A 144,179-nucleotide genomic window follows, 5' to 3' on the forward strand; every position below is an offset into this window, starting at 1 on the left:
TACCACGCATGCAACATCACCTAAAAAATTGGTGCTGAAAATTGATCATGAATTATGCTATGAATTGTTGTGGAATGTGGATAGTTGTGAAATTCCTGCTGGATTTCCAAATGTACATTGCAGTTTTGAAACCTCCAAATAAAGTTGTGTACCATGGCTCATTGTAAACTAGCATAGCATATTAAGCTGTCTGTGGTCCCTCGTGACATTTGTTTTCATATGAGGCTTCAAATTTTAATTTTTCACCAATCCAAGTTGTTTGAGAAATTTATTTACCTCCATGTTATTATTCCTTAATAACTGCCATATTAACCCTCCTTTTGTTACTAATTTCAATAAGGAAAAGAAAGATGACAAAAAATCCAGCAGACTGCATTTCAGAATTGAACACAGGTTCTCTGCTCCCCAGCCAGATGCCTTGATTGTTGCATCAGCAGTACTTTCATTGAATAGCATTTACTTTACGGGTACATAAGTGGCAGTTGTAATAGTTTCTTTTGCAAATCCCTAGGAAAAAAGTTTGCTTCTGGACACCACCTATGATGATTAAAAGTGTTCCATTTTCAATTGTATACCGATCTGGTCAGTTTTGAATCAAATTCACATCATGAACTGTAGGGATGGTGTTCTCAAAACTGATCTTCATTTTATGTTGTATAGAAGCAGGCTGCCAAATATGAGTTGAATTGGTTAACTGCATTTGTGGCCTTCTCCTTGCCCATGTTAAAAATTTACACTTTACGCTGCTATTTTTGCATTGTTGTGAAGTACTGATCAATTGGTGGTAAAAGGTTTCAAAGAAACCATTGAAGCTATAATAGTACTTTAATTTGAAAACCTTTTGACAGTGTATGGTTTCTTTAATTGATTACATTTAATGGGTTTCATATAAATGATTTCCTTTTTCTTCTGTGATGCCATATGTAATGTAGTTAAAAGGTATATTTTCGTTTTCATAGTGCTGGAACAGTGATATAAGCCATTTGATACTTCAAAAATAAGCTATTGGAAAGTGATACGAAACTCCTCAAAAATACCATCAAAATTGGCAGAAAGTAATACCAGAGTTGACAGAAAACAGCAACAAATAGGCAAAAATAACTCTGAAATTGACCATAAAATAAAATGGATTTTTCCTGTCTCTGCTTACTGTTTGTTAGACAGACAGACAGACATTATTTCCACGACATAATACTTATTTCTTTGAAATTGTGTTCTTCGCAGTTGTATGCCATTGTTTACACCTGATTCTCTTATCCTGAATGTGCTGCCATACAGTGTATGTTCAAGTACAGCGTGTACATAAAATCAAGGAACACTTTCAATTATTTATTTAAACATTGTACAGATGCCATATATACTGCATTTCGAAGAGAAACTTTTTGAAAGCTTATTTTTTTCTATAAACATTTGATATGCGAACCATGAGTGATCACGTAGGTGACAATACGGTAATCGAATTCTTGCCTTACCCATCCCAGAATGGCATCGTCGACTGTGGCAGTCACTTCCCGTATTCACTCCCGGAGCTCTGCCACATCATATGGTAGAGGTAGTACATACACAAAAGGGTCACACAGAGTGAGATCTGGTGATCGGGAGGGCCATTTCATGAAACAGATTTCCCCTTCTGTAGCATGGCCGAGCCATCGATGTGTCTGCTCCGTTTTCAGGTACCCAGGAACTTCACGATGAAAATGGGGTGGAGCCCCATCCTGCTGAAAGATGAACAGAGAGTCCAATCTCATTTGAGGCATCAGCCATTGCTGCAACATGTGCAAGTAGGAATTTCCAGTGACAGTGCTCTTGGTGAAGAAGAATGGCCCATACAATTTTTGACGTGACAAGACACAAAAAACATTTACCTTTGCAGTACAGATTCAGATTCTTTGTTCACCATTGACCACCTGAGATGGAATAGGCAATTTAAATGGATATCATATAACATTTTCCTTGAATAGTACCTTAAAGCTAAATGAGCTTTGCTAATAGCGCCCGTAGATGATATCATACACCATAACATAAGATAAATACATTCAATGACATCACATAATGAAATCCTTAAAAATTAATGTTGATTGATTTTATATTCATAAATTCTGTTACATTGTAGAAAGGACTGTTTAGTAACCAATTTAGTAGCTTGCTCTTGAAGCTACTTATGTGATCCGACCGAGAAGAAAATGGAAGTTTATTAAATATTCTTAGACTATTGATTCGATGGGAATTCCCTGTTCTTGTCAGCCTGTGCCTAGGTATGTCTAATTTTGTTTTGCCTCTGGTATTATGGTGGTGCATGTTTTCCCCCATTTCAAAATCTGCTATATTGTTTTTTGCATACAATTCTGAGGCGTATATATAAAAATTAATAACGGTTAATATTTTCAGCTGAATGAACAGTGGTCGGCAGTGCTCTGATCTACCAGAAATGCTCATTGGCCTTATCACTTTCTTCTGAATTTTTAGAAGTTCAGTGATGTGAAGAGAGAGTCCCCATATCAGCAGTCCATATTCTATCTGTGACTGAAAGAGTCCAAAATAAATAACTCATAAATATTCTCTTGTCACCAGGCTCCTCAGTTTCCACATTAAACACGTAACTCGAGACAATTTTGCGCAGGTGTGGTTGATGTGTGTTTCCCACATTAACTTAAAGTCTACATGAATTCCTAGAATTTTGACTGCTTTCACCTATACCTCTTTTGACAATCCCAGTGTAATCTGTTGGTTTTTATAAGGATTACAAAGCAGTGTCTTGGGTGAGAACCAATTTAGTGCTGCTTCCATGTCATCTTGCAGAACTGATATGTTCTCGTGCTGAGCAAACAAAGTTGTGGCATCAGCATAACCAAATAACAAAAGTGGGGATACAATGAGGTGAATCATTGACTGCAGTTATAAAAAAGAAGGGCCTAAGGACAGAACCTTCTAGGACTCCTGTCTTAACTTCTAGCAACTGTGCGTCTCTGTTGCTGACATAGGCAAACTGCTTCCAATTTTTAGGTATGATTCAATTACTGCCAATGTAGAATCTTGTATGCCATAGAATTTGAGTTTAGCAATTAAGATATCATGAGAAATCCAGTCTAATGCCTTACTTCACAATTGAAAGAACAGCAGTGGTGGTATTTTTTCCCTTGCGGAAGCCAAATTGACTATTAGAGAGTAAGTTATGCGACTCAAAGTAGTGGTTCAGTTGGTTATAAATAAGAGATTCAAGTATTTTCAAGAAAATGGGAACTATTGAAACTGGTTGGTAATTTTTGAGATCATGTTTGTCCCCTTTTTTATACACTGGGATAACTTTTGATATTTTTAGAGTTGTAGGATAGACTCCAAACTTTCGACACCTATTAAACAGAAAGGCCAATGGTTCACTAATTATATGCACTGTTTTTTTAATTATGTAATTGAACAACCAAGAGCAGTCCATGCTCTTGGGAGTTTGAGAACTTTGCCACTACCTTTGTAATCCAAGTGGGTGCGATTGTCCTCCATGTAAATGTATTGTTTGCAGGTTGTTGTTGCTTAAGTAGATCACTTGCATTGGTGGTTGTTGTTTCAATTTTGTTCCTAATATAACTTACAGAGTCCATGAAAAAATGATTAACTTTATCCGGGTCAAGAGCTATGCGATGTTCATCATTCCTGCAATGCTCTTGTGCAACAGTATTCCATGCAGCTTTGCACTTATTAGGAGCCCCTTCAATGTATCTTTTGTATGCTGTTCTTTTTGCCATTCTAAGCTTAGTTCTGTAGGTTCTCTTACATTCAAGATATGCTTTGTACAAATCATCTTTCTGCTCCGTTCCATCTTTATGAGAATTTTTATACATGTGGTACAATGATAACATATTTTCCCTCATATTGGTAAGTTTATCTGTGCACCACTTAATGTTTTTCTTTATAGGTTGGCTTTTAAGATTGATTTTTATAAGAGGAGAACAAGAATACCACAAATCTAAATAATTTTTAATGAAGCTCTTAAAAGCAGTTTCAGTTTTATTTATTCCCACTTGACAGTTATATATACAGTCCCACTTAATATATCCGAGTTTCTGAATGAACTGGTTTACTACTTCTTCCTTCTGCCCTCTAACCCACATTACCTTTTCCTTAGCATTGGCACCTATGTTTGGGGAATACGCTCAAATTCAGTGCATTTGTGTGGATGCTTCATACCGTAGATTTGACAGTTGTGCCTGTTCACTTTCACAGTACTGTGAAAAGTTACTTGGTTGCTAAAAATGAAGTGTTCAACAATGCCATACCCACCCCATTCACTTGTTACAACTGTGAATAAATCTCAGAATGCTTGTCTTTGTTGTTGCCATTGAGGTTCAGCACTAGCTCCAATTTTAATGGTTTCATAGACAGCTTCTGTAGCAGGACTTTTCACACTGTCATTGGAGTCATTTCCAGTTCAGAGGATGCACGATGCGCCGATTTCCTAGGACTCCTTATGAATATCTCTCGTAAGTGCTCCACATTTACTGCACTCAGACTAGGATGTCCGCTTCTCTTTGTCAGGCACAAGCTACCTGTCATAACGAATTTGTTGTGCCGGTGGTACATGGCCTTTCTTGTTGTTGGCTACTTATCGTACTTGGTTCTAAACATAGGGGAAAAAAAACTTTCAGTGTTTATCTTCGAAATGACATATGTGTGATATCTGTACAGTGTTTGGTTTCTGTGCAGTAAATAATTGAAACTGTTCCTAGACTTTATGTACACCCTGTATTTTGAAATCTCCTATGTTGGCAAACATATAAGTGTTATATCAAATATTGATAGAAACTGCTTACCAAGCATCAAGGAAGACATTAACACAGACGAGGAAAACCTAGTCAAGGAAAACATAAGTTTTTTTTTAAACTGGAGTTATATTAATCTGCCAAAAGAGAAGAAAGTAGCAATATTATGAAAAGGAAAGTTACCACTCACTATAAAGCAGAGATGCTAAGTCATAGATAGGCACAACTAAAAGCCTGTCACAAACAAGAAGGTTTGGCCAGTAAGGCCTTACTGGCCGGAAGCTTCTTATTTGTGACAGTCTTTCAGTTGTGCCTATCTGTGACTCAGCGTCTCTGCCATACGGCGAGTGGTGACTTTTATTTCCATAATATTGTTATATTCCATCCTGGATTTTCCTTATTTGAAAAGAGAAGACAGGTTGGATGAAACAGTGCATACTGAGATTAAGTTCTCAAGAGTTCCTGGAGCAAGGAGGAGGTGAACAACTCAGTAAGAGCACTTGTTTTTCCTTTCATTCTTTCCATTTAAGGGGAGTTGGAATGCCGGAAAATGGAAAAAATTCACATTTTCAGTTTTTAACCTTATAACTTAATTTGAAATTTTCTGCTTAAAATGGTGCAAAATTTGTTAAGAAATTCCAATTGGAAGTATTTTTATTTAATTTTTCAAAATTACATGTGCGCCCAGCAAAGTTACCCATCTTGTGATTTGTACACATTTAAATCTTCGCATTTCCGAAAACATTACATATAGAAGGCTGTGGATTTCACTCTTCAGTTGTAGAATCTTTGATCCTTCCATAGGTACCATTGTTTTTACGACTAGCTGTGTTTATTGTTCAGTTTTTGATCTGTGAGTGTTTGTTTTGAGCCTCGAGTTTAGTTTGTCGCTCATTTGGAGTTTGTTATCTGTCTTGTTTTGACTTTCAGTGGTGAGTGCGTAGTTTCTACGATGCCTAGGAGTGCATCATTATTTAAAAAGCGAAAGTTTCGCGGTAATAGATTTACAAATAACGTTTGTTCAAGTGATTCTGCTTCAGCACCTGTTGATGCTGGTGAAAGTTCTGACGTTTGTACAGCTGAGATGTGTGAAGGAGACACGCCCACCAGTGCATCAAAAAAGAAGTTATCAAACTGTGCAAGTGAAATTACAGATGAAGCTTCTAATGAACAATATGTTTTAGTCGACTTTCCTGTTTTTACTGAGTTTATGAAGAAATGTTTGTGTTGTAATCTTTGTGGAGGTTCTTTTGATATGAACATAACAAAATCTATAGGACTTTCCTGCAAAATTGCTATAGTTTGTGCCAGTTGTGAAAATGAGACCTGTTTTTGGAGCTCTAAAACATGCAGTAGCAATTTGTTTGAGAGTAATATCAGGCTAATGTATGCAATGAGAGCAATTGGTAAAGGACATACTGCTGCTCAAACATTTTGTGCCATAATGAATCTTCCACCTCCACCTGCTAAAATTGACAATTACACTGAAGTGATAGGAGATGCTGTTCAGTCTGTAGCAGATTTATCAATGAAAGCTGCTGCCAGTGAAGCAAAATATATAAATGAAGGAAACCCAGATATCCCTGTTGCTTTTGATGGAACCTGGCAGAAAAGGGGTCACACATCCAAAAATGCTGTTGCTACTGTTACTAGTGTGGACAGCGGTAAAGTTTTGGACTATGAAGTGCTCACTAAACATTGTTACCATTGTGCATCTGGTAAGATAGAAGCAGCTCACATATGTAGCAAGAATTATGAAGGTACGAGTGGAGGCATGGAGGCTGCCGCTGCTGTGAAAATGTTTAGCAGATCAGAAAAAGAACGGGGAGTATTTTACACAAAATTCCTTGGAGATGGGGACTCCAAGGCATACAAAAGTGTTACAGAATCCATGCCATATGTCAATAAGACAATAACTAAACTAGAATGTGTCGGTCATGTTCAGAAACGAATGGGCACTCGTCTAAGGAAACTGAAACAGAATCTGAAGGACAAAATTTTGTCAGATGGTAAAACCATTAGAGGTCGCCTGTCAGATAAAATTATAAATGAATTACAACAATACTATGGTATGGCAATAAGAAATAATGCAAATAATTTGCAGGAAATGAGACAAGCTGTATGGGCCACATATTTACATCGATCATCAACTGATGATAATCCTCAACATTTTGCTTGTCCAGATGGTCCTCAGTCATGGTGCAATTATAGAAAATCTCAAGCTACTGGGGATCCTTATCACCATAAAAATTATATTCCATTGGCTGTTATGGAAGTAATTAAACCAATATATAGAGACTTGGGGCATCCTGATCTTCTGCGAAAATGTCTTCATGGTTGTACCCAGAATCAAAACGAGTCGTTCAACAACCTCATTTGGACTCGTGTACCTAAGAATGTATTTGTTGGGATAAAAACATTGAAATGGGGAGTCAGTGATGCTGTTATTTCATTCAATGATGGTCATATGGGTAGGCTAAAGGTCATGGCAAGGCTCGGCATTGCTCCTGGTATCAACACCATCAGAGGTCTTCAGCTTCTGGACAGCGTGCGAGTAAGGAAGGCTCAGTATGCAGCTGAATTTAATACAAAAAAAGCAAGGGCAGCAAGGAGAAGAAAGCTTCTAGGTGAAGAAGAAGAACTAGAAGATGACCCTGATTACTCTGCTGGACACTTTTGATAATAGAATAAAAGGTATTTGTGAATTTTCATAATAAATTACTTTAATCGCATTTTCTGGCATTTGACATTTTTAGTGTTACATGTACCTTTATCTCATAAACCACTCAACCAACAACATTCAAATTTTCAGAAATGCTGCAAAACAGTTCAAAGAGGCCACTGAACTAGAATCATGACAAGAACTGGCTTATTCTCTGAACTAGGGAAGTTTATGTTATACTTTTTCCAATAAAAAATGGCTTAATGGTAAAAAATTCATAAATACTATACCAACAAAAAGAAAACATTGGTTCTAGTTCAGTGGGCTCACAATATATGCTGAAAACCTCTGCCAGAATTTCAAAGTTCTGAAGATAATAGTTCCAAAGAAAAAGGTACACAAAGTTAGCAAATTTAACATTGGCGAGATAGGGCATTCCAACTCCCCTTAATTTCAGTTACTATTCCTGCTTCTGTACTTTCTTCATTGGAAAGAACCCGAAAAATGGCGCTGTTATACTTCACTGTGTATGCCTGTATCTACAGCTGCTTGGTAAATAAAAATTATATCTAATGTTATTTGACTGCAATTCTGTATGGGGTGTAAGTTTTGCTAGCAGAAAAATATATAATTCCAGTGATACACTATGGCCGACCACTACTTATATTTAGGAGGTGAAATTGCTAATGCTGCTGATTGTCACACACAAAATGAGGGGGAATGAGGAAGGGAGATATCTCATAACTTTGATGTTCCCCAAGGAGGAAAGATTGATAGCTTGGGGATGATTGGAAGAGGTCCCTCATACATCAGGAAACTAATGAATTCGAATATTTTTTTTTTTTTTTTTTTTCGCCCCATACACTTACAAGTGTCCATCAGCAGTACTTGAAATTCCACCTTCTAAAGGTAAGTACTGCCCACCCCATCTGTCTCTTTGTAATTTTATACACAGTTCAGTCACATTAATGTGAGCACTGCCTATGTTTTATATCAACATGCAGTAACCGCTCACAGACGGCAGATGCCAGCATTAGCATTGGAGTATATATAAAGTGGGTCAAGGGGTGATGCAGAAAAGAGTGCGGATGTTGTCATAATGCTGAAACAGAGCTATTTATCGGACATCATTGGTTTTTGGGCCAAGTGTAGAAGCATTTCCAAAAAGGCTAAGAATGTAAACTGTTTGCACGCCACCGTGGTGAAAGTATACTGTGCATGGCGAATTAGTGCCATCCAAAACCAGCATGCAGGCAACTGTGGTGCAAAGATATGTGTGGGTGAATGAATATGCAACTGTTGAGCAACTGACCGGCCAGATGAACCAAGGGGCTACCAACCGTGTCTCCTCAATGACCGTTCAACAAATGTTGATGCATATGGGCCACTGCAACAATGGTTTGGTTCATGCACGTATTCTGGCTGCTGTCCATCATCGAGAAAGGCAAGAATTTGCATGCCACTGAGTGGCAAAAGATGGCCTTTTCAAATGAATCGTGTTTTATGCTCCATCAGACAGACGGCTTTTGGCATGTATGGCACTGCAACAATTGTTGAAGGGTTCAGGCCGGTGGAGGGGGTTTATGGTGTTGCAAATATTTTTGTGGTCTCCCCTGGGTGATTTCATCATTCTGGAAAGCACAGTGGTTCAACACAAGTAAGCATCAATCCTTGGGGACCACATCCACTCATACGTGCAATTTATTTTCCCTTGGCAAGATAGCGTCTACCAGCAGAACAATGGAGTATGTCACACACTTCGTAGTGTAAGTGTGTGGTACCACGAGCACCAGAGGGAGTTCACTGTGCTCATGCTCCCCTGCCTCCCCCTACCCGATCCCTGCCCCCTCCTCTACCCTAAGGCTGAATTCAAAACCCAGTTGAGAATATGCGGTGACTACTTTGATACTGTTTTTGCCACGAATCTTTGGCCCTCGGCTGTGAAACATAGCACACTTGGCCACAATAGTGGATCTGGAGTGGGTCCACATCCCTGTTGGTACCTTCTGGAACCTCACTGACACTCTCCATGCATGTCCTCACTGTGAAAGATGGCTATTTGGGCTTTTGACAGGTGGTTACAAGTAGTTTTGGACCAAGCAGCTTCCTCAAGTTAATTTTACTATAGGTAGAATACTTGGGCAAATTCCTGTGGTTTTGTTCACAACAATTTTCTTTCTTGTTTTGTTCTAGTGGCAGATTGAAGGATTTGTTGAGAAGTACAAGAAAATGAAAGACAGGGCAGCTCTTTTGAAAGGCAGTTTACATAAGGTAAGGTGGCATAAACCATCTTTTTAAACACAAGAACACGATAATGAAAACCTATCACCATTATGCATTACAGTTTGCTATTATACTCCGAAATATACAAGGTACATCCAAAAAGTTCGATGAATGGTCTCAGAAAATAAAGAAAATGAGAGTTACAAAGTAATCACCATTAGCTACAACACATTTGTGACACTAATTGTAAAGCTATTGAAAACTGTTCATAAACACTTCTTGTGGAATAGTTTTAAGTAACGTGGTCATGCGTTGTTGGATTTATCGCATCATTACAGGAGGTGAGACCGGGTGCTACCAGTACGATCCAGAGACTGATCGACAGACATTTCCCTCACCTCCCTCAGATAGGAATTCATGATAGATCAAGACTTTGCTTTTGAAAAAAGCAATCAACATCCTTTAATCTCGGATTTTGACAGAAGACTTGTTTTGGGAGGTGGGGAAGACAACAAACATTGTGCCACGGACTGTCACTCGGTCTCAGGATCTTATTGGTAGCACCAGGCCTCATCACCTGCTATGCCACAGATATGCAACGGTGTGTGACCACAGTGCTTTGAGTGATTGCACAAGAAAATTTGTTGACAGTTTCCAACAGCTTTACAACTGATGTCAGAAGTGTGTTGTAGCTAACAATGGTTACTTTGAAGGCCAAGACTTATTTGGTTCACCTCTTCTTGTTTGTCTTTTCTGTACAGATCTTTTTGTTTTCGTATAACTGCTGCAATCTGCATCCATTTGGCTCTGCATGCTGTTGTCAAAAATTGTTCTCCCTTTATAATGTTACCCCTGCTCCCTCCTCTTGAACTTCCCTCCATTACAAAATTGAAATGTTTTTCTGGTGACCTCCTCCTCAGTATTCACCAACTGGGAAATCCAAAAGGAAAAGCATTTCTCCTCCAGAATATTATCCCCAAGGGGATGCCATTATCAAGCTGTATAGTATAGGTGGATAATAGTGATGTGTTGTGTTGATTGTAGCAAAATTGGGAGTTGCACATGCTCCTAATTTAGAAAAGTAAAAGTATGTGCTCTGAAACACTTGCCATCAGAATAATTCCTAATATGAAAGAAATATTTTCATTTACTTGTGGATTTGTGAATGTTTTCTAAGGCAGTTAATGGGCAATGAAAAATGTCTACACCCAAAATGAGATTATTAAAGAGTTACATGTGTCTCGTCACCCGAGAAATCTCCTTTCAGCCTTTTTAAGAAAGTGGGAACATTGACCGCAACCAAACATTCTCTCTCTTTAATCATAACTTTCTCACAATCAAATGTACCACAACCATAATATAAGAAGAAAATGTGACCCACATTATGATCTGATGAAGCTTTCTGTAGTACAGAAATGTGTGAAATAGAACTAGCACTGAAATCTTTTAACTTGCTTGGAAGTAACAAAGATTCCTAAGAGATAATAACACGTTATTTGAAAGTAAGAAGAAGAAAATTTTGTGTAATAATCGTATTATTGTCTTACTTAATTTTTAAGGCAGAAAAATTTTGGAATATGGTCTGATTTGTTCAAGGTATGTCTTTCTGGTTTTGATTGTACATGATTAATAATGCATTCTATGTTATATAATTCGTAGAAAAGTTCTTTAAGTTTGAGAAATCCAATGCAATGTTTATGTAATCAGGGAACAGTGTTATATGATTTGTTATAAAGTCTAATTTTATATTTATTTTTGATTGACGTTTATGTAATACTAAATTAAATTTTTTGAGAGAGTCCACCTCCAGATACACAAAAGAGATATGTGACGGCGCACGCGCGCGCGTGCCCACACAACACACACACACACACACACACACACACACACACACACACACACACACCCCTATCATCTCCGCATGCTAAGACTGATATGTTTATTTCTGGATCTTCAAACTAATCTCACCACTTCTCTTCACCATCATTGTATTTTCCTGCTCCTGCCTGCACCAGACATATAGTCTCACATATTCAGTGGCATAAGTTGCAAGATCCCTTGCCTTTTGATATGCTGAACTGTAAAGTGTCACACAGCATAACAGGAAAGGAGAGACAGTACTGTCAACGTACTATATGTTTACAACTATATGTCTACACCATAAAACAAGGAAGGAAAAGAGCAATTCACGAGAATCACAGCCAGTAAAAACATTGCTCCTGATGTGCACATTTTTGTATGACATGATGTGGAGTTGTAAATGGATTTAGTAACTGATCTGCAATTTTATTTGTCCCTCCTACAGCATTTTAAGCTTTTCACAACTGACACTTGCATTTCTACACGCATGTCAAAGTAGTATTAGTGAATGGAGATAATACAAACAAGAGTTGAGATGCCACAGTTCGAATGTATTAGACTTTTCTGAGGGATGTTCAGTGAGTCACTAAGGAGCTGAAAATTGCATCCCCAGACAAGGATAAGACAAAAACTGAAAGCATATTTGTTTCTCAGTATTAACATGATTTTATGTCTATATGAGAAATAAGTTGTGTATTAAGGTAGTCTTTCTAGCTGCACTAAGATCCATATAATTTTTCCTATTGTTTCCAACTGTCAAACATTTAAGTAAAACAAAAACCACTAACCATTTGGTCTAGTAATAACAGCGTTTCTGTGTTGACGGGCTGGACTAGTGTGATCCTGTTTTACACCCTTTATTACGAAGTACTAGATGCCACTGAGGCCAACCATTCTCGTACCGGCTGTGCGACAGTGTTCACCCATCGGCCCTGCCAGGTGCCAGGAAAGTGACTACTGGTTGGTGGGCGTAACACTGATCATTTTCTTGAGAGGTGAAGATTTCATTCTTTTTGTCACCTCTACGAGTTTCAAAACTGTGGTAGACATAACAATTAAAATGTTATTTTAAATGTAAGATGAATATAAGCTAGCTGTCATGTCATTCCTGCTTTCTGTTTATAGTCCCCGTACATTAATACCAACAACTAAAAATGTTGACAGTGAATAGTGAACCTTTACTGCTGCAGGTAAGTGATAAAAAAATTTAAGTTTTTATCAAAATAATGAATGATAATTATATGATAGAATGTTCAGATGTAATACAAACACGTATCATGATCTGAAGCAACAACTCAGAGCACAGTTTGTGAACAGTTAACAATATAGATCAACAAAGGCAAAAGTCAGTTGTTCATGTCCTGTCCTTATCATTCTTATGTTACATTTCCACATATTGCTCACTGTGTGTATGCTACCACAAAGAAAAATGCTTTTATGACCTTAATGTGCTGAATTGAAAGCAAATACTACAAAGATATTATTGTGATCATGTATTATTTAGAATCTTGAAAAAATCTGATTAGAAAGAAAAGAAACAGAACTGTGTAGCACAAAAAGGATTGCTTGAAGCCATCTACTCACAAATGGCTAAAGACTTTCATTTCCTATTTTTTGATAATGACACAGAAACTAAATTTTGTTTGTGACACAGTTTCCAGTTGCTGTGACAACCATCCATGGACACTGCTTAGCTGCAACTTTGTATTCTGCATTTGCTCTCTCATTGACAGAAGATCGCACTATTAGTGAACACCAGTTCTGTGGAAAGTTGTCCTGTAATGTATGCCAAAATAAATACTATTATAAAAACAAAGATGAGGTGACTTACTGAACGAAAGCGCTGGCAGGTCGATAGACACACAAACAAACACAAACATACACACAAAATTCAAGCTTTCGCAACAAACTGTTGCCTCATCAGGAAAGAGGGAAGGAGAGGGGAAGACGAAAGGAAGTTAGTTTTAAGGGAGAGGGTAAGGAGTCATTCCAATCCCGGGAGCGGAAAGACTTACCTTAGGGGGAAAAAAGGACAGGTATTCACTCGCACACACGCACATATCCATCCACACATACAGACACATGGATATGTGTTTGTTGCGAAAGCTTGAATTTTTGTGTGTATGTTTGTGTTTGTTTGTGTGTCTATCGACCTGCCAGCGCTTTCGTTCGGTAAGTCACCTCATCTTTGTTTTTATAATTTTTCCCACGTGGAATGTTTCCTTCTATTATATTGATATCATTAAAATAAATACTATAATTGATCTTGAGTATCTATTCCTCGAAGTCAAATTGATGACCGCTCTCAGATCTTTGATAAATGTTTATTACCGGTAAAAATAACCCACAATCCGAAACGGTAGTGTGACAGTGTTGATGTAAACACAGAGCATTTCATCAGATGAAGAGTGACATATTAACTTAACCACTGTATTCCTGGTGCTTACAGTTTGATACATCCAGTTTCCAGGAATGTAACCCATGTACACTGTCTTTCATAATGTTGACACAATTACACAACCCATATGCTGCCTACTGAATGTTTCCAAAAAGTTAAAGGTAATGCATGTCACTGCAAAGACTGTAGAAAAAGAAAAGAAAGATGTTAATGAAGATGTTAGGTGGACTGACTTTTGATAATATGAATGCAGATAGGTTAATCATGTGAGAGATTGCCACTGACTGACTACTTTGGGTAGGATTGGTCTTATAAAGGGCGGTGTAAAGATTTTTGCTGCATTCGGAATCTTGTAATTATTTGAAAATGACTAGGTTAAGTTTTACTACTTTGGATGGGCTGTATACTCAGAACAAAATTGGGCTTATGAAAAATGTTGTGGATTATTACATTAGAAAAATTCATGCAACCACTTTATTCATCCATGTTAGGAACACCCCAGCTAAAAGTTTGACAGTCATATTTAAATGTATAATGCCTTATGTTAATTTTATTAAGTTTTTAATTAATTACTTTACATATTAATAAAGGATGCCATGCAGTCCACAAAAATAATGTCTACGATAATACACAGGTGAACTTCAGAAGTAAACAGATATTATGCCACAAAAGAAAATAGTGTGCCTGGTTCCAAACCTTAAGTGTGTATATATTTTAATTGAATTATTTTCCAGTGAATCAAAATATCTTCTCACAGATAATGGAATAAGTGCTTTCCGGTGAGTGGTGTCACTGCTTCAGATTATTCCGCTCAGCTCATTCTAAATTTCCTATCTCGTATAATAGTGAAGTTTTCAGTTGATAACTTTTAATTAGTACAGTACTATGCACCACAGCATCATCAGCAAACAACCCCAGATCGCTGCCTATCCTGTCCTCTAAATCATTTATCTCTATATAGAGAACAACAGTGATCTTATCACACGTACCTGGAGCACACCTGATGATACCATTGTCCCTGATACTGGGTTCTATTACTTAAGAAGTCTTCGAGCGATTCACATATCTGTGTGAACTTATTCCATATGCTTGTACCTTCATTCAGAGCCTGCAGTGGGGCACCGTGTCAAATGTGTTCCAGAAATCTATGGACTCTGCCTGTTGCCCTTCATATGTAGTTCACAGTATATCATGTGAGAAAAGGTTGATCTGAGTTTCACACGAGCAATGCTCTCTCAAGCTGATTTGTGGACATAATCATCTCAGTCTCAAGAAAATTTATTATATTCAGACTGGGAATATGTTCAAGGATTCTGCAACAAACTGAAGTTACTGATATTCGTCTGTAATTTTGCAGGCATGTTCCTTTACCCTTCTGCCACTTGGGACTTTGTGCTGGACGAGAGATTCGCAATAAATGCAAGCTAAATAAGGGATAATGCTGTGGAGTATTCTTTGTAAAACCAAATTGGGAGTACATCCGGACCTAGTGCCTTATTTGGTTTTAAATCTTTCAGTTGTTTCTCTGCGCCAGGAGCCTGTCCGATGGTCATATGACTGTATATTTGTATGATTTTGCTGCGTGAATGATTTCTTGGATATGAAATTTAAAACTTCAGCTTTCATTTTGCTGTCTTCAACTGCCACACCTGACTGTTCAACAAGGGACTGAGCAGAAGCGTAAGACGCACTTAGGGATTTTACATAGGACCAGAATTTTCTCAGGTTCTCTGCAAGATCTTTTGCTAAGGTATCACGGTGGTAGTTGTTGTATGCTTTGCGCATAGATCTTTTCGCAAACATACGAATCTCTATTAACCTTTTGTTGTTGTCATTTTTGCGGTCTCTTTCGAACTGAGGGTGCAATAACCTCTGCTTCCACAGCATCTTCCAAATTTCATTATTAAACCATGGAGAGGCTTTCCCATCCTTTATCCACTTACAAGGTGCATAACTCTCCAGACCATGATTTACAATCTGTTTAAACTTTACCTGTAACTCCTCTACTTGCATCTTACTGGAACTAAGTGATGTTAATTCACTGGCTAAGTTAGATGCTAACAACTGCTTATCTACTCTTATCTACAAGAAACACTCTCCTAGCCTTCTTACTTGATGTAATATCTTTCATAACCATGGTTAATTGCTAGTTATGATTGCTAATCCCCATTTCTATACTGATATTGTCAGTAAGATCTGGCATGTTTGTAGCTACAAGATCTAAAATATTTCCATTGCGTATGGGCTACCAAGCTAACTGCTCAAAAGAGTTTTCAGAAAATGTTTTCAAAATTATTTTGGCCATCTGTCTGTCAGTATCCTCAGCAATGAATCCATAGATATACCAGTCTATACTCAATAGGTGAAAGTCACCTCCAACTAGTATTGCATGGTCTGGGAATTTATGCGCAACTGACTGTGGTCTTTCTTTGAAGTTTTAAGAACTGTCACAGTGGAATAGGGTCGCCACTAAAAACATCCGTCTGTTATACGGGACCAGATAACTTCACTGTCGCATTCCACTTCAACCTCAATAGAGGTAATATTTTTGTCAGCTGCAGTGAACACTCCGCCTGCCTTGGAGTCTAATCTGTCTTTATGACATATGTTCCCTGACTTTCTAAATCTCTCAGATCTTTCCACTTTAGGTTGCAGTGAGCTGTTGGTCTCAAGAATACTTTGAGCATGAGAGCTTTCCTGTAGGGCAGGCAATTCAAGAAATTTTGTTATGAATTCTTTGACGGTTTACTGATAAAATGTTGACAGTCGAAGTTTGTTTAGACCTAAAGTGGTCTGACATCCTTTGCTGCGTATTGACTGGGGAGTGTTCTTCAGAGTACTTCAAACTACTGTCTAGTCAAAAAAAACCTCATGTGCACTTCATAAGCACTCTGCTACCTGAGTAGCTGCTTCCTTCATGTAGACTACCCCCTGACCTGACAAAGGGAGTCCTACAAATCCCCAAATCCCCACCAGATAATGCAAGTCTAGAAATCTGCAGTCAAGACAATCACAGAATCAACGAAGCCTTTGGTTGAGACCCTCCACTTGGCTCCAAACCAAAGGACCCAATCACCCCTGGGAACAATGCTGCAAATTGCGAGCTCTGCCTGCACCCCACACCAAGGCTAGCAGTCTTCACCACCACCACTTCTTCCTCCTCCTCCTCCTCCTCCTCCTCCTCCCCCCCCCCCTCCCCCGGCCACCTGTATGAACTGAGTATGGCGACAGAAATCGTTGGTGCCAATGTGAGCCACAACTTGCAGACTACTGCACCCTGCATGCTCGATAGCTGCAGGCAGAGCTGCCTCCACATCTTGGATGAGGCTCACCGAGACACTACCGAATGCACATTGTCTTTCTTTCCAGCCCTGAACAGTGTCTGTCTAAGGGGCTCCACACCTAATTTTGGAGTTCCCAATAACTAGTAAACCCCTCCTCCTGTGGGCCTGCCCATATCCTACTGAAGCAGCAGCCACATATTTACTTAAAGGGCGAATGGGTGAGGCCAAGCGACCGGTCTCCTCATTGGCTCTCCGCCTTGATTGATGCAAATGCATTACCTCCCTATACTCACCCTGCGGTGAGGGTGAATCCACTGCATCATGTACACTAGGAGGTGCCTGGTTAGCAGAGCCCATGGGCAGAACAAGTGACACCTGAGGTGTCCCATACAACACGCCAGATTCTCCACTACCACTGTACCCTGAGGCAGCAGTCTGAAGGTGACCGATTGTAGCCAGAAGCACCTCAAGCTGTTCGCGGACCACAGCCAACTCCTCGTGCATCCACATACAGGATGCACACACCTTAATCATCCTAGTAAGACCAACTGAGAAGCAAACTATAAAAGCAGATAGAATCCCAGGTACACAACTTGTTACCCTCCTGACGTGTCACAAATGGGTATTGATGCATTAATTAGCTAGCTGTTCAGTGAGAAATTCTGCGCGACAGGCTGAAGGATTTTTCCTTACAAAAATGTGAAATTAAACCTTTTAAATAGAGCAGCATATGCTAAATTTAGTAAATGTACTACAAGGAAAAGAAGGAAATTCATGAAGACTTAACTTATTGCTCTGTACGATGACTGGTATGTTGTTGTATTAATAATAAATGAAAAAAGAAAATGACATGACAACTGGCTTTTATTAATCTTATATTGAAATTAAGATTTTAATTGTTAAAAATCAGATAGTGTTGAAACTAGCGAGGGCAAAAATAAGAATGAAACCTTCACTTTCAAGGAAATGTCAGTGTTCTGCCACAGCAACAGTTGTGACCTTCATAGCACCCAACAGACCTGGTGGGCAGAGACTGGTATGCAACCAGTCCAAAAATTATTGGCGTCAGTGGCCGCCAGTGCATTAAAATGCTCTGGGAAAAATAAAACTTCAAATCAGTTACTAAATCAGTTTGTGAATTCCACATTATGTCACACATAAATACATCCATCCTGAGGAATATTTTTACTGCCGTGATGCTTGTAGATGACTATTTTCATTCTTTGTTTTATGGTAGAAGAAAATGAACCTTTTTGTTAAGCCACTGATTTTAATTGAAATTAGTCTTATGTTAACTCCTAATTCAGGTCAGTTGGTATCTCACTTTTTGTTTGCTATAGGGTGCAGTATGGACCTGTGTGAATTGGTAGTACATTGGCAGCACTGTGTCTTCTTACCTTTTAAGCTGTGTGACAGGCTTTACAGTGCATCATAACGAAAAGGCTAGATACTGACCATGCCCAACCCATTTACAACTGCTGCCTGCTTCACTCATACCTACATACCAACATGCATTTCACACTGTTATTGTATTATTATTTATTTCTATTCCTGTCTTCATTTTAATCTCATCCAGTTTTCTTATTGGTCTTATTTACATCTTGATGTCTTACTACTGTGCTTCATGTAGCTTTATCCTTCCTTCGCTATACTTAATCTGGTTTTGTCTTTTTCCAGTTTTCAGAATATTCCCATATGTTTTAATGCTCTGTTACTATTTTTTTTTCTCCACAATCGATTTTAGTTCCTTCCATCTGTGTAAATACAGAAAAGTTTCCCTACCCCTATACCGAACCCACTCCCACATAACTTGTTTCTGTGTTGCTGCTTAGTTTGTGGAATTGCTCCCAAACAGCTTTCCACAGTGATTCTATGTTATAATTCTGTCATTCCACAGCCCTCACCAACTCAGCCCTACACAATATATAACTGAGTCCTAAACATTTTCTCACTACCTCATCACTGCCTGTAAAATGTTTCCACTCTGCTGTACCAATTACCACATCACATTGCCAAATTTGAAACCCACGTACTGCAGGAACAAGAGCAGCATGCACAGTGCCACCTTAAAAACTGTAAAGTCTATTCACTTTGTACACTTATATTGGACTACCACAATCCAGCACCACTACAAAAACCTCTGTCAAACCTCCTTTACATCAGTTAATAGATGCCTGACCCCATCTTGCAGAACTACATATGCTACACTCTCACAAGCTCCCGCCCACCATCCTACCGAACCCAGCACCTAAACAGTCCTGTAACATAGTAGTGAACCTCTCCTCCAAAAGCCTCACTTCAAAGGGGCTTATCTTTTGCCACATTCACAAATTCAGTCATTCTGAGCTTGTTAAAGACCTACTCTCCTTCCTAAAGTGGAAACACTGCTGGACCATTTGTGAATGTAATGAAATTTTATCAGAAGGTTCCACAATGTCTTGAATGGATATGTACTAATATTCAGCTCCATATCTCCTTTGGTTCATTTCTACAGCCTCTCGTGAATAGGGTTCCCGAGTTTGCACCACCTACACACGTGCCAAAGTGTGAACTTTGGATAACTTTTGTGAAAGGTACTTTCAGTTTAGAAGCCCTTGCTTATGTGCACTTAAACAACTTTTTGTGCTGAATTAGAAGATATTATCGTTGACATTTTTAAATGCAAACTGTAAGAACCGTAAGACTACAAAAATGGCAGAAAATTCATTGCGTGACGTTGAGAACCCATCTTTAACCAGTCACAATTCACAATTTAATCAACAGATTTGGCCAACAACTGTGCTGTCTTCTTGTGCTTTTTGTTTGATAGCCTTGGGCCTTTTCTGTCAAATTATATGCTCCTACCAATTTGGTGCAAATGTTTTGGGTGCCAAATTTGTGTAGTTTTTGGAGTCTGTATCTCAACTGTATGTTCTTTAATCTCTATAATCTTTCTGTATCTAAAAAGAGAAGCCTTTCAACTTGAGAGGCACTGTAGTTTAATTTTTTACTCTTGCCTGCTTATGACTGAAAAAAAAAAATTGCTCACAGTTATTACTTTTCATACACATTTTTATGCTCAAACGTGATATTAATGAATAAACAGAAAGAAAAATCAGTGAAACCTTTTTTCTGTCCATAAAAATACAAGTGTAAGTTATGTATGACTCAACTTCAAGCAATAAGCAGCAATAAAACAAATGAAAATTCAGAATGTTGGAACTCTAAACACAGCTGGAATAATTCTTTTTCACATCAGAATGAATAAATTGCTATTACTGTCTTGTTCATATTCTGAGTAAATACATTGGATTCCTGATGTTTTGGTGTTTTTATGACTTTTAGACATGTATTGTTCCGGAATTGGTCTTCTCAAAATTTTGTGAACTCAGGCCAAAGTAGCGCTGCTGGTACCAGAGTTGTTGTAATTTAACCTTACCCAAAAAGATTGTGTTTTTAAACCCATTGTAAAAAAAAATCAATAAAACCCAACTATATCTAATATGAAAATTCAATTAACATACAAAATGTTACATAGTTACCCTTACACGAACTAAAGAGAGCCATCATATTTACTGAAGGCAAATATGTAGTGTCACAAGAATTTATTTTATTAATATTGTGTTTTAACTTTCCTTGCAATTTAAGAAATGCAACTAAAATAACATTTACACTCCCAGCAAAAAGAAACTAACTTGATGTAGAATTGTCATGAGAGTAAAGTACTATTAACTACTTTTTGGAAGCATGCAGAAATTTGTAGATCTTCACTAATTTCTCAGTTCTTTTGTCTCCTAAATTTTTTATTAATTTTGCCCAAATGAACTGGCAGATGGACAAGATTCTTTCAGGTGCATTGCTGGCAGGGCACGGAAAGAGGCACTAATAAAGTAGTTGTAAGAATGGGTTATTGTTTTCAATAGAGTAATAATAGGAATTTATATTGAAATGTTTAATCATCAATCTGAAAAGAAAGCAATAAAATCCAATTTCAAATACTTTTCTTTCATTTTTTAAACCCATTTTTATTTTCTCCCTGATCCTGGCTGGTATACTCAGTTCATGTATGTGTAATACATAAAAATGGCTAACTGGTGTTGGCTGCAGCTGCTATCAAGGATGGTAACTATGAGGAATTAATAAAGAAAACTGTGTGCCATTTGGAATCAAAGAATGCATGCTGCAATATTGTGAATCATGTCCTGTATAACCTGACCTCGAATCTTATTCAGTACATGCTTTTAAAAGAATATGACCCAGAAGAAATTATAATAAGAATGTTGTAGAGATGCATCATTCAACTGTAGAAGAGTTAATAGAGAAACTGGTTCTTTAAAAAAGAAAACAAATAAAAAAAAAGTCATGGTCTGACAAGCTACCATTCTCTCTCTCTCTCTCTCTCTCTCTCTCTCTCCACCGTTCCCCCTGCTGTCGCCCTCCCCCCCTCTCTCTCTCTCTGTCTCTCTCTCTCTCTCTCTCCCCTTTCCCAAATTGACATCTGGGTACACCGTGTATGCTTCATATCGCTGCCTTTTCATTTTTGCTGAGTGCTGGAAACTCTACAGCAGGCTGCTTCTGTGCACCCTACTAAATGAGAGAAATTTCTTCTTTTGTAAACGACAAACATTGTAATGCTTTTTACACACAAGAAAGACTTCAAATAATTCTGTCTGCTTGATAAGCACATTTTGACAACATTTGCAATGAACAAAGTTACAGATTAGAACACACCCTACTATCATGTTTCTTTTGTTCCATGACTTTTTTAAGCACTGTCAAGAATGTCTTCTTCCAAGGAACCTGTCACAACTCTGAGGTGGTAATCTGCTGCACAGGGAAAACAAAGTACAGCAAGTGGCCTAATGATCTTCATACCAATTAGTAATCTATTTGAGACCAGTAAATGCTACTCGAGCTACTGTTTGTACGAAATCTGAAGATACTTGCAATATCTGTAGGGTATATAAGAATCCCAGAATGTGACAAGCAGTTGTTCGTCTAGCCTAGTACTTCGTTTTTATGTAATATTCTTCTTTACAGTGTCGATATTGTAGAGGCCTCCTTTTCCGTTCAAGAGGGTCTTGATTATTATTGGTGCAATCTCTTCCTTGCATAGTATGTTAATCTGTCCCCAATATTCTGAGTTCCACTTTTCTTGTCACCTGGTATTTTTAAATAACACATAAATAAATAAGTAGTGTGACTATAATTAATACCAGTGTAAATAAAATCCTTGTATACTCTTATTAACTAAATAATACTACACCAGGCCATGTGAGAGACATTGTGTCAGTAGTGTTTTATGATGCCCTCCAGATGAAATACTAGCACCACCTCCTAGGTTGAGAGTGTAAATAAATCTTAAATCTTCTCCATCTAAATTTAATTCTTCCGATAGTTCTGGTGAAAGGCGATTGCTTTCATAAAATTTCCATTTACTTAATTTATCTCTGGTTTTATTAAGTCCATCCCAGAGCTTACCTAGTTCCTCTTCTGTTTTTCCTAAATCAACTGTGAACCATAGTGTACTGACTGATAAATCTGTTGTTTCTTGTACCTTTTGAGTAATTAATTCACTTACTCATGCCTCCAAAGTTCTGAAAGTGGAGCCTGGTAAAGCTGTTATGTCCAAATTTTTACCCTGCTCTAACACATGTAACCACATTTGCGTATCTTAAGAATTGTTCATTTACTTTTGTAAACATTTGTTTAGTTAATTCTTACATATATGTTTTAAATTCTGACCTACCTCCTTTAATTGTTCAAAACCAGCATTTCTTACAAGATCACATAGTTCGTTTATCTTAGTACTTAACTACTCTTGTAAAGTGGGTAAAATGTTAGCAAGTTAGTTATTTTTGTATTTATCTCCTTTTTTTTTTCTTCTTCGTGAGATTCCTGAATATGCTGTTGGAGGCTACCATTTGTGATATTTGTGATATCTACTTTTGCACTTAATTCCTGTCGGTCTTCCACCATTCGTTGCCTAAAATTTATTAATGTAAAAACGCTAATGAGTTGTCTGTTGACTCAGTATTCTAAGCCCAATAACGCTCAACTTTTTGGCCAGCCACTGACTTCAAATTTCTCACAACACATAGTACCACTTGAAGGCACGTTATTTTGATTCAAATACAGCTCACTTACGGTTTTCAGTGGCTCTAGGCACGGCGAACTGCCAGTGCAAAGTGGGACTGTCATGGTGGGAAGGCTACAATAGAAATTGCTGCAGCAGTGGCCAACTCTGGTGTTTGACATACCGCCAATGTAACTGCAGTTAACTGGCGTGTGATGACAAGGAACTGAAGACTAGAAAACAGCCACCGGCTCGAAATCTCAATCTTCTGGATTGTAGACATGTATTTTATTCTGTGTTGTAATTATTGTTGAGTAACTTAATATTCTTGTATTGACAACTATATTCCTTCTGTTCTTTCTGTATCACTGTATCACTGTATTCTCATCAACAGCTCAATTCTTCATAAACTTTTCTTGAATAAAGTATTATTAATGATTGCTGCATTGAGTAACCTTCACAGTTGACCACATTTTCATGGACAGTGTCCTTTTCTACTGGAACTCATTATGACAAAAATACTAATTTCTTTCAAGTATCTTAACAAATTTTTGCAGATTCGCCATTCTGTGGGGCATTCACAACAAATGAAATTTTTCCTGGGTACTTACATGACAATTTTCTCTGATGAGGGCAGTACATTAGCTACTATTGTCAAAACACCTTTTGCTCATTACCTGCATAAACTGCTCCTCCCCCCCCCCCCCCCCACCCCCCTCTCCCCCATCTCACCGCCCCATCTCCAAATCAGTGTCCAGCTGTACCCTGTATGCCTTGTATTACTGACTGTGTCTCCTTTTTGGCATGCTGCTGGGTGCTGAAGGCTCAACAACAGACTACTACTGTGCACACTACTACATGAGAGAATTTTCTTCTTCTGTAAAACACATATATTATTATAGCTTTTTACACACAGGAAAGATATCAAGCTGTTCTGTTTGCTTGGCTAGTATATTTCAACATCATTTGAAACAAACCAAGTTAAAGTCCATAGCATTTCTTGGTTCTGTGTATGTCTGATGCATTGTCACATGTGTCTTCATCCTAGGAGCCTGGCATATATCTGAAGTAGGGATCTGCTGCACAGAGAAAACATTAAGAACAGCAAGTGTGGCCAAATGGAAGCCACTTCCAGTGTTGCTCTGTCCAGTAGCAACATAGTCTACCTCACCATTCAGTCAATATACACATGCAGAAAAACCCAGTGGTCAACATGAATGTCCCACTATCCAAACTACTTTAAATAAATGTGCTCCAGTAGTTGATGGTCATCATTCATCAGTCCTAAATACCCTGTGCAATACATTACTTTAACAAAGTGATAGATTGATAGACTGTAGTCTTGATCTATTTAAATTCAAGGACAACATTTCAAGCATCATCTTGTCTTACATTACAGAGAAAGAAATTAAAGAAATTGAATTTGTTCAAGAAAGGTTAGCTGAAGTCCACAGAGTTGCTAGGATAAGAGAAAATCAACAGTTCAAGCCCATTGTTGTAAACAATATTAGGGGAAACAGAGGTTAGAATGATTTTGTAGTATTCAAAGTCAAAGTGTTTAAAGTAGGTGAAGAAATTCCAGCACTTATCAGCTTTTTGCATCCCACTGGCTACGTCTGTTCCTTCCATTGTCCATCTACCTAAGGTACTTAATGGTTTCCGGATCATCACATATTTAAAATCAAAAGCACCATCAATAGCATCAGGAAGCAATATACTTGTTCAGAATCTAAATGAGACGGTATTTGCAATTTATTTAGTCTGAAGTGCAAAGACATTATTCCAGTCATACAGTGTGTTTAAAGTTCTGTCTCTCTGGATTTTCATTTGTTTTATTGCTGCTTATTGCTTGAAGTTGATTGTACATAACTACACTTGTATTTTTGTGGCTTAAAAGCTGTTTTCTCTCATTTTACTTTCTATTTACTCATTAATGCTGCATTTGAGCATATACACTCTTTATGAAAACCTACAACTTTGAACAAGGTTTTACAGCTGTAAGCAGACAAGGGTCAGCTGCTGAAGCTGAAAGACTGCTGAACAGGTCCAGAAAAACAGGGACACTTCATTGAAAATATATTTATTGAAATATAAGTTTCAAAACTGGGCAAATTAAAGCTGAAAGTACATATTTTATACTGTAATTAGGCCTTTACAAAACATTCATTGTAGAACACACAAATTTGACCATCCGTTATTTCCTTTTCTCTGGTGAACAAAACACTAGAACAGTGTATTATTGCAACCCCGTTTGTAGTCCAGTGGGCCATTCTTGAGAGCACAAGACAGATTCTTAAAAACCAAGTCAAAAAGAAGTATATTTGTGCATTAGAAGTTCATTTGATATGAGTATTGTTTCAAAATTAATTAATTTTAATTTCAATATGAATTGTCCCACCCGTAACACCGAACATCATTAAGTTGTACAAGAGAACACTGTGTAAGCAACCTAGTTTGCGTGTAGGATTCAGCTGGTAAAATTAAAGTATGTTAAGAATAACATTTGCATTTTATGGGTGGGACTTTACGCACTGTATTCTCTCTAATGTTTGAAGCTTTGTCAGAAAATGGGTTAAGAAGAATATTGTTTTAGAATGAAGGTACATGTTTTGGGCACTTATTTTGCCAAATAAAATAATAATAGATATTTTTAACTAAATTTCAAATTACAATACATAGCAGTAATGGCATCAACGACTAGAGTCCAAAAGTCCTGTATTAAAGAACCACATATTATACCAAATACATGACAAAATAGTAAAACCAAATAAATGTCATTGGTGCCAACATGTATCGTCATGTTTCTTGTGTGTTGAACTAATATAAAGTACTCGGGTTTCCAGATGCGACAGTTCGATGAGTGTCGCTACCATCGTCTTATGGTAAAGTGTTGAAATGTCATCTTGCTTGATCTTATACAGGTACTGCAGCAAGTTGAGTTGTCCTTGCCCTTGACCCAGCACAGATTGGAGCAGATGAGGGAGTGTACTTGAATCCCAGCATGTTCGGTCACATACCAACTAGCACATTGTACAGATATCTCTCAGCTCTGAGTGCTCACAGTGTGTTATGGCCAGTAACAGGTCCAAAGCAGAACTTTGTTAATAGCCACCATCTCTGTTTCTGAGGCCGTTATTAGCCCTAAATTTGATGGATTCCTTTATCATGCTGTCCCAAACTACATTGCATTACAAAGCACTCTCGCTCATTCAGAATGCAACATGCAGTTTTCTTCCAAACTGTGCTCAGTGACTGCCAATTTGTCTCTCTGCCCCAGAGCTGATGTGCTCCAGGCAGTACTGCTGAATACGACATTGTGTCTGCTCCGTGTAACATGGCCTACGCTCATACTGAATGCTTTAGATGTCATATGGGCACATCTCCAGATGAAGAAGATGGTGATTATCTTTGAAAACTTGAGTTTAAACTCTTGTTTGTCCTGCTCTGGAAACCTAGAAGATTTTATTAGTATATCCCAGTTGTTCTGGAACACATTTCACACACATATATATAACTAGTACTGATAATAACAAACAGCTGGTACATAAAGGGCAGGCTCTATTAAAGGGATCCAGTAGGCTACAAAGCGTGATGGTACTTTTTGAGTGGTATTCTAAGTGAATTTCTAATCAATCATGGGCTGGTTTGAAAATTGTTTTTCCTTGTTTCTTTGTGTTCTGACATACTTTACATCCATTAGGACCTCCTCACTATTGATCTATACATTGAACAGTGTATCTAAGGCAATCTAATCTAGTGAAGTGAAGAACAAGCATATTTTTTTGAATGGGTTTGTACCAGCTGGAAATGAATGTGTCTGCTTGCGACGTTTGCCTACTTTATTTCTTCACTGATGGTCCTCAGTGTTGACGTACTGTGTTGTGAGACTAGCTGAAAAATGGGCGGTGGAATTTCAACACTGACTACTGTAAATAATGTAGCCGACAGGTGCACAGTTGTGTTCCCAGTTCTTTACTTTCACTGTTCACAACCCCACAATATACACAGTTAATATGGCCAGTGCGCTATTGTTTAACTTTGGATAAGCCTCGTTAATAGTTCTCAGGCAAACATCAGCATACTGCTACCATAGTTTACTGTCGAACATCTATTAGCAGTAGAAAACTGGTCACACAGTTATTGCAGAATAATATGCTACATATTGAATAAACACTGTCATTGTTTTATCATATGACCTATTACACATATTTCACAGTTAATAATACCTCTTGTTTAGCACACTTTGGTAGCTTACCAGTAGCACCAATAATTCTTATTCCAGAAACATGCATCACCACTATACCCTCTGTGTTCTTAATAGCTTCAAAAATGCCTGTGAGATGCCTTTCAAATCGCTACCATTGTCCAGTAAACACTTACCATCAGTTGCTTTTGTTACAGGGTGCCACACTTCCTTTTTACTTACCATTTGATCTTCTTCATACAACAAATCCTCATTAATCCTTTGCCTGGAAAGACTATAATCCAGATTACCAAATTAATTACCAGACACAGTCAAATGACAAATAGCATGGTTCTCTTCCTCATTACCACTCTCAAACTCCAACTCTTCATTACACCTAACATTATCTTCCTTTATTGTTTCTTTATGTAACACATTGTCATCATTATCAATCATAAATTTAAATACCTCATCCTCGTCACTACTGAATTCGTCACTGCTATCATCATTACAGCTACTGTCAGAATCAGACCCACTGTCACTTTGATTGTCATCAAATACTTGGCTTATTAGTTGATTATTGTTTCCAGTATTAGACCATAAAGCAATACACCTGAATTCCTTATGTTCTCTTAAAAATTTACCGTCTGTCTGGACACTTTGGACATCCTGGGCAATAGCAACACACTGTGTTTCATCACTTGATTTTATTATAGTACATTCCTCCTCTACTTTTATGGGATATACATTGCTACCCACACCATCATTCAACATATCACTAGAATTAGAAATTACACTCATCTTACTACTATCATTTACATTACCATTACCTGTGATTACAGTACATTTATATACACATGGTTCTTCATCACTACCTGCTCTAGTGCGAGCCAAAACTGGAGCATTATCTAGTTTAAATGGTTCGATCCAGAATCTCCTCCATTTCTTTTACTTGAATTTCTCCTACTATTTCTGTGTCCATTCTGGCTATCTTCCACCCAACCATTCCTTGAATTTCTACTGTAATTAGTCCTGTTCATCCTATTTACCTGAAATTCTCTCCCTAATTGATTATTGTCATCAAAATTCCTCCTACGATCTTCCACTGAGGGCTGCACCCTCTCCACTTTATCAATATGACTCAGATATCACTAATATTACCTGTAGGGGCAGGTATGAGCAATTCTCTAACTTTCTGAGGCAACTTAGTTTCTAAACCCACTAGCTAGCTCTTTGTCCAAATATTTCAGTTTTTTTTTTTATCCAAAGCTGACAGAATCCTTTCATAGTACCCTTCCTAGAGGCAAATCTCTCTCCTCCACAACATTCACTCAAAATTCTCTGCTGCTTCTCTTTGGACCAATATTCATCTAGAATTGGTTTTTCAAAGCTGTGCCATGAAAGCATGATCTGTATCGCTTCATAGGCTCAGATGTTATTGAATTTAGCATCTGTTAAACTTCAGGAGTAAGTAAACAACCCATAATTTTTTGTTCTCTCCAAAAAAAATTCCTACCCCGAGATACAGGCCTCCGAAGATGAGACTGCGAACACCATTTTGAAGTTGCGAATTTAGGAAAAATTTTTGAAACGCTTTATCTCTGTAACTGTTATTGATATTTTAAGAGTTTTTTTTTAATTTAAAAGATAATTGCTTTATGATTACAATGATATCCTCCACTTGGACATATCTGCCAAAGTTCTTTTACTGTCGCCTTTTGAATTTTATTTTTTTAATAGTTTTCGGATTTTTTTTTTTTTTTTCAAAAATGATAATCCAGAAAAGTTAGATTTTTTTGGTTGATTAGTACTATGTAGTACTCTCTGTAAAGGATAGCTTCCACTTTTAAGTTGGACAGGTTTTATTTAAAAAATCTTTTTTTTTTCAACTTTTGTGGGTAATATATGACTCCACTGAAGTTGTTTCTTACTAATTTCTTTGTTACAATGTTTATTTCTATTGTCTTTGTTGCAGTTATTTTTTATCACTTTCTTTTTTGCATTTACTTCTTTTCACTTTCATTATTGAAGATATTTCTTACACTTGGTGGTAGTTTCTTGTCAGTTTCTTTGTTGTGGGTGTTCATTGCAGGTTTCTGTATTGTAGTTGTTAATTTGTTTACTGAAGAGGCTTCTAAGAAATCTGAGGCCATCCAGTGAGTTATGTGTTTTCCTGAGGAATTTGCCAGTTGACGCAGTTGCAGCGTGTTTTTTGAAAATGACTGTTTGAAATGTCTTCTGACTGGGCCCACAGGAGAGTGAAGTGTGCTGACTATTTGGATATTCATAAAAGAGTGAAATATAAGACAAACAGAAAAAGCAGACTTTGTTCAGGTTGGGAATAAGTGTTCTTATTTAAAGACTCTGTTTCAAAGTAAAGATGTACCAGCGATGACTTTTTGTGTTATAAATGTTTTGACAGAATAACAACAATGATAGTATCAGAACAATGTGAAGCCTCCCATGGTGCAGATGATGCAAATTTTGCATCAGTAAAGGAGAAATTAAATACCCTGAATCAGTCAACTACAGAGGTAGATGTTTGTCCTGTTAAGAAACCGTGGTCAGTGAAGTCGAATCAGCAGCTCTATGCATCAAGAAAGTGCAGAAAAATTACTAAAGCTGTTATGTCCTAGCCAGTAATGCCACCCGAGCACGTTGCCAAAAGGTTGGCAGCATCAAAGTCCGGACGCCGTCCGCATAAGCAGCGCCAGCGTGACAGCAAATCGCCGCAAGTCTGCGCGCGCCACCGCTGGCTTCTGGCTTCTTAAGCGCTGGAGTCACGAGCACTAGGACAGTTCTGTATTCGCCGCTCAGTTGTATACTCGCCCCCGAATTGTGTACTTGCTAGTCAGTTGTGTGTTCATCGCAGCAGAGTTGTTGTTTGTCGTCAGCCGACGCTGACCTAGCCGCTCCGACTCGAACCAGACAGATTTCTGTAGACACCGAGTTCACCACTGTGTTTCTGTATCTTCATGAATAAAGATAAGTACCGACTTTTATTTAATCTGAGAGTTTGGGTTTTCATCTTTCTGTTCACTGTTCCAGCGGACCGGTCGGCCCGCTATTAAAAGTGTGGCGGTGACTTCGTAAGCCATTTCTACAGCCAAGTGTTTGTCGCTACAAACACCGCCACAAAACTGGCGACGAGGTCTTCCGAACTCGTGTGCAGAGCTGGTTCAACTTGTTCTTGTTATACTAATTATAGCGATAAACTTTTGGGGGCTGGTTTAATTTGTGTTCACTATGCCTGCCGAATTACAACAGTTGATCTTGTTACAGAGTCAGCAAATACAAAGTCTGGTGGAAGCAATCGCCAAACAAGCGGCTAATCCTCCAACACAAAAGGAACAAGCACAGGCAGCACCACAGTTCCGGGTTTTTGATGAATCCAGAGAAGAATGGCAAGAATATTTCGCGCAGTTGCAGGCGCACATGACAGTCTACAAAATCACAGGTACTGAGCGGCAGCTTTATTTAATTTCCACTGCAGGCGTGGAAATCTATCGACTCCTTTGTAAGTTGTTCCCGGAATCCCAGCCAGAAGCTTTAGACTATGACGTTGTTGTTAACAAGCTTGCTGAGTATTTCGAGTTGCGAGTTCATGTGGCAGCAGCCAGATTCAAGTTCTTCAGATTAAAGAAACTGCCACATCAAGCTAATAAACAGTGGTTAACAGATTTGCGGGGCCTCACCCGTCAGTGCCGATTTAATTGTGTGTGTGGAGCTTCATACAGTGATGTCATGCTACGAGACGCTATTACTCAAAACATTGCAGATTCTCGTATTCGTGCTGCTATCTTAAAGTTGCCTGACCCGTCATTAGAGACTGTGATGAACATCATTGAAGCCCAAGATACTTTTGACTATGCTGAGTGTGAGTTAGATCAGCCATGTATTTCTCACATTGCCTGTGCTAAGCAAGTTAGGTCACGCCCGCGGCCCCACCGGCAGGGTCAGACTGTAAACACTAGCCGGCCGCGTCATGTTAAACACATTCGTCAGCCGCGTGTGCAAAATGATAGAGTTAAGTCTTGCCCTAAGTGTGTTCTTGCTCATCCTCGTGAACGTTGCCCGTTAAGAAACGCGGTTTGTCACTTTTGTCAAAGGAAAGGACACATCCAGACTGTTTGTTTGCGTAAACGCAAGAACAATTCTAGTGCTGCCCAGCCCATGGATATTCATGTTCTTCAAAGCCAGCCAGTCCAGAAGGTCGCGTTTAAAGACTCTTCCACGGTTCGTGTGGGTAATAAACTTGTTCGCAATAAGACACCCACCCAGCCCTCTGCTATGCGACCCAAGCGTCATTCAAACGCTGTAAAAAGTAATGTACAGACTGCAAGTGAAGCGGGAGTTGTTGTTCCACCCGCCCAACCCACGAGTTGTCGTAAGCAGCGAACACGCGCTAAACGTGCTGATTTTGTGTCTTCCGCCTCCACTGCACCGATCCAGAGACAGTGTAATAAACTATTTGTGAAACTACACATCCAGGATAAGACCTTCAATTTTCAATTAGACACTGGTGCGTCTGTGACTCTCATAAATAGTGCTACGTATGCGGCTATCGGCCGCCCTAAACTTTCAGCGGCAAAACATTCTTTGGCTACTTACAGTGGAGAACGAATTCCTGTGTTAGGTGTATGTAGCGTGCCAGCCACATTCCGTGGCAATACAAAAACAGTTTCATTCATAGTGCTCTGCGCTACAGACGGTGTAAACATTTTCGGATTAGACTGTTTTGACTTGTTTGGCTTGTCTATCCAAGACAATGTGTTGCAAATTAATTCTGTTGTTGTTCCTCAAGACAGCATAACCGATTTGTGTAAACGATACAGTGACATATTTAAAGACGAACTGGGTTGTGCTGCGAACTTTGCCGCTCATATTACCTTGAAAGATAATGCTCAGCCTCGATTTTGTCGTGCTCGTCCAGTGCCTCACGCCCTCCGGGCACCTGTAGAAGATGAACTTCGTCGTTGGCAAAACAACGGTGTTATTCAACCCGTTTCAGCGAGCCAGTGGGCTTCTCCCTTAGTTATTATAAAGAAACCGTCTGGCAAGTTACGTTTGTGTGCTGATTTTAAGTCGACAGTTAATCCTCATACTGTCATTGATTCTTTTCCTTTGCCTCGACCGGACGAGCTGATGGATAAGTTAGGGGAAGCTCGTTTCTTTTCCAAAATTGATCTCCGTGAAGCATATTTGCAATTGCCCCTCGACGAGCAATCACAACAGTATTTTGTCATAAACACGTCGTTGGGGTTGTTCCGTTTTCTGCGTTTGCCTTTTGGTTGTGCGTCAGCTCCAGCTGTTTTTCAGCGTTTTTTGTCACAACTTCTGGCTAATGTGCCATCGTGTTGCAACTATTTAGACGATATTGTTGTGTCCGGTCGGACGCCTGCTGAACATTTCCGTAATTTGGAGTGTTTGTTTAAAGTGTTGTCTCAGGCAGGCCTACGTTGCAACATCGATAAATGTTCATTTTTCCTTACGGAGATGGAGTATCTGGGACATGTTATTAATGCTCAAGGCATTCATCCCTCCCAGTCACATTTAGCAGCTATTCGTGATTTGCCCGCCCCTCGCAATCTGCATGAATTGCAAGCGGTTCTTGGCAAATTGACGTATTATATTAGGTTTATACCTAATGCATCACAGGTTGCTGCACCGTTGCATCGTCTCCGCCATAAGAATGTTCCGTTTGTGTGGTCAGCTGATTGCCAATCAGCCTTTCAGCGGCTTAAAGAGGCCTTATTGGATGATCGTTGTCTGGTCCATTACGACCCTAACAAGCCTCTGGTGTTAGCTTGTGATGCCTCTTCTTTCGGCCTCGGTGCTGTGTTGTCTCACCGAGTCGGTAACACCGTACGTCCTATTGCGTTCGCATCTAAATTGCTAAACAAAGCTCAGTGTAATTATAGCCAATTGGACAAGGAAGCGTTGGCTATTGTGTTCGGTGTCACAAAATTCCATCACTACCTCTATGGTAGACCATTCTCTTTAGTAACAGATCACAAGCCCCTGACGTCACTGTTTCATCCGTCTAAACCAGTTCCTCAGCGGACAGCTCAGTGACTACAACGTTGGGCTCTTTTGTTATCACAATACCAGTATGAGATACTGTATCGCCCTACAGCTCAGCATGCAAACGCTGACGCGCTTTCTAGATTGCCGATTGCTGCGGATGATGTCTTCGATTCCTCTGAAGACTCTTGCCATCAGATTGACGCTGATGAGCATCAATCCCTCCGGGATTTTCCGATTGATTATCGTCAGGTGGCACGTGAGACAGCTACGGATCCTCATCAGAGTTTACTATTACGTTTTGTTCAACGTGGTTGGCCGTCCAAGGCAAAGGACATATCGGATCCTGTGGTTCGTCGCTATTATCCGCAACGTCATCTGTTGTCTGTTTCGCACGGAGTTTTGCTGTTACGCACCGAGAATGACCAGCTTCGTATAGTGGTTCCCCAAGTGCTCCAATCCAAGGTCCTCGACTTGTTGCATCAAGGTCATTGGGGAGTGGTCCGCACCAAGCAGCTTGCCCGCCGTCATTGTACATGGATCGGCATTGATAAGCAGATTACGCAGATGTCTACAGATTGTTCGACGTGTGCCAAACACCAAGCTGCTCCGCCTCAACGCTATTTTGATTGGGCACGCCCTGCCGGTCCCTGGCAGCGAGTGCATATTGATTTGGCTGGCCCATATTGGAATTCTCGTTGGCTCATCGTGATAGATGCATTTAGTAATTTTCCGTTTGTTGTGCCCATGCAGTCTCCAACGTCTGCACACACTATACAGGCGTTGACTTCAATTTTTTGTATTGAGGGTCTTCCAGAAGTTTTAGTGTCTGACAATGGTCCACAATTTACCTCTGCTGAATTTGAAAGTTTTTGGTCTGCCAATGGCATTCAACATGTTCTTACTCCGCCGTTCCACCCTCAATCGAATGGTGCAGCGGAACGTTTTGTACGCACATTCAAGGATCATATGGACCGCCTTCATGCTACGCACTCTAGTCAGCAGGCCCTCATCACGTTCCTGTCGTCGTACCGGACCACGCCACGCGGCGGCCCTTCGCCTGCGGACCTTCTCCACGGCCGTCGTCATCGCACCCTACTACGGTTGTTGCACCCCCCGGATCGACCCGCCGCTTCTGATCATCGCACGCGTTTTCAGCGCAACGACGCCGTTTTTTTCAGAGTTTATCACGGTCGCCGTCGTTGGGAACGTGGTATCGTGATAAGTGTCCAGGGTCGCGGTTTTTATACTGTTCAAGGTGCTACTGGGGTGCACAGGAGGCATCAGAACCAGTTGCGCCGCGCTGGCCGCCCGGATTCTGCCGCTCCTTCTTTGTCCACAGATTTGGTCCGCGGCGGGTTCCAGCCGCGCCTTCCGCCTTCGCTGCCGCCCCCAGGGCAGCAGCAGCAGCAGCAGCCGTCGCCGCTACCACGCCGACAGCCCGTCCCGTTGATGCCTCCCGCGCAGCTTCATCCGGGAGCGCCCCGGGTGGTCGCTCCGGCGCCTGCGGTCCCTCTTCAGTCGCCACCGCCTTCGGAGCTGATGGACGTCGACCCCTCAGCCGGGCCGCCTTCCCAAGCGGTGGCTGTGCAGCCTGTCCTGCAGCCGCTTTCCTTGGGCACCCCCAAGGAGTCTGACACCGCAGCGCCTTGTTCGGCGCCCACTCAGCAGCCGTCGACGCAGCGTCAGGAGACGCTGCCTCTCTTCGTGGGTCCCGACGCCCCGTTGCGTCCAGTACCAGAAGCTGCGCCCGTGGTCACAGGCGTGCACCCTGACCTCGGTTTTCAGTCGGTGTTTCCCAAGACCCCGCGCAGCCAATGCTGGGGTGCGGACCGGGGACTGCCACCGACAATAGTCTCCGCCCCGGTCTCTTCTGCTACGCCTGCGGCCAGACCCCTCCACGCCGTCGACGCTCGCCACGTCATTATTCAACGACGGTGCGGCGATTTGGGGGGGAGGAGTGTTATGTCCTAGCCAGTAATGCCACCCGAGCCCGCTGCCAAAAGGTTGGCAGCATCAAAGTCCGGACGCCGTCCGCATAAGCAGCGCCAGTGAGACAGCAAATCGCCGCAAGTCTGCGCACTCCACCGCTGGCTTCTGGCTTCTTAAGTGCTGGATTCGCGAGCGCTAGGACAGTTCTGTATTCGCCGCTCATTTGTATACTCGCCCCCGAATTGTGTACTTGCTAGTCAGTTGTGTGTTCATCGCAGCAGAGTTGTTGTTTGTCGTCAGCCGACGCTGACCTAGCCGCTCCGACTCGAACCAGACAGATTTCTGTAGACACCGAGTTCACCACTGTGTTTCTGTATCTTCATGAATAAAGATAAGTACCGACTTTTATTTAATCTGAGAGTTTGGGTTTTCATCTTTCTGTTCACTGTTCCAGGGGACCGGTCGGCCCGCTATTAAAAGTGTGGCGGTGACTTCATAAGCCATTTCTACAGCCAAGTGTTTGTCGCTACGAACACCGCCACAAAAAAAGCTATGGACGAATACACTACAGCAAAACTGACCATACTCTTGAAAGTAGAAATTCAGAAGAAAATGAATCAAAGCCCTCTTGCACCTCTAGCCAGGAATTTTTCACAAATATCAATTCAGCTGTTGTATACTGTGCATCCTACAGTGAAAAGGCGCAAGTTTTAACTATTATTCCAGAGACATTTTCAAAGAAAACAAATTTGAACCACTTTCCGTCAGTATCAAAGTACATGGTAGACAAATCAAGAAATGTGAAGTCTGTAAAAGGAATCTTAGGAAGACCAGATCCCTGTTATTGTCATCCTGTAGAAGCAGCTCAGGTTCTAATAGTGCAGTCATTTTATCTGGAAGATAAATGGGACTCTTCTTGTCAGAGTGCCAACAAAAAAGACGCTATAACACTAACAGGTGAAGGTAAAAAAGTTGTGAAAGTGTAGAGGTACATGACTTACAGTATTAAAGAAACTTTTGCAATTTATAAGATCAACAATACAACTTCACATATCGGAAGATCAAAATTTTATGCACTATGACTTATGTGGGTAGTTCCAACCCACCTAGAGATGTCTATTTATGTGTGTACGGCATGAATTTTGAACTTTGTGTGGTAACTTTGAAGAACTTACTTGAGCACATGACATATGACGCCTCTGTTAGGCGTGTGAACTCATTGGTAGTCTGTAACATAAAACAAGGGTACCATTGGTGTAATGACCAGATTTCAATTTTTACAGGAGGGACATATTTTCAAAACAAGACCACAAGTGTTGCAGCTATAAGTGATGACACAGGACATGACTCAGCACATGCTTTGCTAGTGGTGCAGAAAATTCTTCAACTGCAAACAGGGGCAGACAAGATCGTTATTATTTCTGATGGTACTCCTAATCATTTTAAAAATTGTTACCAGCTGTTTGAATTGAATAAGTCACTATTGCCAACTGATTGGGTTCACAGTGCTACTGGTCACAGGAAGGGACCTTGTCATGTTGTAGGAGGCTTGAGGAAGCAGCATGCTCCAAAACATAATCTTCACATTCGAAACATAGCTGCGATACAGAATGCTTAGGATTTTATGAGAGTTGTGAAATCTTACACATCCGCAGCCCTCATTCTTTTGTCCAAAGAGGAAATCGAAGAATTCCATGAGCAGAAAAAAGAAAAATGGTCCAAAAAAATTACTCCTGTGAAAGAAATTCAGAAGACACATTTTTGGACTCACTTTAAAGAGCAAGAAAGAAGACATTTCTTTCATTCAGCCAACACCTCAGAAACAGTAGGATAATATTCAGGTTCACAACCTGAGAAGGGGGATGTTTGTGGCATGTGTGTGTGACTGGGATTGCAGAGATTTATAGACACTAGTTATGAGTTAAACGAAATTGTAGTGAAATTTATGCTACAACATGGACCAGTTGCTGGATGTAAGTGTCCAGTTGAAGGACAGCAACAATGCCATCAGTGCTCACCTTCTGTTCACAATGTTCTCAAGTGCTCCAGTTCCTATTGGTTCAACAGGAAGGCATCACTCTATATTAAAGGAAGATACTGAAGCACTGGGACACATTTTTAGTTCATTAACTGGCTAATTTCGGTACAAACAGAGTACACATAAGTTATATAAATTGAAACTTTTTACTCTTTGGACCTTTCACATACGTTTTGGAATCATTTAAAATGCTTGAAAAATGTGTCTCTTACTCATCTTTCAAACTACTAAAATTTTGTTAAATAAGGGTAGTTTTTGATTTCTATGAGCCTGTTATGTGATAATAAAACATGCTTTATGTATGGCAAAAATTTCAATTGTTTGTGAAACCTGTTCAACTGAAAAGTGGAGGCTCCCCTTTTCAGGGAATGTAAAATAATATGGTACTAATCAACAGAAAAAAATCAAAATTTTACAGATTGGAATTTCTGAAAAAAAAAAAAAAAATTCCATAAATTAAATAAAAAAAGTTCAGAATGCTATAGTAAAAGAACTTTGTCAGATAAGTCCAAATGGAGGATTTCTTTGTAATCATAAAGCAATTAGCTTTCAATTAAAAAAATCAATAAAATATCTAGAGATGTTCCAGAGATACAGCATTTTAAAATTTTATCAAAAAGTCACATCTTCAAAATGGTATGCACAGTGTCATTTTTGGAGGGCTGTATCTTGGAGCAGAAATATAAACTACATTCAATAACATCTGAGACTATGAAGGTAACATTTTTTCCTACCCTGCCTGTATTGTTATGGACTATGCCTGAAGTACAACTATCAGCTACCTGAGCTGCCCACCCGTGAGCTACCCCTTTAAAAAAATCTTTCACAAATGACATTTTCTCCTTGTGATTGCATGTTTCAAGCAAATTATTAAATTATCTAATGAGATCCTATGGATGCACTTGAACATATGGTTCAAAACTATTAAATTTGTTACAACTAACAAATGAAGTTCTGTTTGGGACACTACATATTCTATACTTTAGATTTTGTATTTCTTCCATCTTTTTTTCCATATCAGCCAATTTGGTATCTACATTATTATTTACTTTTACCAGTTTTTCCTCTACCACTACTGCACACTTGGTTCCACTTCTGTTTCTAAATCATTTTTAATCTGATTGATTTGGTTCAAGTTTAACTCTGTTTTCAGCACAAAATTTCCTGGCTGCTTTGATTTCATCTTTACGCTGTTTTTTGGAAGCCTGCACCCTCCTACTATAGTCATCACAAAGCTTCTTTCTGTCTTCTACACATTTACTACTCATTAATGTTAATTTCTCATTAGTGTTATGTGCTTCTTTCCTTATCTTTTCATCACAATCGTTAGCTACTGCTTCAACCTTCTTATTTAATTCTGAAAGATTAGAGCTGACTACCTTAATCTCCTTTTTAATTTATTTCTCCAATTCATCCTTGAAGCTAACCAGGTCAGTTCTAATGCTATGAGATTTCTTTTCCACCTTAACAATGTCTTCTTTTGTACACAATCTACTCATAATTTCTTTTAACACTCATTCCAATTTTTCGTCTGCCCTAACCTGTTGCCCTCGCTGACTTTCACTACTCCCCCTTAACCTTAATGATTTCATCCACTTCAGTACTGTTTTCATCCATTTCACTTCCATCACCTTACAATATACATGACGCTTTTATCGTTTCATCTGCAATAGGGCTTTCGTCCCCATCATTCAAAGTTACGTGCATGTCATTTACAGAACCAGTTCCCCATTGTCCCTTCTCTCTCATCACACTGTCTTGTTCGTTAAGGCCACTCATTATGCATAATTTAATATAAAATGACTTTTTTATGAAATTACCTTATTCTTATTGACTCGTCTTCTGCGGCTGCTGCTGCTGCTGCTGCTGCAGTTGCAGCAGCAGCAATCATCATCTCGATTCATCGTCTGCACAGCTGCGTCTATGTGTGTGCTGATTTGCTGCTCCTGTACTCAATGGCTGCTTCCATAGAACCCACTAGCTGATTGGCTGCTGTCATACTGTGGCCATGAAACCCATTCGCTGATTTGCTGTTGCACTTCCTTCGTTATAATCACTGTATTGTAAACTGTTCTTGAGATATTGTTCATAGTTCGTGAGTCCTAGTTTATTGTGCCCAATTACGATAATCATCACCCAGAAGGGAACCATACATGATGTTCACCTGCTTTATTTGTTTGTTGATGGTCCTTGGTGTCAACATATTGCGTTGTGTTACTGACTGAAAAATGGGGAGTGGAATTTCAACACTGACTACTGTAAATAATGTAGCCAACAGGTGCACAGTTGCATTCCTAGTTCTTTACTTTCACTGTTCACGACCTGCCAGTAAACACAGTTAATATGGCCAGTGCACTATTGTTTAACTTTCGATGAACCTCATTAATAGTATTCAGGCAAACATCAGCATACTGCTACCGTAGTTTACTGTTGAACACCTATGAGCAGTAAAAACCTGATCACACAGTTATTGCAGAATGATATGCTACATATTGAATAAACACTGTCATTGTTTTAACACATGACCTATTACACATATTTCACAGTTACGTTGATGCATTGTTGTTGACGTAACCAGCACAGGTTTCTCGTCTGAAAATCGCCCGTGGACTGATTGTCTCGGGACCAAAAATTGGGCCTTTATACATCATCTCAGTAGTAGGCACTGAAACTACACATTGTTCAGTGTTTAAGTTGCAGAAGTTACAATTAAAACATAAATCATTAAATTAACTGAATACATTGAAAAATTGGTTCTTTTTAACAGTTTGTTCTACACAGGGGTTAAGCCGAATTATTTGTTTAAATGATGAAATTAACAGATATAGATATAGAAACAATACTTTCTACAAACCTGTTAATTACTTTGGAATTAATGAAGGGCTGGATTTGTTAATATATTTTCAAATAGAGCCAAATAAATACTTCAAGAATCCTAGTGATTCTTTTTCCAAATGTGTATAATTAGTACAGAATTTATATTTGTTTGTAAGTCAGCAATAGAATCTAAGCCACAAAACAATTACTGATTTCATCCTATAACAAAAGATATTAACAATAAATTGTCAAAATAAATTAGAAAATCAATTACATACATAAAACGGAGCACAAATTTAGATCTGGTGCTATATTATTTAAAACTGAGGGCCAACCTTTCTCTTTTACGAAATTGCAGATTACATTTACATATTTTGATGGTAATTAGTCAGAAATTAAAAAAAAATGAATTTAAGGAGGCAGATAACAAAATAAGAGGAAGTAAGAAGATCCCAGCTTGCTTTGTCATAAGCTTACATTTTGACAGTGTAAGGATGATTAAATAAATTTCAGACATTGTTTGTAATACCTTAAAGCTGTTTGTATACTTTTCATTTGATACACAGCAATTAAAGTTCCTTTGAATACTTCTCATTGAAGCATTGAGCCTAGACTGAAATGCTTATTTCTTACATGTGTATATGCTGAAGCTTATGTATGATTTATATCCTCAACAGATAGTTTGTTCAAATATTTACACTATGTGATCAAATCACATGTTGAAAACTGCATTCTTCCCTTAGGTGAGAATGGTCTCTTCTACATTTCACAATGATCTTGGTACTTCCTTAAGCAGGAAAGTGTATGAAATTGGTCCATAATTTGAAGAGTCACCCTTATGGTGGTTTTGAAGGTACTGAAAGTTCATTGGATAAACAAGTCAGTCACCTTTGTTCTAATAGCTTACAATACTTCCTGAAGTCTCGCTCAGTGCATACAAAATAACCTAGACCATAGCTGCTGTGCAGATGGCGTGGTTGGGGAGGACAACAATAGTTATGGAGACTTTGTTGTGGACAACCACAGCATGTTGGGGGAGGTGCAGATCAACAGCTGAAACATCTGCACAAATGTATTTCTTCCATAGCTTGTCAGCTACAACTACTGAGCCTGTGAATGATAATATCAACTGGTTATGCAAGTATGACCAATGGTTTGACAAATGTAGATGTTAAGATTAAGTACTGTCTCACTAGAATACTGAAGAAGAACAAACCACATAAACAGAAGATCATTCAAAGTGAAACCAGGTGGACTGTGTGCCGCCAGAAGGAAATCTCCTAAAACAAAAAATATGTCATAATGGCCAACACCACTTAATATGGTACTGTCAGTGTAAAATAAAGAAAATGTCACACATGGGGATTGTGTGGCATCCCCCTGATAACCATTTCAGCAGGCATTACCTAAAAATATAACGTTCATTTTCTTCTTCTTCTGGTTTTTCCGAAGTAGTGAAGCCTGAGGAAGTACTTTCAGTTATTATATGAGCATGGTGTCTATTGTTTTGGACATTTCTGGAAGAACACACACCACACTGAATCCGCAGCTATGACAGCAGTTGTAGTTGGAGGAAGAGGAAGGCAGAGAAAGGGAAGGGACTAATGATATTAGCTGCATCGAGACTTTACACAGAGTCAGCAGCGATGAGTGAAAATGTGTGCTGTAGAGGGACTCAAACCCGTGATCTTCTGGTTACTAGGCAGCTCTATGAGTGAACTGATGACACTGAAACGAAAATGCGGTAATAGACACCAGTTTGATTTTTGTTGCTGTTAATTGTGGCATGTCGTACTTCTGCTATTGACTTCTTAACTTTGGCAGTTGAATGCAAATGTTGTACGAAAGTTAAATGGTAACAGTTCATCACATATGTCAATTATTGAAACTTCATGAATGTGGAAATTCATTCATGCCAGAATGAAAGAAACAAGAAAATGCTTTTCTGATGTGGTTTTCCTAATATCGTTCCACACTTCACACAAATGCTTCAAGGTGCATTCACCCCTCTGTTAAACCCACAGCAAACAGTATGTCACATATATTAGATATCTTCCTCGTGCTACTTAGTTTACAATGCATAAACAATGTTAAAAAGATCAAATTATGAAAAATCCAATTCATAACTGCAAGTCAAATACTAGAATTTTAAATTAGAAAATGACAGTTGATAAATACACTCATACCTTTTGTGTAGCTCCATGTTCACTTGGTTTACTATAGTTATTTACTGCAGAAAATCCAACTATGCTAATAAATAATTTCATGCTTATCAGTGTGAGAGCATAAATTTACTCCAAACGCAGATGCACCACATTCATCTGTTCGGACTACAACCAGTGTCAGATGCCTGGTGGTGAGCAGCTGGGTTGCAGTGGTTATGTAGGGTTGTGATCTTGATGCAGCCAAAGGCTCTTTTGTTATTACTGTGTGGTTAGAAAGTGAAGCAGATTACCTTTGAGGTTTCATCAGGTTCACACTTTTAGCAGGCAGTCAAACTGCAGTTAAAAAATAAAGGAATGAATAGACTGGAGCATACAACTTTGCATCTACATTGCATGACATTTACCACTAGACCACGAGTGGTACAACACTCTAACAACTCAAGTGAAAGACGATGTCTACATCTTACAGTGTCTGCATCCTGTGTTGTCAAATCATGCATATGACAAGGCTTAGAATTCTGAGGGGTGGGGAACTTTCTGTGCTGTCAAGTGTATATGTAGAGTTGTTTCATTTAATGTGGTCTGGTAGTTGCTTCACATACTCATTTGATATAACTTTTTGTTAATGGTAACTACATTACCTGAGAGCTTGTATAGTTGCAAATATTATTGATTGATCAATGGAAGGTCCAGGATGTAAGAACAATAATATAGAGGATAGATTTCTACTCGTAACATAGAGAGTCATCGAGTTGTGGACCGGCACAATGAAAAGGACACTGGAAGTATGCACAATCTCCGACAAAGTCCTTCCTCAGAAGTAGAACTCTCTCTCTCTCTCTCTCTCTCTCTCTCTCTCTCTCTCTCTCTCTCTCTCACACACACACACACACACACACACACACACACACGGCTACTGTCTGTGGCTATTAAGGCCCGACGGTGACTGTGTTTGACATGAGCAACAACTGCTGAAGTGAGTGACACGTAAAAGGAGGCAGCACAGGTTGAGGAGTGGGAGGGATATTGGGGTAGGGGTTGGGGAAGAAGTGAACCAACTGTGAGCTACTACCTGTATTCTGTAATGGTCTAACTTCTGTATCAATATTTTGTGATTAACACAACTGAACACCTTAGTTGATTCAAAAAAGATGGCTAGTGCTCGAAACCATTTCTTTAATCCATCCAGTACCTCACAGAGAAAAGAGAATATAGCATTTTCAGTTGTTAAACCACTTCTAAAACTGATCTGGACATTTGATAGCAAATTATGTGAAATAAAATGATCAATTATACTTACATACACAACCTTTTCTCCCCTTTTACAAAGTAGCTTTTTCATGCAAACAGATACCTTGTTAGTGGTCGTGCCACATAGAATGTGCCACAGATGTTACCGCTTATTTGGTAGATCGTATGGCTGTTTCCACAGGTGGCTCTGTCTTTGATCAAATAGGAGATGCCAATGATAGGACTGGAGTAGATATGGCTTCTGGGTCTGTTGCAGGAATATAAGCCTTGAGGCAAGGGGCTAGGAGCAAGAGAGGAGTAGTGATGGATAAGAGTATTGTCTAGGACTGGTGGGCAACACGATATCATTATGGGAGGGTTGGGGAAGACAGTAGTGAGGATATTTTAGGACAGGTCGGGAGACAGTCAAAACTGAAATGACGAATATCCTCCCCATCCCTCCCACAGTGTTATTCCACCACCCACCCAACATATGAAATAGACTTGTCCATCTCTAGCCTGCTCCAGTTCCCAACCCCTTGGTACATGCCTCATATCTATGCAATAGACTCAGATGCAAGACCTGGCATGACAAATTTTTTCGAAAGTCTGTGCCGAATTTTATTAAATTAGTGGGGTGCCTTAACGATTTAAGAAATTTCACATGGGATGAAAGTCATTCAGAATCTTCTGAAGCCATTAAGGTGGTGCTTAGTAACCCACTAGTATTAGACATACCAAATTTTGAGGTCATGTTCTTCTTGCAGACAGACACCTGATTCTTCTGGAGTAGAAAGTGGTAGCTGTCCTCCTACAGGGACAGAATGGCAGGGGAGGTGTTGCATGTTGGTGTCCTATAGCAATGCACCTTGGGAACTTTCACCTGCGGAGATGAAATATTCTATGTATGAATGGGAAGCCTTGGCGGTTATGTTTGCCCTTAAGAAATTCAGATTTTATTTTGAACACCAGGAATTTTGTTTAGAGACTGACAATCAAGCTCTTAGTTAGGTTTTGGCTCATTATTTCCATAATACCCTCTTAGGCATTTATAAAACTGTTGTCAAGATCAGACGACACATCACCTGGTCCTCCTTGTATAAGCAAGCCTGGAGGTTGGTGGGGTCAAGATCACTCAACATGTCACCTGGTCCTCCCTGAATAAGGCTGTCCATAGGTTGGTGGAGGAGTGTGAGAGCCGTAAGGGAGCTGAGCCCAACTTGAATTCCCTCAAGTGGCTTTTAGAGCCTACCTGTTAGGAATGCCTGATGGATTAACTTTGTATGGATTATATAGGTCCACTTCATCAAGTGTGTGTGTGTATTAGGCACCTACTAGTTATCATGGATGACTTTTCTCGTTTTTTTGACACATTCCGAGCAGAGAAATGACATTCCTGGCAGCTGGCCAGCATTTGTTATGAATTTTTTCTGTTTCCAGGCCACCGAGGATGCTTGATAGCTTCTGTTTCCCAGCTATTTGTGAGGTTCTGCTTTGACAATGGAATTAAAGATGTGACCACAAATCCTTTTACCAGCATACTTTGCTGACCAGGTGAACTGCAAGTTGAAGGCTGTGCTTATCTTTCACAACAAGGCTCAGACAACGTGGCTCAATTTTATCTTTAACACTGCACAACCCAAGTCCCTGGAGGCTGCTCCAGTATCCCTTATGTTAGCACATCCAGTCAATTTTCCTCTTGTCAACCTGTAGTCAATCAATGATTTGCTTCAAGAACAAGTCACCCTAGCAGTAACACAGCACAACTGGAGCCAGACTAGACATAATACCAAAATTGTCCGAAACCCTAATATTGCTGAAAAGGGGGAGTTAGGGTTCGATAGCAAGCTAGCTCCTCAGTTGTTGGGACCCTGTTAGATTGTCAGGGTGGTGAGTTCGGCAAACCTCCTGGTTCTGAATTTATGGACGAGTAAAGCCTCACACATGCACATTACTCATATCAAGGAGAGGCATATGTAAAGGGCTCCTTAATGGTGGGGATGGGGGATTTTGGTTTGGTGGAGTAGGCTGAACCACGGTGGGCTCCCTCTTCGAATTCGAGCCCCATGTGCCTGGCAGATGTCACTTCTCACAGCTCAGAGCTCGTGGCACCAGTGGGCATTGTGGAGCAACAATGGGTGTAGAGGAACAGTAGTGGATCTCACGGGCAGTCGGTGTCTTGAAGCTGGACTGGAGGGTGAGTCATGCAGGGCTCATGGGCAGCATGTACTGTTTAGCCGAACTTTATGTGGCAGTATCATTATACCCTCACAATCATTACAGTAATACAACCTTCTTTCAATAATGGTAACTGCCATAGGCTGATCAGCCCAAGATTATCATCACTCATCTAAAAGCTGGTGTGTACACCTCTGGCACAGACAACAGTAGGGAGACATAGTGGCACAGAGGCAATGAGGCCTTCATAGATCACTGGAGGAAGTTGAAACCATATTTATACAATCAGGCCACTTCATTCCCATAAATTCTGGAAGGGGGGATGATCTCTGACGTTATGTTAAATCACATTCCAGATCTGTTCAACCAGGTTCAGGGCTGGCGAGTTGGGTAACCAACACATCAATTGGAACTCACCACTGTGTTCCTGAAACCACTCGATCACACTCGTGGCCTTGTGAAATTGTGCATTGTTTTCATGAAAAATACCACACTCAATGCAAATACTTTCAGAAAAGACTTCCTGACACTTAAATGTTTACTCAATGGGAAACATGATCGTCACGAAGGAGTGGACCTAACATGAACCATGGACCGTGGCACTGGTAGCGAGGCTTGCGTGCCTCAGCAGTACAGATAGTCGTTCCGTAGGTGCAACCCCAACGGAGGGGTATCTGTTGTGGGGCCAGACAAACATGTGGTCCCTTAAGAGGGGCAGCAGTCTTTTCAGTAGTTGCAGGGGTGACAGTCAGGATGAATGACTGATCTGGTCTTGTAACATTAACCAAAACAGCCTTGCTGTGTTGGTACTGTAAATGGATGAAAGCAAGGAGAAACTATAGCCGTAATTTTTCACGAGGGGATGCAAATTTACTGTCCATTAAATGATGATGGTGTCCTCTTGGGTAAAATATTCCAGAAGTCAAATAGTCCCCCATTCAGATCTCCAGGATGACATCATTATCAGGAGACAGAAAACTTATGCTCTACAAATTGGAACATGGAATGTCAGTCCCTTTAATTAGGCAGGCAGGTTAGAAAATTTAAAAAGGGAAATGGATAGTGTAAAGATAAATATGGTGGGAATTGGTTAAGTTTGATGGCATGAGGAACAAGACTTCTGGTCAGATGAATACAGGATTATAAATAGAAAATCATATAGGGGTAATGGAGGAGTAGGTTTAAAAATGAATAAAAAACAGGAGTGCAGGTAAGCTACTATGAACAGCATAGTGAATGCAGTATTGCAGCCAAGATAGACACAAAGCCCACACTTACCACAGTAGTGTACAAGTTCATATGCCAACTAGGTCCCCAGATGATGAAGAGATTAAAGAAATGTATGATGAGATAAAAGAAATTATTCAGATAACGAAGGGAGACGAAAAGTTAATAGACATAGGGGATTGGAATTCAATAGTAGGAAAAGGAAGAGAAGGAAAAGGAGGAGGTGAATATGGACTGTGGGTAAGGAATGAAAGAGGAAGCCGTCTGGTAGAATTTTGCACAGCTTTGGGCCACCCCCAAAAACTTACTTTTTCATATTTGGTGCATTGTGCTGCCACCTACTCCATATCAGAGACCTCAGTAGTCATTATACATCGTGAGAGAGCAAAATGGGGCGCTCCGCGGAGCTCATTGACTTTGAATGTGGTCAGGTGATAGGGTGTCATTGGTGTCACATGTCTGTATGCGAGCTTTCCACACTCCTGAATATTCCTACGTCCACTGTTTCTGATGAGATAGTGAAGTGGAAGCATGAAGGGACACATGCAGCACAAAAGCATACAGGCAATCTTGTCTGCTGGCTGAAAGATACTGCTGACATTTGGAGAAGGTTGTAATGTGTAATAAGCAGATATCTATCCAGACCTGAAAGAACTGCAAAAAGGTAGGAATTGTAAGAGATAGGATCTGGATAAAGTGAAAGGATCAGAGACTGTAGAGTGTTTCAGAAAGCACTAGGGAACCATTGACAAGGACACGAGTAAGAGATACAGCAGAAGAGAAAGAGTAGCTTTGAGAGATTACTAGTGAAAGTAGCAGAGGATCAAGTAGGTAAAAAGACGAGGCTAGTAGAAATCCTTGGGTAACAGAGGAGATACTGAATTTAATAGATGAATGGTGAAAATATAAAAATGCAGTAAATGAAGCAGGCTGAAAGGAATACAAACGTCTCAAAAATGAGATCGACAGGAAGTACAAAATGGCTCGGCAGGGATGGTAACAGGACAAATTTAAGGATATAGAGGCATATATGACTAGGGGTAAGACAAACACTGCCTACTGGAATACTGAAGAGACCTATAGAGGTTCTATACAAGGGCAATGCACTTGCGGGCAATATTTTGAAAATGGAAGAGAACGTAGATGAGGATGAAATGGGAGGTACGATACTGCGTGAAGAATTTGACAGTGCTGAAAGACATAAGTTGAAACAAGGCCCTGGGAGGAGACAACATCCATTAAAACTACTGATAGCCTTGGGACAGCCAGCCTTGAAAAAACTCTGCCATCTGGTCAGAAAAATGTATGAGACAGGCAAAATACCCCCAGACTTCAAGAAGAATATAATAATTGCAATTCCAAAGAAAGCAAATGTTGACAGGCATGAAAATTACCGATCTATCAGTTTAAGAAGTCATGGCTGTAGAATACTAACATGAATTCTGTACAGTCGAATGGAAAAACTGGTAGGTGCTGACCTCAGGGAAGATTAGTTTCGATTCCGTAGAAACGTTGGAACACGTGAGGCAATACCGACCCTATGATTTATCTTAGATGATAGATGAAGGAAAGGCAAACCCACATTTCTAGTATTTGTAAACTTAAAGAAGCTTTCGACAATGTTGATTGGCATACTCTCTTTCAATTCTGAAGGTGGCAGTCGTCAAATGCAGCTAGTGAAAGGCTATTTACAATTTGTACAGAAACCAGATGGCAGTTATAAAAGGGGAGGAGCAAAAGGGAAGCAGTGGTTGGGAAGGGAGTGAGACAGGGTTTTAGCCTATCCCTGGTGTCGCTCAGCCTGCATATTGAGCAAGCAATAAAGGGAACAAATGAAAAATTTTGAGTAGGAATTAAAATCCAGGGAGGAGGAGAAAAAACTTTGAGGTTAGCCAATGACATTGTAATTCTGTCAGAGACAGTAAAGGGCCTGGAAGATCAGTTGAACAGAATGGACAGCACATTCAAAGAGGGATATAAGATGAACATCAACAAAAGCAAAACAAGAATAATGGAATGTAGTCGAATTAAATTGGGTGATGATGACAGAATTACATTATGAAATAAGGCAATTAAGGTAATAGATAAGTTTTGCTATTTGGGGAGGAAAATAACTGACGAAGGTTGAAGTAGAGAGAATATAAAATGTAGTCTGGCAGTGCCAAGGACAGTATTTCTGAAGAAGAGAAATTTGTTCACATCGAGCATACATTTAAGTGTCAGGAAGTCTTTTCAGAAAGTATTTGCATTGAGTGTATCCATGTATGGAAGTGAAACATGGACGAAATGTGGTGCTACAGAAGAATGCTGAAGATTAGATGGGTAGATTATGTGACTAATGAGGAGATACTGAATAGAATTGGGAAGAAGAGGAATTTGTGGCACAACTTAACTATAGGGTGGCGTACAAAATGTGTTACCAATTGTTTCTTTTACAATTTACACCACATATTAGATACTCCGCTGGGATCTCTACAGCAGTACCAGCAGAGCTTGGAAAAACAAATGAGTTACGAAATGACATGTAATTCACGATACTGCCACTAGGAGACTAGTAACCAGCAATGGCTGACAATGGAGGACTGACAACACAGCAACACGGCAATTGTGTTACTTTTTCATGAAACGAAAAGCCTTGTTGTGACTCAGAGGCGTTTTTGACAACAGTTTAACACACGATGGGTCCCTTGCAAGAAGACCATTCACGGGTTGTACGATAAATTTGTACAGGAAGGAACAGTATTGGAATCGAAGCGACCTCGGCCTAAGCCTGTTTGTTCGCCGGAGAATATTTAAGCAGTACGAGTTGCTGTACAGAGAAGTCCCGGGAAATTGTGTAGAAAGGCAGCAGTGCAACTGGGAATACCCAGTCGCTCCATTCAATGCATTCTTAAAAGTGGCCTCCACATGTACCCATACAAGATGACCTGTGCACAGAAGCTCACTGAAGAACACAAGCAGCAGAGACTACTGTTTGCTCAGTGGGTGGAGGATAGGGAAGAAACTCTCAACAACGTTTGGTTTTCAGATGAGGCGCATTTTCATTTAGATGGTGTGGTTAACAAACAAAATGTACACTTTTGGGCCACTGAAAACCCACAAGTGCTTCATGAATGACATTATGCTCTGAGGATTACACCGTGGCCAGCAATTTCCAGTCACGGACTTACTGGACCCTTTTTCTTTGAAGAAACTGAACAGCGAACGTTATTTGAGCATGCTTCGCAATAGATTCATTCCACAGCTTCTTGCTACTGCCTTGCCCTTCAACACACAGTGATTCATGCAAGATGGAGCAAGGCCACATACTGCAAACACTGTGTTGGAGTTTTTACACAAGCATTTCGACATGCTGATCATTTCACTCAGGTTTCCAGGTTGCTTCAATGATGGACAAAATTGGCCCCCCAACAGTCCAGACCTCAATCCATGTGACTCTTTTCTTTGGGGGTACCTAAAGGCAAAAAAATTTCCTGAAATGTCCACGTGATTTAATGGAGCTCAGAAGAGTTATTCTTTAAGCTTTCAGTGAAATTAGGGAAGACATGTGCTGTAGGGTACTCACTAACTTCAGCGTTCCTTTGAAGAAAGTTGGGAATCAAAATGGTGGGCATATTGAGCATGTACTGAGATAGAACAAATCTCCATGGACGGCTCTTCATTATAGCATATGTTCCTTTCGGATTGTATTGACAATAAAGTTTATATTCAAAAACTTAATGGTAACACATTTCGTGCGCCACCGTATAGAAGAAGGGACTGGTTGGTAGGACAGGTTCTGAGCCATCAAGGGATCATCGATTTAGTATTGGAGGGAAGGGTGGAGGGTGAAAATCAGAGGGAGACCAAGACATGAATACACTAAACAGATTCAGAAGGATGTGGGTTGCAGTAGTTACTCGGGGATGAAGAAGCTTGCACAGGATAGAGTGGCATGGAGAGCTGCATCAATCCAGTCTTGCCACTGAAGAGCACAAGAACAATAGAAGGGGTGGATGTGCTTTGCAACCAGTTTACAATACTTCTTTTGTGACACAGTGCCTCACACAAGCTCCACTGGACCCATGGGTGCCCACGTGGTTGTTTCCCAGAGTATAATGGGGGCCCCTACAGTACAGGAGTCAAGAGGCTGTTCCCCTTGTGGGTGACGGAAATGCACCCTCCCAAAGGCACGATGAAGGTATCAGGATTCATCAGACCACGCAGTGCTCGGCCATTGTGCCAACATCCAGCGCCAATAGTTACATACCTATTTCAGTTGTTGTCGATGTCATGGCGTGGGTCATCAGCGGCACAGACTCATCATTAGGAGTGTTTGGAGCATTGTGCATTCAGACACAATTGTACTCTGCCCAGCATTAATGTCTGATGTTAGTTACATCACAGTTTGTTGCCTGTCTTGTTTTACCAGTCTGCCTAGCCTATGATGTCTACCATCTGTGATGAGGAGTACTTGCCCAACCCCATAACGTCTGGCCATGGTCTCACCTTTGTTTTGCCATGTGTTGAAGACAACTGCCATAGTACTACTTCAACACCCGGCAAGCTGTGCAGCTTCCAAAACGTTCATACCAAGCCTTCAGGCGATCAAAATCTGCTCGTGGTCAAACTCAGATTGTTCGCATTTCCTATTTTACAACAAGACAAGATGCTCACTGATACTCCATGCAACGTGTGTGTGTCTGACTAGAAGACAAGGTGAGATGCTATTGCCTGGATGAGTTTATACTGACAGTAGATCAGTGATCATAATGTTTTGGCTGCTGTGTATATGGATTTAGTATTATGACTTCCAAGTGAATGCTGGGCAATGCCAAGGGAACCATTCCGCAACATTTGAGGCACCTGTAAAATGCATCAATTTATTACAAGGGTGTGCCAGAAAATAATGCCTCCAAAATTTTGATTCTGTTCTTAATATCAGTTGTCATGCATATGACACTGTTGATGTTACCACTTTGCTGACACAGTATGCAGCACCCTCCTGATGAACAGTTCTGAACTGAAGGGTGTGTGTGTTATTTAACTGTGTCAGCATGTGAGAAAACCCTCAGACAACAGAGCACCAATTCAAATAGTTCATCCACATGTGGAGCACCCTCTCCTTCAGCATGACAATGCCAGACCATACACAACTTTTTTTTGCACCTGCAACAGTCTGATGCCTTTGATTCATTATTATTGATCATACTCCATACTGACCCGGTTTGAGCCAATGAATTTTCAACTGTTTGCAAAACTAAAAGAACACCTTCAGGGACTCAACTTTGATAGTGATGAATTAGTGTAAGCGTAGGTGAGGCTGTGGGTCTGCCATCGAAGTCAAGCATTCTACAGTGACGACACCAACAACCTGGTGTCTCACTGGGAGAAAGGTGTTCAGTGCCACTGGTCCCGTGAGTTTGATTATATTTATGGATTTTGTAATCGTGTTTACATAATGACCTCATAGGCGCCATATTGGAGACATTGTGAATGGTCGTGTCCGCCATATTGGTGACGTCATTGGTCAAAGCATACGGGTGGAATTGGACATTTCCGTAATCCCAAACATTTTTATTCTAATCTTGATGAACAGTAAGATGAAGTAAAATTGAATGCAGTGAAATAATATCATAGTAGACACAGTACTACTACTACTACCAACTTAGTAGCCAGAACTGTGAGAAACTGCTAAAAAATAGGTTCAAAGCTCTGTTGTGCACTTAAATTCATGAACAGTACACAGCTGCCTGTGAAGTTGCACATTTATACTTGTCATTAGTGGTCAGGGGGCAGCAGGATGGCTTAAGGTAACTCATCAATAGCGCTCAAGGAAAACCCACAAGCTGTGCTTAAACTCGTCAAAAGTACCTGGTGACCGGCAGAACATGAAGACAGTACTCAGCAACATCAGTTAAAGGACTATGGACAGATGAGACAGTGGTTGGCCAAGAAATTTATTTGGAGGGTAGGCCCTGAAATTGTCATTTTGTATATAGCTCAGTTGGTCAGTTTCATACTGCATCATGCCCAAAAACAAGTGTGTCCATTCATAGTAGTGAATCATATTAAAAAAAAAACTGTGTTATTAAAAACTAAGTTAAGGAAAAACTGTAGTGTCCTACGATTTCAAACCAAGCATAACAAGAAGTGAACCAAGTATGGCTTATCCCTGGACAATAAGAATAACAATAAAGATGATGATGATGATGTAGTAGTATTCCACATTAATATTAAAGGAAATAATTTTCAACAGACAAAACATCATGCTGCATTAACTGAAGCCTGTGTCATTCGAAGGAATTAATTAATTCATTGTATATGTGCTATACCAATCAACGATATCAATTCATTTTGAAATGTGAATTGACCACCTAGTATCTGTTAATGATCAACTTAGGTGGCAACCACTGATCAATGCAACTAGCTGATAGTAATAATTTGAATCTACGCTTGCTTGCTAAAGAGACTTGATTTTGTAACCCCAAATACAGACTCACATAAGTGCCAAGAGCAGACATTATCAACAAATATTGACTGCAATATCAGACAGTTCTGTGTCGCCTCGCTTTCACGCTAATGGAGGACATTTTGAACATTTCCTGTAACACAGTGTTTGAAGTCACGCTGGTACGTTCTGTTGCTGTGTGTTTCCATTCCATGATTAATGTGATTTGAAGAGAAGTAATAAAATGAGCTCTAACATGGAAATTAAGCGTTTCCGGACACATGTCCACATAACATATTTTCTTCCTTTGTGTGCGAGGAATATTTCCTGAAATTTTGGCCGTACCTTTTTGTAACACCCTGTATAATAACCATTTTGATTTTTCCAGCATAATTATTCATAGTTTTCTTATCAGGTTGCCTACTAGAGTGAAAAACCATCATGACAATGTATCTAATTGACTGCCATTTCATATGAGATGCTATTTCTCATGCCTCACTACTTTATTTTCATCACTGGCACCACAGCACGCACACAATGCATTAGGGGCAGCATTGATGTGCCTGGTACATATGTCACTCCATATTTTGATCTACATAATATTGCTATCTCCAAAAACAGTATCAATCAATAGCTCACAGAGTAAATTTTATACATGAGATATTTCATCTACCTTTTTTCAATTACTGTAGAAGTAACATGGGGTCAAATTTCTGACACTACTTTGTTTGTTTTAGTGTAACTCAAACCATATACACAAAATATGAATCATTCTGTATAGAAAGTGAACATTTCAGAAGTAATTTTCTGTTAATCAGTAATGTAACAAAACAAATCTGTGAGCATGTAAGACTCTAAAACCCTTAACATGGGATTATAAAAGAAAGAAGTTATTTTGAAATAACAAATGAATGGAGAGGTGAAACAATTAGTAACAGGGTAAAAGGAACTACTACTATCAATAAGTAAGATATTGTAACAGACTACTGCACACAATGAAGTAGAGGAGTATAAATGTAAAATAAGTTACAAATGTAAGACAGGACACAAGATAAGATAAAAAATACAACATTATAACAAGGTTTATGGTACATTAATAAATAATCTAGAGAAAATTTATAACTGGTAGAAAATAAACTTTTTCTCGCTTGCATTGAAATTTCAACACAAAACTTTCCAAGAAGAGACTTAACTCTGTCAAAATTTTAGGTCTGGTACTAATTTTATATTAACCACAACAGAGCAGAAAGTAAAAAAGAAGTCCATAAATGGAAAAAAAGTCATTAAGATTTGAGCATTATGCTATGTCATCACTAAAAGCATGCACAGTATAAGTGCTATCTTACGTCAATTTTGCCTCAACTTTCAAAAGTATCTAAAGAATCAAGAGTTGTACTCTTATACAGAATGGGTAATGCTGAATATATAAAATTGTACTTAGGAAACTCGGGCAATAGCCTCAGACCACAGGGCACATACAGCTACTTCTGCATTTGATCACTTGGGCCTTAGAAACACAAATGTTTCTACAACTTCTTAAACAGTGACAATAAACTGCAGAACTCTGGGATCACGATCTAAGTTGGTGGAGTTGCAAGAGGAGTTAATTAAGACCAAATAATATGTAGAAAGGTTATCAGAAGCGTTGAAAAAATCCAGACCAAATGGAATTAAAATCAGGCCGTATGTTTTATTACAGATGAAAAGAGTGGAAGTAAATACAAGTGTAGCCTTTGTGGCAAATAAGAAAATTAAAAATACTACAGGTATTAAAGGAAACTCAAATATTATATTAAAACTGGTTTTAAAAATAAAAAAGAGATATACTGTGGCAATCGCTTGAACCTATGGAACCAACACTCAGATGCTGTTGAGGTATAACACCTCTACAAATATTTACAGTTATTTCAAGCAGAATGACCTCCTCCAAACCAACAAGCACGAATTCTGAAAACCTCCATCACACAACACCCCCCTACACTTTTTTGTATTTATTTATTTGTTTTACTCCACATACCATCCTCAAAGACAAAGATTGAGGGAATAAGGTAGATGGAATATTTCCTGATTTATAAAAACAATTTGACTTAATACTGCACCAATGTTTATTATCAAAAGTATGGTGATATGGGTATCAGACAACATATGTGACTGGGTTGATGTTTTCTATGTAAACAGGGTACAGCATCATCCCTAGACTGTAAATTGATGGGGTAACAGAATGTAAATTATACCAAAATCTGTTCTAAACATTTCTGAGATTTGCTGGATCCACTACAGTAGATGCTATAGGTATATCTTTATACTTGGTCAAGCGATCAAACTGAGCTATAATCTTCTGATTTGTAATTCAATGTTGACAGGCAATGTGAAATACAGTATCTATAATGGTCTAGTGCAGGGTCATGTAAATTTCTTAGTTCTGCCCAATTTCATGGCAGTTTGTCATAACATCCCATGATCTCCTAATGGGTATATCAGCATCGTAGCATCCTTTCAACTATGGAGCTGTCTCCATGTTCAGCTGCATTGTTCTGCTGAACAATCTGTAATGGTCTAGTGCATGGTCATGTAAATTTCTTAGTTCTGCCCAATTTCATGGCAGTTTGTCATAACATCCCATGATCTCCTACTGGGTATATCAGCATCCTAGCATCCTTTCAACTATGGAGCTGTCTCCATGTTCAGCTGCATTGTTCTGCTGAATTCTCTTCAAAATAAATGTTAATCTTTTAGCCAGGTACTTCACTTTGCTGGAATTCATTTTGGGTGACAGCTTATAAGTCTTGAAACATGAATGGATTTTGTGGTGATAAACAACCTCAAAGGGAATCGACACTGTGGTTTCATGTATTCTGGTGTTGTATGACGAAATCACATATGGTAATAGACAATCCCAGTCTGAGGGGAAGCTAATCATGTTATAAGATAAGATTCTAGGTACTGTTTTATGAATGTGTTCAACCCTGCCATTACTCTTAGAATGAAATGACGTAGCCCTGAACTTCTTTATTTTAAACAGTCAAGATAACTGTATGATAAGATTGGCCATAACGTTTGTCCCTCAGTCTGCTATAATGGCCTCTGGACTTCTAGATTATAGTGCAAAATAAGTTACCAGTGCTCTCACAACCATCTCAGCGGCCATGTCTGCAGTGGGTCACACAATAAGATGATGAGAGAAACGGTCAGCGACAGATAAAATGTATGTTACTTTTTACTGTTAAGGCAAATGGTCCTGCAATATAGAGTGCTGTTGTTGTTGTTGTTGTTGTGGTCTTCAGTCCTGAGACTGGTTTGATGCAGCTCTCCATGCTACTCTATCCTGTGCAAGCTTTTTCATCTCCCAGTACCTACTGCAACCTACATCCTTCTGAATCTGCTTAGTGTATTCATCTCTTGGTCTCCCACTACGATTTTCACCCTCCACGCTGCCCTCCAATACTAAATTGGTGATCCCTTGATGCCTCAGAACATGTCCTACCAACCGATCCCTTCTTCTGGTCAAGTTGTGCCACAAACTTCTCTTCTCCCCAATCCTATTCAATACTTCCTCATTAGTTATGTGATCTACCCATCTAATCTTCAGCATTCTTCTGTAGCACCACATTTCAAAAGCTTCTATTCTCTTCTTGTCCAAACTATTTATCGTCCATGTTTCACTTCCATACATGGCTACACTCCATACAAATACTTTCAGAAAGGACTTCCTGACACTTAAATCTATACTCGATGTTAACAAATTTCTCTTCGTCAGAAACGCTTTCCTTGCCATTGTCAGTCTACATTTTATATCCTCTCTACTTTGACCATCATCAGTTATTTTGCTCCCCAAATAGCAAAACTCCTTTACTACTTTAAGTGTCTCATTTCCTAATCTAATTCGCTCAGCATCACCCGACTTAATTAGACTACATTCCATTATCCTTGTTTTGCTTTGGTTGATGTTCATCTTATATCCTCCTTTCAAGACACTGTCCATGCCATTCAACTGCTCTTCCAAGTCCTTTGCTGTCTCTGACAGAATTACAATGTCATCGGCGAACCTCAAAGTTTTTATTTCTTCTCCATAAATTTTAATACCTACTCTGAATTTTTCTTTTGTTTCCTTTATTGCTTGCTCAATATACAGATTGAACAACATCGGGGAGAAGCTACAATCCTGTCTTACTCCCTTCCCAACCACTGCTTCCCTTTCATGTCACTCAACTCTTATAACTGCCATCTGGTTTCTGTACAAATTGTAAATAGCCTTTCGCTCCCTGTATTTTACCCCTGCCACCTTTAGAATTTGAAAGAGAGTATTCCAGTCAACATTGTCAAAAGCTTTCTCTAAGTCTACAAATGCTAGAAATGTAGGTTTGCCTTTCCTTAATCTTTCTTCTAAGATAAGTCGTAAGGTCAGTATTGCCTCACGTGTTCCAGTGTTTCTACGGAATCCAAACTGATCTTCCCCGAGGTTGGCTTCTACTAGTTTTTCCATTCGTCTGTAAAGAATTCGTGTTAGTATTTTGCAGCTGTGACTTATTAAACTGATAGTTCAGTAATTTTCACATCTGTCAACACCTGCTTTCTTTGGGATTGGAATTATTATATTCTTCTTGAAGTCTGAGGGTATTTCGCCTGTCTCATACATCTTGCTCGCCAGATGGGTGAGTTTTGTCAGGACTGGCTCTCCCAAGGCCGTCAGTAGTTCCAATGGAATGTTGTCTACTCTGGGGGCCTTGTTTCGACTCAGGTCATTCAGTGCTCTGTCAAACTCTTCACGCAGTATCATATCTCCCATTTCATCTTCATCTACATCCTCTTCCATTTCCATAATATTATCCTCAAGTACATCGCCCTTGTATAGACCCTCTATATACTCCTTCCACCTTTCTGCTTTCCCTTCTTTGCTTAGAACTGGGTTTCCATCTGAGCTCTTGATATTCATACAAGTCGTTCTCTTATCTCCAAAGGTCTCTTTAATTTTCCTGTAGGCAGCATCTATCTTACCCCTAGTGAGATAGGCCTCTACATCCTTACATTTGTCCTCTAGCCATCCCTGCTTAGCCATTTTGCACTTCCTGTCAATCTCATTTTTGAGACGTTTGTTTTCCTTTTTGCCTGCTTCATTCACTGCATTTTTATATTTTCTCCTTTCATCAATTAAATTCAATATTTCTTCTGTTACCCAAGGATTTCTACTAGCCCTCGTCTTTTTACCTACTTGATCCTCTGCTGCCTTCGCTACTTCATCCCTCAAAGCTGCCCATTCTTCTTCTACTGTATTTCTTTCCCCCATTTCTGTCAATTGTTCCCTTATGCTCTCCCTGAAACTCTGTACAACCTCTGGTTCTTTCACTTTATCCAGGTCCCATCTCCTTAAATTCCCACCTTTTTGCAGTTTCGTCAGTTTAAATCTACAGGTCATAATCAATAGATTGTGGTCAGAGTCCACATCTGCCCCTGGAAATGTCTTACAATTTAAAACCTGGTTCCTAAATCTCTGTCTTACCATTATATAATCTATCTGATACCTTTTAGTATCTCCAGGGTTCTTCCATGTATACAACCTTCTTTCATGATTCTTAAACCAAGTGTTAGTTATGATTATGTTGTGCTCTGTGCAAAATTCTACAAGGCGGCTTCCTCTTTCATTTCTTATCCCCAATCCATATTCACCTACTATGTTTCCTTCTCTCCCTTTTCCTACACTCGAATTCCAGTCACCCATGACTATTAAATTTTCGTCTCCCTTCACTATCTGAATAATTTCTTTTATTTCATCATACATTTCATCAATTTCTTCATCATCTGCAGAACTAGTTGGCATATAAACTTGTACTACTGTAGTAGGTGTGGGCTTCGTATCTATCTTGGCCACAATAATGCGTTCACTATGCTGTTTGTAGTAGCTTACCCGCATTCCTATTTTCCTATTCATTATTAAACCTACTCCTGCATTACCCCTATTTGATTTTGTGTTTATAACCCTGTAGTCACCTGACCAGAAGTCTTGTTCCTCCTGCCACAGAACTTCACTAATTCCCACTATATCTAACTTCAACCTATCCATTTCCCTTTTTAAATTTTCTAACCTACCTTCCCGATTAAGGGATCTGACATTCCACGCTCCGATCCGTAGAATGCCAGTTTTCTTTCTCCTGATAATGACATCCTCTTGAGTAGTCCCCGCCTGGAGATCCGAATGGGGGACTATTTTACCTCTGGAATATTTTACCCAAGAGGACGCCATCATCATTTAATCATACAGTAAAGCTGCATGCCCTCGGGAAAAATTACAGCTGCTAAGACTTTGAAAGGTCCAGCTACCTCAGATATAGTTTGAAGAGGTACATTTGGTTTTTGTTCTTGCACTCTCTGCAAAAAGACAATTTTGAACTTAATATCCTAATTTATTTGTGGCACTTTCCCCATTACGATGTGTCTGTATACACTCATGACTTTGTCACAGTATATACTTGCCAGTAGTCTTGGGATTCTTGTGCCTTCTTTAATTCCTCAGTAAGCACATCATCTACTTGCAGGATCTTAATTTTTGTACTCAAGGCACCTGGATTCTGATTTAACTTTCCAGGCTTAAGTCTGGTTATGTAGTCATATTCACAGAGTTTTAAGGCCAATCTAACAAGTCCACTGCTGGGATCCTTTAAACTCAAAAGGCACTGTAAAGCAACACGATCTGCAATTACTGTGAACTGTCATGCCTATAGGTGACACTGACAGTAATGGGTGCCAAAAGCAAGAATCAGAAGTTCATTTTGTGTGGTGGTGTAATTTTGCACAGCTGCTACAGCTGACGTGAAGCATAAGGCAATTGGATTTTCTTCACCATTTTGTATCTGACTCAAAATACAACCAGCTGAGACATTGCTAGCATCACACAACAAGAAAAGGTAGAGCAAAATGCCGATAACCCGAGACAGGTGCACTTGTTAAGAATGTCTTTCATTTTTAACATGGCCCTCCTGCTATCCATTGTCCAGACAGGAGCAACTCCCTTCGTTAGTAATTTTGCAAGCCATTTTGTGGTGACCGGATAGTTCTCCACAAAACGGCGATAGTAATTTATTAACCTGAGAAATCAGTTGCAATTCTTTAATGTTCCTCAATGCTGGAAAATCATTCACTGCATTTTTTAATTGTGGTTCTGGTCTTGACCATCTCCTAAAATTATATGGCCTGGATAGTGCAATTATGATAGTGCAAAATCACAGTTTTTGAATTTAAAATTTATGTTAGCATCACTAAAATGGGTTAGTATGTTTTTTAGTTACTTTGCATGTTCTCTCACTGAATTTGAAAAGACAACTGTGTTATCCAGGTATACTAGTCACATGGTTGGCATTAAACCTCCTAAAAGTATATCAGCAAAATGTTAAAATTTTGTGGAGGGGGAGAGGCGGATGTTTGGGGGGGAGGGGGTGCGGGAAGGGCTTTCTTTGATATTCATAATGCCCACAGGGTACAACAAAAGCTGTCTTTTTCTCCATCTTTAATAGCTACATGAATCTGATAGTAGCTGGAGCATGGTGAAGAATTTGCATTTGACAAGATGATTGAAAATATCATCAATCCTTGCAAAAAATGCTGCAAGCTTTTCCTCTGTAACTGGTTTTGTTGGGGACTACCACTGTAACGAGCGTACATAAACAAGGTGTATACGACCCGGGACAACCGGTTCTTTTTAGAATTCTAGGTATTTTTCATTGTTTTCAGTTAATTTTTTGTAATTTTGACTGGTAAGAACCGATACTCTAACAAAGGATATTACTGTACCCCACTACTGCAGAATAATACTTCGACAATAAAAGATAAACGAGAGAAAAAGAACGAAAATTACTTAAATTGCAAAGGAAATGCGCCATATACAACGACGACACACAGTGCTCGTGCAAGTGTCTGCCAAATGCAAAATGTGTCAAAGGCTTTAGGAAGACTATGCAATGCTTCATAACAACAAATTGCCTCCGATGAGCATAAAGTCACAACTGTTTACATTAGATTCGTTTTAGCAGTTACGAGCGGGCTCATGCGCATGCGCAGTTGAGTTGCTTTTGAGTAGTAGATTCTCCTAATTCTGGCTACAGGAATGTGGATGTTGGCTGTGCAAACAGTCGCATCAAGCAGCTAGATGCTACCGGGAAAAGGGGGCGCCAAATTCATATTTTTGAGGAAAAAAACTTGTATCGCAAAGTGCCTAGCATGCAGCGCATGTTTGTCTGTTGATTATTCATATGATTTTGAAACGCATCCCTATTGGGTTTTGAACATTTTTGAACACATTTTAAGTTGATTTCTGACTGAATAATAAGTAGATTTTTGAATGCATGCATAGTGTATGTGATGTCTCATCGCATCTAGAAATAAACTTCCCGTAGATGGGACAGGGCTATACGATCTGAGCGGACTAAAGCCAAACGGATGAATGCCAATTGCTGTCTGATTATGTGGTTGATTGGGTTTGTGAAAGATCAGTGCTGTTATAATTACTAGCGAAATCCATAGATTCAGACTACCCGACTGGAAATAAACAACTGTCAGGAATAACAGGTGAGAAAGATTATGTATTATCTTCTCTGTGTATCAAAGGAATTGAAATTTTGACAGAAAATTTTTGGCCATATTGCTACACTAGTAAGGACCAGTAGCACAGTTCTCGTCTAGCAGCCACTTAAGTTCTATTCTGGAAGTAACATGGAAAACGTGTTGCACAAAAACGTAAATCGCCTAACCGGAAAATAATTGCGGGATAACCTAACGTGTGATTCTGGCAGGGTTAGTGAAGTTAATCAGCAAACAAATTTTGACAATGGCACGAATAGCTACAGAATTGGTGGTGACAAGATTGTTTGTGGAACGAGGAAGGAGAGGAAACGGGGACAAATTATGGGAGAATAAGACGATCCCAAATTTATATAAAAATTTCGTAATACTACATTTCGGTCTCATGCTTGAGAAATTGGTGCATATGAATGAAAGTGAAACTATTTCCTAACATTAAGTGCTTTTGTTTGTAGTAGGCCTAATTGGCATTTGATATTGGTACTTCATGAATTATATTCTGTAGTGTTATAAAAATGGCCATTGGTGCCAAAACAGTCTTGTTTATTTGGTGTGTGTTACAAAACTGCTGACATATTAGAAAGGCCTATTTTGTTGTATCTAGCAGACAGTGACAAAATAGATGTAATCAGATCGAGAAACCACACCAGTCTTGGGTATTATTTCTGTTAACAGCTTTTTGAGTATTAGATAATGACATTTTGATTTTTAATGTAGCAAAACGTTTCACGAACTTTGATGAGGTAATACCGTAGATCCTTTCCCAGAAAGGAAAGCACACCATGTAAAGCTGTAGTGAGATTAGAGAGAAAAAATGCTAGGAGCTAAGAAATGAAGAAATGCGTCATTTCTTGATTACCTCTTGTCTTTATTGGTTTTATGTATCCTATATTTAATTTTATGTCACACAAAACAGCAAGTTATTAGCCAATAGGCAATAAATAGTACAGATTTTCTGAAGAGGTCTTGTTCTCCTGATTACAAAAAATCCCATCCGCTATTAATTCTGAGATTTTGTTTTTTGAAAAGGGGCAGGCTGTCTAACTGGTTGACTGGGAACAGGCGAGGCCCCACAGGACATTTCAATTTCCACTGTCCTGAATATAGTTTGATGGCATCCATTACAAAATATACACGTTTCAATTCCACAGAGCGAAATACAGTGACATGCGTTAGAAGAATGATTTGTCAAGAGGCATGGCACTGCACTTTGGCGTACTTAAGACCAAATAATATGCCTTACATTTCCTCGAACACACATGTTTTATGCTTCAGACTTTTCAGAAAGATGTGCGCTACAAGATGAACATATTTTTGAAAATTCGATTTTTTTAGTATTGATTCGGTACGCAAATATCGTAGATATGGGGCTGATGCGCAGAGCAGTCAGAGTAGAGTTGTAGTGGGTAGTCTCCACGTGATCCATGTCTACATTTAGTGATTTTGCTGTTTCGCCTTCATGTACTCTCACGTCAAATCGAAACAAAACGGATGTCTGTGGCTGGGAGCTATCAAGTGAATTAAAATACATTCACATAGTTATGGAAGGCTAAAATATGGCATTAGTTTCAGATTTTATTTTATTTCTACCTTTCTGACAGTCAAGCATTAATCACCTTGTGGAACAATGAAATTATTTTTGTCTGTTTGCTAAAGAAATTTGGCTTTTATTAACCTTTTCTGCAGTGGCAGTCAATGTATTTGAAACGAAATGTTTAATTCCACAGTGCTGGCTGGTTTCAACTGTTCGCTGCATTCTCCCCCCCCCCCCCCCCCTATCTCCCCCACCCCCTAGCACATATGGCATTATGCCATAATTAAGAACCACATATGATATAATACAATACTGGTGCTCCAAGAAAATTTACATCGCGAAAGCCACACTGAAAAGCTTAATATCAGGTTGAGGTCTACTTCATTGGAAATCTGGACATATGAGTGTGCACTTTAAATGTGCACATTTTAATATGGTTCACGAAATTCCGATGCTCATGGAGTGTCTTCTAATGTCTTGTTTCTTTTATGACATAGTATATGATCTTTCAGTGTTTAACACGTACGCACATACGGGCTTCCTATGTTATGATAGCTGTGTCGCCTGTTATTTGCGCTGTCTGGCAACTGCTGAAACAAACCTATTTCTGACAGGTCGCGGGAGAGTATTGCGACTAGTGGTTTCAAAAGCATTACTTTCAAAGTAAATATCCTTCTACGTAAGTTGAACTATGTGCAAGAATGTGCCATGAATTTATTAAATTAAAGAGCGTTTGACTTATTTAAAAATCAACTCTTTGATGATGAGTCATTGAGAAGAATTTGGAACCCTGAAGATCAGACATTTATCTCATTATTGTAAATTTTACTGGCACATTTGTGTGATGTATCTCAAAGTGCAACACACACAAGAAAGATCAACATTATATGCGAAAGCTTAACTTCTCTTGCAGCATATTAACCTTAGAGACCAATATTATATGTGACAGCTTTGCTTTTCTTGTAGCAACACCATATATATTAATTTAAACTATTAACTTTCCCTGTTTGTGTGTTCGTGCTACTTAATAGTGATGTTGCTGCTGGCTGACTACATCACGTGTCCTATGCTCTGAATATCGGCTGGCGAGATCACGTGACATGAGCTATGACTGGCTTACAAAAGTGCATCACAATCCTGATTTCAGTGATTTGGAAAGTAACATGTGGTGTTTGGTGGAATTCCAATGTATACTTTTGTAATATGAAAATACGCAGCATGCATGTTGCTGCAAATGAAAGATATTTCCAAATCTTGTCTTTTTCCCTGAGTTTCGTTTTCTATTGTGCCAGGAAATTCTATGCCCATGTATAAAACCATAACCATTCAAAGGATTGATAAGGGAAAATATACTGTCACTTAACATGGAGAAAGCTTGTTTTCACCTGGGAGAAAGTGTATTTTTATCCATGAAAAATCCGGGAATTTTGTTTCCTTGTCCGCGTATACACCCTGCACAAGAACAAAACATTGTACAGATATCATACGTATGTCATTTTGAAGAGAAACCCTGAAAGTTCTTTTTTCATGTGTACCGTGCAACGGTTCTTTCGCGTTCTCGTTAATACGGTACCATAACGTTTAAGTTCTACCACTGTAAAGATGGAAGATCCACGATTCGGAATGTCAGAACTGTGTAGTAAGTAGTGACAGGCACACTCCAAACCATTGACTCTCGGAGACTGATTTTAACCGTGTTCAACCTAATGGTAAATTATCAAACTATTTTTCTCTGAATCATACAGTTTGTGGGAAAAGCGGTGAGAATAATTACTTTTGGAAACCTTTTATCAGACAAAGCCTGTTATAACAATAAACTGTTTCGCTTAATAAAACGGCCACCAGCCCAAATCGGGCACAGTGTCCACACGAAAAGATGAAGTCAATTTTCGACACTGAATAAATAACTGCTTTCACTTACTATGTAACTGAAAGACAACCACTTAATTTCCATTTACTTGGGTCATTTGGCAGTAATTACTATTAATCCCACTTTCTGTTACTTATGGAATTTACCACTATACTTCAGTAATTATTTAAAGAAATCACACACATGTTTCAACAAGGATACAAAAAAATATTAAATTTATAGCTATTATTCATATGACCAAAACTATTATTTAACACGACTAGATTTCATTTCTTTAGGACCTTTATTTGTTAACATTTAACTAACACCAATATTTGTCTGGCTTTCTTTGACATGGAGAAGCAACACGAACAAATACTGTTAAGATTGTTGCAGTTAAACAATTATGTTATCTTACTTTCAAAAATGCTATTGACAACTTATCGTCATGGTCACGAAAAGCGGTAGTTCTTAAACCGATATGTGCAAACTTTAGTATTTAACAATGATTTTCAGAATTTACTACCAAAACAATACCATTGCCAGTAATTTACTATTATTCAAGCTTCAATAAACATCAGAATACTCGGAATAAATTTGTTTAGGTAAGGACCCTACTGAGGTAAATGAAATTGGAAAATTATGGTTAAACACAAAGATACATTTAACACTTATATTCCTCTGATTGAAGAAGGATGGTTCATACTGTGATACACTTCTAAGTAAAGTACTTTGCCTGTTACTGATGTCGAAGGTGGCGTGAGGCGGTGCTGCGTAGTAACATTGCACAGGTACGGCTCTTGATGTACATAGCTCTATCTTCCTCTTGTTGGCGATGATAAAATTGCAAGTTTCTGAGCTATTAATTTATTGCTGTACTGCGCCAATCATGTAGAACACGTCTGAGCATGTTCACCACTTGCAGGGCAGCTACTGACTGTGTGTGTCACTTGCTCGCCAATTCTCACTCGCATGCCCCACCACCTTTCCCATTCCACCACAGAACGGAGTTCCGTTCTACCTATGATCCCTACACATTTTCATTTTACACTTCTGCTTACAAAAACCCTAAGTATGAACCATCTACAATTGCATGACAGCACATACATACAAAATTGACATAATTAATTACAGTTGTACTTGAAATATTACATAATTATTTACAAAATATGTTTTAATACATTTATTCCACCTACATCAAAGAGGTTATTTTTAACAGATAAACTACACTTAACAAAAGCTTACTCTCGTTATAGTATTTACTTAATTTTTCAAAATTATTACGGAACAAAAAATTTAAAATATACAGATTAATGGCAATATTATATTTACAATAGCATTACAACTGCCACAGCGTATTTTGGTAATTTGCCTATAGTTGGTGCTAGTCACAAGCATGGTGAGTTGAGGTATGTTGTAGTTTGACAAATGGGAAAGTGAACAGGCATAAATGTCGAATATGGGATTCAAAGCATTCACACAAAAGCATTGAATTTGAGCGCGATTCCCCAAAGGTAAATATTTTTTGTGCCTTGTCACGTTGAAATCTGTACAGGCCATTCTTCTTTGTCGAAAGCACTGTCACTGGGTATTCCTAGTTGGACATGTTTCAGCAGAATGGGGCTCCACCCCATTTCCATCTTGAAGTTTGTGGGTACCTGAACACGGAGCTACTGCATTGGTGGACTGGCCGTGCTACACAAGGGGACAGCTGTTTCATGAAATGGCCTTCCTGATCACCAGACCTCACTCCATGTGAGTCTTTTCTGTGGGAACACATTAAAGATCTGATGTATGTACCACCTCTACCACGTGATACAGCAGAATTCTGGGAGAGAATACGGGAAGCGACTGCCACAGTCGACGATGCCATGCTAGGATGGGTATGGCAAGGTATCAATTACCATATCAATTACCATACTGGCATGTGCTGGGTCTCTCATGGTTCGCATATCAAATGTTTGTAAAAAACAAAAACTTTCACAGTCTCTCTTCAAAGTGCAATATGTATGAGACCTGTACAATGTTTAGTTCTTTTGCAATAAATAATGATTGAAAGTGTTCCTGGACTTTATGTACACCCTGTATGTGACAACCAGGAACTGAAAGAAGGTTTAATTACTCCAGCTTTTAGTAAATCTGAGGCATTTTTGTCTACTGCAGGCTGCAAGTGATAAGATGTGCAATATGGTTTCCAGGCTATTGGCTTGGTATCATATGTAGGAATCTTGTGGTACATTAAGAAGTTTGACAGAAGTTGTTTCTTTTCTTCAGATGAAGTTGCAAAGTCAGCTAGAATGGGGTACAGTTGACAGTGAGTATATCTAACAAACAAAACATTTATTTGTATGCCTGTATTGATGAGGAAGGTAGAAGTTCTGCTGTTCATTTATCTTGCAAACTTGAGCAATTCCTATCTCTCTTACCGGATTGACTTTGCAGAAGGGGAGCAAGGAGCAGTGGCAGAACTGCTCCCATTCACATTTCGCGTATTCACATTCCTTCGAGCACCTCGTTGATCTACTTGGTTAGCTGACCAGTGCTGTAGAGATGGACAGTTTTCTCTCTCGTGTCTGATTTTTCTAAAACAAGCACATGCTGGTGCCAAACACTAAGGAGCCGTGTAACTTTTTGTCATTTGCAACAAGTGTAGCACACTTTGGCAACGAATGCACATCAAGTGCGCTTTATCCCGGTGGATGATTAGACGAATTGTTGCACCTCCTTTGTGAGTTGTGTAGCCTAACTTAGTGTACTCGGTGTACTTCACCTTGTCACGTACCTTTGGGGTCAATCCTGCGAATGAGTGAATCTGCAAGCAAGTTTCTGATTTCCTGAGTGGTATCTCATTCCTTTCATTACTTTCTGTTAGTACATATGTACGACAACACGCAACTCTTATTCGGTCAGAAAATCACTCAAAATCCTCTCCAGAATTTTGATATTTGATGGAAAGATTGTCCTTATAGTAGCTGACTGTATTTCTCTCTGTACATATCCTCAACGCATTCTGCAAGGATGTCAAATGCCTTGGTATTTCTCAGCCCTTCCTTGAATCTACATAAGCATGAGCCACTCCTTGCACTTTCGTGTTGGTACTCCTATAAACTTTTCGTCAGTTGATGGGGACAGTTTCCCTTTATCCATTACATTTTGTACTACTGTGTCAACGTTTACATCTAGTTTAGAACCGCCTAGGGGAACACAGAAATAGGGAAGTTAGGCTAGCTCCAGGCACAGTGCTGTTTCGCAGCATCACATTTACTAATGCCTTACTAAGGTGCCTTTGCAGATCATCATTTTTCACCCGGAGTTGCTCCACCCATGTTTGCAATATGTTGGATCCGTCACTAGTTGCCTCTGTGACGTGGTTGAGGGAATTGCTTTAAACTAGACACACACACACAGACCTCGATGATGTCAGTGGCAGCATTGGTCCAGAGGCATTTCCCCCTACAAGTGAAGCTTGCACATTTAATATGTAGTAATTGGATAGATAAAAAAATCCAGTCACCAAGTGATGGCAGGAGAAAGGTTTTACTTATGCAAGCTTTTGAAGCCAGTGGCCCCTCCTTCCAGCATAAAGATTGAACGGGTAGGGAGAGGGGTGAAGGGAAGGGAACTTGAGACGTCTAGGGCAAGGGGTGGGGTTCTGAAAAGTCACCCAAAATGCAAGGTCAGGGGAGACTTAACAGATGGGATGATAAAGGAAGACACCAACCATTGCTTGGTGAATGGATTTTTTAGCTATACAATTACAGTATATTGTCAGGAATTGATTATTTTGATTGTTACAATTAAATTGTTCATTGACAATTGATTGGGCAGCAATGCAGTGGCGATGCCCGGTGTCGAGGTGGCATCGGGACATCATAATCATGATGTGGCCTCGTGCGACCATGATAGAGGAGGCAGACGAGGTTGAATTTCCTTGCCTAATGGCAGTGATGGCAGCTTGGCATTAGGCCTGGGTAGACTGTGGTGGGCAGCTTGGGCTGACTGTGCTAAGCACTTGTCTGTTGCACCACAGCATGGAGCCGGACTGTCCTGCATGATGGATTCTTACATCTGTTCACGGCTTAGTAATTTGTATGGGGCACCTCAAAGCTGAAAGTGGGTCAAATTTGGCATCTCACTTCAGATGCCAGTTCTTACACCCACTTGGGGGTGTCGTCAGGATTGGATAGTGATGTGGACTTGTAATTAATATACGTAGTCATGTTGGGAAAAGGAAACTGTATCAGTTTATTTGCTCATAGGGATTACATTGTGAGAATTGTCAGGAGGACAACAGAAGGTAGTTCCAGAACCATCTTGGAGCAGAAGGTAAAGGAGCCAAGGTAAAGAAACTGAGCCATTTAGTGTTTGCTATAGGTGGCAGTTTGAAACATAAGAGAGAGATGTTCTTCAGCTCTGATAGCAGTCAGTGTCTAAAGTCAAGTGATCCTGTGGCATTATTTGGTTGGTAGGTAGGTCTTTACAGTGATGATTTATCCTAGTCCATCATGAACTGGCCCATTGTTGTATCAGCAGCAAGGCGACAGACTGAATGGGAGCCCATTTGTAAAATGAAGTAATAGTAATTTCTTGCTTACGGAGACTGGAGTAGCACCTTGCAAACAAACTACTTTCCAATAACAGTTTTAGCCACGGATGTGACATTTCCTGAGCCTTTTACACAACTATTGTGGAAAATTGGGTGTTTGCAAGACTTTAATATGGTGCATCATTTAAACTATATATTTTCAGAATGAGATATTCACTCTGCAGTGGAGTGTGCGCTGATACAAAACTTCCTGACAGATTAAAACTGTGTGTCTGATCGAGACTCGAACTCGGGACCTTTGCCTTTCACGGGCAAGTGCTCTACCATCTGAGCTACCGAAGCATGACTCACACCCAGTACTCATAGCTTTACTTCTGCCAGTATCTCGTGCTTCGGTAGCTCAGATGGTACAGCACTTGCCTGCGAAAGGCAAAGGTCCCGAGTTCGAGTCTCGGTTGGACACACAGTTTTAATCTGCCAGGAAGTTTCATATCAGCGCACTCTCCGCTGCAGAGTGAATATCTCATTCTGGAAACCTCCCCCAGGCTGTGGCAAAGCCATGTCTCTGCAATATCATTTCTTTCAGGAGTGCTAGTTCTGCAAGGTTTGCATGAGAGCTTCTGTAAAGTTTGGAAGGTAGGAGACGAGATACTGGCAGAAGTAAAGCTGTGAGTACCGGGCGTGAGTCGTGCTTCGGTAGCTCAGATGGAGGAGCACTTGCACGCGAAAGGCAAAGGTCCCGAGTTCGAGTCTCGGTCGTGCACACAGTTTTAATCTGCCAGGAAGTTTTATACATTTTCAAATTACAAAAGCATAAATATGAAAAACACTGAATGTGACGCTTAAGTTTTGCGAACATGTAAATTAACATGGCATCTGGTATCTTTTAACATAACATAGATCCCAGCCTACTTCAGCAAGACATGTTATTTGTCCATAAAAACATGTCAAATCTCTTCCTCATGATGAGATCAAGATGTTCATTTAAAAATATTATTTAGCTAGTTAATATATGAAGTACTCCCCACTGTGTAATATTTGCAGAAATGACGAAAGAATTGTCGGCTTAGGACATCATCAAAGTGTGACAGATATGGAACATCTTCTCCTGCTACGAAGGGGTTATTTACTTATTGGGATTGTGGCTTGGCAGTGTTTTGGAAGGCAGAGAGGAAGAGGCACTGTCTGCAATATCAACACCCAGAATAAGCTTAACAAGGCTAAGGAGCAATGTCACTCTCTTCTGTGGTGTTATGAGATTCAATTTGAAAATGTTGTTCTCGTTAATGAGATCTGTTTACTCAATGTATATGAATGTCACATAAGAGTAACAAAATACAAAAGAGTTGTTTAAAAGGCAGTTATGTTATTTTGTGGCTTGAAGACTAGAGAGCTGTCTTACAGCCCTCAATCCTCTGCAAATGGAAACAAAGTCACACGACAAGACATGGTGGCAGTGCATAGCAGGTTTGTTAACATGGAGAAACTACAAGAAGGTAACTGACTTGAGGTAAATGTTTATGAGTAGCATCAGGGTGACAGATCATTGAAATGTAATGTGTCTTCTCAACTCAGTACAGCCATCCCTCTCTTTTTCACTGCTAAATTTCACTACCAACAATTCGTGCTTTGACCACATGCTTCATTCACAAAGTAGTAAAAATAATATGGAATAACTATTAAAATAATAGTGAGGGTTACCCAAAAAGTGAGGCACTACATTTGTTTTCCTTCAGTAATTATTTATTGAACACAACGATAAATATACAAAAGAAAGAATGTTGTTTATTCTACATTCCCTATACTTCCACACAATTGCTGCCCTTTTCTATGGCCTTCCTCCATCAAGACACCCTGTTAGTGCCACTCCTTGTTCTGGTATTGAAGCCATTTCTCCACTGTAAGAATCACATCTTTGTCATCCTCAAAATGTCATCTACAAATGTGATGCTTTAATGGGACGAGCAAATGGAAGTTGGAGGTGCGCTAGGTCAGGGCTGTAGGATGGATGAGATGATACTATCCAACCCTGTTTAATGATGGTTCTGAAGTCCTCAAACTTGTGTGAGGCCGAGCGTTATCATATAGAATTAGTCAATCACCTGGGTTATTATGGTGACAAAATCATTGGAAGCGCCTTTTGGGTTTGGTTAATGTGTTCACATCTGCTTCAGAAATATTGGTACTGTGTCTTGGCATCACATCAAAGAGTGAGAAGATTTAGTTTCCTCATGAGATAGTGCATAATCCATTGTGCACAAACTTCTGAGTAATTAAGACTATGGACAATTGCATCCACACTTTCCTTCCTGAGTGACAGCTTCATTGCCAAGTGCCAAGTTGTTCTGCATTGGTCTTTGTGAATGAGCACATCAGCAAGCTGTGCCTGGTCAAGTTTGAATGCCACGAATGGGCTCCCTGAATGAAGCAAATCTTGGAGCTCTGCAGAACCAATGTCTCGTAATGGCCTCACTCTCTTTGCCCAGTGCTAACAGAACTTCTGTCTATTGCAGATGCTCCATAAAAAGGATGCAAACAATTGGGAATATTCTCGAAGGTTCTATTCTTTGCTGTGAGAAGTTCAATGATGACACGCTGCTTGTAGCTTACATCATATAGAGCCACCATTTCAAAACATTGCTATAGGTATGATACCTGTCAGAATAAATGGGATATTTGTGTGTGCAATTTGGAAACTTCAAATAATGTATATCCTAACTGTCACATTCATACAATTTTTGCTGATTGAGAAAATATGTGGTACATTATTTTCCAGGCAATCTTCGTACTTTCAGTTCGCTGCTGTGTACGGTGGCGAGAACCTGACCAATTGGATGCAAATTTGATTTATGTGCTAGCTAAAGTGCTATGTGCTATATTTGATGTTGTGTTTGTGTCCTGCAAAAAAATCCTATTTAACTGATGCTCCACTTTACAGATCTCACCAAACTGTCTCATTGTTGGTACAGTTTGTTACGCAAAAATATTGAGAACTCTGATGTCAGTGGATGAAACAGTACCTATATTCCAAGTTACAATTGAAGACTGCTTCATTATTATGAGAAATACAAATTTTTGATGCTAAAACCAGCCAGCTTTTGTTAAATATGAATGGAACGAATGCTTCAGGGCGAGGTGAAGAAAACCGAGAAAGGCACTATGTTGCACCTTCATAATTGGCTAACAACTCTTATGGTGACAGATCTGTATATTTAGTCTTATTCACAGTCCTGGGCTCTTATTTCTAGTGTGATGATGATGAATTATGTTCATGCTGACACAGCAAATAGTTTATGTGTGCATAGGATGGCAGGTCTCAGTTGTGAAATATTCTGAAGGGGTAGCAATACCTTTATAATTTGATGGGAAGCAACTTCCCATGCAAGCAGGATATGTCGACATTGTCAGTTGTCTGGTGTTGTGCTGAAGACATTTGGTCCTCACAAGGGGAAGGTCTTGGAATGGCCAACCAATTTGAGTCATATTTGGCAGGGTGCTTGTATACACCTAAAACAGAGGACTGAGATATTTTGGCTCAAAAAGCTCCCCCATCCTTATATTTGAGGAAACCACTCCTAATTGATTGATTCAAATTTGACGAAATCAATAGGTAATTGAAAATTGGGTGTTTTCATCATGTGGGGGGGGGGGGGGGGGGGTGTGCTGCTTAGGTAATTGAAAATTGGGTGTTTTCATCATGTGGGGGGGGGGGGGGGGGGTGCTGCTCAGCATATTCCCATGTCGTAGAATCGAAGAAAGACACTGAGTATGCCTATGGTAAACACTGTTCAGAAGAACTGCCACTGACGTAGCGATCAAGGCATGTGGCTGAGGAGAAGAGAACATATGTTCAATTTCCAAATGCATTCTGCAGTTTTTTCATTAGTATTTTTGCTGTATTGAATCTAGTAGGAATAGGAAAGTGAAAAGGTAATCAGTGAAAAATAATAACAAGGTAGGGAAATAAATTTCTTTAATGACTTGGATTAGAAGGAATTATAATTTTAATCCTGGTTGCCCTACAAAGGCTCTTTCACTTACTGTTACATGCCTTCACGTACCTTTGAACATCTACATGGGTGGTACTTGTCATATAAACATTTGAAGCAAATATGCTTATGGCACCAAGAACATATAATGAAAGCAGCTTTCGCACAACTACATCATTCATTCTGAAGATTTGGCAGAAAACTGACGTGAGTTACATTTAAAAATATTTCGTTTTTGGGAATTACACTGAAGCGCCAAGGAAACTGGTATAGGAATGTGTATTAAAATACAGAGAGATGTAAACAGACAGAATATGGCACTGCGGTCATCAATGCCTGTATAAGATAACAAGTGTCGGTTATCGGTTACTGCTGCTGCAATGGCAAATTATCAAGATTTAATTGAGTTGGAACGTGTTGCTATAGTCGGTGCATGAGCGATGGGACACAGTATCTCTGAGGTAGAGATGAAGCGAGGTTTTTCCATTTGACCATTCCACAAGTGTACCTTGAATATCAGGAATCTGGTAAAACATCAGATCTCTGACATCGCTGTGGCTGGAAAAAGATTCTGCAAGAAAAGACCAATGACGACTGAAGAGAATTGTTCAATGTGACAGAAGTGCAACCTTTCCTCAGATTGCCGTACATTTCAGTACTTGGCTATCAACAAGTATCAGCATGCAAATCATTCAACGATACATCATCAATGTGGACTTTTGGAGCTGAGGCCCACTCGTGTACCCTTGATGACTGCATGACACAAAGCTCTATGCCTCGTCTGGATCCGTCAACACCCACATTGGACTGTTGATGACTGGAAACATGTTGCCTGGTCGGATGAGTCTCATTTCAAATTGTATCAAGTGTATAGATGTGTATGGGTATGGAGCTGGCCTCATGAGTCCATGGACACTGCTTGTCAGCAGGGGACTTGTTCAAGCTGGTGGGGGCTCTGTAATGGTGTGGGATGTGTGCAGTTGGACTGATAAAGGACCCATGATATGTCTATATACGACTCTGATAGGTAACTCTTATGTAACCATCCTTTCTAGATTACCTGTATCCATTCATGGCCATTGTGCATTCTGAAGAACTTGGGCAGTTCCAGCAGGACAATGTGACACCCCACACATCCAGAATTTCTACAGAGTGGCTCCAGAAACACTCTTCTGAGTTTAAACACTTCACTGGTCACCAAACTCACCAGACATGAACATTATTGAGTGTATCTGGGATGCCTTGCAATGTGCTGTTCAGATGATGTCTCCACACCCTTGTGTTCTTACTGATTTATGGACAGCCCTGCAGGATTCATGGTGTCAGTTCCCTCTAGCACTATTTCAGACATCAGTCAAGTCCATGCCATGCCATGTTGAAGCACTTCTGCGTGCTTGTGGCCCCCTACATGATATTAGGCAGGTGGATCTCCAGTGTGATTCTAATGCTTACCACGCATGCAACATCACCTAAAAAATTGGTGCTGAAAATTGATCATGAATTATGCTATGAATTGTTGTGGAATGTGGATAGTTGTGAAATTCCTGCTGGATTTCCAGATGTACATTGCAGTTTTGAAACCTCCAAATAAAGTTCTGTACCATGGCTCGTTGTAAACTAGCATAGCATATTAAGCTGTCTGTGGTCCCTCGTGATATTTGTTTTCATATGAGGCTTCAAATTTTAATTTTTCACCAATCCAAGTTGTTTGAGAAATTTATTTACCTCCTTGTTATTATTCCTTAATAACTGCCATATTAACCCTCCTTTTGTTACTAATTTCAATAAGGAAAAGAAAGATGACAAAAAATCCTGCAGAATGCATTTCAGAATTGAACACAGGTTCTCTGCTCCCCAGCCAGATGCCTTGATTGTTGCATCAGCAGTACTTTCATTGAATAGCATTTACTTTACGGGTACATAAGTGGCAGTTGTAATAGTTTCTTTTGCAAATCCCTAGGAAAAAAGTTTGCTTCTGGACACCACCTATGATGATTAAAAGTGTTCCATTTTCAATTGTATATCGATCTGGTCAGTTTTGAATCAGATTCACATCATGAACTGTAGGGATGGTGTTCTCAAAACTGATCTTCATTTTATGTTGTATAGAAGCAGGCTGCCAAATATGAGCAGAATTGGTTAACTGCATTTGTGGCCTTCTCCTTGCCCTTGTTAAAAATTTACACTTTACGCTGCCATTTTTGCATTGTTGTGAAGTACTGATCAATTGGTGGTAAAAGTTTTCAAAGAAACCATTGAAGCTATAATAGTACTTTAATTTGAAAACCTTTTGATAGTGTATGGTTTCTTTAATTGATTACATTTAATGGGTTTCATATAAATGATTTCCTTTTTCTTCTGTGATGCCATATGTAATGTAGTTAAGAGGTATATTTTCGTTTTCATAGTGCTGGAACAGTGATATAAGCCATTTGATACTTCAAAAATAAGCTATTGGAAAGTGATACGAAACTCCTCAAAAATACCATCAAAATTGGCAGAAAGTAATACCAGAGTTGACAGAAAACAGCAACAAATAGGCAAAAATAACTCTGAAATTGACCATAAAATAAAATGGATTTTTCCTGTCTCTGCTTACTGTTTGTTAGACAGACAGACAGACATTATTTCCACGACATAATACTTATTTCTTTGAGATTGTGTTCTTCGCAGTTGTAAACCATTGTTTACACCTGATTCTCTTATCTTGAATGTGCTGCCATACAGTGTATTTTCAAGTACAGCGTGTACATAAAATCAAGGAACACTTTCAATTATTTATTTAAACATTGTACAGATGCCATACATACTGCATTTCGAAGAGAAACTTTTTGAAAGTTTATTTTTTTCCATAAACATTTGATATGCTAACCATGAGTGATCAGGTAGATGACAATACGGTAATCGAATTCTTGCCTTACCCATCCCAGCATGGCATCGTCGACTGTGGCAGTCACTTCCCGTATTCACTCCCGGAGCTCTGCCACATCATATGGTAGAGGCAGTACATACACAAAAGAGTCACACAGAGTGAGATCTGGTGATCGGGAGGGCCATTTCATGAAACATATTTCCCCTTCTGTAGCATGGCCGAGCCATCGATGTGACTGCTCCGTTTTCAGGTACCCAGGAACTTCACGATGAAAATGGGGTGGAGCCCCATCCTGCTGAAAGATGAACAGAGAGTCCAATCTCATTTGAGGCATCAGCCATTGCTGCAACATGTGCAAGTAGGAATTTCCAGTGACAGTGCTCTTGGTGAAGAAGAATGGCCCATACAATTTTTGACGTGACAAAACACAAAAAACATTTACCTTTGCAGTACAGATTCAGATTCTTTGTTCACCATTGACCACCTGAGGTGGAATAGGCAATTTAAATGGATATCATATAACATTTTCCTTGAATAGTACCTTAAAGCTAAATGAGCTTTGCAAATAGTGCCCATAGATGATAACATACACCATAACATAAGATAAATACATTCAGTGACATCACATAATGAAATCCTTAAAAATCAATGTTGATTGATTTTATATTCATAAATTCTGTTACATTGTAGAAAGGACTGATTAGTAACCAATGTAGTAGCTTGCTCTTGAAGCTACTTATGTGATCCGACCGAGAAGAAAATGGAAGTTTATTAAATATTTTTAGACTATTGATTCGATGGGAATTCCCTGTTCTTGTCAGCCTGTGCCTAGGTATGTCTAATTTTGTTTTGCCTCTGGTATTATGGTGGTGCATGTTTTCCGCCATTTCAAAATCTGCTATATTGTTATTTGCATACAATTCTGAGGCGTATATATAAAAATTAATAACGGTTAATATTTTCAGCTGAATGAACAGTGGTCGGCAGTGCTCTGATCTACCAGAATTGCTCATTGGCCTTATCACTTTCTTCTGAATTTTTGGAAGTTCAGTGATGTGAAGAGAGAGTCCCCATATCAGCAGTCCATATTCTATCTGTGACTGAAAGAGTCCAAAATAAATAACTCATAAATATTCTTTTGTCACCAGGCTCCTCAGTTTCCACATTAAATACGTAACTCGAGACAATTTTGCGCAGGTGTGGTTGATGTGTGTTTCCCACATTAACTTAAAGTCTACATGAATTCCTAGACTTTTAACTGCTTTCACCTATACCTCTTTTGACAATCCCAGTGTAATCTGTTGGTTTTTACAAGGATTGCAAAGCAGTGTATTTGGTGAGAACCAATTTAGTGCTGCTTCCATGTCATCTTGCAGAACTGATATGTTGTCGTGCTGAGCAAACAAAGTTGTGGCATCAGCATAACCAAATAACAAAAGTGGGGATACAATGAGGTAAATCATTGACTGCAGTTATGAAAAAGAAGGGCCTAAGGACAGAACCTTGTGGGACTCCTGTCTTAACTTCTAGCAACTGCAAGTCTCTGTTTCTGACATAGGCAAACTGCTTCCAATTTTTAGGTATGATTCAATTACTGCCAATGCAGAATCTTGTATGCCATAGAATTTGAGTTTAGCAATTAAGATATCACGAGAAATCCAGTCTAATGCCTTACTTAAATCACATAAAAGAAGTGAGGCTTTATTTTTATTCTCAAAGGTTGTTATTACTTCATTCACAATTGAAAGAACAGCAGTGGTGGTATTTTTTCCCTTGCGGAAGCCAAATTGACTATTAGAGAGTAAGTTATGCGACTCAAAGTAGTGGTTCAGTTGGTTATAAATAAGAGATTCAAGTATTTTCAAGAAAATGGGAACTATTGAAACTGGTTGGTAATTTTTGAGATCATGTTTGTCCCCTTTTTTATACACTGGGATAACTTTTAATATTTTTAGAGTTGTAGGATAGACTCCAAACTTTCGACACCTATTAAACAGAAAGGCCAATGGTTCACTAATTATATGCACTGTTTTTTTAATTATGTAATTGGACAACCAAGAGTAGTCCATGCTCTTGGGAGTTTGAGAACTTTGCCACTACCTTTGTAATCTCAGTGGGTGCGATTGTCCTCCATGTAAATGTATTGTTTGCAGGTTGTTGTTGCTTAAGTAGATCACTTGCATTGGTGGTTGTTGTTTCAATTTTGTTCCTAATATAACTTACAGAGTCCATGAAAAAATGATTAACTTTATCCGGGTCAAGAGCTATGCGATGTTCATCATTCCTGCAATGCTCTTGTGCAACAGCATTCCATGCAGCTTTGCACTTATTAGGAGCCCCTTCAGTGTATCTTTTGTATGCTGTTCTTTTTGCCATTCTAAGCTTAGTTCTGTAGGTTCTCTTACATTCAAGATATGCTTTGTACAAATCATCTTTCTGCTCCATTCCATCTTTATGAGAATTTTTATACATGTGGTACAATGATAACATATTTTCCCTCATATTGGTAAGTTTATCTGTGTACCACTTAATGTTTTTCTTTATAGGTTGGCTTTTAAGATTGATTTTTATAGGAGGAGAACAAGAATACCACAAATCTAAATAATTTTTAATGAAGCTCTTAAAAGCAGTTTCAGTTTTATTTATTCCCACTTGACAGTTATATATACAGTCCCACTTAATATATCCGAGTTTCTGAATGAACTGGTTTACTACTTCTTCCTTCTGCCCCCTAACCCACATTACCTTTTCCTTAGCATTGGCACCTATGTTTGGGGAATACGCTCAAATTCAGTGCATTTGTGTGGATGCTTCATACCGTAGATTCGACAGTTGTGCCTGTTCACTTTCACAGTACTGTGAAAAGTTACTTGGTTGCTAAAAATGAAGTGTTCAACAATGCCATACCCACCCCATTCACTTGTTACAACTGTGAATAAATCTCAGAATGCTGGTCTTTGTCGTTGCCATTGAGGTTCTGCACTAGCTCCAATTTTAATGGTTTCATAGACAGCTTCTGTAGCAGGACTTTTCACACTGTCATTGGAGTCATTTCCAGTTCAGAGGATGCACGATGCGCCGATTTCCTAGGACTCCTTATGAATATCTCTCATAAGTGCTCCACATTCACTGCACTCACACTAGGATGTCCGCTTCTCTTCGTCAGGCACAAGCTACCTGTCATAACGAATTTGTTGTGCCGGTGGTACATGGCCTTTCTTGTTGTTGGCTTCTTACCGTACTTGGTTCTAAACATAGGGGAAAAAAACTTTCAGTGTTTATCTTCGAAATGACATATGTGTGATATCTGTACAGTGTTTGGTTTCTGTGCAATAAATAATTGAAACTGTTCCTAGACTTTATGTACACCTTGTATTTTGAAATCTCCTATGTTGGCAAACATATAAGTGTTGTATCAAATATTGATAGAAACTGCTTACCAAGCATCAAGGAAGACATCTCTACCATACAGCGAGTGGTGACTTTTATTTCCATAATATTGTTATATTCCAGCCTGGATTTTCCTTATTTGAAATGAGAAGACAGGTTGGATGAAACAATGCATACTGAGATTAAATAGAAAAAGTTCTCAAGAGTTCCTGGAGCAAGGAGGAGGTGAACAACTCAGTAAGAGCACTTGTTTTTCCTTTCATTCTTTCCATTTAATTTCAGTTACTATTCCTGCTTCTGTACTTTCTTCATTGGAAAGAACACGAAAAATGGCGCTGTTATACTTCACTGTGTATGCCTGTATCTACAGCTGCTTGGTAAATAAAAATTATATCTAATGTTATTTGACTGCAATTCTGTATGGGGTGTAATTTTTGCTAGCAGAAAAATATATAATTCCAGTGATACACTATGGCCGACCACTACTTATATTTAGGAGGTGAAATTGCCAGTGCTGCTGATTGTCACACACAAAATGAGGGGGAATGAGGAAGGGAGATATCTCATAACTTTGATGTTCCCAAGGAGGAAAGATTGATAGCTTGGGGATGATTGGAAGAGGTCCCTCAGACATCAGGAAACTAATGAATTCAAATATTTTTTTTTTTTTCGCCCCATACACTTACAAGTGTCCATCAGCAGTACTTGAAATTCCACCTTCTAAAGGTAAGTACTGCCCACCCCATCTGTCTCTTTGTAATTTTATACACAGTTCAGTCACATTAATGTGAGCACTGCCTATGTTTTATATCAACATGCAGTAACCGCTTTCAGACGGCAGATGCCACCATTAGCATTGGAGTATATATAAAGTGGGTCAAGGGGTGATGCAGAAAAGAGTGCAGATGTTGTCATAATGCTGAAACAGAGCTATTTATTGGACATCATTGGTTTTTGGGCCAAGTGTAGAAGCATTTCCAAAAATGCTAAGATTGTAAACTGTTTACGTGCCACTGTGGTGAAAGTATACAGTGCATGGCGAATTAGTGCCATCCAAAACCGGCATGCAGGCAACTGTGGTGCAAAGATATGTGTGGGTGAATGAATATGCAACTGTTGAGCAACTGACCGGCCAGATGAACCAAGGGGCTACCAACTGTGTCTCCTCAATGACCGTTCAACAAATGTTGATGCATATGGGCCTCTGCAACAATTGTTTGGTTCATGCACGTATTCTGGCTGCTGTCCATCATCGAGAAAGGCAAGAATTTGCATGCCACTGAGTGGCAAAAGATGGCCTTTTCAAATGAATCGTGTTTTATGCTCCATCAGACAGACGGCTTTTGGCATGTATGGCACTGCAACAATTGTTGAAGGGTTCAGGCCGGTGGAGGGGGTTTATGGTGTTGCAAATATTTTTGTGGTCTCCCCTGGGTGATTTCATCATTCTGGAAAGCACAGTGGTTCAACACAAGTAAGCATCAATCCTTGGGGACCACATCCACTCATACGTGCAATTTATTTTCCCTTGGCAAGATAGCGTCTACCAGCAGAACAATGGAGTATGTCACACACTTCGTAGTGTAAGTGTGTGGTACCACGAGCACCAGAGGGAGTTCACTGTGCTCATGCTCCCCTGCCTCTCCCTACCCACTCCCTGCCCCCTCCTCTACCCTAAGGCTGAATTCAAAACCCGGTTGAGAATATGCGGTGACAACTTTGATACTGTTTTTGCCACGAATCTTTGGCCCTCGGCTGTGAAACATAGCACACTTGGCCACGATAGTGGATCTGGAGTGGGTCCACATCCCTGTTGGTACCTTCTGGAACCTCACTGACACTCTCCATGCATGTCCTCACTGTGAAAGATGGCTATTTGGGCTTTTGACAGGTGGTTACAAGTAGTTTTGGACCAAGCAGCTTCCTCAAGTTAATTTTACTATAGATAGAATACTTGGGCAAATTCCTGTGGTTTTGTTCACAACAATTTTCTTTCTTGTTTTGTTCTAGTGGCAGATTGAAGGATTTGTTGAGAAGTACAAGAAAATGAAAGACAGGGCAGCTCTTTTGAAAGGCAGTTTACATAAGGTAAGGTGGCATAAACCATCTTTTTAAACACAAGAACATGATAATGAAAACCTATCACCATTATGCATTATAGTGTGCTATTATACTCCGAAATATACAAGGTACATCCAAAAAGTTCGATGAATGGTCTCAGAAAATAAAGAAAATGAGAGTTACAAAGTAATCACCATTAGCTACAACACATTTGTGACACTAATTGTAAAGCTATAAAAATTGAAATGTCGTGTGGCTATGGCCTCCCGTCGGGTAGACCGTTTGCCTGGTGCAGGTCTTTCGATTTGACGCCACTTCGGCGACCTGCGCGTCGATGGGGATGAAATGATGATGATTAGGACAACACAACACCCAGTCCCGGAGTGGAGAAAATCTCCGACCCAGCCGGGAATCGAACCCGGGCTCTTAGGATTGACAGTCTGTCACGCTGACCACTCAGCTACCGGGGCGGACTTGTAAAGCTATTGAAAACTGTTCATAAACACTTCTTGTGGAATAGTTTTAAGTAACGTGGTCATGCATTGTTGGATTTATCGCATCATTACAGGAGGTGAGACCGGGTGCTACCAGTACGATCCAGAGACTGAGCGACAGACATTTCCCTCACCTCCCTCAGACAGAAATTCATGATAGATCAAGACTTTGCTTTTGAAAAAAGCAATCAACATCCTTTAATCTTGGATTTTGACAGAAGACTCTTTTTGGGAGGTGGGGAAGACAACAAACATTGTGCCACGGACTGTCACTCGGTCTCAGGATCTTATTGGTAGCACCAGGCCTCATCACCTGCTATGCCACAGATATGCAACGGTGTGTGACCACAGTGCTTTGAGCGATTGCACAAGAAAATTTGTTGACAGTTTCCAACAGCTTTACAACTGATGTCAGAAGTGTGTTGTAGCTAACAGTGGTTACTTTGAAGGCCAAGACTTATTTGGTTCACCTCTTCTTGTTTGTCTTTTCTGTACAGATCTTTTTGTTTTCGTATAACTGCTGCAATCTGCATCCATTTGGCTCTGCATGCTGTTGTCAAAAATTGTTCTCCCTTTATAATGTTACCCTGCCCCCTCCCCTCAAACTTCCCTCCATTACAAAATTGAAATGTTTTTCTGGTGACCTCCTCCTCAGTATTCACCAACTGGGAAATCTAAAAGGGAAAGCATTTCTCCTCCAGAATATTATCCCCAAGGGGCTGCCATTATCAAGCTGTATAGTATAGGTGGATAATAGTGATGTGTTGTGTTGATTGTAGCAAAATTGGGAGTTGCACATGCTCCTAATTTAGAAAATTAAAAGTATGTGCCCTGAAACACTTGCCATCAGAATAATTCCTAATATGAATGAAATATTTTCATTTACTTGTGGATTTGTGAATATTTTCTAAGGCAGTTAATGGGCAATGAAAAATGTCTACACCCAAAATGAGATTATCAAAGAGTTACATGTGTCTCATCACCCGAGAAATCTCCTGTCTTAGCCTTTTTAAGAAAGTGGGGACATTGACCACAACCAAACATTCTCTCTCTTCAATCATAACTTTCTCACAATCAAATGTACCACAACCATAATATAAGAAGAAAATGTGACCCACATTATGATCTGATGAATTTTTCTGTAGTACAGAAATGTGTGAAATAGAACTAGCACTGAAATCTTTTAACTTGCTTGGAAGTAATAAAGATTCCTAAGAGATAATAACACGTTATTTGAAAGTAAGAAGAAGAAAATTTTGTGTAATAATCGTATTATTGTCTTACTTAATTTTTAAGGCAGAAAAACTTGGAATATAGTCTGATTTGTTCAAGTTATGTCTTTCTGGTTTTGTTAGTACATGATTAATAATGCATTCTATGTTATATAATTCATAGAAAAGTTTTTTAAATTTGAGAAATCCAATGCAATGTTAATGTAATCAGGGAACAGTGTTATATGATTTGTAATAAAGTCTAATTTTATATTTATTTTTGATTGACGTTTATGTAATACTTGTTATGTCCTAGCCAGTAATGCCACCCGAGCCCGCTGCCAAAAGGTTGGCAGCATCAAAGTCCGGACGCCGTCCGCATAAGCAGCGCCAGCGAGACAGCAAATCGCCGCAAGTCTGCGCGCGCCACAGCAGGCTTCTGGCTTCTTAAGCGCTGGAGTCGCGAGCGCTAGGACAGTTCTGCATTCGCCGCTCAGTTGTATACTCGCCTCCGAATTGTGTACTTGGTAGTCAGTTGTGTGTTCATCGCAGCAGAGTTGTTGTTTGTTGTCAGCCGACGCTGACCTAGCCGCTCCGACTCGAACTAGACAGATTTCTGTAGACACCGAGTTCACTACTGTGTTACTGTATCTTCATTAATAAAAGATAAGTACCGACTTTTATTTAATATGAGTGTTTGGGCTTTCATCTTTCTGTTCACTGTTCCAGCGGACCGGTCGGCCCGCTATTAAAAGTGTGGCGGTGACTTCGTAAGCCATTTCTACAGCCAAGTGTTTGTCGCTACGAACACCGCCACAAAACTGGCGACGAGGTCTTCCGAACTCGTGTGCAGGGCTGGTTCAACTTGTTCTTGTTATACTAATTATAGCGATAAACTTTTGGGGGCTGGTTTAATTTGTGTTCACTATGTCTGCCGAATTACAACAGTTGATCTTGTTACAGAGTCAGCAAATACAAAGTCTGGTGGAAGCAATCGCCAAACAAGCGGCTAATCCTCCAACACAAAAGGAACAAGCACAGGCAGCACCACCGTTCCGGGCTTTTAATGAATCCAGAGAAGAATGGCGCGAATATTTTGCGCAGTTGCAGGCGCACATGTCAGTCTACAAAATCACAGGTACTGAGCGGCAGCTTTATTTAATTTCCACTGCAGGCGTGGAAGTCTATCGACTACTTTGTAAGTTGTTCCCGGAATCCCAGCCAGAAGCTTTAGACTATGACGTTGTTGTTAACAAGCTTGCTGAGTATTTCGAGTCGCGAGTTCATGTGGCAGCAGCCAGATTCAAGTTCTTCCGATTAAAGAAACTGCCACATCAATCTAATAAACAGTGGTTAACAGATTTATGGGGCCTCACCCGTCAGTGCCGATGTAATTGTGTGTGTGGAGCTTCCTACAGTGATGTCATGTTACGAGACGCTATTACTCAAAACATTGCAGATTCTCGTATTCGTGCTGCCATCTTAAAGTTGCCTGACCCGTCATTAGAGACTGTGATGAACATCATTGAAGCCCAAGATACTTTTGACTATGCTGAGTGTGAGTTAGATCAGCCATGTATTTCTCAAATTGCCTGTGCTAAGCAAGTTATGTCACGCCCGCGGCCCCATCGGCAGAGTCAGACTGTAAACACTAGCCGGCCGCGTCATGTTAAACACATTCGTCAGCCGCGTGTGCAAAATGATAGAGTTAAGTCTTGCCCTAAGTGTGTTCTTGCTCATCCTCGTGAACGTTGCCTGTTGAGAAACGCGGTTTGTCACTTTTGTCAAAGGAAAGGACACATCCAGACTGTTTGTTTGCGTAAACGCATGAACAATTCTAGTGCTGCCCAGCCCATGGATATTCATGTTCTTCAAAGCCAGCCCGCCCAGAAGGTCGCGTTTAAAGACTCTTCCACGGTTCGTGTGGGTAATAAACTTGTTCGCAATAAGCCACCCACCCAGCCCTCTGCTATGCGACCCAAGCGTAATTCCAACGCTGTAAACAGTAATGTACGGACTGCAAGTGAAGCGGGAGTTGTTGTTCCACCCACCCAACCCACGAGTTGTCGTAAGCAGCGAACACGCGCTAAACGCGCTGATTTGGTGTCTTCCGCCTCCACTGCACCGATCCAGAGACAGTGTAATAAACTATTTGTGAAGCTACGCATCCAGGATAAGACCTTCAATTTTCAATTAGACACTGGTGCGTCTGTGACTCTCATCAATAGTGCTACGTATGCGGCTATCGGCCGCCCTAAACTTTCAGCGGCAAAACATTCTTTGGCTACTTATAGTGGAGAACGAATTCCTGTGTTAGGTGTATGTAGCGTGCCAGCCACATTCCGTGGCAATACAAAAACAGTTTCATTCACAGTGCTCCGCGCTACAGACAGTGTAAACATTTTCGGATTAGACTGTTTTGACTTGTTTGGCCTGTCTATCCCAGACAATGTGTTGCAAATTAATTCTGTTGTTGTTCCTCAAGACAGCATAACCGATTTGTGTAAACGATACAGTGACATATTTAAAGACGAACTGGGTTGTGCTGCGAACTTTGCCGCTCATATTACGTTAAAAGATACTGCTAAGCCTCGCTTTTGTCGAGCTCGTCCAGTGCCTCACGCCCTCCGGGCACCTGTAGAAGATGAACTTCGTCGTTGGCAAAACAACGGTGTTATTCAACCCGTTTCAGCGAGCCAGTGGGCTTCTCCCTTAGTTATTATAAAGAAACCGTCTGGCAAGTTACGTTTGTGTGCTGATTTTAAGTCGACAGTTAATCCTCATACTGTCATTGATTCTTTTCCTTTGCCTAGACTGGACGAGCTGATGGATAAGTTAGGGGAAGCTCGTTTCTTTTCTAAAATTGATCTCCGTGAAGCATATTTGCAATTGCCCCTCGACGAGCAATCACAACAGTATTTTGTCATGAACACGTCGTTGGGGTTGTTCCGTTTTCTGCGTTTGGCTTTTGGTTGTGCGTCAGCTCCAGCTGTTTTTCAGCGTTTTTTGTCTCAACTTCTGGCTAATGTGCCATCGTGTTGCAACTATTTAGACGATATTGTTGTGTCCGGTCGGACGCCTGCTGAACATTTCCGTAATTTGGAGTGTTTGTTTAAAGTGTTGTCTCAGGCAGGCCTACGTTGCAACATCGATAAATGTTCATTTTTCCTTACGGAGATGGAGTATCTGGGACATGTTATTAATGCTCAAGGCATTCATCCCTCCCAGTCACATTTAGCAGCTATTCGTGATATGCCCGCCCCTCGCAATCTGCATGAATTGCAAGCAGTTCTTGGCAAATTGACGTATTATATTAGGTTTATACCTAATGCATCACAGATTGTTGCACCGTTGCATCGTCTCCGCCGTAAGAATGTTCCGTTTGTGTGGTCAGCTGATTGCCAATCAGCCTTTCAGCAGCTTAAAGAGGCTTTATTGAATGGTCGTTGTCTGGTCCATTATGACCCTAACAAGCCTCTGGTGTTAGCTTGTGATGCCTCTTCTTTCGGCCTCGGTGCTGTGTTGTCTCACCGAGTCGGTAACACCGAACGTCCTATTGCGTTCGCATCTAAATTGCTCAACAAAGCTCAGTGTCATTATAGCCAATTGGACAAGGAAGCGTTGGCTATTGTGATCGGTGTCACAAAATTCCATCACTACCTCTATGGTAGACCATTCTATTTAGTAACAGATCACAAGCCCCTGACGTCACTGTTTCATCCGTCTAAACCAGTTCCTCAGCGGACAGCTCAGACTACAACGTTGGGCTCTTTTGTTATCACAATACCGGTATGAGATACTGTATCGCCCTACAGCTCAGCATGCAAACGCTGACGCGCTTTCTAGATTGCCGATTGCTGCGGATGATGTCATCGATTCCTCTGACGACTCTTGCCATCAGATTGACGCCGATGAGCATCAATCCCTCCGGGATTTTCCGATTGATTATCGTCAGGTGGCACGTGAGACAGCTACGGATCCTCATCTGAGTTTACTATTACGTTTTGTTCAACGTGGTTGGCCGTCCAAGGCAAAGGACATATCGGATCCTGTGGTTCGTCGCTATTATCCGCAACGTCATCTGTTGTCTGTTTCGCACGGAGTTTTGCTGTTACGCACCGAGAATGACCAGCTTCGTGTAGTGGTTCTTCAAGTGCTCCAATCCAAGGTCCTCGACTTGTTGCATCAAGGTCATTGGGGAGTGGTCCGCACCAAGCAGCTTGCCCGCCGTCATTGTACATGGATCGGCATTGATAAGCAGATTACGCAGATGTCTACAGATTGTTCGACGTGTGCCGAACACCAAGCTGCTCCGCCTCAACGCTATTTTGAGTGGGCACGCCCTGCCGGTCCCTGGCAGCGAGTACATATTGATTTCGCTGGTCCATATTGGAATTCTCGTTGGCTCATCGTGATAGATGCATTTAGTAACTTTCCGTTTGTTGTGCCCATGCAGTCTACAACGTCTGCACAGACTATACGGGCGTTGACTTCAATTTTTTGTATTGAGGGTCTTCCAGAAGTTTTAGTGTCTGACAATGGTCCACAATTTACTTCTGCTGAATTTGAAAGTTTTTGTTCTGCCAATGGCATTCGCCATGTTCTTACTCCGCCGTTCCACCCTCAATCGAATGGTGCAGCGGAACGTTTTGTACGCACATTCAAGGATCATATGGACCGCCTTCGTGCTACGCACTCTCGTCAGCAGGCCCTCATCACGTTCCTGTCGTCGTACCGGACCACGCCACGCGGCGGCCCTTCGCCTGCGGAGCTTCTCCACGGCCGTCGTCATCGCACCCTACTACGGTTGTTGCACCCCCCGGATCGACCCGCCGCTTCTGAGCATCGCACGCGTTTTCAGCGCAACAACGCCGTTTTTTTCAGAGTTTATCACGGTCGCCGTCGTTGGGAACGTGGTACCGTGATAAGTGTCCAGGGTCGAGGTTTTTATACTGTTCAAGGTGCTACTGGGGTGCACAGGAGGCATCAGAACCAGTTGCGCCGCGCTGGCCGCCCGGATTCTGCCGCTCGTTCTTTGTCCACAGATTTGGTCCGCGGCGGGTTCCAGCCGCGCCTTCCGACTTCGCTGGCGCCCCCAGAGCAGCAGCAGCAGCAGCCGTCGCCGCTACCACGCCGACAGCCTGTCCCGTTGATGCCTCCCGCGCAGCTTCATTCGGGAGCGCCCAAGGTGGTTGCTCCGGCGCCTGCGGTCCCTCTTCAGTCGCCACCGCCTTCGGAGCTGATGGACGTCGACCCCTCAGCCGGGCCGCCTTCCCAAGCGGTGGCTGTGCAGCCTGTCCTGCAGCCGCTTTCCTTGGGCAACCCAAGGAGTCTGACACCGCAGCGCCTTGTCCGGCGCCCACTCAGCAGCCGTCGACGCAGCGTCAGGAGACGCTGCCTCTCTTCGTGGGTCCCGACGCCCCGTTGCGTCCAGTACCAGAAGCTGCGCCCGTGGTCACAGGCGTGCACCCTGACCTCGGTTTTCAGTCGGTGTTTCCCGGGGCCCCGCGCAGCCAATGCTGGGGTGCGGACCGGGGACTGCCACCGACAATAGTCTCCGCCCCGGTCTCTTCTGCTACGCCTGCGGCCAGACCCCTCCCCCGCCGTCGACGCTCGCCACGTTATTATTCAACGACAGTGCGGCGATTTGGGGGGGAGGAGTGTTATGTCCTAGCCAGTAATGCCACCCGAGCCCGCTGCCAAAAGGTTGGCAGCATCAAAGTCCGGACGCCGTCCGCATAAGCAGCGCCAGCGAGACAGCAAATCGCCGCAAGTCTGCGCGCGCCACCGCTGGCTTCTGGCTTCTTAAGCGCTGGAGTCGCGAGCGCTAGGACAGTTCTGCATTCGCCGCTCAGTTGTATACTCGCCTCCGAATTGTGTACTTGGTAGTCAGTTGTGTGTTCATCGCAGCAGAGTTGTTGTTTGTCGTCAGCCGACGCTGAACTAGCCGCTCCGACTCGAACTAGACAGATTTCTGTAGACACCGAGTTCACTGCTGTGTTACTGTATCTTCATTAAGAAAAGATAAGTACCGACTTTTATTTAATATGAGTGTTTGGGCTTTCATCTTTCTGTTCACTGTTCCAGCGGACCGGTCGGCCCGCTATTAAAAGTGTGGCGGTGACTTCGTAAGCCATTTCTACAGCCAAGTGTTTGTTGCTACGAACACCGCCACAAAAATACTAAATTAAATTTTTTGAGAGAGTCCACCTCCGGATACACAAAAGAGATATGTGACGGCGAACGCGCGCGCGCGCACCCCCCCCCCCCCCCCCACACACACACACACACACACACACACACAAAAAACTATCATCTCCGCATGCTAAGACTGATATGTTTATTTCTGGATCTTCAAACTAATCTCACCACTTCTCTTCACCATCATTGTATTTTCTGCTCCTGCCTGCACCAGACATATAGTCTCACATTTTCAGTGGCATAAGTTGCAAAATCCCTTGCCTATTGATATGCTGAACTGTAAAGTGTCACACAGCATAACAGGAAAGGAGAGACAGTACTGTCAACGTACTATATGTTTACAACTATATGTCTACTTCATAAAACAAGGAAGGAAAAGAGCAATTCACAAGAATCACAGCCAGTAAAAACATTGCTCCTGATGTGCACATTTTTGTATGACATGATGTGGAGTTGTAAATGGATTTAGTAACTGATCTGCAATTTTATTTGTCCCTCCTACAGCATTTTAAGCTTTTCACAACTGACACTTGCATTTCTACACGCATGTCAAAGTAGTATTAGTGAATGGAGATAATACAAACAAGAGTTGAGATGCCACAGTTCGAATGTATTAGACTTTTCTGAGGGATGTTCAGTGAGTCACTAAGGAGCTGAAAATTGCATCCCCGGACAAGGATAAGACAAAAACTGAAAGCATATTTGTTTCTCAGTATTAACATGATTTTATGTCTATATGAGAAATAAGTTGTGTATCAAGGTAGTCTTTCTAGCTGCACTAAGATCCATATAATTTTTCCTATTGTTTCCAACTGTCAAACATTTAAGTAAAACAAAAACCACTAACCATTTGGTCTAGTAATAACAGCGTTTCTGTGTTGATGGGCTGGACTAGTGTGATCTTGTTTTACACCCTTTATTACGAAGTACTAGATGCCACTGAGGCCAACCATTCTCGTACCGGCTGTGTGACAGTGTTCACCCATCGGCCCTGCCAGGTGCCAGGAAAGTGACTACTGGTTGGTGGGCGTAACACTGATCATTTTCTTGAGAGGTGAAGATTTCATTCTTTTTGTCACCTCTACGAGTTTCAAAACTGTGGTAGACATAACAATTAAAATGTTATTTTAAATGTAAGATGAATATAAGCTAGCTGTCACGTCATTCCTGCTTTCTGTTTATAGTCCCCATACATTAATACCAACAACTAAAAATGTTGACAGTGAATAGTGAACCTTTACTGCTGCAGGTAAGTGACAAAAAAATTAAAGTTTTTATCAAAAATTTTTGAAAATGACTAGGTTAAGTTTTACTACTTTGGATGGGCTGTATACTCAGAACAAAATTGGGTTTATGAAATATGTTGTGGATTATTACATTAGAAAAATTCATGCAACCACTTTATTCATCCATGTTAGGAACACCTCAGCTAAAAGTTTGACAGTCATATTTAAATGTATAATGCCTTATGTTAATTTTATTAAGTTTTTAATTAGTTACTTTACATATTAATAAAGGATGTCATTCAGTCCACAAAAATAATGTCTATGATAATACACAGGCGAACTTCAGAAGTAAACAGATATTATGACACAAAAGAAAATAGTGTGCCTGGTTCCAAACTTTAAGTGTGTATATATTTTAATTGAATTATTTTCCAGTGAATCAAAATATCTTCTCACAGATAATGGAATAAGTGTTTCCGGTGGGTGGTGTCACTGCTTCAGATTATTCCGCTCAGCTCATTCTAAATTTCCTATCTCGTATAATAGTGAAGTTTTCAGTTGATAGCTTTTAATTAGTACAGTGCCATGCACCACAGCATCATCAGCAAACAACCCCAGATTGCTGCCTATCCTGTCCTCTAAATCATTTATCTGTATATAGAGAACAACAGTGATCTTATCACACGTACCTGGAGCACTCCTAATGATACCATTGTCCCTGATACTGGGTTCTATTACTTAAGAAGTCTTCGAGCGATTCACATATCTGTGAACTTATTCCATATGCTTGTACCTTCATTCAGAGCCTGCAGTGGGGCACCGTGTCAAATGTGTTCCAGAAATCTATGGACTCTGCCTGTTGCCCTTCATATGTAGTTCACAGTATATCATGTGAGAAAAGGTTGATCTGAGTTTCACACGAGCAATGCTCTCTCAAGCTGATTTGTGGTCATAATCTTCTCAGTCTCAAGAAAATTTATTATATTCAGACTGGGAATATGTTCAAGGATTCTGCAACAAACTGAAGTTACTGATATTCGTCTGTAATTTTGCAGGTGTGTTCCTTTACCCTTCTGCCACTTGGGACTTTGTGCTGGACAAGAGATTCGCAATAAATGCAAGCTAAATAAGGGATAATGCTGTGGAGTATTCTTTGTAAAACCAAATTGGGAGTACATCCGGACCTAGTGCCTTATTTGCTTTTAAATCTTTCAGTTGTTTCTCTGCGCCAGGAGCCTGTCCGATGGTCATATGACTGTATATTTGTATGATTTTGCTGCGTGAATGATTTCTTGGATATGAAATTTAAAACTTCAGCTTTCATTTTGCTGTCTTCAAGTGCCACACCTGACTGTTCAACAAGGGACTGAGCAGAAGCGTAAGACGCACTTAGGGATTTTACATAGGAGCAGAATTTTCTCAGGTTCTCTGCAAGATCTTTTGCTAAGGTATCACGGTGGTAGTTGTTGTATGCTTTGCGCATAGATCTTTTCGCAAACATACGAATCTCTATTAACCTTTTGTTGTTGTCATTTTTGCGGTCTCTTTCGAACTGAGGGTGCAATAACCTCTGCTTCCACAGCATCTTCCAAATTTCATTATTAAACCATGGAGAGGCTTTTCCATCCTTTATCCACTTACAAGGTGCATAACTCTCCAGATCATGATTTACAATCTGTTTAAACTTTACCTGTAACTCCTCTACTTGCATCTTACTGGAACTAAGTGACGTTAATTCACTGGCTAAGTGAGATGCTAACAACTGCTTATCGCCTCTTATCTACAAAAAACACTCTCCTAGCCTTCTTACTTGATGTAATATCTTTCATAACCATGGTTAATTGCTAGTTATGATTGCTAATCCCCATTTCTATACTGATATTGTCAGTAAGATCTGGCATGTTTGTAGCTACAAGATCTAAGATATTTCCATTGCGTATGGGCTACCAAGCTAACTGCTCAAAAGAGTTTTCAGAAAATGTTTTCAAAATTATTTTGGCCATCTGTCTGTCAGTATCCTCAGCAATGAATCCATAGATATACCAGTCTATACTCAATAGGTGAAAGTCACCTCCAACAAGTATTGCATGGTCTGGGAATTTATGCGCAACTGACTGTGGTCTTTCTTTGAAGTTTTAAGAACTGTCACAGTGGAATAGGGTCGCCACTAAAAACATCCGTCTGTTATACGGGACCAGATAACTTCACTGTCGCATTCCACTTCAACCTCAATAGAGGTAATATTTTTGTCAGCTGCAGTGAACACTCCCCCTGCCTTGGAGTCTAATCTGTCTTTATGACATATGTTCCCTGACTTTCTAAATCTCTCAGATCTTTCCACTTTAGGTTGCAGTGAGCTGTTGGTCTCAAGAATACTTTGAGCATGAGAGCTTTCCTGTAGGGCAGGAAATTCAAGAAATTTTGTTATGAATTGTTTGACGGTTTACTGATACAATGTTGACAGTCAAAGTTTCTTTAGACCTAAAGTGGTCTGACATCCTTTGCTGCGTATTGACTGGGGAGTGTTCTTCAGAGTACTTCAAACTACTGTCTAGTCAAAAAAACCTTCATGTGCACTTCATAAGCAATCTGCTTCCTTCATGTAGACCACCCCCTGACCTGACAAAGGGAGTCTTACAAATCCCCACCAGATAATGCAAGTCTAGAAATCTGCAGTCAAGACAATCACAGAATCAACGAAGCCTTTGGTTGAGACCCTCCACTCGGCTCCAAACCAAAGGACCCAGTCACCCCTGGGAACAATGCTGCAAATTGTGAGCTCTGCCTGCACCCCACACCAAGGCTAGCAGTCTTCACCACCACCACTTCTTTCTCCTCCTCCCCCCCCCCCCCCTCCTCCCCCCCCACCCCCCGGCCACCTGTCCTGTATGAACTGAGTATGGCGACAGAAATCATTGGTGCCAATGTGAGCCACAACTTGCAGACAACTGCACCCTGCATGCTTGATAGCTGCAGGCAGAGCTGCCTCCACATCTTGGATGAGGCTCACCGAGACACTACCGAATGCACATTGTCTTTCTTTCCAGCCCTGAACAGTGTCTGTCTAAGGGGCTCCACAACGCACCTAATTTTGGAGTTCCCAATAACTAGTAAACTCCTCCTCCTGTGGGCCTGCCCATATCCTACTGAAGCAGCAGCCACATACTTACTTAAAGGGCGAATGGGTGAGGCCAAGCGACCGGTCTCCTCATTGGCTCTCCGCCTTGATTGATGCAAATGCATTACCTCCCTATACTCACCCTGCAGTGAGGGTGAATCCACTGCATCATGTACACTAGGAGGTGCCTGGTTAGCAAAGCCCATGGGCAGAACAAGTGACACCTGAGGTGTCCCATACAACACGCCAGATTCTCCACTACCACTGTACCCTGATACAGCAGTCTGAAGGTGACCGATTGTAGCCAGAAGCGCCTCAAGCTGTTCGCGGACCACAGCCAACTCCTCGTGTATCCACATACAGGATGCACACGCCTTAATCATCCTAGTAAGACCAACTGAGAAGCAAACTATAAAAGCAGATAGAATCCCAGGTACACAACTTGTTACCTTCCTGATGTGTCACAAATGGGTATTGATGCATTAATTAGCTAGCTGTTCAGTGAGCAATTCTGCGCGACAGGCTGAAGGATATTTTTTCTTACAAAAATGTGAAATTAAACCTTTTAAATAGAGCAGCATATGCTAAATTTAGTAAATGTACTACAAGGAAAAGAAGGAAATTCATGAAGACTTAACTTATTGCTCTGTACGATGACTGGTATGTTGTTGTATTAATAATAAATGAAAAAAGGAAATGACATGACAACTGGCTTTTATTAATCTTATATTGAAATTAAGATTTTAATTGTTAAAAATCAGATAGTGTTGAAACTAGCGAGGGCAAAAATAAGAATGAACCCTTCACTTTCAAGGAAATGTCAGTGTTCTGCCACAGCAACAGTTGTGACCTTCATAGCACCCAACAGACCTGGTGGGCAGAGACTGGTATGCAACCAGTCCAAAAATTATTGGCGTCAGTGGCCTCCAGTGCATTAAAATGCTCTGGGAAAAATAAAACTTCAAATCAGTTACTAAATCAGTTTGTGAATTCCACATTATGTCACACATAAATACATACATCCTGAGGAATATTTTTACTGCCGTGATGCTTGTAGATGACTATTTTCATTCTTTGTTTTATGATAGAAGAAAATGAACCTTTCTGTTAAGCCACTGATTTTAATTGAAATTAGTCTTATGTTAACTCCTAATTCAGGTCAGTTGGTATCTCACTTTTTGTTTGCTATAGGGTACAGTATGGACCCGTGTGAATTGGTAGTACATTGGCAGCACTGTGTCTTCTTACCTTTTAAGCTGTGTGACAGGCTTTACAGTGGATCATAACGAAAAGGCAAGATACTGACCATGCCCAACCCATTTACAACTGCTGCCTGCTTCACTCATACCTACATACCAACATGCATTTCACACTGTTATTGTATTATTATTTATTTCTATTCCTGTCTTCATTTTAATCTCATCCAGTTTTTTTATTGGTCTTATTTACATCTTGATGTCTTACTACTGTGCTTCATGTAGCTTTATCCTTCTTTTGCTATACTTAATCTGGTTTTGTCTTTTTCCAGTTTTCAGAATATTCCCATATGTTTTAATGCTCTGTTACTATTTTTTTCTCCACAATCAATTTTAGTTCCTTCCATCTGTGTAAATACAGAAAAGTTTCCCTACCCCTATACCGAACACACTCCCACATAACTTGTTTCTGTGTTGCTGCTTAGTTTGTGGAATTGCTCCCAAACAGCTTTCCACAGTGATTCTATGTTATAATTCTGTCATTCCACAGCACTCACCAACTCAGCCCTACACAATATATAACTGAGTCCTAAACATTTTCTCACAACCTCATCACTGCCTGTAAAATATTTCCACTCTGCTGTACCAATTACTACATCACATTGCCAAATTTAAAACCCACGTACTGAAGGAACAAGAGCAGCATGCACAGTGCCACCTTAAAAACTGTAAAGTCTATTCACTTTGTACACTTATACTGGACTACCACAATCCAGCACCACTACAAAAATCTCTGTCAAACCTCCTTTACATCAGTTAATAGATGCCTGACTCCATCTTGCAGAACTACATATGCTACAATCTCACAAGCTCCCGCCCACCATCCTACCGAACCCAGCACCTAAACAGTCCTGTAACATAGTAGTGAACCTCTCCTCCAAAAGCCTCATTTCAAAGGGGCTTATCTTTTGCCACATTCACAAAGTCAGTCATTCTGAGCTTGTTAAAGACCTACTCTCCTTCCTAAAGTGGAAACACTTTTTTGCTACCAACTCAAAACTAATACTGAACCCAGCCTTACTTGGTATACTCTTCCATCTAACTGTGATCCTACAATACATCCCTCCCCTCCACCTTCACTCCCCCCCACCCCACTTCCTGGATCATCCTGTAACCTCAATTCTTGTCTCACCATCATTCCTCCGAACCTACATACGCAGAGAGAATCACAGTCTGGTGCTTAAAAACTGATTTCCACCTTAAAATCACTTCTAATGGAATACATTTCTGAATAAATAAAGAATATTGTTTGTGACTGCAGCGCACTTTCTGCTCCACCTGTACAGTCCTTGTTAGGGTGTGGAGTACATGGACAGTTTGAAAATTGGCTCATTCCATTTCAAGTGTAACAGGAGTCTCTGCTGGACCATTTGTGAATGTAATGAAATTTTATCAGAAGGTTCCACAATGTCTTGAATGGATATGTACTAATATTCAGCTCCAAATCTCCTTTGGTTCATTTCCACAGTCTCTCGTGAATAGGGTTCCCGAGTTTGCACCACCTACACACGTGCCAAAGTGTGAACTTTGGATAACTTTTGTGAAAGGTACTTTCAGTTTACAAGCCCTTGCTTGTGTGCACTTAAACAACTTTTTGTGCTGAATTAGAAGATATTATCGTTGACATTTTTAAATGCAAACTATAAGAGCCGTAAGACTACAAAAATGACAGAAAATTCATTGTGTGACTTTGAGAGCCCATCTTTAACCAGTCACAATTCACAATTTAATCAACAGATTTGGCCGACAACTGTGTTGTCTTCTTGTGCTTTTTGTTTGATAGCCTTAGGCCTTTTCTGTCAAATTATATGCTCCTACCAATTTGGTGTAAATGTTTTGGGTGCCAAATTTGTGTAGTTTTTGGAGTCTGTATCTCAACTGTATGTTCTTTAATCTTTATAATCTTTCTGTATCTAAAAAGAGAAGCCTTTCAACTTACCTGCTTATGACTGAAAAAAAAATTGCTCACAGTTATTACTTTTCATACACATTTTTATGCTCAAACGTGATATTAATGAATAAACAGAATGAAAAATCAGTGAAACCTTTTTTCTGTCCATAAAAATACAAGTGTAGTTATGTACGAATCAACTTCAAGCAATAAGCAGCAATAAAAGAAATGAAAATTCAGAATGTTAGAACTCTAAACGCAGCTGGAATAATTCTTTTGCACATCAGAATGAATAAATTGCTATTACTGTCTTGTTCATATTCTGAGTAAATATATTGAATTCCTGATGTTTTGGTGTTTTTATGACTTTTAGACATGTATTGTTCCGGAATTGGTCTTCTCAAAATTTTGTGAACTCAGGCCAAAGTAGAGCTGCTGGTACCAGAGTTGTTGTAATTTAACCTTACCCAAAAAGATTGCGTTTTTAAACCCATTGTAAAAAAAATCTAATATGAAAATTCAATTAACATACATAATGTTACATAGTTAACCTTACACGAACTAAAGAGAGCCATCATATTTACTGAAGGCAAATATATAGTGTCACAAGAATTTATTTTATTAATATTGTGTTTTAACTTTTCTTGCAATTTAAGAAATGCAACTAAAATAACATTTACACTCCCAGCAAAAAGAAACTAACTTGATGTAGAATTGTCATGGGAGTAAAGTACTATTAACTACTTTTTGGAAGCATGCAGAAAATTGTAATCTTCACTAATTTCTCAGTTCTTTTGTCTCCTAAATTTTTTATTAATTTTGCCCAAATGAACTGGCAGATGGACAAGATTCTTTCAGGTGCATTGCTGGCAGGGCATGAAAAGAGGCACTAATAAAGTAGTTGTAAGAATGGGTTATTGTTTTCAGTAGAGTAATAATAGGAATTTGTATTGAAATGTTTAATCATCAATCTGAAAAGAAAGCAATAAAATCCAATTTCAACTACTTTTCTTTCATTTTTTAAACCCATTTTTATTTTCTCCCTAATCCTGGCTGGTACACTCAGTTCATGTATGTGTAATACATAAAAATGGCCAACTGGTGTTGGCTGCAGCTGCTATCAAGGATGGTAACTATGAGGAATTAATAAAGAAAACTGTGTGCCATTTGGAATCAAAGAATGCATGCTGCAGTATTGTGAACCATGTCCTGTATAACCTGACCTAGAATCTTATTCAGTACATGTTTTTAAAAGAATATGACCCAGAAGAAATTATACAGTACAAACAGGGTTTTGTACTAACAAGAATGTTGTAGAGATGCATCATTCAACTGTAGAAGAGTTAATAGAGAAACTGGTTCTTTAAAAAAGAAAACAAATATAAAAAAGTCATGGTCTGACAAGCTACCATTCTCTCTCTCTCTCTCTCTCTACCGCTCCCCCTGCTGTCCCCCTCCTCCTCTGTCTCTCTCTCTCTCTCTCTCTCTCTCTCTCTCTCTCTCTCTCCCTCCCGCTCCTCCTGCTGTCCCCCCCCCCCCCCCTTCTTTCCCAAATTGACATCTGGGTACACCGTGTATGCTTCATATCACTGCTTTTTCATTTTTGCTGAGTGCTGGAAACTCTACAGCAGGCTGCTTCTGTGCACCCTACTAAATGAGAGAAATTTCTTCTTTTGTAAACGACAAACATTGTAATGCTTTTTACACGCAAGAAAGACTTCAAATAATTCTGTCTGCTTGATAAGCACATTTTGACAACATTTGCAATGAACAGAGTTACAGATTAGAACACACCCTACTATCATGTTTCTTTTGTTCCATGACTTTTTTAAGCACTGTCAAGAATGTCTTCTTCCAAGGAGCCTGTCACAACTCTGAGGTGGTAATCTGCTGCACAGGGAAAACATAAAGTACAGCAAGTGGCCTAATGATCTTCATACCAATTAGTAATCTATTTGAGACCAGTAAATGCTACTTGAGCTACTGTTTGTACGAAATCTGAAGATACTTGCAATATCTGTAGGGTATATAAGAATCCCAGAATGTGACAAGCAGTTGTTCGTCTAGCCTAGTACTTCGTTTTTATGTAATATTCTTCTTTACAGTGTCGATATTGTAGAGGCCTCCTTTTCTGTTCAAGAGGGTCTTGATTATTATTGGTGCAATCTCTTCCTTGCATAGTATGTTAATCTGTCCCCAATATTCTGAGTTCCACTTTTCTTGTCACCTGGTATTTTTAAATAACACATAAATAAATAAGTAGTGTGACTATAATTAATACCAGTGTAAATAAAATCCTTGTATACTCTTATTAACTAAATAATACTACACCAGGCCATGTGAGAGACATTGTGTCAGTAGTGTTTTATGATGCCCTCCAGATGAAATACTAGCACCACCTCCTAGGTTGAGAGTGTAAATAAATCTTAAATCTTCTCCATCTAAATTTAATTCTTCCGATAGTTCTGGTGAAAGGCGATTGCTTTCATAAAATTTCCATTTACTTAATTTATCTCTGGTTTTATTAAGTCCATCCCAGAGCTTACCTAGTTCCTCTTCTGTTTTTCCTAAATCAACTGTGAACCATAGTGTACTGACTGATAAATCTGTTGTTTCTTGTACCTTTTGAGTAATTAATTCACTTACTCATGCCTCCAAAGTTCTGAAAGTGGAGCCTGGTAAAGCTGTTATGTCCAAATTTTTACCCTGCTCTAACACATGTAACCACATTTGCGTGTCTTAAGAATTGTTCATTTACTTTTGTAAACATTTGTTTAGTTAATTCTTACATATATGTTTTACATTCTGACCTACCTCCTTTAATTGTTCAAAACCAGCATTTCTTACAAGATCACATAGTTCGTTTATCTTAGTACTTAAACTACTCTTGTAAAATGGGTAAAATGTTAGCAAGTTAGTTATTTTTGTATTTATCTCCTTTTTTTTTTCCTCTTCGTGAGATTCCTGAATATGCTGTTGGAGGCTACCATTTGTGATATTTGTGATATCTACTTTTGCACTTAATTCCTGTCAGTCTTCCACCATTTGTTGCCTAAAATTTATTAATGTAAAAACGCTAATGAGTTGTCTGTTGACTCAGTATTCTAAGCTCAACTTTTTGGCCAGCCACTGACTTCAAATTTCTCACAACACATAGTACCACTTGAAGGCACGTTATTTTGATTCAAATACAGCTCACTTACGGTTTTCAGTGGCTCTAGGCACGGCGAACTGCCAGTGCAAAGTGGGACTGTCATGGTGGGAAGGCTACAATAGAAATTGCTGCAGCAGTGGCCAACTCTGGTGTTTGATATACCGCCAATGTAACTGCAGTTGACTGGCGTGTGATGACAAGGAACTGAAGACTAGAAAACAGCCACCGGCTCGAAATCTCAATCTTCTGGATTGTAGACATGTATTTTATTCTGTGTTGTAATTATTGTTGAGTAACTTAATATTCTTGTATTGACAACTAAATTCCTTCTGTTCTTTCTGTATCACTGTATTCTCATCAACAGCTCAATTCTTCATAAACTTTTCTTGAATAAAGTATTATTAATGATTGCTGCATTGAGTAACCTTCACAGTTGACCACATTTTCATGGACAGTGTCCTTTTCTGCTGGAACTCATTATGACAAAAATACTAATTTCTTTCAAGTATCTTAACAAATTTTTGCAGATTCGCCATTCTGTGGGGCATTCACCACAAATGAAATTTTTCCTGGGTACTTACATGACAATTTTCTCTGATGAGGGCAGTACATTAGCTACTATTGTCAAAACACCTTTTGCTCATTACCTGCATAAACTGCTCCCCCCCCCCCCCCCCCCACCCCCATCTCCCCCCATCTCACCGCCCCATCTCCAAATCAGTGTCCAGCTGTACCCTGTATGCCTTGTATTACTGACTGTGTCTCCTTTTTGGCATGCTGCTGAGTGCTGAAGGCTCAACAACAGACTACTACTGTGCACACTACTACATGAGAGAATTTTCTTCTTCTGTAAAACACATATATTATTATAGCTTTTTACACACAGGAAAGATATCAAGCTGTTCTGTTTGCTTGGCTAGCATATTTCAACATCATTTGCAACAAACCAAGTTAAAGTCCATAGCATTTCTTGGTTCTGTGTATGTCTGATGCATTGTCACATGTGTCTTCATCCTAGGAGCCTGGCATATATCTGAAGTAGGGATCTGCTGCACAGAGAAAACATTAAGAACAGCAAGTGTGGCCAAATGGAAGCCACTTCCAGTGTTGCTCTGTCCAGTAGCAACATAATCTACCTCACCATTCAGTCAATATACACATGCAGAAAAACCCAGTGGTCAACATGAACGTCCCACTATCCAAACTACTTTAAATAAATGTGCTCCAGTAGTTGATTGTCATCATTCATCAGTCCTAAATACCCTGTGCAATACATTACTTTAACAAAGTGATAGATTGATAGACTGTAGTCTTGATCTATTTAAATTCAAGGACAACATTTCAAGCATCATCTTGTCTTACGTTACAGAGAAAGAAATTAAAGAAATTGAATTTGATCAAGAAAGGTTTGCTGAAGTCCACAGGGTTCCTAGGATAAGAGAAAATCAACAGTTCAAGCCCATTGTTGTGTTACACATACGCTAAAACTGGTGTAGATGCCACAGGACACTCTTTGGAGTGTCACTAACAAGCACACGCTGCTACACACTTGACAGAGCTAGGTGGCCAAGAGTTCTGGCTCAAAGTTCCTGCAACTGTGGTTGGAACTTCCCCAGTGTGACTCTCCCATTCTTTAATTGGGTATTTCAGTGTCCGGGGCACGTTCACATTGGACAACACTGTCCAGTACAGGCTGCTGTCTTCCACCCGTCCTCTCTGGCACTGTGCATTGCATCTTGCACAAGTGAGTCATAAGGACTCCCCTCTTTTGTATGTACACTAAAAAAGCAAAATTGTCTTTTTAGACGAAAAAGTAAAATTGTCTCATATCCATATTCTATCCTTAAAAGTATCCTTATGTCTGGGAGACGGCAGATCCACCGAGCAGATCTGATCCGACGACCCGTAGCAAGACTGCAGCACAAGAGGCAGGAGTGCCATCTGTTCCCTTCGATGTTTCTGTCTTGCTTTGCCACCTATCAGTAAGTGATGAACCAGCTAAATCTGGACTTTGCTGCCACAAATCAAGAAGCAATGGCTCGGAGACAGCATGAGCTCATTGTCCAACTGACGGGTGAAAGCAACACAACAGCAAAAGCAACACCAACACAAGTCACACCACCAGTGAATATACTAGAGAGGCCCTCAATATCACCACAGCAGTCCTCGAGCTGGAAGTGACAGCTCCGTGGAACAAAGATGGACCTTGGAAGCTGGTGGGTCCAAAATGCAATCAGCAGCAACATACATGAACAACTGAGCCTACTGACTCACACGGCAAATGCAGTGTGCTTTTACCAACACCAGTTCCGAGCATCGGTAATATGAGGGAATTCTGCAGCACCTCAACTACACAACACTACCCCAGCCGCTACGCAGAACACTACACCGACTGGCTTCCCACTGGTCATAATACACAATTACACTTGCCTCGGCAAGCTAAACAAGACATTTGTAGAATGTCACTCCCCACCATATACCAAACACAAAACTCACAAGGGACCATGTATCACTGTATGTATGCAACAAAACAGATTGCACAAACTCATGGCACACTCCCACAACAACAGAACCACAACCCACACCTGCAATGCTAGAAACTGCCCCTGTACTGATGACAACACTGCCGGTCCCAGACAACACCAAGTCAACTCTGTCTGGGCCAGATTGTGACACTCGTGATATCACAGAAGACACACGCAAACTAGGGCAATCACAAACACACGAAATGAAACTGGCTGTACAAACAGCATATTAGCAGGCTCCAGGGGATCATACAGGCTAAATTAAAACTTTTAAAACCACAAACTGGGACAATACACTCGCAGGGCTGCACACCACATGACCTGGAGTGTGGCAAATAGCTGTCCACTCCACCAAGAAGAAATACTAAACACCAAGTTTACAAATGCCTTACAGACCAGCATATTCCATGGAGGAGAAGCATGAGCTGATGACCAGAACACTAGGAACATCATTCACACTGAATCTGGCTCCTTCCAATCCAGCACTGCTACTTGAAATGGACCAGGAGGTTACATGGCTTGTAACCCAGCCCAAGTGCAATGTAACAATACATACTGCTACACATGAAATTACACAGGTTATTAAGCACAAACCTGCTAGAAAAGCTCCTGGTCCCAATCACTTTCAAAACCATGTCAGCCAGGAGTTCACGAATAAAGCTATAGAGCATCTCACACATATGACGAATACCATTCTACAACATCAACACTTCCCTGTCCTGATGTTAAGGAAACCAGGGAAATACCACTCCCTATCACAAAATTACGGAGCCATCAGCCTGCTGAGCTCCCTGAATAAGATTGTTGAGAAGATGATTCTCAAACATCTTACTATGCACTGCAACACCAATGACTCGCTGAGACTGGAGCAATTTGGATTCAGCAATCACCACTCCACAACACAACAACTCCTCCGTGTAGTAGAACATATTACACACACCCCCAACACCAACAAAGCTACAGGAGCGCTGTTCCTGGTCTTCAGTCATCTACGGCACAATCGTCTCATTCGCAAACTCTGCACTGCTAGTCTCTCCGACGAGCTCATACATCTTACACACTCATATCTCACCCACAGAAGCTTCAACACCGACTTTCAGGGCAAACAGTCAGTATACAAGTGGGAGTACCCCAAGGCAGCATCCAAGGGCCCCTCTTGTTTAATCTCTACGTCAATGACTTTCCAACTGAACAAAACACAATGGCAACCATCTACGCAGATGACACTACCATCCTAGTGCAAGACTGGAAACCATCAGGCATAGTTCGCAACTGCAAACAAAACTGCCTAGCTGGAACGACAGTGTGTTAAAGCAAATGCTGACAAGTGTGAAGCAGTTCTGTTCACTGACAAACCATAACAACTGCACAAACATTAAGTGTTCTGGCATACCCACCAGCTCTGGAATGAAAATTAAGATCGCAAGAGCAAAGAAGGCAGTGAACGCACCGTCAGCCAATAGCCCACTGGCAAGGACCACACCACGACAGGAGCAGGCCCCTAGACAAAGAGAATATAAGTGCCGCTCCTGCCAGCCACGGCCACTCAGTATTTGGACAGGATTAGGACAGTATACGGACAGGCCTAGCGCAGAATGCTACAATAACAGTTATTAGTGATCCACAAACTGTGTGTCAAACTTGCACGAACATTGCATATAGCAAAGGACTCGGATTTATACTGCATGTCGCCTATTGCTTGCGACACCATTGTAAATTCCAGGTTAAGCATTGTCAAGCTTCTTATTTGTAATAAAAACTATTAATGTTGTTTGCTTGAAATGTTGTATAGCATTTTGAGAATGCAGCATCCTTTAGGCACCCTATACGAGATGAGTGGGCAGGTCCCCACATTAAGACTGCAGACAAATAACACTACACACACGCCCAATACGTTTCAGTGTGAAAGTCAAATACTTCAGTGCCAGGCCAACTGAGCAAATGCAAGGCTCAAACAGTGTTACTCTAAGCTCAACAGGTAAAGCACACTGAATAGGAGGGTATCGAGGTCCGTGTACATGATACTGACTAGACCCATGATGATACATGCAGCTGCAGTCTGGGGTTACGTGGCTCTGACCACCTGTGCCACCTACAGGTGATACAGAACGAAGTGCACCACAGTCCACACACACTGTTGACCTTCACAGAGAATACTGCCTTGAGACTCACACACAGATATTCAAAAAACTCACCACACGACTGTACAGGAACTTGAGACACTCTGAGAATCACTTCATTCTTAACCTGGGAAACTACGACCACAACCACGGGTGAAAACACAACTGCTGAAAAACACTTCAATCTAGGGACAATTAATCACCTGTGGACAGCACAAGCTCACAGACAAAATAAACACTGGTGAATCCCTGCATTACAGCAAAACTAAATGGCATTGCCAGCTGCAAATATCTAGCTGACCAACTGGCAATACGGGAAAGCAGTATTGCACACTAAACATAAACATATCCAACCAAACCTCTTTATGGCCAACTGACCACTTGTATAATGACCTTGGCATGTTACAAGTACAGATGCTGCAGGTGGACCAGGAGACACTCAGGTGCACAGCCCAGGAGTACCCCTCCTCAATAGGACTGACACTCGTAAAGAGTGTTTTAAGCTGCGACAGTGGTATCGAGCATCGCACAATACCCAAAACTAACGACAACCTCACCCTTGCAGACAGAAAGAAACTGCTACTGCTCTTACTATCTGTCCAGACTATTGCAGAAGTTCTTTTCCTGTGGTGCTTGCCTCGGCACTTTTCTCCCTCTGCCCTTAAAACTGCTACCTTCTGCTCACTTCTCGACCACTTCTGTCGACTCGAAGTGCCTGTATTAGTGGGTAATCCTACGGACAACATCATGACCCCACATCCTGTGCACTTCTCAATTGTAACGAAGCAAACGGAGGTGATGGTAGAACTTTGGTGATGGTCACCATGTCAGTGTGGGTGTGGAGTAGCTTCGCCCTTTAAAGAAAAAGGCATTACCACGAATTGGACCTGGATCCTCCACATAGCAGCAAGATATGCTGACCTCTGAGCTGCTCAAATGGACAAGAGAGAATTTAGCATTAATTGCAAAGTTTGCAACCATAACAATCACAAAATAAATAATTTACATAGAGAATATGCATTGAAGCTTAGGGTTAAGGAAACTGTTTTATATTCAGGTGCAACACCCCTTTAACATCTGCCAGCCGACATTAGGAGCAATCTGGAAATCCCCAAATATTCAAAATTAAAGTAAAAAATGTTTTATTAGCCAGTACACCAATAATTTACCTGGATATGTGAATTTACCTACCTGTCCCACCTGAGATACACAACGCACAAACACTTTCTAACAGAAAACCATATTTAGCCATGCAACATATTCTCTAGGAGCAGACAGGAATGGTAGATGGTTTACTCCACAGAGGGAAGCTGGCAGCAGCTTTGGAATGCCTTTTGAAGTGGTGATTCCATCATAATAATAGCCTATGTGCAGGTACGGTTGGTTCTCCACAGAACAGAAACTACTGTACCAGTCCCAACGTGGCATTGACAGCATAAAGGGCATTGCACAGGAAGGAAGTATATGAATTTATCAGAATAAGTTTAGATGACAGTGTCCTGTGTAAAATTAAATGCTCATTTAGCATGAAGTATTAAATCAAAATAGTGGCAGAGCAGTTTAAGTAGCAGAGCATTGGCTTTTTTCAAGTAGTTGCTTCTCTGTATATTTATAAAAATAAAATGATGTAGAACTGATCCCCTAGAATAATAACAGTTCAGTGGCACTTCTCACTTACTCGTTTTACACCCCTGAAGGCTCTAATCGGTGATGGAGCTGTTGGAATATTACATGTGAATGAATGGCTGAACTCGATAATTTTCAAGGTATTCAATATTCTTGTACAGTGCATTCAAAACAAAGTTATATAAAAATGAAGAGGGATGTGTACTTCATAAACTGGCTTGACAACAAGCACACAACAAAGCAGTGTGATGTAGCTTACTCAAGCACCTCAGTTTTGCAGGAGACCCTGAGGCAACAAGTACACACATCATGTTTGCTCACTGTTTTTTATTGCCTGTGCTTGAGCACAGTATGAAATGTATTAATTTTTATGGAGTCAGCTATCTGTCCAATTTCCTTCTCCAATCTGGGGCTGCTTCCCATCTCTAATTAATTTGTCGTTAACAGGATGTTAATTGTAATATTCCCTTTAATGAACTCATTTTCAGCAAATTGCTAAGCTGGTAATCTTCCTTTCTGTATTGAATAATAATAGTAACTCTGACATTTACATGAAGAGGCATACCAGCAGCAGCAGTTAGCTGTCTTTTAAACTTCATTTGATGCATCCAGAACATTGGAGATATACTGCAACGTCAGTAGGACATATTTACTGAGAAAAATCATACACGACACACTTGCCTCCACTGAACGCATCTGCACCCATTAATGTACAGGCAAAAATCCACAAAACCTAACATTCTAGAAGTGGAACAAAATGAATAATATTTTTCAAATACAGTGCTTAAAAAAGTTTCACATTGCCCCCACAGCTTGCATACTTTGTTTTTAACCCATTTGTGGGCACATTTTTTGTAGCAGCCCTGTAAAGTTAATTGTTTTGGTATCATTTTAGAAGTGTCAACTACATTTAATTTTTGATTATTTTATTTTTGTGATTTAGGAGCAAAAAACTATAGTGGTAAGTATACTTCCCACTGTCTTTAGTAAGCTGTTATGAGTTACTACTACATGTGAAAAAAGGAATTTTCTGTTTTTATTTGACTATCTATTTTACAATCCTAGAAACTTCATTTAACACTACTTAAAGAAACGAGCTGAGACAAGTCACAATAGCATATATTGCAGAATGAAACAATGTGTTCTGTTGTAACAAGTGACAACAGCACTGATGTCATGACAAACAGACACCAGTTGTTTAGCATATTATCACAAAAGGTCAACCACATCCAGAGGAGGTACAACATTTTCCCAAGAGCATAGTAAAACAACTAAATTAGTGGTAAGTATGGTCAGTTGGTGGTAAGTATCCTTTCTGCAGTCCAAAAAAGAAATTAATTTTGTGGTAAGTATATTCCCCTTGTATCATGGAAAAATTTCTTTGGTAGTAAGCATACTTCCCAGTGGCCTTCAAAACAACATTATTTTGTGGCACATATAGTTGCAACTGCTTCTGAAAGGAACAAGTGACATTTAATGACAATTAAAAGCTACATTTCATAACAGACAGAAAGTTCAGCTGGTGCAGCAAACTAACATCAGGTGCCAGGTGCATACAGAGCTCGTATGATGTGTTCTCAGGAATACAGTAAAGAAATACAGTTGATGGTAAGTACACTTCCCACATCCTGTGAAATGGTTAAATCAGGAACTTCTCTCACAATATATCGAGCGAGGTGGCACAGTGGTGAGCTCACTGGACTCACATTCAGGGCGACTAACAGTTAAAGTCCATGCATTACTCTCCTGTGGCAACCTGTTCATCTCAGAGTAGCCCTTTCAACCTACAGCCTCAATTATCTGCTGGATGTATTCCAATCTCTGTTTTCCTCTACAGTTTTTGCTCTCTACAGCTCCATCTAGTCCACCCAGACTTGGGTTTCCTGAGCTTTCTCTAAATCAGTACAGGCAAATGCCGAGATGGTTTCTCTGAAAGGGCACAATAAATAGCCTTCCCATCCTTGAAACAATCAGAGTTTGTGCTCAGACACTAAAGACCTCAATGTTTATGGGATATTAAACACTTATCTTCCTTCATTTCTCCTTTCTCAGTATTCTTTTGTCTACCAGAAATCACTAAGTACAACTGACTGTGTAATGTAGGTGAAAGCGAACCTGCACTCTCATTTACTTTAGCAGAGTGCACTGTGTCTCCATTCGTTAATGGGACAGTGTGACTCACGTGGGCTGTACAGTCTGTCGACCTGCTGCAAAGAGTCGCTTAAGGCTTTTACTGGTCATGAGAGATATACTTAGCAGTAGCTGTGTTTCTTTACTGCATTTATGGGAATACATTGAACCACTTCTGCATGCTCCTCGCATCCAGTGATAGTCCGCTGCACCAGTTTACTTTCTTTTTGTTATGAAATATAGCTTTTAGGGCTGTGAGAAGTATACAGCCCAGTGTTTTAATGGCTCTTGGAAAATATGCTTTCCATCAAAATAGTTTCTCAAAATGGTTTGGGAATTACACTTACTGTATTTACCCGAATCTAAGCCGCACTCGAATCTAAGCCGCACCTGAAAAATGAGACTCGAAATCAAGGAAAAAAAATTTTCCCGAATCTAAGCCGCACTTGAAATTTGTGACTCGAAATTCAAGGGAGAGAAACGTTTTAGACCACATCTCCAAACCGAAACAAAGTTGGTCCATTGTAATATGAGACAATTTAGGTTGAATGAATGACAATACAGCTACAGTAGTTTGGTGCGTGTGGTAAACTTAGCAGTTAAGCTTTACCACACAGTCATTGCTATGCGTCAGGCTCTCCGTCCGTATTTATACTAGAGAGCCTTTTTCACGTGCTTCATCTGATTTGAATTGATTGCTTATTTTTCTTTGATCTGATAAGTGCCGTTCTCTTTGTTATAGGTGTTTCCATCACTCTAAGCTCAAAATGCATTATCGTACTGTGCCATGCATTGTTTGTCGCATTCTGATTATGCGTGTTTACGGCCTGTCGCCGCTCGCGGGGTGGCTTGCTTTTGCGCACGCTACCGCCGCTTACAATTAAAAAAAAAAAGAGAGGGGAATCGTCTCATCAGGGAAACAATGGCAAGAGACTGCTATTTGTTGTTACTTACACTGCCGCTTTCTTTGATAATGATCAACAAGAACCATATAATAGACTGCATATGATAGATGTTCCAAACGAAAGTTTAGCGAAAAATTTTCTCCGTTTGAAAATTTTTGCAGACGCCTCTTTAGTGCATTACATTCTGCACAGAAATTAGAGCCATCTTAGGTTTAAAAATCTAGTCAGTTGCCGTGCTTCATTTCTGACTGTATCACTATTCAGCATACAAATAATACGAATATAAACATGACATGATATATATATATTCTTCCGCGTTTGCTGTTGTCTCACTCTAGTTTCGTAGTTTATTAGGAAGACAGGTTTTAAATGAGATAGCAGGAAACACGTAGGAATACATGGCAAAATGTTTACATTCGTATTATTCTTATGGTGAAGAGAATACTGCATGTGATTCACAATTCATAAAAGTTGCTATTAACAACCATCTCTTGTCACAGGTAGGACAAAAATTCAGAACGTAGACTTGGCCATATTGACAAACATCCCAAACAGTCTTCCAGTTGGATTTTCACAGTACATTGAAAGGCTGCAACATTCAGAGATGAAAAATACGGAATTTGTATTTACTTCGTTGGATAAAGTATGAAAATGCAGTGGTCGAAACTTGGGGCAGAGAAAAAAGCTCGTCTTCCACCCCCACCCCCGTTTTTTTTTAGTTTGCTTACTGACGCATAGGTTTTGGCGCCAGTATTTATCTTTGTGCCTGCAAAGCATGCCTGTGTAGTGCTACATATATTCGACGGCAGAAGTTAGTTGTGGTGGCACCTACCAACATTTTTCAGAACTTCCGCTTACTTTGCACTTGATTCTAAGCCGCAGGCGGTGTTTTGGATTACAAAAACCGGAAAAAAGTGCAGCTTAGATTCGAGTAAATACGGTATTACACAATTATGTCTTTTGTGAATCTCGGGAAGCATACTTGCCAACCACTTAGTGGTTTTACAAAGCTTTTGGGAATATATATTACCATCTGTAGATGTACCTGGTATCTTGTGATAGTACACTGTACCAGATGCATAAAAATTGCTACAACAAACAATTTTTGTTTGTTGTCAGATCACTACTATCGTCACTTGTGTAGTTGGAAAAAAAAATTGCCTCATTTTCACAGTGGAAAATAGCAGCTCCCAAAAGGGCTCTAGGAGAAATACACTACCACTACAGTTTTTGTCCTAAACCACAAAAATAAAATTACAAAAATAAATAAATAAACAAACTGATCACATGTCCAATATAACATCAAAAAATTTGACTTTGCAAAGGGATTAAAGCGTTAATGCTTAAAGACTGCCCAAGCATTGTTACTTTACAGTAAGAATGTTTGTCAGCATGGAAAGTTACCACACAATTGGCAAACGCTACAGCGACATCATATGAACATTCCAGAGTTTTTGCAGTAACAAAATGTTAAAAATCAGCACTACAGAGATTGCTCAGAGCCAACAACAACTGACGACTGCTAACTTCAAATTATAGCTGACAGGTAGTACCTTGGGAACTTACTGTAACTGCACTGTGACTTTTTTTGCAGATAATGGGGAGAGCTGTGTTGACTCACATGGTACACAACCATCTCGACACATTCAGTGGGGTCTCTAGGTGTCCATTATGTACTACAGTACAAACCCCCGGGGAATGTAGTGCACAAAGAATCGTGGTGTACATGGAAACCGGTGGATGGAAAGCGACATTCTTTTTGAGGAGCACTAGTGAGAAAATTTAGAGAAATGGCTGTTGATGCTGACTGCAGAACAATCTACTGCGACTAATGTACATTCCATGTAAGGGCCATGAACACAAGTTTAGAGAGATTAGGGCTCATTCAGAGGCATATAGATAAGTCATTTTGCCCTCACTCTGTTTGTGGTGCAACAGGAAAGGAAATTACTAGTGGTGATACAGGGTGTCCTCCAACGGAACTTGGATCAGTGGTATTGTATTCCTTTCACAATATGTGAAGCATTTCTTTGATACCTAATGATCCTTGTAGAAGGGTGCAGAAATGGCCAGGTACCAATGCATGTCTCAAGTGTGAAGACCCACAGATTCAGCACATAGTTGAGTCAGTCTGGTTTTGGTCTGGTGTCACCTATGGATATCAAATGCCTCTAATAACTAGTAAGTATAATTTGAGAGCTGTGCAGTATCAGAACTGAATCCTCCAGCCTACTGTCTAGCCAACATAATGTCAAAATTTCAGCAGTGGGTCTCTCGACAAATAGTGCACTATGGCATAGGTCCTGTTCTTAGCATGCATTTATTGTAATTTCCTGCTTAATGCAAAGTCCTAAGCAATTGGAAAAAAGCACAGTAATTCCTGTATATAAGATGAGTAAAACAATGGACCCACAACATTACAAACCAATATCCTTAACATTGGTTTGCTGCAGAATTCTTGAATGTATTTTCACTTTGATTTCCACGAGACAGAAAAGCTTCTGTTCACAAATCAGCACAGATTTAGAAATCATCGTTCGTGTGAAACTCGACTTGCCCCTTTCTCACAATATATCCTGCAAATCACGGATGAAGGGAACAGGCAGATTCCACATTGTTATTTCCAGAAAGTGTTTGCCACAGTGCGCCACTGCAGACTGTTGATAAAGGTCTGAAATTACAGATTAGGTTTCAAGATATGTGAATGGCTCGAGATGACTTCTTGTGTAGTAGAAGCCAGAATGTCGTCCTTGATGGTGAGTGTTCATCAGAGGCAGGGGTATTGGGGTTATTCTCAGGAGTGCCCCGGGGAAGTATGATAGGACCACTCTCATTCTCTATACAGGGTGTTACAAAAAGGTACGGCCAAACTTTCAGGAAACATTCCTCACACACAAATAAAGAAAATACGTTATGTGGACATGTGTCCGGAAATGATTAATTTCCATGTTAGAGCTCATTTTAGTTTCGTCAGTATGTACTGTACTTCCTCGATTCACCACCAGTTGGCCCAATTGAAGGAAGGTAATGTTGACTTCGGTGCTTGTGTTGACATGCGACTCATTCCTCTACAGTAATAGCATCAAGCACATCAATACGTAGCATCAACAGGTTAGTGTTCATCAGGAACGTGGTTTTGCAGTCAGTGCAATGTTTACAAATGCAGAGTTGGCAGATGCCCATTTGATGTATGGATTAGCACGGGGCAATAGCCATAGCGCGGTATGTTTGTATCGAGACAAATTTCCAGAACGAAGGTGTCCCGACAGGAAGACGTTCGAAGAAATTGATCAGCGTCTTAGGGAGCACGGAACATTCCAGCCTATGACTAAGCGACTGAGGAAGACCTAGAACGACGAGGACACCTGCAATGGACGAGGCAATTCTTCGTGCAGTTGACGATAACCCTAATGTCAGCGTCAGAGAAGTTGCTGCTGTACAAGGTAACGTTGACCACGTCACTGTATGGAGAGTGCTATGGGAGAACCAGTTGTTTCCGTACCATGTACAGCGTGTGCAGGCACTATCAGCAGCTGATTGGCCTCCACGGGTACACTTCTGCGAATGGTTCTCCAACATTGTGTCAATCCTCATTTCAGTACAAATGTTCTCTTTACGGATGAGGCTTCATTCCAACGTGATCAAATTGTAAATTTTCACAGTCAACATGAGTGGGCTGACGAGAATCCGCACGCAATTGTGCAATCCCGTCATCAACACATATTTTCTGTGAACGTTTGGGCAGGCATTGTTGGTGATGTCTTGATTGGGCCCCATGTTCTTCCACCTACGCTCTATGGAGCATGTTATCATGATTTCATACCTGTGCTGCTAGAACATGTGCCTTTACAAGTACAACACAACATGTGGTTCATGCACGATGGAGCTCCTGCACATTTCAGTCGAAGTGTTCGTACGCTTCTCAACAACAGATTCGGTGACCGATGGATTGGTAGAGGCAGACCAATTCCACGGCCTCCACACTCTCCCGACCTCAACCCTCTTGACTTTCATTTATGGGGGCATTTGAATGCTCTTGTCTATGCAACCCCGGTACCAAATGTAGAGACTCTTCGTGCTCATATTGTGGACGGCTGTGATACAATACGCCATTCTCCAGGGCTGCATCAGCGCATCAGGGATTCCATGCGACGGAGGGTGGATGCATGTATCCTCGCTAACGGAGGACATTTTGAACATTTCCTGTAACAAAGTGTTTGAAGTCATGCTGGTACATCTGTTGCTGTGTGTTTCCATTCCATGATTAATGTGATTTGAAGAAAAGTAATAAAATAAGTTCTAACATGGAAAGTAAGCGTTTTCGGACACATGTACACATAACATATTTTCTTTCTTTGTGTGTGAGGAATGTTTCCTGAAAGTTTGGCCGTACCTTTTTGTAACATCCTGTATAGACTGGTGGTCCAAAACATTATGACCTGCTTAATAGCTTGTTTGTCCATCTTTGGGACAAAATACATCACTGATTCTGCGTATCAGGGATCAGACAGCTTGTTGTTAGGTTTGAGGAGGTATGAAGCATTAGATGTCTACACACAGGTCTTGTAATTCACGTAAATAACATATCACTGATTTGCATACGTGGTAATGATGCTCGATAGCGATCCAGATGGGTTCTTTAGGTTTACATCAGGCAAATTTGGCCACCAAGACATCAACGTGACGTCACTATAATGCTTTTCAAACCTCTGTAGCATGATTCTGGCTCTGAGACACAGACATTTACGCTGCTGAAAGATGACATCACTGTCGGGGAAGACATCAAGCATGAAGGGACATAGGTGATTCACAGCTGTCGGCATGTCTTCGATTACTACATGCAAGTGCAGGAGAATGTCTCCCAAGCATAATGCTGCTCCCACCAGCCAGCTTCCGTGGTGTGCTGCACATTTGGAGCTGCCATTCACCTTGATGATGGTTTTTGTGGAGACATCTATCAACGTAGTGTAGCAAAAATGGGATTCACCCAAAGAGCCAACATTTCCATTGATTGATGGTTTAATCCGAATGGTCCTGTGCCCACTGCAATCACAACTGATGATGTTGTTGGGTAGACATGTGAACATGTAGGAGTGGTCTGCTGCGGAGCTCCATGTTCCAGAATTTACAATGAACAGTGTGCTATGGAACACTTGTGCGTGCACCAGCATTGTGCTCTTTCAGCAGAGTTGCTACAAATCACCGTCTATTCTACATTGCAGCCAGACATGCCTCCAAACCCCAAGTACTGTGAAGAGTCGTGGATGTCTAACCATTTAGCACCTAGTGATAGATAGCACATGAACATTTGACCAGCATTGCCGCTTTTGAGATGTGTGTCACAGGCTCAGCATAATAATAATCTGCCATTTATCAAAATCACTTATCTCAACTGATTTCCCCATTTGCAGCCCATATCTTCCCTAAAGTGAGCCCCCATCTGTGTCTGCTCTATTTACATATTTTTGTTACCGCATCACATGCCCGCAATGCCACCAGGCAGCATCCAACTCGCAGTGGGCAGTGGTCATAATGTTTTGGCTAATAAGTGTACATTAAGGATCTGACAGCCAATGTGGCCAGCACTATGAGGCTGTTTGCTGATGACGCTATTGTGTATGAGCAAATGTCGCCATTGAGTGACTATAGGAGGATATAAGATGACTTAGACAAAATTTGTGATTGGTGAGATGAATGGAAGCTTGCTGTATATATAAAAAAATGTAGGTTAATGGAGATGAGAAGGAAAAAAAATCCCATGATGTTTGAAAACAGCATCAGTAGTATGCTGCTTGACAGTCATGTCAATTAAATACCTAGGCATAATGTTGCAAAGCAGTAAGACATGAAACAAGCAAAATTGGTTGTAGGGAAGGCAAATGGCCAAATTGGTTTATTGCAAGAATTTTAGGAAAGTATAGCTTATCTGTAAAGGACACAACACTAGTGTGACCCATTCTTTAGCATCACTTGAGTGTTTGGGATCTGCATGACATTGGATTAAAGGAAGACATTGAACCAATTCAGAGATTTATCACCAGTAAGTTTGACCAGCACATAAGTATTTTAGAGATGGTTCATGAACTCAAATAGGAACCCCTGGAGGGAAGATGATATTCTTTTCACAAAACACTATTAAACTATTTAGGTACCTCATACTTGAAGCTGACTGCAGGACGATCCTACAGCCACCAATTTACAATTCATGTAAAGGCCACAAAGACAAGAGAAATTAGGGCTTGTACAGAGGCATATAGACAATCATTTTTCCTAGCGCTATTTGTCAGTGGAACAGGACAAGAAATTACTAAGGTGGCTTGTGGGGTATGTACGTAATTTTAATCAGCATGATAGATACATTTTTGTACATGTTTACTTTCAAGGAACTTTGTTGTGCTGTTCTTTTTTAATAAAAACAAATACGAAGCTCTTGCTTATTCACTCCATTCCTGGCTGATGAAAGTATCTAATGTAATTATCATCTTTCTCATGTTCCCAGTACCTCGGAAACTCTCTGTCAATTGTATTTCTTTTTATTTTGCATTTATGGTGTGGACATCTTGGAATTCACGAGCATCTATTCTGTTATCAGAAACATTACATTCTCTTCAGACCATTCTGCTGCTCAAAGATCTTGAGTTGAAGACAAAAGTTCACTGATGAAACACCAGAATTTAGCTCTCTCTCTCCTGCTCTCACCAATGCAGAGACGATGGAGACTTCATTTGACAGTTCATCGAAAGACTGATAATGGGCAGAACATGAGTGAACACCTGTGAATGCTAAGCAAATGCAACAGAATGGTGTCTGCTTGTGCTCAGCTACTGTTCAGAGCCACAGAGAATTCTTGTTCATTTGTGTCCGCTCCAGTGAAAAATGAGTTTCAGACTTGCAGTCCAGTCTTTTAAGTTTAGCAGGCAGATGGATCAGTCATGTTTTGGGCCAGTATGGTATACAGATGTCTGACACATCTCATTTCTAATGAGGCTATTTGAGGGCTGTGTAATATGATGATAGGATCCTCGAATCTACTGTCCTGTCATATAGTCGACGTTTGGATGATCATTGGTTGTGTTTCAAGATGACAATGCACAAGTACACCATGGGATACGAATGATGGAGGAAATCAAAGTCAAAATGAGGGCAGCTCAGTCTGTATTATTGTAAAATATTAGGAGAGAGAGAGTCACGGACATGATATGCGAGTTGAGATGGTAATCACAAAAAGAAATACATTTTTGCTGTGGCAAGATCTTTTCACAAAATTCCAGTCTCCAACTTCATCCTCCAAATGCAAAAACATTTTCATTTTCATAGCACTCACCTTCATAGGGAAAAATGATCGTGATAATAAAACACAACAAATCAGAGATCACACAGAGCAATTTAAGTGTTACTTTTCCCCACACATTGCTCAAGAGTGGAACGGTAGAGAAACAGTATGAAAGTGGTTTGATAAATCCTCTGTCAGGCACTGAGCTGTGAAATGCAGAGTAGTCATATAGATGCAGACATTTCATATCCCATAAGCACAGTGGTTGTGGTGGTCTAGTGGGTAGCGCACTAGACTCCAATCAGGAGGTCCTGGGCTCGATTCCCCATAAAACATAAAAGGTGGGGATTTTTCCTTGTTCCAGTGACTGCAGGATGGCCCCAGTTGACGCCAACCTGCTATCAGATATTCCCCAGGGGTAAAAGGAAGCTGGGGTGATAGGCCATAACCCTCTCCCTCCTAGTGCCACGGTGAACAAAGGCTGCACCCTACCTGCTGTCAGGACAACACCCCAGTCACTGCCTGCCATCATAGACCTTACTTTAACTTTTATGTTGTATGCGTCTGAACAATTACTTTAACACAGAACAAATACAGAAATGAATAAGACCAGAATAATTAGCATATTCTGTTGGATTTTCTGTTGCGACTATATCATAAATTAAACAACAACAGAAAGACATCTTCAATCAATTTTCTAAAATTCATGACATAAAAGTATTGTATAAATCATTAAAACTCTACTGTACTCTATCGAAATTGTAATACTCCTGGGTAGATGCCAACATTAGCATGCAGCTAGAGCCAGTGTGGACATGGTTTTTAGGCTGCTGTCCACATCCGACTAGATGAATAGCAGACTGGTATGCACACTCCACATCAGTTACATGATCCTCAAACATTTTGAAAACATTCTCACACGTTCACACACGATAATATTAGATACATACAGATACAGGGTACATAACTTTCATCCTGGTGTGGGTTGGAAGGGAGGGAGGGGGTGGGGAGGTGGCATGGAAAGGGCATCTGGCCACAATTTACCACTAATACTGCCAAATCCACATTAACATGCTGAGACTGTGATAGCAGGGGATAAAGACTAAGAAAAAGAAAAAGTAAAATGTATCAAAGTTGTGAGGTAAAAGTCTGTGCCCACTGCCAGAAGAAAATTCACTCCAGATTTAATGTTGCAACAGTGCATATGGAGTACATGAAATGATCACATTTACAGATTAATACTGCAAATGCTTTTCAGCTAGCATGTATCGACCTGTGCCAAAACACACACATTAGTATGTGGTGTAGCCCTCACTTGTGACAATGCAGGCACTGACTATGGCATTCAGTCGATAGTACAGATGGCAAAAACTGTCCTGAGATAAATTATGTCATGTAAGAGTTGTTGGTTGACAAGTTGCACGAGTCACTTCTCATCCCATGTTCCCACATGTGCTTGGTTAGAGACAAACTCGTAGAACATGCTGGCCCGGGAAGTCACTGCTCATCTTTCGGAGAACACTGAGTGTCATGGGCAGCGTGTGGGTCAGCACTATACTGTTGGAACAGTACATTACCTTCCAGTTGCAAGAATACAAAAATAACGGGTGTAACATCATTCTGCATGTACCAAGTGCAGAAACACCACAGATGAATGAGAGTTGTAGTTTATCGCACCCGAGACCATAAGGCCTGGGGTGGGGCCACTGTATCTTGGACGAATGCACTCTACAAGAGAGTGCTCACCAGATTTATGTCATTTGCTGATACGACCATCACTTGTGTGCGAGCAGAATCTGCTTTCATCACTTACGACCATGGCGTGCCATGCCATCCTCAAAGAGATTTTCTGATGGCACCACTCGAGCCATGCATGTCAGTGCTGAGGCACGATTGGAAGACGGGATAGATGTGTGCACGTCCGTAACGCAACTGGCAATAACTGCTGCGCAACAGTTTGTGTTGACACATCTGGGGCTCACAAGACCTTTTATCTGTGCTGTGGTAGCCGTACGATCTGCACCTGCTGCCCTTTCAGTACAACAATCCTAGTGAGCATCTGTGCTGTGTGGATGTCCAGAACGTCGACTACGTGTGTGAGAATGTTCACGTGACTACTGATACTAGCAACGTTGCATAACTGACGCAGCATGTCCAACTTGTGTGGCAATTCCCCCGAAAGGACCATCCTGCCACTCGGTAGCCCACAATTTGACCCCTTTTTAAACTCACTCATTGGCTATAAGAATCACGAGTGTGCCTTCCTGGCGTGGTTGCCTGCTTGCTTCACATGTCTGCATCACACTGGCTGTGAGCATTTCCTATGAAAGGGTAGACACATATAGCACTCTGATAGCTATGCGATTACACTATCTGTTGGTGGATGACACTGAAACCATTGCCAGTACATCTACTATTCCCAGATGACATGTGTTGTCATCAGAACAAAATTGACATTGTATTTCCAGGTGTACAATATAAGCTGTATCAGCAGAAACATGTGACTAAAAAGATGCTAGCCTTACATTATTCTTGCACATTATCATTATCTTTGATGTTAATATGACAAGAAACATGAAAAATGCAATATCGAAGGTGAAGTTCATGGGAGAGATCTATGAACCGTTCAAAGTAAAGACAGGAGTGAGGCATGAGGATGACCATCACCTACTCTATTTATCTCAGTTTTGGAGAAAATAATCAGGACATGGGACAAAAGAGACAGATGGGTGAAGACTGAACCGTCGCCCTCCAAGTGCCATGCCAAACAAAGACTGCACGCTACGTGTAGTCAAATCATGTCACACACCACACCATGGCTTGCGGAATATATATGCACATGTAGATAAAATGTCTGGCCTTTGCTGATGATATAGCCATCATAACAAATAACAGAAAAGAAGACAAAAAAGCTCTACAAACTCTTTATCAAATCTCAGTCAAAATGGGACTACAAATCTCACATGAAAAAAACTTGTACATTGACATAATGTAAAGAGACAGACACCCACTGGTAACAAAGTATGGAAAGATATCACATGAAGAAAGTTTCCAGTGCCTGGAAGAGATTACACAGAAAATGGGACTGAACTCAACATCCAATGAAAAAAGAATCACAAAACTGCATAAAGTATTCAGACTTAATATGGAACAATTATAACAAGTTTTTCCATCAATGCCAAATTAAGACACTGTAGTACAGTAGTTACCATAGGCCTTGTACACCTCAGAACAACAGCAATGAAGGGAAGAATAAAAATCAAAGAGATGGAAAAACAGAAGGAAAGATGTACAGGCCAGTTCAGAGACAGGGGATCTGGATAAACATATTGACAAAAGAACTGTACAAATACAAACAGAGGATTAAAAACAACACCAGGTAAAGAAGGACAAATTTCTAGAGACACATACAAATTATGCACAAAAACAGACTTACCAAGAATATTTTTAATATAGTTATGACTAATAAAGTGAAAACCAACTGGGTATAGGAAACCATGGAGGACCTCAAGAAACTAAAAATCTCCACAGAAGACATCACAGACAGGAAAAAATACAGAGTAAAAAACTTGGAAACAGAAATTTCAGCAGATATTGAAAGAGAAGGAAACGGGGAAGAACGGTACAGAAGAGAGGAAGAAGAATCACAATGAATATATGAGAAGTTTTTGAAAGACAAATGAAAGAGACAGAAAAAAAGCCTTCAAAATTGATGGTGCTTTACTGCTCTACTTTAGGGGGTATTAGTTAACAATAATTCAATATAATAATAATAATAATAATAATAATAACAATAACAATAACAATAATAATAATGACACTGTCTCTGTCTCAAGAAACTGATCTTCGAAGATCAGCTGAAGTTATCTCCCATGTCTTACTCTGCCTCTGTCCATGTGAATAACAGTAAAATTTAGGCTTATTTGAGAAAACAGCATCAAAGAAATTGTTTATTACAAATGGAACAACAGTATTATAGATTACACATGACAAAGATTTATTGTCACAAATTGATGTTATCACCACTCTTGATAAATCCTGTTAATACAGTACAATAAAAAATAACAACACCCGATAAATCTCTGTACACACGCCACATTACCACAAGTGAAAACTACATGGAGTGGAAACAGAGGGAGATACTACGACGCAAAATTGTTTCCATCTTATGCCCTTTTTGTTGTTGCTGTGGTAGTCTAAAGATTGGTTTGCTGCAGCTCTCAATACTAATCTATCCTGTGCAAGCCTCATCACCTCCACCTCTACATATCTATTACAACACCCACCCATTTAAACCTGGTAGTAATCGTGAAGTCTTGATCTATATCTACAGTTTTTATACCCCTTCCCTTCCAACACACACACACACACACACACACACACACACACACACACACACACACACACACACACACACACTAGCCACCAAGGAAGAGCCTACAGCTTTGATTCAACCCCCCCCCCCCCCCCCCCCCCCCCAGTCATACTCTCATACCTCCCTAACTATGCTTTGCTCATTACTCCATCTTCCACAATCGCAACAAATTCCTCCATCATCCATGAGATATATACATCCTAAACACCAATCCTGTAAAACTTTTGTCAACCTTTCTGCCACAACTCTTAGCCCTGCAGAAGTCTTGGTACTTTCTGAAGGCCTCACCTTTAGCCCAAAACCTAAATTAAGTGTGCTGGACTTGTAAAGGACCTTCTTTCCTTACCTAATGTCTGCAGTGGAAATTTCTTCAATGTGCATTAGGGAGGTATGAGGGTATGACTGGAAGGGGGGGGGGGGGGGGTGTTGAATCAAAGCTGTAGGCTCTTCCTTGGTGGCTAGTGTGTGTGTGTGTTGGAAGGGAAGGGCTATAAAAACTATAGAAATAGATCAAGACTATGCTCCAGACTGAATGCTGAAAGGCATAATCAGTCTTAAATGATGATGATGATGATGATGCATCCCACTAACAACAGCCAACAAAAACCTCACATAGAACCTTGCTTAAAACAGTTCCAGCCTCCCTCCCACCCTGAACCTCCCATTCCAGCCAGTCATCTCTTGGTTATCTTTCAGGAATTCGTCACTTCTAACCCGGCCTTACTTTCCTTTCCTAAATCCTCCCTAATGAGACCAACATCACTCCTATGTAACACACAGCTACCCATATCCTGAAAATCAATCCGTGCCTTATCATCTTTCCCACAGATAAAAGCTTCATCACAGTGTTCATGAATCATAGTGACTATGTGGCTGAGAGTCTTCACCAACTTTCTAACACCTCTGCATACAAACCTTACAACCATGATCACATCCTAGAATTCCAAGACTCCAGCAGCTCTCCAAGACCTTAAGTCCATCCCATAACCTGACTCCTGGATCAATCTCCCTCCTCACACCACTCCTTCCTTTTTACCTATTCGCCAAACTACACAAACCCAACTACACAGGTCTGTCCACTTGTCCAACTGTGGCTGGGTACAATCCTCCCACTGAACATCACATGCAAACCATTGTCTGTAACCTCCCATCCTACAATGAAGACAATGCTCACTTCCTTCACCGCCTTTCTGCAGTTCCTGTTTTGCTACCACATGACTCCTTGCTGGTTACTATGGATGCAACATCATTTTACAACATCCCCCATGCCCATGGCCTCACTTTCCAAACATCCTCCTGATACCAAACCCACCACCTCTTTCCTAATCCCCTTACCCTAGCACATCCTGAACCACAATTATTTCACTTTTGAAGACCAAGCCACGGGGTGAAATGCCTAAAGCTCGCACCACAAGTATGAAGTGCTATTGATTTGCGGCTTTGACAGAATGTATTGGTAGTCAGGGACTCATTATCGTTACCCAGTCAACAGATTCTAAACTCCATACACCCCAACATCAAATTCACTATGGAGACTGAAACGGAGGGTAAATTACCTTTCCTTGACGTCTTGATCAAGAAAAGGGCTGACGGCACCCCAGGTCATGGGGTGTATCGGAAGGCTACGCACACTGATCTGTATTTGCATGCAGACAGCTGCCACCACCCTTCACAGAGGAATGGGGTACTTAAAACTCTAGTACATAGGGCGCGCACTATCTCTGACGCAGAGAGTCTACCCCAGGAATTGGAACATCTGAGAACTGTATTTCGAAAAAATGGGTCCTCAGAGTGGCAGATTCAACGTGCTCTCCGCCCAACCACTGCAGCACAACCTGTTGAGATGGATGAAGTCACGAGGGAGGAGGTAGGCACTGCATTTATTCCATACACAGGCGCACTCTCGGGGAAAATCGCCCGCATTGTGAAGAAACACCGGGTCGGAACTGTGTTTTGTCCTCCAAATAAAACTCGTGCACTGGTGGGGAGCGCCAAAGATGACCTCGGTTTGAGGAAGGCCGGCGTGTACCAGATTCCGTGTCAATGTGGCAAGTCGTATATTGGTCAGACGATGCGTACCGTCGAGGATCGATGCCGTGAACACCAGAGGCACACTCGACTGATGTATCCGAGCAAGTCGGCGGTCGCTGAACATTGCTTGTCGGAAAATCACGGCGTGGAGTATGACCGCACGAGGATTCTGGTACAGACGTCGAGATACTGGGACAGCGTTGTTAGAGAGGCCATCGAAATTCACACCAATGACGACCTCATAAACCGTGACTGTGGCTATAATCTTAGCAAGGCTTGGGAACCAGCGATCGGGTTAATCAAGAGTAAATCGAGCAGACGTATAGTTGTGACGACCACGGCGGACAGAGCCATCACACCGACGTCATCTCAGACGCCGTCGCAATCTGTTCCACCGCGCGACCGTGGTGCTGAGCGCGGACGGCGGAGGGAGCGCGCCGCCGCGACCGAACCCAGTTCCCTCTGAGCAGCCATAGCGTACGGATCTCCGTGCCATCACGTTCACAGGAGCTCAGTCCGTCAGTTCACCTGATGATGGCGACGTGTTTGATCGCCGAAATATTGTGCCCGTTGGACACTATAGAACGGCAGCATACCCGTGGATATTTTGATTATCAAATACGCCGGGAGAAACTCAAGAATCACATCATACACCTTTACGGGGAGGAGATGTATCGCAGCATGAAGAAATTTGAAAAGTTGCGCCACCGTAGATGTCGTTTGCTAAGTACTCTTGCCTTTCTAAAGAGATGTCGTTCCGAGAATGTTGTTCCAAATTTTGGTAAGGTTATGCATCACATCGATTCTGCAGCAGCTAAGAGAATCAAGAAACGAGCCAGCCTCGCATTGGTACGTGAGAGAGTGCAATTCACCCGCCGGAGCCTTGAGTTTATCTCACAGGAATTACTCAAACTACATTTGCAACTGGCTAGTAAGTTCACTTCTTGTTCCTGGGATTGGATTGATGGTGTCACCTGGGTGTCAGGTGATTCCGCCCATAAGAAGGCTAAAGGACGTCAAACAGCTAAGTTCTCACGTCTCCTTGACAAACCATCCCTGCAGGTTCCGTGCAAGTCTGTCATCAATTTGAGTGGCATGGTGTTGAGTGATGATGCGGTCTCAGTTTTGCAGAAAGGTCTCAACTTCGCTCCCACCCCCAAGTTCACTCCGGTCGCAAAAATTGTTAGTGCTGTTGAACAGGTTGCAGCTCGACTTCCGCCAGAATCAGCCGAGGAGACACGTCGTGAAACTTGTCGTGCGTTGACGAAATCCAAGCCGATGAAGTCAAATATCAGCAGTAAAGAGAGGGCGGCCATTCGTGATCTGAGGGAGCGCTCTGAAATTGTTGTCTTACCGGCTGACAAAGGCAATCTACAGTTGTTGTCTCCCATAAGGACTACACTGATAAGATGCAGAGCCTGCAAAATGACGACTCCTACCGGAAGATCAGCGTTGACCCTACAAAGAAGGTGGAGAACAAGACGAGGGCGCTTCTCAAGGACGCAGATTTACCGGAGGGTGACGCTAAGAAATTGTTACCCCAAGGTCCGGTACCGCCTAGACTATATGGACTCCCGAAGGTTCACAAAGAGGGGGTACCATTACGTCCCATTGTCAGCAACATCAGGGCACCTACATATTTGTTGGCCAAATACCTGACGGGAATATTAAGTCCTTATGTGGGTAAATGCCCTCATCACATCCGTAATTCCGTGGATGTTGTTAAACGCCTTGATAGCTTCAGGTTGGATGAGTCAGATATCATGGTGAGTTTTGACGTCGTTTCCTTGTTTACGAGGGTACACCTGCGAGAGTCACTAGAATTGATTAGTCAGAAGTTTGACGAGAAGACCACTGAACTTTTTAGGCATGTCTTGACTTCGATGTATTTTCTTTTTAATGGAGAATACTACGAACAAGCGGAGGGAGTCGCCATGGGTAGCCCACTCTCACCGGTGGTAGCGAATTTGTACATGGAGAACTTCGAGGAGGAAGCCCTGTCGTCATCCGTATGGAAACCTACTTGCTTTTTCCGTTACGTGGACGACACGTTCGTCATCTGGCCACATGGTATGGATAAACTCCTTGACTTCCTTACACATCTAAACTCCATACACCCCAACATCAAATTCACTATGGAGACTGAAACGGAGGGTAAATTACCTTTCCTTGACGTCTTGCTCAAGAAAAGGGCTGACGGCACCCTAGGTCATGGGGTGTATCGGAAGGCTACGCACACTGATCTGTATTTGCATGCAGACAGCTGCCACCACCCTTCACAGAGGAATGGGGTACTTAAAACTCTAGTACATAGGGCGCGCACTATCTCTGACACAGAGAGTCTACCCCAGGAATTGGAACATCTGAGAACTGTATTTCGAAAAAATGGGTACTCAGAGTGGCAGATTCAACGTGCTCTCCGCCCAACCACTGCAGCACAACCTGTTGAGATGGATGAAGTCACGAGGGAGGAGGTAGGCACTGCATTTATTCCATACACAGGCGCACTCCCGGGGAAAATCGCCCGCATTCTGAAGAAACACCGGGTCGGAACTGTGTTTTGTCCTCCAAATAAAACTCGTGCACTGGTGGGGAGCGCCAAAGATGACCTCGGTTTGAGGAAGGCCGGCATGTACCAGATTCCGTGTCAATGTGGCAAGTCGTATATTGGTCAGACGATGCGTACCGCCGAGGATCGATGCCGTGAACACCAGAGGCACACTCGACTGATGTATCCGAGCAAGTCGGCGGTCGCTGAACATTGTTTGTCGGAAAATCACGCCATGGAGTATGACCGCACGAGGATTCTGGTACAGACGTCGAGATACTGGGACAGCGTTGTTAGAGAGGCCATCGAAATTCGCACCAATGACGACCTCATAAACCGTGACTGTGGCTATAATCTTAGCAAGGCTTGGGAACCAGCGATCGGGTTAATCAAGAGTAAATCGATCAGACGTATAGTTGTGACGACCACGGCGGACAGAGCCATCACACCGACGTCATCTCAGACGCACCCTAGGTCATGGGGTGTATTGGAAGGCTACGCACACTGATCTGTATTTGCATGCAGACAGCTGCCACCACCCTTCACAGAGGAATGGGGTACTTAAAACTCTAGTACATAGGGCGCGCACTATCTCTGACGCAGAGAGTCTACCCCAGGAATTGGAACATCTGAGAACTGTATTTCGAAAAAATGGGTCCTCAGAGTGGCAGATTCAACGTGCTCTCCGCCCAACCACTGCAGCACAACCTGTTGAGATGGATGAAGTCACGAGGGAGGAGGTAGGCACTGCATTTATTCCATACACAGGCGCACTCTCGGGGAAAATCGCCCGCATTGTGAAGAAACACCGGGTCGGAACTGTGTTTTGTCCTCCAAATAAAACTCGTGCACTGGTGGGGAGCGCCAAAGATGACCTCGGTTTGAGGAAGGCCGGCGTGTACCAGATTCCGTGTCAATGTGGCAAGTCGTATATTGGTCAGATGATGCGTACTGTTGAGGATTGATGCCGTGAATACGAGAGGCACACTCGACTGATGTATCCGAGCAAGTCGGCGGTCGCTGAACATTGTTTGTCGGAAAATCACGCCATGGAGTATGACCGCACGAGGATTCTGGTACAGACGTCGAGATACTGGGACAGCGTTGTTAGAGAGGCCATCGAAATTCGCACCAATGACGATCTCATAAACCGTGACTGTGGCTATAATCTTAGCAAGGCTTGGGAACCAGCGATCTTGTTAATCAAGAGTAAATCGAGCAGACGTATAGTTGTGACGACCACGGTGGACAGAGCCATCACACCGACGTCATCTCAGACGCCGTCGCAATCTGTTCCACCGCGCGACCGTGGCGCTGGGCGCGGACGGCGGAGGGAGCGCGCCGCGGGCGGCCGGTATTTAAATCGGCCGCCGCCGCGACCGAACCCAGTTCCCTCTGAGCAGCCATAGCGTACGGATCTCCGTGCCGGCACGTTCACAGGAGCTCAGTCCGTCAGTTCACCTGATCATGGCGACGTGTTTGATCGCCGAAATATTGTGCCCGTTGGACACTATAGACCGGCAGCATACCCGTGGATATTTTGATTACTTATAAAAATATTCAGACTTAGACTATAATCAAATACAGAGAGAGAAAATATTCTAACTAAAGAGATATAGCAGCCATAGGCAGAAACAAATAAAAAAACTGATACTAATCTTACCTTTGAGCACCAAAAGTTTCTTCATGTGGAAAACGTAAAAAGAGAAATGAGACTGTTCAAGAATTAAGGATGAAAATTCAGGATCTTGAGTCAAGGAAGATGGATGGTTAAATGAATGAAAAAACTAGAATGAACATGATGAAATTCAGTTGCGAAAGAGCAGCAGATGATGTAATTTTAAATGCTGAGAAATAAGATCTCTTCAAGAGGAGCCACCAAAAGGTCAAATAAGTGAAGAACAAGCTGAAAATACCGGTAAATGGGCTAAAATGGCGGCAAATAGATAAAGGAAACAGAAAGAAAGTGCTGAAGAACAGGCAACCAAACAACAACAACAGCAACAACAACAATAATAATAATAACAGCACATTTTGACACGTTCCATGTCCTTGTGATTGACTCACTAACTGGATCTACGGAACAAGAAATAAATAAATAAATAAATAATAAATAAATTGTAGCAATATATAATAGCAGTCCGACAACATCTGGAGGAAGATTTTCTACTAACAGAGCAATAAAGTCATGAAGCCATCAAATCATTCCAAAACTTCAAAGCAACAAATGAAGACTCCACTACAGCAAAATTATTGAAATAGTGAGAACACACAAATGATCTAAAACTGCTGTTTGAGAACATTTGGAAAGCTGAAGAGATTATGGAAAGCATTAATCCACAGCTATGAGAAAATGTCAACAATTGCAGAGATGCCTCACTTCTGCCAGTGGTACACAAAATATTATCAAAAATTCTCTGGACAGAGTTGTAGAAACTTTAGACAAATAACTGGGAGAATCTCAAGGAGCTCTAGAAAGGGAAGGCCCTGCACAGAACAGATGTTTATTAGAAAATCGATAATTCTCCACAGACTGTTAATCACCAAAACTATAATAGTATCATGTATTGGTTTCAAGAAAACATTTGATTTGGTAGGCAGAGAAATTATAGGTAAAATCATCAAAGAATTTTGTGTTAAAGCAAACATAATCCTCAAAACACTAGCAAATAGGATGACTGAAGCTAAATTTATGGGAGAAGTATCTCAACCATTTGAAATAAAAACTGGTGTTAGACAAGGGGACAGTTTATCACCTTTACTGTAACACTGCATTCTAGAAAAAATAGAAAGTATCTGGAATTTGGAGAAAAAAAATCACAAAATTGAACCAATAATTTTAGGACGAAAAACAAATGTAATTAAGGTAAACTGCCTGGCTTCTGCAGATGATTCTGATATATTTTCAAAAAATCTGACAGACAGTTATTGAAAGAAATCTTTTGGAAGAAATAGCAAAGAGAGCTGGTCCCAAAATTTCAGCCAAAAAACAACATTGATGACAATTTCAAGCAATGCATCAACATTCTTAGAAAAACAAAAATGTAAAATAGCATTAGTAAGTAAATTTAAATATATTGGACAAACTGTGCAACAAAATGGACTAGAAGAATTAACAGTAGATGCAAGAGTCAGCAAACTGGAGAGAGCAAATCGTTTGACAAAGGATATTTACAACAAGAAATGTACAACTAAAAAAACAAAACTAAAACACTATCCCACAGTGGTATGACCAGGATGTTTATATGGATGAGGATGCCTAATGATGAACTATAAGCTGGACAGAACAGAGGTTCCTCAAAGGAGCATTATTAGAAAATAATGGTTGCAATACAAGCTACAGATGGCTGGAAAATGAGAAGTAATGAGGAGATCTACAAAAATTTTGAGAAAATATCAGAAGTAATGGCTAAAAGAAGATTAATCTTTTTTTAGAGACCTCTACTGAGTGAGTAGTTCTGGAAGAAGGAATCAATGATAGCATGGATTGCAGAAATAAGAAAGAAACAACATCAAACAATCAGAAATAATAGAAAGAAACCTTTTTACAGATAAAATACTGAATTTAAAAGGATCATCACCTCTCCAAGATCAAAATTAATTTCATCCCTCTCAATAAGACCATGAAAACCGGAAATAAAATTCATAAATATGATATTGCGAAGCTCAAAATCAATCAAAACATATTGGAACAATGCCACCAGTAAGTGACAGTTGAATCCCATAAATGGGCAGACATTGCCTCCATGATCCAACAAGCAGCTAATACTACAATCCTGACAGCTAAAAAGAGGAATCATACATGGTGGAATGAGGTTTGTGGTGAGGTGGTGGCCCAAACAGCAAGTGCATGGAAAAAGTGGAACTCTACCAGGAGACCTGATGATTTTGATGTATTCCATGAAGTTCAAAAATATGCAGCCAGAACTCTATGAAGGGCTAAGCAATTGCATGAGAAACATCAGTTAGAACAGATCGATCAACGTTTCCAGATAAACAGTGTCAGAGACTTCTATCAGACGTTCAAATCGAATTTGAAAGGATACCGAGCCCCTAGTTTTTGTTTTAGAGGCGAAAATGAAAAGCTCAGTGTTGTGTACATAGTTCCGCGTATTCAGCGCGTACACAAATTTCCCACTAGAGTGCGCCCCGCTAGGCACAACAGCGCAGGCGCAGTGCTCGTCCATCTCCGCACGACGAGATGGCGCTGCCATAGAGACGGACCAAATTCTGCTTCCACTAATCCACGTATTAATATGTAACGCAGCCAATGAGATTGCTGCTAACATAGAACATTTTCTCCTCACGCATCACACTCGCGCAGTGATACATGAATGTGCGAGGTATTATAACGAGTGTAAAGACCTTCGATCAGTCAGTCTGCATTTGTCTGCACCAGTCTGCATTAGTCTGTACCAGTCTGCATTAGTCTGTACCAGTCTGTACGAGTTCTACAATTGTCTATACCAGTCCATAGTCAAGATTCAGTCTGCACCTAATAAGATTACCATATTCCTGTACATAGCCATGAAGATAAATGTATAGACACTTTTGTCAAGTATCCGAGATATATGTGAGAATAAGATTAACGTACCAATACCAAAGGAACTTCAGATTGTCAATTGTAAATAGCCTCCAGAACCAAGTTAAGTAATTTTTATATTTGTTATTATTTTAATAAATGTGTGTGAAAATTAATCAAGTTCTGTTTAAAGTTGCTCACTGTCAATCGGCAACTCTAAGCATGCAAGTGGCATTTCTATCGTCTGACCTAATGGCAGAAGATAAACACGCCATGATAAGACCACGAGACATATTGCTGACACTCGCTTACTTCATTATAGCAACAAGTCAAATAATCTGATGGTGTGTGTACTGAAGGTCTTACAGTATGCACACCACACTCGGCCTGACCAACAAAGAAAACTGCAAGATCATGTCTCGTTACTTTGAAAACCTACTTAATTGTGATGAACCGAAAGAAAGATTCCCTGTATGTGCCCCAATCCACAAACTACCCCTCATCTCCATCTAGTGAAGAGGAGACCAAAGAGATCATCAACAACTTTAAGAATAATAAGGCAGCTGGAGAGGATTCAATAGTGGTGGAACTACTGAAGCTGGCAAATAATGAAACTCTAGATATACTAGTCCAACTTTTTGAGGAGATCTGGAGAGCTGGGATGATACCAACTGAATGGCAGTCAGCTTTAATCCATTGTCTACACAAAAAAGGTGATAAATAGAATGTCAATAACTATAGGGGTACCTCATTAGTATCTGTTCCATATAAGATTCTCTCCAAAGTGATACAGAATAGAATAGAAGATTATTGTAACCAACTGATTGGGGACTATCAAGCTGGTTTCTGAAAGGGCGATTCTTGCACAGAACAGATCTTTAACCTGAAGAACATCATCAGGTACAAAAAAAATGGAAGAAATAACTATGTGGTCATGTTTGTTGATTTTCAGAAAGTATATGACTCCATCGACTGGCAGGCATTAATGAATATTTTGGAAAAGTTTGGGGTGGATAATACATCAAGAAAGCTGATCAAACAAACTCTTACTAACACAGTGTCAAAAATAAAATTTATGGGTGAGGTATCTGAACCCTTTACAATCAGAACGGACATATGATGAGGAGATGGACTATCCCTCTCCTTTTCAATTGTGTCTTGGAAAATGTCATTCGAGAGTGGAGAAAGTTATTAGCCCAAGAAGAAACAAATGAAGAGTGGTTCAAACTTGGTCCTAAGAGCAAAGGGGTGTGCATTGACTGCTTAGATTTTGCGGCTGACCTGGCCATTTTTGCTAACAACATAGAGTCAGCAGTCAACAAGATAAATAGGCTGTCAGAAATTGCTGAAAAAAGTTAGCCTCCAGATCTCTATTCAAAAGACAAAATATATGACGAACATCTGTGACGGACCTGAATGGATGATAACCAACCTGGGAAAAAATCGGATGAGTTAAGAATTTCAGGTATCTCGCTGAAGTCATCCACCAGGAGAATGGATTAAAAGAAGAAGCAACTGTCGGGATGAGGAAGTTAGACCAAGCATACCAACTGACAAAGAATACTTACAACAAAAAGTCTATGAGTATATGGGCCAAGTTACAACATTATAATACAGTTGTAAAACCTGAGGGCATCCAAAACTTTGACCACGAATAGACAAGGTCAAGCTGAGCGGCTGGAAAAGCGTGAGTGTAGGATATTAAGGAAAATCCTAAGGTAATAGATGGGTCGATGGACAATGGCGAATGAGAGCAAATGAGGACTCGTGCAGCAAGACAGAACCTATCACAGCATCCATTATGAAGAAATGATTGTTATTTTATGGTCATCTCATGAAAATGGATGGTGATTGACTAACAAAAAGAATACGGAGTTTCATCCTATCTAAGAAAACGAGGCTGAGATGGTTCAAAGAATGTGAAAAAGATCTTAAGCAGATTGGTATCTCAGAGAGAAATTCCTGAAAGGAACAAATTTAGAAGATTGGTGACCAACTACCAAGGTTTTAACATGGCATCAACATCCGAAAGACAGTGAGGACCATTATCTGAAGAGCATAAAAAGGCACTTCTTGGAGGGGCTCAGAAGATACTGGCAGGAAGTCAAAGCTGGAGCAAGAACAAGACGTGGACACTAGAGTGAAGTCGGCTATTACCACGCAGTCCGTAGAGACTCACTTCGATATAAAAAATAAATAAATAAAAATAAAAGGCTTTCGATGCAGAAGAAATAGGGGATTGAGAACAACACGAATAGAATAAAGGGGGAAAAACATGAGTAGGAGATGGACGAGTACTGGAAAAACAGGAGACGACAAGGGAAGAAGAAGAAGTGAAGTTATTACATGACGAGAGATGGTGATTGAATTTGATTTGATTCAGTTTTCGTTACATACACCGAAAAAATGAGATGATTCTCGAGGGTGTGGAACATGTCAGAATGTATAACACAAAACATTTTAATATAATGAATACTACCCTGATCATTTGTCACGAGATTGTCAAAATAGGTGAATACAATACAGTAAACTGGAAAAGCTAATATTTACAGAATTAATACGCTGTCAGAATGAAACATTGTTATGCACTATTAATAAATTTATCATACACAAAATACCTAATATTGACTGTTGCAACCAAGTGCTGTCAAAACTTAAATCTAACATATTTTTACTTACGCTGGCCTAACAGTCTCTGTTAGGATATTCATCTATAGAGTAGAAGGCATTGCCTATCAAAAAGTCATTCAAACTCTGTTTAAACTGTGCTTTATCTGAAACCAAGTTTTTAATGGTTGCTGGTAATTTATTGAAAATGTGTGTTCCTGAATATTGGACCCCCTTTTGGACCAACATAAGTGATTTTAGGTCTTTATGTAGATTGTTCTTATTCCTAGTATTGATAATATGTATTGAGCTATTTGTTGGAAATATAGATATATAACTTGCAACAAATTTCATTAAGGAGTAAGTATACTGAGAAGCAATGGTTGGAATTCAAAGTTCCTCGAATAGGTTCTACACGATGTTCTTCAAAGCCTGGTCCCAGATACTCCATTGCACCATTCACTGAACCTGATAACCCCGAGCCGTCAGTAACAAAAATTAAGTCTTGCTTAAGAGATTTACAACACTACATGCACTTATTACCAAAGTCTCATTTACTTTTAGAGCTATCTGTTCCACTTCCTTTTTGGCCCCACTTATCTCTGTCTTCACTATATCCCATACAGTTCTTATTTTGTTGCCCGATACAATTATCTTTTTCTCTTAACAAAGCTACTTCGATTTCTGGATTACTTGCTTCAATATTTTGCAGTATTCTTTGTAATGCATTACAATGCTAATATCAGAAATGTTCCTAGATAGTAGATACAGTCTCCTTTTTGCCCCACATGATATCTTTATTCCTTGTGTAATCCATGGTTTATCTTTTGACTTCTGTGTGATTTGAGTTACCTTTAGAGGAAAACAATTTTCGAATGAGGAGGTAACTTTATTAATAAATGCTTTGTATTTTCCATTTGAGTCAGGTAAACATCTCTCCAGTTCATGTCTTTGAGGAATTTCCTGAATTCCTCAATTTCTGGCTTATTTATTATCCTCCTGTACTCAGATTTAATATTTTTTTATCCTGACAAGTTTCAACATTTAACACAAGATGCTGCACGTCGTGATCAGATAGTCCATTTACTATTGGTTTTGTGATATGACTTTTTTCCCCTAGATTTGTTCATAAAGATATTATCAATAGCAGTCTCAGAACATTTGCATATCCTAGCTGCAAAGTTCACAGTAAGAACTAAATTGAATGATAGTGTTAAAAACACCAGCAACCACTATTTCCTCTTCTTTTTTTTTTTTTTTTTTTTTTTACAGAAGCCATTCCTTTCGCTTTGTGAAATGAAGCACTGCTAGTTCCAAAACACAGGACTACTATGACAAGGTGAAATGTTCTCAGAGTGCTACATGTGTGATAGTAAATGTAATCAGCACTATAGTCGTTTTCTGAGTAGTTATGCTGTGTGTGTTTCATTCAATCAGATGAAATGGAATAAAATCATCAATTTATTTATTTGGGCTCTTTATCACCAAGATACATTCAATGTTGGTTGAGGTTCATCTTTTGAATTCACTCCAGTGTAGATTGTCAAAATTTTATCAGTTGTCAAAGTACTTGTAACACAGTTTCCGAATTTACTGCCATCCAGGAAAGTCTCGCACTCAAATTATTCTCAGAGACTTAGAGCTGGCTGAAACCCAGAGTAGAAATCTCTGACATATTTAGTGATTAATGGAATATATATCGGAAAGGCAGGTTAGACACTGTAGGAGAGGGAGTGTCCATTGTCTCTATTGAGGTCAAAGCTGATTGTGACAGTGAAGTTATCTGGTTGCGTATAACAAGTCTATGTGAAATCACGTTAATTAATGGATGTTTTAATCAGCCACCCGGTTCTGCTATGACAGTTTTGGAGCCATTCAAAGAAAGTCTACAGACAGTAGCACGTGAATACCTAGATCTTGCAATACTAGTTGGAGGTGAATTTAGCCTACTGAGTACAGATGGTAGCCTATGGCTTCATTGCAGGGGGTGCAGTCAATCTTGTGAAGCACTTTTGAATGTGGTTTTCGAAAATTGTCTTGAGCACCTAGTTTGGCATGCCACATGCAATGGAAATATCTTAGACCTTGTAGTTACAAACAGGCCAGATATCATCAATGACTTCAGCATAGAGATGGGGATTAATAATCATGATAACATCATAACAACTAAGGTTACAAAAATTAATAAATCAGTCAAGAAGGCTAGGAAAATGTTCATGCCAGAAAGAGCAGATAAGCAGATGTTAGCATCTCACTTAGACAGAACTGACATCACTTAGTTCCATTAAGATGGACGTAGAGAGATTATGGGCAAAGCTTAAACAGATCGTGAATTGCACTCTCAACAAGTCTGTACCTAGTAAACGAATTAAGGATACAAAAGAGCCACTGTGGTTTAACAATGAAATTCGGAAAATACTGAGGAAGGAAAAGCTACTGCACTCTTGGTTCAAAAGAGAATGCCAAATGGCAACAAGGAAAGGTTACTACCACTGTCATACCTCAGCAAAAGATCTGGCTGAGAAGCAGGGGAAATTATTGTCCTATGTAAAATCACTAAGTGAGTCAAAGGTTTCCATCAAGTCACTTGACCAGTCTGGTGTGGCAGTAGGAGATAAATGTTTTAAATTTTGCATTTAAGAAATCATTCATGCAAGAGAATCATATAAACATACCGTCATTTGCCAATAGCACAAAGACACCTAACAACAATCACCACAAGAGGCCAGTGCTAGCGCAAGTTGTTCACATGATATTCGTTGGACTGTTACCTGTAAACACGTGCCATGTCAGTGCTCTTGGAAGAGAGCTGTGGCAGTGACACGGCTCTGTTGCTGTTCCTGTGTAGTGATCTGCAAAGACGAGGGAGGGGGGGGGGGGGGGGTCGGGTCGAGATTCAAGCAGTGATTAAGTACTTCATAAAGAAAGGTATGAAAGCGAAGGACATTCATGCCGATTTCCAGAATACACCAGGGGACTCTGCTCCTTTGTCTTCAACTGTTGCCAAGTGGGTAAATGAATTTAAATTTGGTCAGGAGAGCTTAGATGATGATCATCCATGAATAGGTCAGCCAAGATGTGTCACTACTCTAGAAATCATTGCAAAAGTGCGCATAGTGATCAAGGAGGATCACCAATTTAGAGTGCATTAAATTGCTCTCGCTTGCCAGATGTCATCTGAAAGGTATTCACAAGATGGGTGCCGCAACTCTTGACACTGGGTCAAAAACGCATGAGAATGGACATATCACAACAATGTTTGGCCTGTTTTAGGAGAAACAAACAAGATCTTTTGTGCTGGTTTGTGACCACGAGGAAACTTTGGTTTACTACTATACCCCAGAGACAAAGCAACAATCAAAGCAGTGGAAACATGCTGAATCTCCGCCGCCAAACTCCTTCAGCGGGGAAGGACATGGCGTCAGTGTTCTGGGATGCACCACCAAATTCCTTCAGCGGGGAAGATCATGGCATCAGTGTTCTGGGATGAGAAGGGGATTCTGTTTGTACATTATCTCCCCACTGGGCAAACAATTAGTGGAGAATACTATGCTAACCTTCTGGACAAATTGCAACAAAAGATATGCAAAAAAGGCCAGGTTTAATAAGGAAGAACGTCATCTAGCATCAAGCCAATGCACGCTCGCACGCATGTGCCAACGCCATGGTAAACTTACACAAACTAAGGTATGAATTGTTGCCACACGTGCCTCTTCCCTAAACTGAAAATTTTTCTTTGTGGATGAAGATTCACTTAAATGAAGAATTGATAGCCTGAGTTGACAACTATTTTGTAGGCCTGGAGGAAAATCATTGTCGAGATGGGATCAAGGTATTGGAACACTGTTGGACCAAGTGAATTAATCTACAAGCAGGGTACATTGAAAAACAAAAAAGTTTCAGTGACATAAGTACTTTTTTTCTATTCTGTTTCAAGAACTTTTCAAACCACCCTCGTAAGCATCCCTGACACCTGAAATAATTAAAAACAAATAAGTCACCAGTTGCAGATGGAATCTCAATTTGGTTTTACAAAGAGTGCTATATGGCACTGGACCCTTACTTAGCTAGTAATTATTGTGAATCTCTCACCCAGCAGAAAGACCTAAGCAACGGGAAAAAAATACAGAGGCGTCTCCTGTATATACGAAGGGCGAAAGAACAGACCCGCGAAATTACAGACCAATACCCGTAACATCAGTTTGCTGCAGAATTCTTGAACATATTCTGGGTTTGAATCTAATCAGTTTCATAGAGACCAATAAGTTTATGTCCACAAATCAGTACAAAGCATCGCTCATGGGCAACTCAGCATGCTCTTTTGTCATACGACGTCTGTTCAAAAAATTCCAGAACTTTGTCCACAAAATTTTCTATGCTTATCTTTTAGTTACTATGGATTGTCTCCTTTGAAATACTCTCCTCCACAATTGATACACTGCTCCCAATATCATTTCCACTTCCAGGAGCAGTCTTGACACACCTCTTGCTGGGTCGCATAAAGTGCCGTCTGTGAATTTTCTTTTATCTCATCTACCATTGCAAAACATCATCCTTTTCAACTTTGGAAATAAAAAGAAGTCTGCAGGGGTCATACTATTCTCGCAAGGAACATCTCATTCTCATTTGTGAGATCCAAAAAGTTTTTTAGGTCTTGACTCATGAGCCGTGGAATGAACTTGGCGGCAACACAATGCATTCCAAGATGCTGTGTCATTTCATAACATGATCCAATTGAAATGTTACATTCTTCTACAATCTCTCAGACAGTGAATCTTCGACTGGCACACACAATTTCGTTGACGTTCCTGACACAAGCGTCATCAGGGGACATCTAAGAGCGTCCTGAACAAGGATCATTTTTGACTTTTGTAAAGCCATTTTTAAAACGTGTGAATAATACGTAACACCGAGTATGGCTTAAGCACTCATCGCTATAGGCTCCCTGCATCATTTGGTGTGTCTCTGTAAAGGTTTTCTTGAGTTTCACACAAAATTTCATGCAGATGCATTGCTCCTCTAACTTTGCCATCACAAAATTCACAAACCCAGATTCCATATTTCTTGATTTCCGAGAAGCATTTGACATAGTGCTTCACTGCAGACTCTTAACAAAGGTACAAGCACATGGAATAGGTTCCCAGACATGTGAGTGACTCAAAGACTTCTGAAGTAATAGAACCCACTACATTATCCTGACGGCGAGTGTCCATCAGTGACTAGGGTATCATTAGGATCGTTCCAGAGATGCGTGATAGGAGCGCTATTACTCATATTTTCTATGTGCATAACTGATCTGATGGACGAAGTGGACAGTAATCTGTGGTTGTTTGCTGATGATGTTGTGGTGTATGGAAGGTGTCATCGTTGAGTGATTTAGGAGGATAAAAGATGACTTGGACAAGGTTCCCAGTTGGTGTGATAAATGACAGCTAACCCTAAATGTAGAAAAATATAAGTTACTGCAGATGAGTTGGAAAAACTAATCCATAATGCCAGAATCCAGCATTAGTAGTGTCATGAATGAAGAAGTCACATTGTTTCAATATAGGGACATAATGTTGCAATGTGATATGAAATGGAACAAACTTGTGAGGGTCATGGTAGGGAAGGCGAATAATCATCTTTCGTTTGTTGGGTGGATTTTACAACAGTGTGGCTCAGCTGTGATGGACATCACATATAGGGTGCTAGTGTGATCTCTTCTTGAGTACAGTTTGAGTGTCTGGGATCCGCAAGGGGTCGAATTGAAGCAGACTTTGAGGTAATTCAGAGGCAGGATACTAGATTTGTTGACAGTAGGTTGAAACCACAACATACAAGTATTATGGAGGTGTTTCTGGAACTCAAATGGGAATCCCTGGAGGGATTTTGAGGAACACTGTGCTGACTGCAGAACAATTCTGCTTGCACCAACATACATTACGCATAAGGACCACGAAGATAAGAGACGACAAATTAGGACTCATAGAGAGGCATATAGACATTCACTTTCTCCTCACTCGATTGGCAGATGGAACGGGAAAGGAACTGACTACAGTCGAATTAAAATTACTTGATAGTTGGCACTTCAAACGCCAATAAGAGTAGTCAGCGTCACACTTGAACTGTCTGCTGTTGCCAAACTCCACCAAAATTGGCCAGTCACTTCCAATTCCTGGTTCAGCATTCTTTCTTGATGTATTTGTATCCCGAATTACAAGCCCGACACTTTTGTTATGTATTTCATGACACACGATAACTACACCAAAAACAACACACATTAACGATGCTAATGAAAGACACACATTTCATTCATAGCACTAACCAAACACTACCGAATAACTCAGCACAAGGTGTAATTCAGTATCATACATATAGTTATCATATTCACAGAGATCATCTTACATTAGATAAGCTTTTCACTACACTGCGTGAAACTGAAATTTTTAAGGTTACAATTCATAATTGCAACTGGGTCACTATATTCACATATATAAATACTTCATGCAGTGCTGTGGCATAGCACAATGGTTGGCAGATTAATCTAATGTGTAGCATGTCATAGGTTTGAATCTCATCAATGTAGCAAAATTTTTATTTCTAAATCTAACCAAAAGAGTGTGATTATTATTTTCATTCAATTAATTGGTTTAAATGTATTTTTTTATTTTTAATACTTTGCTGCATCATTTTTCATCATTGTTTTGACTGTTCTATTTGGTCTTATTTGTCTTCCTGTCTTTATTTCTTCATTTGGAATCTGCCTCAGTCATCTATAATCCACGTACAAGTGCCCACATGGGCTGTTCACTGGTTTCTAACATGTCAGCATGTGCAGCTAGTGTAAGGATAGTTACAGGTAACAAATGACATGGAGAAATTTCAATTTGCTTTCAGCCCTGAAATTGAGTTTTTGTTGTCTTGAGTTTACCCTTAAGGGTTAGCTTTAATCGCCATGAACAAAGCGATCATGATATTAGTACTGCTGCAGACTGTTGACCACAATTTTCTCGGCTGGGTTAGGACACAAGTTTACAGTCAGGGGTACAAAACGGGTCGTCTGCCCCAGTTCAGTCACTGGTCACTTTAAATCAATAGTCGACAGAGTATCCAACATTTCTGACATACCTTGCACCAGCCACTAGAAAAATTGCTCTGTGTTAAACATTTAACATAATTTGTGAAGTGAACCGCTTGTTTGTTGTCACCTGTAACCAAACGGTAGCTGGTAGCCAATGTGGCAACGTTGTTGCAGCAAGTGATTGATGTCAACTATCAAGTAATTTTATTCAGACTATTGTAGTGAGACAGGGTACCTTCTGCCATGCACCATATGGTGGCTAGTGGAGTATGTATGTAGATGTGGAATCAGTCTTTCCTTCTCATCCCATCTGGAAAGTCTCCCCTGATCTGCAGTTCTGGGTAAGTTTCTCAAAATCTACCCTTTTTCCTAGACCTATCCTTCACCCCTCTTCCTTCCATTTCAACCCTTCTGCCTGAAGAATGAGCTACTCACTCTGAAAGCTTGCTTAATTATAATCTTCTTTTATGTGTGTGTTCTGCCGCCACTTAGCAAGTAGATTGTTTATCTATCCAATTCAATTATCATGTAATCAAAAGCTGCATTTAATACACCAAGTCTCTTTTATCAATAATTTTTAATATGTCCTACAGAATGTACTGTCTATCCTGAACTTTTTTGAGATTACTGTTTTGTTGTACTTTTCTACAGGCATCATCTTACTTATTAGGAGTCAGTTCCTTCATGTTGTTGTTGTTGTTGTGGTCTTCAGTCCTGAGACTGGTTTGATGCAGCTCTCCATGCTACTCTATCCTGTGCAAGCTTCTTCATCTCCCAGTACCTACTGCAACCTACATCCTTCTGAATCTGCTTAGTGTATTCATCTCTTGGTCTCCCTCTACGATTTTTACCCTCCATGCTGCCCTCCAATGGTAAATTTGTGATCCCTTGATGCCTCAAAACATGTCCTAGCAACCGATCTCTTCTTCTAGTCAAGTTGTAGAGCTGCATGTCCTCGGGAAAAATTACGGCTGTAGTTTCCCCTTGCTTTCAGCCGTTCGCAGTACCAGCACAGCAAGGCCATTTTGGTTAATGTTACAAGGCCAGATCAGTCAATCATCCAGACTGTTGCCCCTGCAACTACTGAAAAGGCTGCTGCCCCTCTTCAGGAACCACATGTTTGTCTGGCCTCTCAACAGATACCCCTCCGTTGTGGTTGCACCTACGGTACGGCCATCTGTATCGCTGAGGCACGCAAGCCTCCCCACCAATGGCAAGGTCCATGGTTCATGGGGGGAGTTCCTTCGTAGTCAACAGTTAAGGAATGGGTGGCTGAATTGATATGTGGCATATGTCTCTGTAAGATGACTCATGAACAACTTCCTAGAATTACAATCAAATATGAAAATGCTGAGAAAGAACACAGTGTGATATTGCAAGATCAGTAATTAAAAAGATGTGCCAAACAGTTGATGCTGTGGCCGTACCAGAAAGTGAGTGGCATGTCTGTTGAAGCCTGACTACAACCTAATGTGAAAAACAATTTGGGACAATCTGACACACAATTGATTCTATGCACCAATCTGTTCCCTTGGAAGAGAGACGACCGAAATGAAATAGCAGTCGCACAAAAATAGCCAAGGTGACTTCATCGGAGAGAAAGAGTGGTCATTGTTTTCTAGGATGCAAAAGGGATTTGTATTTTAGATTAGCTTGCAAGACTGAAACAATACCTCACAAATACTATGCAAGTATTCTGACTCAACTGGATGAAAAAATATGGAGCCAAGACCCAGAGGGGAAAAAAAAAGTTTATCGTCACTGAAATGCATATGGTCATAAAGGCACTTTCACAATAGGAAAACTGGGAGTTTCAAGTGTGAAGTCTTCAAATATCTATTTTATTCTCCAATTTTTTCACATTCTGACTTTAGCTTCTTCTTCTTTTCTTTTTGTATGAATGATTCACTTAAGACTACATGCGTCACAGCTCAAAACCGTTTTGTGAGTCAACAACTGGATATGTTTTCACTGCTCTGTCTCTTGTAACTCCGTTGGACATGGAGGTAGCAAATGAGGATGCAGGATGTCCATGACATACTGCTGTGCTGTCAGAGTGACCTGAAGTCATATCCAATGCTGCCCCACATGCCCTGTCCCTATGTCGTTGTCATACTCACTGACAACTGTCATCGCGGGTCTTGCAGAATGTGACTCACTGCTGATCACATGACAGGTGCAGGTGTGAAAGGGTTACAATGTGCTTGGCGTACATTACAGCAATTCTCCCATGGGCTCGTCAGACACGGTCAACCGGAAGCTTGCTGACAAGCATGCTGCCCTTACGTTCCCAAGCAGTCCAACATGGGGCCACTACCACATCTGAATGTCTCACAAATCTGCATATTGCATAATTCAATCAGCCAGGCAAATGGAGACACACAATTAGGCCCCTTCAAATTTTGTTACGCACTGATAATGCTGACTCACAGAAGTACAGGGCATCTGTGTCCTTCACAGGGATCACTCAACATCTTACACTCTTCACATCTCTTATAGCTCCTACCATTCATGGTAACAATCCGAGACAGAAACAAAGCTAATGCAATCTGGTGGCCTTTGTATCCATTTCAGAGAGTTGCAACTCTCATAATTTACCACTGGTATGCACACTCGTGAAACTACGTTGCTTTAGGGAGCTTCCCTTTTTTTTCTTCAAGCAGTTAAGTTCTTTGAATCCATTTTTCTTGTAGCTCAGAATAATTATTTTATTGTGTAGCAAACTTACAGACTAGCATTCTGGTCTGAGCTGTCAGAGTTGGCGGTCATGTGTGTGTGAGGTGTGCTTGTTTGTGTGAATGAATGGTGTGTATTTCTATTTCTTTTTCTGATAAAGGTTGTGGCCAAAAGCTTATGTGTAAGTGTCTTAACTGTGCCTGTCTGCATTTTAACGTGCCATCTTTATGGTAATTAGCACTCTATCGTTTCCTACACTACTGATATTCCACCTGGAGTTTCCATTGTTTGAACTTACGGTCTACTGTTTTATGTTGCAGTGCACTTCTACAAGTGTAATACACAAATGTTGCCTTAGGAAAGAGTCACAACAACATCCATGTCTACCGTTTGCTATTTTTTACGAAATAGCATGTCACACTCGAAATTTAACTTAGCCAATGAAATAAGTGTTCTGCAACATATTAAATTTGAAATGTTGTCTATGATGTTGAAGAGTGCAAGTTAAACTGATATCTGAGAATTTGTTGTTTTTGTGGCATTATCTGGAAAATGGCCTCTCTTGCAGCTCCAAGCATAAATGTCAAGTGAAGAAGAATAATTAGCACAGCACACTGGAACCAAGTAGGGATCCGGTTTACTGCTCGGCCACTAAATTAGCGTATCGTGAGTGCACCTGAAGAGACGCTGTACACACTTGCATATACTACACACACAAGTACAAGCATCGATCAAGCTACTGTGAAACTGCACTCTGTGTGACTCATCACTACATCAGAATACTGTAAATGTGGTGATTCCAATTTCTTAAGGTCTCTTCCTGTTTGTTTTCATCAGTTGGATCTTATTTTTCAAGTATGTGGGAATCCAATGAGCTGCCTGTTTGGATACATTCTTTCTGTATGTCCCACAAGTTGGATTCTTTGGAGACACATTGTAACAAGAGTTTTTAGGATTT

Source organism: Schistocerca piceifrons, chromosome 2 (assembly GCF_021461385.2).
Source record: "Schistocerca piceifrons isolate TAMUIC-IGC-003096 chromosome 2, iqSchPice1.1, whole genome shotgun sequence".
Lineage (NCBI taxonomy): Eukaryota > Metazoa > Arthropoda > Insecta > Orthoptera > Acrididae > Schistocerca > Schistocerca piceifrons.